The sequence below is a fragment of the Cervus canadensis genome, chromosome 26 (genome assembly GCF_019320065.1).
Source record: "Cervus canadensis isolate Bull #8, Minnesota chromosome 26, ASM1932006v1, whole genome shotgun sequence".
Taxonomy (NCBI): Eukaryota; Metazoa; Chordata; class Mammalia; order Artiodactyla; family Cervidae; genus Cervus; species Cervus canadensis.
In genome coordinates this window covers 38,805,918-38,950,096 of record NC_057411.1, presented here as the reverse complement: position 1 = coordinate 38,950,096, position 144,179 = coordinate 38,805,918, and the positions used below count along the sequence as shown (strand labels likewise).

General features: G+C 49.9%; 1 protein-coding gene and 1 pseudogene across 1 annotated transcript; one reads left to right on the top strand and one right to left on the bottom strand.

Annotated features, from left to right (window-relative positions):
* Positions 1 to 23,829: 23,829 nt before the first annotated feature.
* Positions 23,830 to 89,542, bottom strand: LOC122428156 (annotated as a pseudogene).
* Positions 89,543 to 104,613: 15,071 nt separating this feature from the next.
* Positions 104,614 to 143,313, top strand: LOC122428276 (epididymis-specific alpha-mannosidase-like). Its single transcript, XM_043448183.1, has 19 exons — positions 104,614 to 104,769; positions 106,700 to 106,846; positions 108,962 to 109,067; positions 113,175 to 113,347; positions 115,029 to 115,117; positions 116,318 to 116,477; positions 121,299 to 121,497; positions 125,406 to 125,593; positions 126,661 to 126,799; positions 128,118 to 128,251; positions 130,080 to 130,354; positions 134,302 to 134,493; positions 134,836 to 135,088; positions 136,229 to 136,339; positions 136,416 to 136,608; positions 138,091 to 138,228; positions 139,818 to 139,930; positions 141,712 to 141,832; positions 143,216 to 143,313. Exons 1-19 carry the CDS (start codon positions 104,632 to 104,634, stop codon positions 143,311 to 143,313), a joined length of 2,967 nt encoding a protein of 988 aa, XP_043304118.1. The 5' UTR covers positions 104,614 to 104,631.
* The last annotated feature ends 866 nt before the right edge of the window (positions 143,314 to 144,179 follow it).

Genomic DNA, 144,179 nt, shown 5'->3' with positions numbered 1-144,179 from the left:
CAGGCAGGCCAGGCCAGAAGTCTTCAAGGAGGAGGGGCTGCCCGCCCTGAGGCTGAAGGAGCAGGAAGGCCTCTGCTGGGGCTCTGGGTGCGGGAGACAGAGGCGCATGGCGCAACGGGCCCCTTCCTAGCTGCCCGCCTTCCAGCACGGCGGGAGAACCAGGAGCTGAGCTTGCAGTGTGGACTCCAGCCAAAGAGCTGTGCTGGGCTGCTGCTGCGAGGGTCTGAAGTAAGAGGGAGACAGAGCAGACAGATTTCATCCAGAGAAGGGGCTCCCACGGTGCAGGGGAGGGGTGCGGTGAGGACAAGGGCAGGTTGCTGATGTGGAAAGTGACAGTGTTAGTTGCTCAGTTGTATATGATCCTTTGCGACCCTATGGACTGTAGCCCCCCAGGCTTCTCTGTCCATGGAATTCTCCAGGCAAGAACACTGGAGTGGGTTGTCATGCCTTCCTCTAGGAGATCTTCATTCCCGATCCAGGGATGGAACCCGAGTTGCAGGCAGATTCTTTACCGTCTGAGCCACCAGGGAAGCCCAGATTGCTTTCGGGGATGTAGACATCGGAGGGGCCGGGGTGGTGGCGGCCTGTCTTGGCAACACGCTGCAGGGAGGAGAAGCGGAGACACAGAAAGTCACTTGGATAGGTGCAGGGGCCTATGGAGGGGCTGGGGAGGAAGGAAGGGAAGAGCCTATGTCTGTGTGACCAGGGAAGCTGGGCGAGGAGGAGAGCAGGTAGGGGGGAGAGGGAGAGAGGACCCGGTCACCCTCACAGCTCCCTGTTGGCTGAGGGTCCTGACTCCAGCTGTTTAGCCAGCCTGCTGAGTGGACCCCATGACCAGGACAGAGTGGCTTCAAGCCCAGGCCACAGTGTTGGTGAGCAGTTAGCCTCCCCTCTGAGAGCCTGGAGGCTCTGGACAGGCCACCACTTAGCCCATCCCTCTGCCATTGGCATGGTTGCATCCCTGGAGTCCACTCGAGTGACTGCAGATCAATGTCAGTGAAGCAAATGCCAGACCAACCATCGAAGAGGCTGGGCCCTGGGATGTGGGCAGCAGGGGCAACAAGGCAGTCGATGAGCTGGATATGAGATCCACTAGCTGGGATCCTAGAGAAGGCAGGGTGCTGGGCGTGGTGCTAGTATGCGGTGGAGGCTAGAGGTCGGTGCAGAGAGATGACTGATCTCATGCGGGCTGAGTGACATTTCTGCCTGCCCCCGACATCCTCCCAATGAGAGGACAGACTTGAGGTCCCATCTGGGCTCATCCCAGGCTCTGGTGGAAAGCAATTCAGAAGGAAAGCAATGCTGAGAGGCAGGGGAGGGGTGAGGAGACTGCCTCTGCCTAGAGAAGAGACAGAGATCCCTGAACTTTTCTCCTTGGACTGCAGTGAACATCAGCTCCAAGAGAGTGGATCAAAGACTTTGGAAGAGCAGAGCTGTCCAGGTTGGAGGGCAGATTCTAGACCAGTTTTCCCCAGCTCTCTCCTGCTGGGTGTGAGAAGATGAAGCAAGTCAGGGCGAGTAGGAGGCAAGAGGGAGGGAGTGAATGTAAATAGCAAGAAAGGGTGACTCAGTGCAGGAGGAGGGTGATACCCAAAGAACAAGCACTTGGATCTTCTTGCAGGGTGGTTCCAGAAGCCCAGAAGGTGATGAGACTTGATCTGAATCTATGATCCAGTGGGAGTTATTCAGAGGAAAGAGGGGAAGAGAAATAAAACAGCATCGGTGCAAAGGCAAGATGACAAAGAGCTGAGTGTGTTCATGAACACAGGAATAAGATTAGGGTAGCTAGTAGTTACTTATCTTTATAAGAGAAATGCATTTAAGAGGAGGAGAACTTGCCCTATCTGATAGCAAGATTTATGAAATGGCTGTGATCCTTTTTAAAAAGATTCTTTAGATGTGAATCGTTTTTAAAGTTTTTGTTCAATTTGTTACAATATTGTTTCGGTTTTATGTTTTGCCTTTTCAGCCATGAGGCATGTGGGATCTTAGTTGCCCTACAGGGGACTGAACTCATGCCCTCTCCACTGGAAGGTGAAGTCTTAACCACTTCACAGCCAGGGAAGTCCCAAAGCTTTGATTCTTAAGGCAGTGTGATATGGGTGCAAGGGGAGACAATCAAAAACAGAAGAGAATCCAGACAATGCAAATAAGGAAACTAAATGTAATATGGACAGGATGTTATAGGTCAGTGGGAAAGTGTGGAGCACTCACTGAAGGTGCTGGAAGATTTGTTCTCCCTTTGGAAAAAAATTACTTTAGATCTCTACTTCAAGCCCTACCCAAGCAAACTGAATATTTAAATGTGAAAAGCATTTCAAAATGGAAACTTTTAAAAGACTTAGAGTATCCATATTACCCTGGGGTAGGAAGGAATTTCTTAAGTCAAAAGAAGAGATTCTACTACACTAAATCAAGAGTTTAATACACCATAAACAAAGACAAGTCACATGCAGGGAGAATATATCTGCCACATATGAAATGAATGGGTGATTAATAAAGAAAATATGCAAAGAACTTCTAAATGTCAACAAGAAATCAAAGAACAAAATAAAAATGTTTGCCCAAACCAGGAACAGATATCTCCTAGAAGGGACCATGAGAAGTACCTGGAAACATATGTAAAGATCTCCAGGGAAGATTTAATTTAATTTAATTCATGGGCAAGACCATTAACACCCACCAGATTGGCAAAATCTAGAAAGTTTGCGAACATGGAGAGTGGGTGAGGTCTTTTGCTGCTGGGGATGGTCAAACTGGCACAATGGATTTAGAACACTGTCGGAGTTTCATCAGTAAAGCTGATGACATGACACCCCAAATCCAACAATCTCTCGCTAGTCAACTCCCTAGATAAACTCTTACACCCCAGAGAAACTCTTACAGCTCAATTCCCGGGAGACTACAGTAATGGCCACAGGGCATTAACCTGAGAACAAAGTATGGGCAACAACCCAAATGTCTACTCAGAACAGGATGGATAAAGTCTGCACATTCATATAAAGCAATGGTGCACAGCAATGAAAGGGAACACAGAATGCTACATATGTCAACACATAACCTTGAGTGAAAAAGGTGACTACCTGAAGGATACTCACAGAATGTTCTATTAATATAAAGTTCAAAAGCCAGGAGGGGAATTCGGGATGGGGAACCCATGTACACCTGTGGCTGATTCATGTCGATGTATGGCGAAAACCACCACAATGTTGCAAAGTAATTAGCCTTCAATTAAAATTAATTAATTAATTTAAAAAAAAGACTCCAGGCTCAACTAAGCACTAGATGGTTTAGGATTATAGCACATAAAAGTAAAGCTGTTCAGTCGTGTCCGACTCTTTGCGACCCCATGGACTGTAGCCTACCAGGCTCCTCCATCCATGGAATTTTCCAGGCAAGAGTACTGGAGTGGGTTGCCATTTCCTTCTCCAGGGGATCTTCCTGACCTAGGGATGGAACCCGGGTATTGTTCAGAAGAAGAGTTACTTTCATTGCTGGGGGGGGGGGTTGGGGCAGAAAAGAGCACATTGAATAGAACGTTCTAGGCTCAGGGTTGAGTTCATGGCTATTTTCATTTATCAATCTGCTCTATGATCTACATGCACACATATTATGGTATACCTTTCTGTATGTATCAAATAATTAACTTTAAAAATAGAAAGTCAATGGTGCCAAATGTTTAAAGAAGAAGTGACGTGGAAATGATTCACTGAGCGTGGACTGGAGTATTAATGAGGGACAGCAGTTTGCCAAGGGGGCTGTGAGAGGTGACACCCTCGGGGTGCGTCCCCAGGTGGAGGAGCAGATGACGGTGAGGCCCCGGGAAACCAGGCCAGCAGGAGCCACCCAAGCAGACGCCTCGTCCTCTCATGAAGGAGACACCTGCGGAGCCCACGGGGCTCCCAGGTCATGCGTGGGCCGTGAGGGGGTGGGGACGGAGACATAGGGTGACCCCAACAGGGGTAGGCCTCTTCCCCGAGTCTTCCCTTGGTTACTTTTGTCATCGTTCCCCATCCTGGGAGGGACTTCACCATCTGACTTCAGGAGGCTGGTACTGAAACAGGTGCTTCCAAGTCTGTGTCCTGTGATGAGGTTGGTCCTTTGGGTGACAGGTAACCAGACGTTCTCCTCTCTCTCCCCCTCCATCTCCCTTCCCCTGACAACTCAGGCAAGAGTTGAATCATGGACTGACCATCACTGGGAAGGAGTCCTGTGTATCCAGGGGAGCCTCTGACTCTGGGCCCCTCACCTTGGCCCCTGTTGTCCCCAGGGGAATCAAAAGTGAATCATGGGGATACCTGGCAGGTAGAGGCAGCAGGCCTTGGGGGTGGGGAAGGGGAAAGAGAAGAGCGGTGCTCACCGTGATTTTCAGGCTCCTGTCTTAGACCCTGGAAACTCCTTTGAACCATTGCTCAGAACTCCATGGTGTGTGTCCACTCGATGGACAAAAGAGAAAATGGAAAACCATGAGTGGCTTAGGGAAAGGACTAACTCTCTAATTTCCCAATCATCCAAATCGTCTGGCTCATGAAACACCTGAAAGGATGAAAGGGGTGTGAAGGACACCTAGAAAAATCCTGAGTCCTTCCTTGCTTCCTGCCCACGGCCACCAGCCTCGTGTTCCCCCTTCCTCCTCCGCTTCAGCCACAACATGCGCAGCACAGACCCACCTCAGGGCCTTTGCATGTGCCGTTCCCGCTGCCTGGAAGGTCCTACCCAGTGCTGCCCGGCTCCCTCCCTGGCTTCACTCAGGTCTCTGCCCAAAGGTCTCTTCTATCTCTGAACCCTCTAAGCAAGGAATGACCCCCTCCCCACAAGTTAGTCTCCCCTTGCCCTGGCCAGGCTTTCTTTCCTCCAAGTCCTTCCACCGCTGGTCAGTATACAGAGGCTTACCTGTCCATCCATGCCTTGTGTGTCCCCTCCCGTCAGGAGTGAGCTTCGTGGAGGAGAAAACAGCTGGGCTTCCCCAGGCAGAACTGTGCCTAGACATGCTGGGTCCCTGATCAACATTCAATAAGTGAGTTACAGCTGCACATAAAGGGATTCTAGGGCTTCCCTTCAGAAGAATGGAGACAGGAAGAGGAGCGTTGCCCTGACCCCATCTGACCCCGCCCATCTGGGGCAGAGGCCTTGGACTGACCATCACTGGGAAGGAGTCCTGTGTATCCAGGGGAGCCTCTGACTCTGGGCCCCTCACCCTGGCCCCTGTTGTCCCCAGGGGGAACAGAGCCTGCTGCCAGAGCCTGGTCTTAAGGTTCTGTGTGACCAATAGGGAAGTTTCCTGTGAACTGAGTCTGGGGGTATGTTGGGACCCTGCCCTGAGTGACTGCGAGTCCCAGGTCCTGCTGGTGCATACCTCTAGGCACCCCTGGGTGAGTGGTTCAATAGCCCTGGTGGGGGAAACACCACTGTCATTCAAGGATCATCTGGAATCCTGCAGGGGTTTGAGGGAGCTGGGTGTTAAGGGTAATAAAAGCTGACATGGGAACAACCGTCACTTTAGTTCTGGACCTTGGTTTTCTCAGCTGTAACAAAAAGCACTTGGCCTGACTGATGCTGGGGCCCTTCCTGTCTCTGACCATGGGCAACTTTGGGGCACCAAGGTTGGGGGCGAATGCTGATGCTGTAGAGATTTCACAGCAAGGCTGAACTTGCTTCTACTAAAGGCTGCTGTGTTCACTGCTCTGAGCTTGCCTTATTTGGGATTGACCTCCAAGGCCACCTGCTTGTTTTAGCTGCAGAAGGTTTTGAAAAAGCGCTCCCGTCCTGCATGCCCTGTTGTACTATGGCTTTGCCATTCCTTTCACAAGATGTATATTTGAGAAAATCCCAGAGCTTATCCTAATCTTAATTTTCTCATCTATAAAAATTGAGATTATAATTGTGTCTGTTTTATGGGTTCTGTGTGAGGATTACCTGAAAAACACATGTTAAATATATAGACCAGTGCCTGCCATAGAGGAAGTGCTCGATAGATGTTAGTTGTTATGGTAATAATTATGATGGTGGTGATGGTAGCGATAATGGAAATGATGATGGTGATGATGATGGTGGAGGTGATGGTGGGGGTGTTGGCAATGATGGGGTGCAGCTTTTGAGGATGGTGATGATAGTGATGGTGTGATGGTGATGCCGATGACTGGTGAGGAAAACGTTGAGGATGAAGCATCACCTGGGCCCAGCATTTTGTACAATGATGGAATGTATATAAAAGTGCCCAGCATGGCGCTTGACAAAGTGCCTATGAACTATTGATTTCAGTTCTGTTCCTCTCAGTTCAAAACAAATGTATCATCTTATGATAAGAATTAGTGAAGTCAGATCCAGGAAAATAACACGTATAAAATTCTGATTTAACAGCCTTAGCTGGTCATATCAGGATTATAGAAAAGACTTCACTGCACTTTATGGTATCTTGGGGAATTTTAAAAATAATATAATTAAATTTGCTCTCATGGTGAAGTTTTAAAAAAGACTTACTGCCGTTAATATGATTACATCTTAGAGCTAGAAAATCTTACTAAGGAGAACACCTGATTCAGTCACCCGCTCACCACTAATTCATTCGTTTATTCACACACACTTAACCAACTCCCATTCAAAAATATATTCAGTTTTGAGGACCTCAGATATTAATGAATAAACTGTGTTACTGGAGCCCTTGTTTTTCAATTCAGTAGGACAAACAGGCACTGGGATGGGATGGAGTATGTTGGAACAGTTTTTGTCTTCCGGGAACTGGGGAGCAAGCAGGTGGAGAGGAGGACGGGTGAGCCCAGAGCAGCCTTCCCCGGTTGGGAAGGAGGGGTGTAACTGCGTGCTAAGTCGCTTCAGTCCGATCCGACTTTTTGCGACCCCATGGACTGTAGCCCTCCAGGCTCCTCTGTCCATGAGATTCTCCAGGCAAGAAATACTGGAGTGGGTTGCCATGCCTCCTCCAGGGGATCTTCCCAACCCCGGGAATGAGGGTGAGGAGAGAGCAAATGAATGACTTTCTAGGAAATGGGAGGCGCCACAGGAGCTTGGAGGCAGGGGCTTTGATAGCGGGGCTCTGCAGACTGATGCCTGTTCGTGCGGCTCTGAGCCACTGGGTGGCGGGCTGGAGTGAAGCAGCTGAGCGTGAAGAGTCCAAGTGTTGGTCTCTTGGTGGCATCTGACTCTTTGCAACCGCATGGACCACACTAGGCTCCGCTGTCCATGGGATTTTATAGGGAAGAATACTGGAGTGGGTTGCCATTTCCCACGCCAGGGGACCTTTCCCGCCTGGGGATCGAACCGTGTCTCCTGCATCTCCTGCACTGGCAGGCAGATTCCTCACCACTGCACCACCTGAGAAGGGGGCTTCCCTTGTAGCTCAGCTGGTAAAGAACCCACCTGCAGTGCAGGAGACCTCGGTTCAATTCCTGGGTCGGGAAGATCCCCTGGAGAAGGGATAGGCTACCCACTGCAGTATTCTTGGGCTTCCCTGGTGGCTCAGCTGGTAAAGAATCTGCCTACAATTCAGGAGACCTGGGTTTGATCTCTGGGTTGGGACAATCCCTTGCAGAAGGGAATGGCTACCCATTCCACTATGGCCTGGAGAATTCCATGGACTGTATATCTATGGGCTCACAAAGAGTTGGACTCAACTGAGCGACTTTCACTTTCTTTTTACTTTCACCTGGGAAGCCCTGGAGGAGACAGGTGCTCTGTGAGGGAGACAAGCCTGGACCAGTTCACAGAAGGCATCCCAGCTGAGCCAAGGAGCTTCAGCTTTCCTCTCTGGGTGGTGCGGAGTCAGGAAATGTTTGCACACAGGAGAAGCCCCTGGCAGTGCGGGAAGGGTGCCCCTGGAAGGGGGGAGGATTGGGAGGGGTCCCCGCAAGCCCCGTCTCCTCCTCGTTTGCTCAGTTTTATGCTTTAGGGAGCGCCTGCTTTGCAGACATCACCCATTCTCTCCCTGAATGAATCACCAACAGTTCAAAATAACTTAGGCAAATATTTTGCAAATCTCTGGTGAAAATAAATTAAATCAACACGAATTCTGAGGCACTCTAAAAATGTTCAAATACAGATGGGGTGTGTAAATCGGGCTGCTTATATTTAGGAAGCTGAAGACTACAAAAGGAGAACCATGTTAATGAGCAGTGAATTAATTTTATGTAAGGAAAAAATAACTTACCTCCCTTTGACGTTTTTTTTTTCATTTTAGAAAGTACAAAACCTTGTATAATTGAGTGATTCTTTTCCCATGGATCTAAATAGCAGATGAAAATGTTGTGCAATTAATCTTTTCAATCTTGTGAGTCTGTGATATTAACTGAAACTTAATTTCATCTATTGAATGAACCATCCTCTGGATTGAAGCCAGGAAGAGAAGGGGGCGACAGGGGATGAGATGGTTGGATGACTCAATGGACATGAGTTCGAGCAAACTCCGGGAGTTAGTGAAGGACAGGGAAGCCTGGCGCGCTGTAGTCTGTGGGGTCACAAAGAGTCAGACACAACCGAGTGACTGAACAACAACTGCAATTGAATGAAACACCCACTGGAGGATTTGTCACAGTATTCAGTTCAATTCAAGAAGCGTTTATGGAAGACAAGGTACAATCAGGTACTGTCCAGGTGTTTGCACCTCTGTCCTTCTTAATCCTCACCTCTTAATCCTCATCCCTCTTAAGGCACTGCCATTGTGGTCACTTTTATTGAAGAGGTGGCTTGAGAGGTTGCCTGGTGGGCCCAAGTTCTTAGCGCTAATAAGTGACAGAGCTGAGCATCTACTTAACCCATGACTGGTATACTCCAAAGTGCTAGACTATTCTAGAAGTGCACCTTTCTCCCCTGCATACACCAGGATACAATGTAATACAATGTACAGAGGGGAGAATGTGTACATAATCTGAACTACTGAATTAAGGACAGTCAGATATCCAAATTTAAGAATATGCTGGAAGGATGGGGGATGGAGTTTAGAACAGGATGAACACAGTCAGCTTGCAGCAAAGCTTGGGGTATGTATTCATTTCCTGGGGCTGCTATAACAAAGCATCACAAAATGGGTGACTTCAAACAACAGAAATATATCCTTTCTTAGTTCTGAAGCCAGAAGTCTGAAATCAAGGTGGGCACTGGGCTACTCTCTGCCTGGAGGCTCAGAGAAATCCTCTTCCAAGACTCCCTCTCGGCTCTGGTGGTTACTGGCAACACTTTGCGTTCCTTGGCTCTTAAATGCCTCACTAATAATCTCTGCCTCTTTTATCACATGATATTTTCCTTGTGTGTCTCTGTGCCTCTGTTTATAAAGACACTCATCATGTTGACTGAGGGCCCACCCTCATCTAGCATGACCAGCAGATTTCCTGGTGGCTCAGATGATAAAGAATGCCTGCAATGCAGGAGACCTGGGTTCAATCCCTGGGTCAGGAAGATCCCCTAGAAATGGGATTGGCAACCCACTCCAGTATTCTTGCCTGGAGACATCCCATGGACAGAGGAACCTGGTGGGCTACAGTCCATGAGACTGCAAAAGTTGGACATGACTGAGCGACTAACACATTCACTTTATCTTAATTTGCTTCCATCTGCAAAGACCCTATTTCCAAATTAGGTCATATTCACAGATACTAGAGTTTAGGACCTTAACATATCTTTTGCCAGGACATAATTCAATCTACAGCAGGATGCTAATATAGATGAGGGCTGATCACGAAAGGCCTCTTGGAGGGAGTGACAGTTTTAAAGGTATAATCAAATCAGCTATTACTTGGTGAATCTCAGTGAGTAAACCAGATGCCCTGGAAGCCCGAGATGGGAAAGAAAATCCTTCTTTTGCTTGAAAACCAAACAGTGGTGTAGAATCCCAGAACCTACACAGCATAACTGGGGGAAAGTAGATAACATGCATGGGGGCAGTCAGCATTTACTGAGCACCTGCTATGTACTATGCAACCAGCTGGGAGGCACTATTACATTGCTGACCAGCCAGGGCTCAGGACTTAGAGCTGCTTACGTGACCCTGGCAAATGGCTTGTCCCTCTGTGCCCTGGTTTTCTCCTGCATGGAATGAGAACCCACGGGGAAGTTCAGCTCTCATCAGATCCTCAGCCCAGTGCCTACTGCACAGTGTCACAGACAGATCAGCACGTGTGTGTTTGTACTTAGTCACTGAGTCGAGTTTGACTTATTGTGACCCCATGGACCATAGCCTGCGAGGCTCCTCTGTCCATGGGATTCTCCAGACGAGAATACTGAAGGGGGTTGCCATTTCCTTCTCCAGCGGATCTTCCCGACCCAGGGATTGAACCCAGGTCTCCTGCGTCTCCTGCAGGTGGATTCTTTACCACTGAGCCACCTGGGAAGTCCTCTTACACAACACTCGATAAACATCATCCCTTCAGCAGACATTTATCAAGCTCTTACTGGGTACCCAACCTGCATTAGGCATGAGTGTCAGTTTCCAAGGCTGTTGTAACCACGTGTTGTCACAAAACTCTGGAGGCCAGAAGTCTGAAGTTGAGGTGTTAGAGGAGCCTTCCTGGCCTGCCCCTTGGCACCCTTGGCTCCCTTGACTTGTAGCTGCAGCACTGAGATCGTGGCCCGCCTTGTCACGTGGCCTTCTGCGTGGGTGGCTTTTGTTACCAGGACACCAGTCATATTGGATTGGGGCTCACCTAATCTGGTATGACTGCATCTTAACTGACTATATCTGCCATGACCCAATATCAAAGTGAGGTCGCGTTCCGAGGCACTGGGGGTGAGGACTTCCTTCAACTTATATTTAGAGGGAGCACATTCAAGTCATATCAATGTTGATGATTGCTGTTTCTGGCAGGCGTCCTCAGGACACGCTTCCGCATGCTCCCAGTCCCCCACCATTTCCACTGCAATTCCAGAACCCTGACATGGGCAACTCCAGGAGCCCCAGGACCACACTCACTGAGCAGCCTGCAAAGTGGACCATGGCGAGCACTCCTTGTCTGCACAGCAGAGCTCCAGCAAATTCTCATCACTGCCTTGTCTTGCCCTCCGCACCATCCTGCGAGGTGGGGATCACCATCCCTGTTTGCAGAGAAGCAAGCTGCATCGCAGAGAGGGGCTGGTTCTCAGTTCACCCCCATACCCACAGGACCAGCATGATGTCCTGCCTCCCAGCTCTGTCCATCTGTCCGTCTGTCCACCCTTCCCCCCCAGGTGTGCTCAGCACCTCAAAACTTTGGGCTCTGGGACCCCCCCCCACCAACAGGCCCCCAGAGGCATGTGTTGTCCATCACTGTTTTCATCAGATTCTGGAAGCATTAGAACAGCTAGGACCCTGTGCTGAATTTTCCATTTAAAAAATGTATTCCATTTACTGACCTGCCCTTCATTCTAAGATTATGCAATTTCTACTTTTCTGGCATTAACACAGTATTTCTTTTTTGACAGGATTGTGGTAATAAGTGATGCTGCTTGGAGAAGTCCTTACTTGGCAAAATGAACAGCTGACAACATCATCGCCCCTTACATTTCCGTGGGAGATGTCGCTGCTTCCTGAACCTGACCCAGCTGGTCCCAGACTCCTTTCCAGTCTACAATCACCTGACTGTCACGGTGAGCAGTGCGCAGCAGGGCACTACCCACCGCCATCCCAGAAGTGTCAGGAACTCAGAAGCGTCAGGCGCTATTTATAGACAAGCACCGTTTTCTTTAAAAAGCTCTGCTGCAGTTGACTCCCTCACAGCTCTCCACACTCCCAGAAAGAGATCTGGTATAGCCTTCCCCTTCCCCAGACCCCAGTGGCCAGAAAGAGACCCCAGTGTGGACCCCCCACGCTCCTTCCCAGAAAGGCCACTGGGTGGCTGACTGGGCAAAGGTAAGCAGGCCCTCTGGGTCAGGGGTAGGATTGGCCTTCCCTGATGATGTCCAGGGCTTCCCTTGTGGCTCAGCTGGGAAAGAATCTGCCTGCAATGCAGGAGACCCCGGTTCGATTCCTGGGTCGGTAAGATCCGCTGGAGAAGCGATAGGCTACCCACTCCAGTATTCTGACCCCAGGGACCATTGTTGGTCAGCCGCCCTGTGTGACAGGCACCATGCTGGATCTCAGCACAGAAGGGTGCCCTCGGAGCAGCCACATCATCCAGAGCCAGGCTGGGCATCCTGGTAGCTGGGTGAGCTCAGGCAACTTACTTAACCTCTCTGAACCTCGTTGTCGCCTCCATGCGACAGTCATAAGAGTGACTGTTTCTCAGGGATCATATGAAGAGTACGTGTGATCAGAGAAAGCACTGGCAGGTAGATTCCTTATGTGGTAGGCACTGTTATTATGATCAGAGGGCTTCCCCCGTGGCTCAGATGGTAAAGAAACCTCCTGCCATGCGGGAGACCTGGGTTTGATCCCTGGGTCACAAAGATCCCCTGGAGAAGCGAACGGTTACCCACTCCAGTACTCTTGCCTGGAGAATTCCATGGACAGAGGAGTCTGGTGGGCTATAGCCCAGGGGTCTCCAAGAGTCAGACAACATTGAGTGACTTTCACTCACTCACTCTGAGTATTCATCACCCCCATTTTGTAAATGAGGAAACAGGTTCTAAGAGGTTCTGCGCTGCTAGGAATCAGGAGAGAAAAGGTGCTATCTCATGGGCTGTCTGGGAAGCCCTCCTAGAGACACATCTCCCCTCCACGCTCCTCCTTTCTATGTTCAGCGTTTTTCAGCCAACAACCCTGGTTTGGGAAGGCGGAAAAATACGTGGGTTTGGAAGTGGGGCAGACAGGCTTCAGATCCCAGCTTCTGTGCTCCCAGAGAGCTGAGCATCTGCTCCTCCCTGCCTGGGCGTCATGGAATGGGGTGGTCTGCGCTCCAGGGCTGCCTGGGCTCAGGGTGAGTCTGGCCGATTCTGGGGCTCAACCTGGGGAGCGCTTTGTCCCCAAACTTAAACCATGTTTTCCACTATCAGCTTCCGTGGTCACAAGGCTGCTATTTTTGATGTCCCTTCTGCCCCTGTTTGTGTCTGCCTTTTCGTTAGCTCCAAGTCTGGCAAAGAGGTGATGTGTTGGCATCTTGTATCCCACTCCCTCCTAAACCTACATCCAAGAGGTATTGAGCAGGCCCCTGGACTTCACCTGCCCCAGGACAAATCTGGGCCTCCCGAGCCTGCCTTTCCCCCCTCCCCGCCTCCCTAGAGGGCAACTCAGCTGCTCGCCTCACCAAAACCTTGGAGTTCAGCCCTGCCTCCTTCTCCCCAACCCCACGCTGGTCCCTTTCACCTACTTTAGTGCCACAGTTCTGGGCTGGAATCTAAAGAAGTAGGAGAGCTGGTGGTGTAACTCAGTTCAAGGCCAAAGGCCTGGGAATTGGCGCGTGATGGTGTTGAGTCCTGATCTGAGTCCAAAATTCTGAGAGGCAGGAACAGGGATGTCTGAGGATAGGAGAGGTTGGAGAGCTCCAGGGGACAGAGAATTAGCCCTCCCCCCACCTTTTTGTCCTATTGGGTGCTCAACAGATTGCATGAGGCCCACCCCCACTGGGAGGGCATCTACCACACTGATGTCTCTGACTCAGATGCTAATCTCATTGAAAACTCCAGGCAGGAATGGGTGGATACACATAAATATGTACAGGATTCCAGCAAGGAGATCCCAATGAGAGGGTTTGAGGAGAAAATGAGACCTCAAACCCTACCTGCTGATTCCAAGCGATTGTTATTTTTTTCAGGTGTGATAATGTCATTATGCTGAAGTGAAGGGGGGATTTGATTTAAAACCCTCCAGTCAAGGGAAAAGAACAAAAGGAAAAAGGGAGGGATGTAGCCAGTGTGGCAAAATCTTGATAGTTTTTTAATCTGAGTGATGCCATGGCTGAGTATGAGCAGGTATCTTCATAATCTGAGGGCTAGGTCCTCCACCCAGATTCTCAGATGAAATTGCACATTAGAAACATTTGGAGTGACTGCTTTCTTTCTTTCTTTTTTTTAAATAAAAAGTTTTATTGGAGAAAAATAGAACCACCACATACACAGGGAAAAGAGCACAAAAATTCAACTGATACAGAACTGAAAGTCACAACTACCCAATGTTGTTTGTGATTACTTTTCAATATCTTAAATGGCTTCCCTCAATTTTTTAAATAGGCTTGCCAATTTTCAGCTGAAATAGAATCAAGTTTTCAAAAAATTACGAGCCTCAGTGAAGGGACCAGCTTTTAAGATAACAAAGGTGACGCCAAGAGTCTCCTAATAGGACCAATTCTACAGAAAAATTCCTGAAGCACATAACTACTGAGTCTGGTAGAACAGTAGCTCAGAGACCATCAGTGATTAGTTAGAACACTGACTCAGACGGTCCAGTATGCAGAGAGGGCAAACAAAATGGCTGCATTTCCCTGTCAGATGAGTTCACGTAAGAAAACCAAGGAGGTGCTAAGAAAATACAGGCAATGGCTGCTCAAAATAATTAAGAAGGCATTCTAAATACCACATATTATTAGACAACAGTGTGTAAAGTGATGCAATTAGAAAACGGGCAACTTAAAAAAAATATGGTCACAGGTCTTTGAGAACTCAAGAAAACAATTAATAGCAAACACAAGAGCTGAAAGTCTTCTCAGCTGAGGGTTGAAAGTGAAAATGAAAGTGAAGTCGCTCAGTCATATCCGACTCTTTGCAACCCCGTGGACTGTAGCCCACCAGGCTCCTCCGTCCATGGGATTCTTCAGGCAAGAATACTGGAGTGGGTTGCCATTTCCTTCTCCGGAGTGACTGCTTTCCTGGGTTTCCCGGGAGGCTCAGATGGTAGAGAATCTGCTTGCAATTCTGTAATGCAGGAGACCCGGGTTCGAGCCCTGGGTCAGGAAGATCCCTTGGAGGAGGTCATGGCAACTCACTCCAATATTCTTGCCTGGAGAATTCCATGGACAGAGGAGCCTGGCGGGCTATTGTCCACCCTCTTGCAAAGAGTCAGACATGACTGAAGTGACTTAGCAAACAGCACACACGCTTTTCTATGATGGGGGTCGTTGTCATCCCGTCCTGCCATCTCTCCTTCTGCTTCCTATGCCAACCCACCCTTTCCCAGGAAGGTACTGACCAGTTTGAGAACGCCTCTCATGTCCTGCTTTTTTTCATAACGGCCATTAGAGGGCGCAGTCGCCTAAGGCAGCTGCTGTTCTTGGTCCTGCAATTACGACACCAGGTGGAGCTTCTTTAGTATTGAATCCCCATGGACAGAGGAGCCTGGCGGGCTACAGTCCATAGAGTCACAAAGAGTCAGACACGCCTGAAGCAACTTAGCATGCACACAAGCAAATTATTTAATGGGGCTTCCCTAGTGGCTCAGACAGTAAATGAGCTCCTTAAGTCTCCAAAAATCTTGGTGACTGCAGGCATGTGAAAGACATACATATTTAGGCCTAGTAAACATATGACTTAAGCTTTCCACACTTTGAACCTTGGCTCAGATGGTAAAGAGTCTGCCTGCAATGTGGGAGACCCAGGTTCGAGCCCTGGGTTGGGAAGATCTCCTGGAGAAGAAAATGGCGACCCATTCCACTATTCTTGCCTGGAAAATCCCATGAACGAAAGAGCCTGGAGGTCTACAATCCATGGGGTCACAAAGAGTCAGACACGACTGAGCGACTAACACACACACACTTCGATCCTTGGACATTTGCATCTTTGAGGTTGCAAAAGGAAGGGACCATGGAAATCTGCAGTGATTACCATGGCTGCCTCCATCTTTGGGGACCCACACTGACCCCACCTCCTGCCCCACCATTCCTGGATCCTTACTTCACTGGATTCTGAGTCAATGTCTGAGGCAGTGGAAGGGACAGGCAGAGCCTAGGTTGCCATAGCAACACCAGGAGGAAGGATGCCCATCATTTTCTACTCCATTTGCATAGTGGGAGGACAGCTCCACTTCATAAAGTCAAGGATTTCCCAATGAGAGGGTTATATGTTGGTCACTCACAGGAGTGACAACTATCTCCTCTGCCCATAGGATGCACAGGAGTATCGATGCTGCAGAAGAGACATAGATAATGCTGGGGGTGTGCCAGCAAAGGGAACCTTGTTAATTACTGACTTAGGATGGTGATGGTCCTTCCCTGGCCTCATGGAATCCTCAAAGCAATCATGGGAGGTAGGAATTATCTTCATTTCACACATTAGGACCTGAGGCAATGCATCTGCAGGGTCTGAGACGCAGGCTGAGGAACAGGTTAGGATGCATGGCAAATAATTTTCTGACTCATGGCAGCATTAGTCAGAGTTCTTGCCAAACAACTTCAACAACTTCATGGTTTATTATCTTCAAAGCCTCTGACTCTTTTTCTTCCCTAAACACTCTTTCAGGATGACTGCAGTCTGCATCTCCAGAACTGTGAGGTTCTTAAGACCACAAATGACTTTCTTATTTGCAGCCACCTGTATTAATTTTCTTAGTTAACATGAGAATGGGAGAGGAAAGGGAAGAAGGAAGAAGGGTGAGCAGGAGAGGAGTGAGAGACAGGAAGGACCCCAGAGGACAAGCCCAGGACTAGCTGTTGAACAGTGTGAGGCCTCCTCAGTGGGTGCTGCTGAAATGGACCTTGGACCCTGTCCCCCTCTGATGGCAGTTTATGGAGTCTTCCCAGTTCATTTTGATTTGGAGTCAAAATCCTTCCAGTGACCTACAGGGATCACTGTGGTCCATAGAGCATAACAGGCCTCTCTGCCTCAGGACCTTGGCACTGGCCAGGCCTCTCCCTAGATTCCTACTCTTTCCTTAAGTCTCTAAAGGGCTCACTCTTCATGTTCCTCAGAGCCATTCAGTTCATATCAGTCACTCAGTCGTGTCCAACTCTTTGTGACCCCATGGACTGCAGCATGCCAGGCCTCCCTGTCCATCACCAACTCCCAGAGTCCACCCAAACCCATGTCCATGGAGTCGGTGATGCCATCCAACCATCTCATCCTCTGTCATCCTCTTCTCCTCCTGCCCTCAATCTTTCCCAGCATCAGGGTCTTTTCAAATGAGTCAGCTCTTTGAATCAGGTAGCCAAAGTATTGGAGTTTCAGCTTCAACATCAGTTCTTCCAATGAACACCCAGGACTGATCTCCTTTAGGATGGACTGGTTGGATCTCCTTGCAGTCCAAGGGACTCAAGAGTCTTCTCCAACACCACAGTTCAAAAGCATCAAGAGGCCAAAAACTCCACCTTTAGAACATGCTGACCCTGCAGGTTTCTGAAAATGGAGAAATTGTAGCTTAGCTGTGTCTGCCCAGAATGACAAGTATCTTATCTTTTTCATATTTCTGATCACCATTTCCCATGCTCCCCACTAGTCAGACCACCCTGCTTTATCCCATAAATACCCTGAGCCCCTGCCTTCAGGGAAGTGAATTAGAGGTTTGTTTCCGTTTCCTCCCTTAGCTGCCTAATGAATAAACCCTTCCTCTAAAGGAGATCAGTCCTGGGTGTTCATTGGAAGGACTGATGCTGAAGCTGAAACTCCAATACTTTGGCCACCTCATGAGAAAAGTTGACTCATTGGAAAAGACCCTGATGCTGGGAGGGATTGAAGGCAGGAGGAGAAGGGGACAACAGAGGATGAGATGGTTGGATGGCATCACCGACTCGATGGGCATGAGTTTGAGTAAACTCCAGGAGTTGGTGATGGACAGGGAGGCCTGGTGTCCTGCGATTCATGCGGTCGCAAAAGAGTCGGACACGACTGAGTGACTGAACTGAACTAAACGAACTGCTTCCAACCTCAGTGTCTCAGCATTTGGCTTGCTCTGTCCTGGGCAAAATGGCTAGATTCTATAAACTCCCACCTCTTCTCCCACCATGTCTGCCCTCCGGGGCAGAGATACTTGCGTAGAGAGGTCCTGCTACTGAACCAAAGCTCGGGTCTGCTGGCAGGATGAACAGAAAAGCCAATCCAGGGACACTGGGTTGTGATGAAGGAAAGCACATTTTTAAGTGCAGAACAGTAAGTGAGAAGAAGAGGCATCTCCTGCTGAAAAGACCCTCACTTGCTCATGGCTCTCAAGGAAGGGCTTTTATAAGACATCTGTAGGAGTGAGGGATGAAGGGTGTGTGATCTGCTTATGCACAGCTCTCTGATTGGTTGATGTTTCAGGGATTTCAAGAATCATAATGATACCTTATAGTGAATGGTGTCAGATTCGTGATCTCTGAAGGAGAAAATTTCACTTGGGGACCAAAAACGCGACTTCCGTCACTCAGGGCTTCATGCAGCAAAAGTTTTATTAAAGTACAAAAGGGTTAGAGAAAGCGTCTGACATAGACATCAAAGGGGGGCAGAGAGTGCCCTCTCGCTAGTCTTAACAAGGGATTTATATACTTTTTCAATTGGTTACGAACAAAAGAGTCTCAAGAATGTCTCCAGTTTGTAAAGGTGTTACCAGACCCATTCTCACAACATATATCTTAAGATGACAGGATTAGTCAGAAGGTTCTTGTTGAGAAGGAGAAATTTGTCCTTGAGCAAGATACATTGTTGCTATAATCATTAGTACGAAGCTTAAGGAAAACCATACCCTCCAGAAGATATGTTGTTTGGCTGTGTAATCATTAACTCTGGGCTTAAAGAAAGTTAGTCTTAGGTGAAATATATTGTTGGCATAACAACTCAGAGCTTAAAAAAAAGTTTTATGTGACTAAGACGAAGGAATGTAGGGGGAAAAAAATGTTTGTCCCTTCCTCTTCCTCAAGGGCCCCGGACTCCTTATCAACCTACCTAAGAATTAGCTCTCTCAATAACTGCTGGTGGTCAGTTTTCACCTGTTGGGAGTCTAGCTTGTTTAAAAATAATTCAAAGATGTGGCTCAAGACATTAGCTAAAGCATTTGAGGAGGAACTAAAGCCCCTTGACTTTGTTTTATGGTGAAACTATAACCAGTCTTAATTGACTGGAGCATGAACTGGTTACAACTGACTCCAAATTCCTGAAAAACAGAATCTTAGTATTTAGTCTAAGTAACATTTGGAGGATGTATAAGTCTTTTTTAGCAACAATTAAAGCAAGTTGACAGTGAGAATAGGTGACCAGTGTACTGTTTTAGGGTGAATCTTTGTTTTATGGGGGCTTCCCTGATAGCTTAGTTGGTAAAGAATTTGCCTGCATGCAGGAGATCCCAGTTCTATTTCTGGTCGGAAAGATCCACTGGAGAAGGGAAAGACTACCCACTCCAGTATTCTTGGGCTTCCCTTGTGACTCTGCTGGTAAAGAATCCACCTGCAATATAGGAGACCCTGGTTCGATCCCTGGGTTGGGAAGATCCCCTGGAGAAGGGAAAGTCTACCCACTCCAGTATTCTGGCCTAGAGAATTCCATGGACTGTGTATTGTCCATGGGGTCGCAAACAGTTAGACATGACTGAGTGAGTTTCACTTCATTTTTTGGAGGAAACTATTTTTCCTCTTGCTTGACTGCTTTTCCTCGTCTCTGCATTTTGTCACTTCTCTGATTAAATTTGTGTTGGAACCCAGACAAGGTTAGCAGGCTAAAGTTTTTCTACAAATAAGAAGGGGACACAAGGGATATGGGGATGGTCCCTGGGAAGGCTCAGCAGTTTCATGCTCGGTTTAAATTCCCCATTTTCTATTGTACTTCTCAGTCTTGAGAGGAACAAGAGCAACAACCATTCTGACGATTTCCTGCTCAAGGAGGGTAAAGTCAGTTTTTCAAGATTAAAGGAGAGAAACCATTGACTTTCATGTTAAAGAATTCTCAAGTCCCAGGCTTAATACAAATATTTTATGTTATGAAAATATTACCTGTATCTTTGATTACTTTTCATGGGATCTGGAAAAACATTCCAGAACTAGTTGACGTATTACAATGAAGATAATGATAAAAATGCGTCCTTGCAGTACTCCCTGAAAGAGTCCTTTTATTCTAGGTGACAGAAATCTAAGTATGGAGTGGGTTCTCTTTACATTCTGTAACCAAGTACCCTTTTGAATTATTCTATTTATGTGGTTTTGATTTCTCCAGGGATATTAGTATATGTAACAGAAGCTATTGGTATATATATATATATATATATATATATATATATATATATCTCCATAATTCAAGAAATTTTATTATCTAGTATTCCGAAGAATCTAGTGCCTCTGCTAGGAGGCTATGGCATGAGCAGTCTCAATTGTCACTATTATTCCTAAGGTAGGGAATGGTTACAAGAGGAGACCTTGAGACCATTAGACTGAAGTTGGCAGCTGTCAGATGTTGTTTTGATAATGGCTGGTGGTATCCTTGAGCCTGCCACAATTTAGAAAATTCAAGTTCTCAGTAATACAGGACTGTATCTGAAACCATGTCCACAATGGACACTAAACTCTGCTTTGGATACCTGAATCACAGTTACTCCATTTTGGTGTTTTAAAATGCATCTTTCTCTTTGATGGTTAAAGCAGATGTACAAAACCTGTTTAATAGGCTTTAAACACACTGTTTTGGATAACAAAAAACTTAAGTTAAATCCTGGATAAGTCAGAATGACTTCTCCATACCTCTATACATGAAAATTCCCTCCATCATTTCCCCCTTTTCTTTGCAAATCTTTGAGAGTAATACTGATGATCAAACTATTTCTCCCTTGATGGCTCTCTGTACCACTTGGTGGGAGGCCTCCTCAGTTTACATACACCACATCCTAGTTATCCACATGAGGGAAAAACTATTCAGACATAGTGAAAAAGTCCATTTCCTTGTCACATGGCTGGTATTACCAGAAACAGACACACAGACAGAAATAGGCAACCCAGAGCTCAGTGATCTCTTGGGGTCAGGGTTCCCCTAGCTTGAGACTGGGAGATTACCTACATGCTATTCTGGATGGGGGTACGATGGGCCTTGGTCTATCAGGGAGTCTCCCAGTTACTATTAAGTTTGCCAAGGGATTCCTTGACTCAGAAGGGAATATACAGTTGAAAATCTGCTTCCCACAAAAGCAGACCAAGTCCTATGCTTTCCCAAACCCCCAAAACGAAAAGTGCCAATTAAGAAAACCCAATAGGAAAGAATAACCATCTTTGGATAACTCATCAAAGTTATCCAAAAAGAAAAACTCATCAAACGTGAGTTTACACCACTTACCAGACTTGTCTTAGAGATGAGGACCAGAACTTTGTCTCCTTCACCACAGAATAGAATGAACTGTGGCTAGCAATGCCTGTCAGACGCAAGCCCTTGGGCTTTTCCCTGAGACAGAGGAGAGCAGGCAGCTGCTGGACAGGTCGGAGAGCTGCCACTAGCCAGGAGCCGAGGCATCATGGGCAAGATGCCACTTGGGATGGGAGTCCCATCGGGATTGCCAAGATTGTTTGGGAACTGAACTTCAGTTAACAGTGATTTTTTTCATGAATCTTAAATACCAACAATCTGCTTTTGACCAGACTATGATCTACAACCTGGGAGTCAGAAATTTTCAATTGGTGGGAATCTGGTTTATGTAAAAACAACTCAAGGATATGGCTCAGGATATCACCTATAGCTACTTAGAAGGAACTAAATGTCTATGACTTTGCTTTATGGCTAAACTATTATTATTTTTCCTTGCCCAACTTTATTTCTGCATTTTCCCACTTCTCTCATTAAATCTGCTCTTTGCACCTTGGGGAAGTCCCAGAAGTAAACAGTTTTTGATAAACAAGATGTCAGAGGCATGGGGGGATGGGGGTTTGTCTCTGGGAAGCCTTGGCAGGTTCCTAGCTTAGTATCAGAGCTGGAACAGTCAGCCTGCCATGTTCAAGTGACATAGCGTCTTAACCAACTTAAGCATCCCCATAACCAGTGTGACTTGAGCTTTTTAGAGCAAAATAAAAACAGATGCAATGATCACTTGACAAGTTTGTGTTCTGATGGGACTGGACACACCCAACCATGGACAAAAGGAATGTCCATGCTCTTTTCACTAAAAAATTGAAAAGTGAGATTAAGTTATGTCTGTGGAAACAGTTCTCTCTTTAACCAAATGCTTCTGAGTTCAGGCTTTAATGGTGCACAAACCACATCATTGCTTATTTTCATAGAGGAGCTGGTCTCACATGCAGTCTACTCTTTTTGAGTCTTCTGGGTATAAAAGTCACAGGTGCAAGAGGCTTCCCTTCCTATGACACCTGTCATGAACTTTCCTTCCTATCCCTGCTGTCTGAGCTCCACAAAGGCAAGGATTCTGTGGGTGTATCCCTGCTATTTCCAAGTTCTGGCACAAGTAGCTGCTAAATAAACATTGAACACATTGCACAGTTAGTTACTATAAACCTAAAATATGCCCCTGACTTTTTGTACTGTGATGGGCTAAATGGTGTCCTACCCCCAGTTAGTATGTTGCAGCTCCAACCCCAAGTGCCTCAGAATGTGACCTTATTTGGATATAGAGTCTTTGCAGTTGTCATTACTTAATTGATGTCATGAGAGCAAGCCCCTAATTCAGTATGATTGGTGTCCTTATGAAGAGTGAAAATCTAGACACAGACAGGCAGACACTGAGAGAAGGCCATGTGAAGATGAAGGTACAGACCAAGTGATGAGTCTATAATCCAAAGAGCAGCAAAGACTGGCAACACACCTCCAGAAGCTTGGAGATTCTCCTTCACAAACTCAGAAGGAAGCAGTCTTGCTGTTTGATTTTGGATTTTTCTTTGGCTTAAACCACTCAGATTGTGGCAATTTATTACAGTATCCACAGAAAACTACTACATGAACTATTTGTTGATTGGCTGATATCTGTCCAGGTCAGGTATAACCTCCAGATCATTCAAGTTATTGAGATATTTAATCATCATTAATCTTATAGTGTGTAGGAAGCCTGGCAATAAAAAAAAGGCAGCGAACTATTGGTATGAAACTCAGTAAGTGGTAATATTTCACTGTGGGATGAATGAGATCCTGAAGAAATCTGATGTGGGGTCCCAGGAGTTTCTAACATACTAGACTATTTACCAATTCTGGACATTCATATAAACATAGTTGGACAGTATATGTTGTTCTGTATCTGCGTACTTCACTACATACAATGATTGCAAGATTCTTTGCTCCTTTTTGTAATTGAGGAATATTCTACTGTGTACATGAGGCAGATTTGGTGTATCCAAGTATTACGGATGGACACTTGAGTGGTGTCCAGCTTTTGGCAACTGTGAACAATGCTTCCTTTAATTTGCATGAGATAGTTTCTGGTCAACATGTGGTTTTAATCCTTTGATCACAGACCTGAGAGTGGATGTTACAGTTTTCTTGTCATTAATACTTTTTATATTAAATGTCCCCCATTTTATGTGGTGTGTGGTTTTCTTTCATCTCTTGGTGGCCTGGGCTGGGAGGCCTTCTTGCTTGGGAGGTGTGTCCCTGGTGCGGGTGAGGAGTCTGGGGTCATACACCAAGCTCGTTACTGAAGCTCCCTCACGTGGACCACGGGTTAAGACATGGTACAGTTGTGTCAGCAGCCCGAGTCTATCCTGTGAGGGCACCAGCACACAGTAGGGCCATGTTTAGCATTGGTGATCCTGATGGGAACCGACAGGGCCTGCAGGCAGATGAATTTTGGTACCACTGTGGGCATTCCTGCTGTTTTAGAGGAACTTCCTGTTCCTCTAAAGGAACTTCCTGTCTTGCTTCTTGGAATGAAGGAGGAATTTTGAGCGTGTATGTATCATTCATGACAGGAGGGGAGGGGAGAGAGAAGGCTGGCTCTAGTGTGCAGGGGAAGAAACAGATCCTTAATGCAATTTTTTATTTCAGAAACAACAAACACCCCGCATCCATCTATTTCCTGCCTTCGCCTACCAGATCGGCAACTGTTCCTGCTCAGCCTTCCACTTGGCTATTCTTCCTGGGGCCACAGAATCTGCCAAGGGCTCATCTCTCTTTAAAGTAAATGAAGAACGTCCAGATTTGCTTTGGATGGATGGTGATGGTGAAACTCCCTGAGCACAGTGAAGGATGCCTGGAGCTGTCTGAGAGGACAGAGATGATCTGTCCAGCGTTGCCCCTCGGAGCCACCTGCTTTCCCAGGTTGCCTCTTTCCAGCATCCGCCCACAACACTCTTCCTGATACACCCTGGCTTTCATGCTTCACCCTTGGGATGAAACCCATTTATCCATTTATCCATCCATCCTTCAGTTCAACCATTCATCTATCTCTTTGTCTAATCATACATACATTCATTCTAATTCACCTATCCAACCTCTGTCCATTCATCCATCGTCCATCCACCAAACCATCCATCTATCCACCACCAATCCATCCTCCTTACATCCATCCATTCATCCATCACATATCCATCCATACAACTTCAACCCACTCAACAATCCATCTTTTATCCTTTCTCCTTCCCTCCACTTCCTTCTATCCATCCATAAATTGCTCATCCATCTTCCTTATTTCCTGTCATCTGTCAATCCATCCATCATCCATCCATCACCCAATAATCCACGCATCCAGCATCCATCTACCTACCTTCCTTTCTTACAACCTTTTTTCCTATCAACCACCCTTCCATTCATCCATTTATCAAATATTGACTACGTATTTACCTATGTACCCAGACTATGTTATGTGCAGTAGACAAAGAAGGGACAAAGAGTCAGATCAAAATGAGGGGAAAGACAGAACAAAGGAGGCACCTGACCCAAACCTGAGCCTGGGGGAGCTTGATTAGGAGTTGTCCAGATGTCCAAGGGCATTCCAAGAAGAAACAGCACAGTAAAGACTGAGAGCATGAATCAGGCTAAAGCTGTTTAGCTAGCTGGGGGGTGTGCAATGTAATGCACTGCACGGGAGACATCAGAACTTACTGAGGGTTCACTTGCATTCTGGGCAGGATTGTAATCTTGGACATATCTGTAGGTGTGTGTGCATGCATGTGTGCGTGTGCACATACACACACACACACACACACACACACACACACACACACGCTGTGTGGAGTCCTGGCAAGTGGAGATTGAACTGAACCCTTCCTTAACCTACTGTGGTAGATTCAAGAAGGCTTAGACTCAGAGGAGAGCAGCGTGTTCAAGGTCACACAGGCCTTAGGGGGCAGAGTTGGGATCTGAGCCAGCTCTGTCCAGCTCCCGAGCCCAGGTGAGGGGCACGAAGGGAATCCCGGGGTAGGGGGCGGCCTGAACCAGGGATGCACAAACCTCTGAGGTGGCAAGTTTCCTGAGTTGGCCATCTCCAGCAGTGCAGTGTGCTCACGTCCCAGGTCCCTGTGAGCGAGCGCTCCTCCACGGATACCACGGAACCCAGACCCCGCAGTGCGGACTGCAGGACAGGAACACAGGGAAGGATGAGCACCCAGCCCCAGATCTGAGCAGAGGACAAAACAGCAGCAGGCACGGAAACACCCAGGCCCAGGGCATAACATCTTCCTGCTTGTCATTCTCAGAGTAAATCTCCACATAAAGAACAGCAGCCCCATTAAATAGATGAAGAAACTGAGGCCAGGGAGGCACATTCTCCCCAGGGGGGCTGAGCTGGATGAGCATGCCCAGGAGGTGGCAGGCACTTAGAACTGCTCTCATCACTGAGCCCCTCCTCCCGGAGATGCTCAGATGGTGTCCTGTATGCCCCTGGGATGCAGTCAATCTTGGATATCCATCCAGTTTTCCCCAAAATGCATTGACTGTGCAAAGAGGGAAGGCAGGGTGGTCATTCTGACCCTGCCCTGGAAAGGACAGTCTGCTGACCTCACGGCTGGGGGTTGTTCTGCAGGAGCTTCCCTGTGCTTCCCTCCTCCCTCTTTGGCAGGAGAAAGCGTGGAGGGTGAGGCTCTGCTGCTGCTACCATCCCCCCTCTGCCCCCCTCCCCCTCCTATACATCTGCTTCTGAGGCTGGTACCAGCTCGTGAGCAAGAAGTGACAAGTAGGAAGAAGCAAAGCCAGCACGCTGGTGAAGGTCGGGTGGGAAGATGAAGTTGGCCTTGTCTCTGATGAAAGTGGGCCAAGGAAAGAGACCATCCCCCACCCCTGTCTCCATGGTAAGAGCTGTGAAAGGGGGACATTGGGAAGGCACCATAGCGTTGGCTCCAGGTTGGGTTGTTGGGATTCTCCCAGATTGCATTGAGGACACGGGTATCAATGAAACCAAGGCAACAACAGAGAGAGTTACAGAAATTCCCTGTGAGTAGGGGATGAGTAGAGAGCTCAGAGCTCCATAAGGAGTGCAGACTGGAAAGAAATGAGGTGTCTTCACGTATCTTCTGCAGAAAGGATGTGGCTGGGCTGTGCAGTAAGAGCCTTATCTGGTGGGGGGTGGGGCGTCAGAGGGTGATACTGGGGTTGGAGGGTGATGTTGGGGTCCAGAGGGGAAGGAGGACAGAGGTTGGAGTCTGGGCACAGAGATATCCATCCGCCCCCAGAGTGCCAGGCACCTATGTGTACACCATCACCCAAAACCTCTCAGCATCCCTGTGGACAAAGACTCTGACCTCCCTATTTATAGATGAGGAGACTGAGGCTCAGAGCCCAGAGGTCTAGACACCCAGCAGAGATGCCTGGACTTTCACCTTGGACTGTGTGACTCTGATCACCTACCAGGAAGTCTGCTCAAAATTTCCTTCTTTCTTTCTTTCTTATTTTTGATCACTCAATGCTATTTGTGTTGTATAAAAAGATTTAGTGTCCCCTGGTAATGGTAAAGAATCTGCCTGCAATTCAGCAGTCCTGGGTTCGATCACTGGGTTGGGAAGATCCCCTGGAGGAGGGCATGGCAACCCACTCCTGTATTCTTGCCTGGAGAATCCCATGGACAGAGGAGCCTGGCGGGCTACAGTCCGTGGGGTCGCAAAGAGTCAGACACGACTGAGCAACAAACGCTTTCCCTTTTCATAACGATTTACCACGAGAATAAAGGAGAAAACAAACAAAACACATGCATGTTGGAATCACTGAAAAATCAAGAAGACCAGGAAGAGAGAGGAAGTGGCGGAGGGGTGCCCTGATGCCCCCCGACACCGACCCTCACTCCTTTTCATGACAGTCCTGATGCATGTCTTTGCCAAGGTGGCATCTGAGTCAGGATCGTCACACTTGGGCTTTGCCAGCCTTGTGTGCATCTGCTTGTGCATCCTGACTCAGTGATCTGGGAGCAGGACGCGGGGTGGGGCAGGGTACCTGCAGATTCACCGTCACAGGCTGAGACTGGACAGCACAGACTGTCCTCGTCCACCTCGAACAGATGGTGGAGCCACAGCAGGACTTGGCGGAGCTCTGCCTTGGCATCTCCTTGATTGTCTTGGGGGCAGAAGGAAGGTGGCAGTAAGGACCCCTGACCGTGCCTGGTACTTTACACCTCTTGTTCACATCTTCAACCTCCCTAAGAAGCAGCTAACATGGTGCTTGCTTGACACCAAAGAAACCAGAGCTCAGAGAGGGGTGGGCACTTGCCCGAGGCCACACAGCTGGTATGGGAGGAAGAAGGAGGAGGGAGAATTCCAACCCAGACTCAGGCAATGTTAAGGCTTCCCACCACCCACACAGGGACAGATGCCAATGTCTGGAAAGTCTTCGTTCTCATTCACTTTATGATCATCATTGGTCCTGTCCTACAACCTTCCAGTTCTCTGGAACATACTCTCTGCCTTGGCCCCTGTGAAGGATCTCCTTCACAACCCCAAGGCTGACCCAACCATGAGCAAAGCTTTTTCCTGCCTCTGAGATGAGGAAGCATGGGTTGTAATACTGCATCCATCTGCTGGGTCCCTGATGGCCACATGAGAAGGACTTCCCTGCTGACCGCCCCCCACCCCCGGATATATGGCATAAGGGCAAAATAACCTTGTGTTCTCTTTGGACTGCGAGAATTTGGGTTCCTTGTTACTGCAGCATAGGAGGCTTGCAAAACCTCTTCTCTGCCTTCCTAGTTGAGGTGCTTACAGATTGCAGCTCTAGAAACAGACAAGGTCTTCTGGCTCCCTAAAAGGATGATGCGATGATGGTGGTGGTGATTATGGTGTTGATGGTGATGATGATGAAGATATGGTTGTGATGAAGATGGTGATTGAGATTTGGGATTCTAATGGTCTAGGGAGGCAGGGGACCCTCACACCACCCACTGATGCTCCCCAGAGTTGGCCCCAACTCACTTCTCTTTAGGAGAAAGGATTTGCTTGGTCCAGCCCCTTTTCCTCCTCTTAGGTACAAGCTGCCTCCATGAGGCATGCTCTCAGTGGGCTTGGCAACACACACAGGTCTATAGGGCAGGCTCTACCATGCCAGGGGTTCCCCCCTTCTCTTCTGTGACACATGGAGCAACGCCCTAGAGGTCAGTGTTAGGAAGTCACCTGTCTGCAGGATTGAGTCACAGCCTCCAATGCCCACTTTATTAGCCACAAAGATGGTATTTGACCTCTGCCTCTTCCTTTCCCTCTTGCTTGTCATCCTGCAGACCTTACACTGGAGTGTGCCAGCCCTCAGAGGGTCTTTGGAAAAGGGGGTGGGGGTGGTGGCTGAGGCATGGTCAGCCCCACTTTTGAGATGCTCAGAATGTAAATAGTAGTTCAGTCGCTCAGTCATGTCTGACTCTTTGCGACCCCATGGACTGCAGCACGCCAGGCCTCCCTGTTCATCAGCAACTCCCGGGGTCCATCCAAACCCATGTCCATTGAGTCAGTGATGCCATCCAACCATCTCATCCTCTGTCGTCCCCTTCTCCTCCTGCCTTCAATCTTTCCCAGCATCAGGGTCTTTTCAAATGAGCTGGTTCTTTTCCTCAGGTGGCCAAAGTATTAGAGTTTCAACTTCGGCATCAGTCCTTCCAATAAATATTCAGGACTGATTTCCTTTAGGGTGGACTGGTTGGATCTCCTTGCAGTCCAAGGGACTCTCAAGAGTTTTCTCCAACACCACAGTTCAAAAGCATCAATTCTTCGGCGCTCAGCTTTCTTTACAGCCCAACTCTCCCATCCATACATGACTGCTGGAAAAACCATAGCTTTGACTAGATGGAACTTTATTGGCAAGAGCGTGAAGGGGCAGATAAGGAGCACTGGGGGCTTTGACAATATGATGAGCTGCTTTCTGGCAGTTGCTTCCTCTACCAGGAGGTCCTCCCAGATGCCCTGCTGGGGGCTCCCCTCTGTACACAGTCATTGCTGTCTAGATGGCATCCAGGCCCACCTGTCCCTGGCTTGCTGAGTGACCTGCCTCTCAGTGGGCCTCCATCTCCTCATTTGGCAGATAGGGAAACCGGGTGACCTCACAAAGCCTGGATGACTCTGGGGAGAGCGCCTTTGTCTGGTGAGGGGCTCGAGGACCTGGTTGACATGTGATGACGGAGTGAGTCTGGACGCCTGAATACCTGCCTCACCTTTCCGAAGATTCTGCACGTGCTTCGTGTGGTTTGAGTTGTACGTCCAGCCTGGGGTGCTGAGGATCTGCAGGTGGGTGCTTGGGGGCAGCGTCATAGCCTCTTGCTGCTGGGGGTGAGGGTGAATCCCAGCTGTCTCTGCAAGGCAGATGGATGGAAGGAGAGGGTTTGGGCCAAACGTTTCCTCCTGGCATTCAGAGCTCTGCACAGCAAGTCACCCATTTCATTCAGTCTCACACCCCTCCCACCTGTGACCCACACCACAGGCAGCCTGAAGCATCTGTTGTTGAAAATGCCTCAAACCACCTTGAATCTCCAGTGTGGCCATTTAAAATTACAAATGAAGAGACAAGGCCCAGAGAGGGAACTTCATTTCTTCGAGATCACACAGGAAGTTAGCTTAGATCTCTCTTTGCTGTTCAAGGTCTGGGATGTCAGCTCCCCTTGTTTGTCATCTATTGCTATCTCCGCTCAGAGGGACCTCAGCTCTCCTCTTTCTAGCAATCGCTCTGTTCAACTCTGGGCTCCGGCTAGAGTTGCTGGCGCCTCACAATACCTCAGGCCACAGTGATTGGTCAGGCTTGGATCATGTGATTTGATCAGGACCAGATTCTTTCCCTAGGATCTCTGCTTTTGGGACCTGAGTCTCAATTCCTTTTGGGTAGGGGAGACCCACAGCCCTAGAGCTGTTCCCAACCAGGTCCCAGACTGGAGGAGAAAGAAGGTCTGTCTGCAGACAGAGGGAAGCTCAAGCGACGGAAGGAAGAAGAGGAGTGGTTTCATGAAGGGTGCAGCACCCAAGGCACAATTACACCCCAGCCCCTCTCTGGGGTGCATTGGCCTCTTAATAACGTCTCCTTGTGGCTCAGACAGATCAGCTTCAGTCTCTCTCATGTGCCACCAGAGGAGCCCAGAGTGGGACCCATGGATGGAGCTGGCCACAGCCATGGAACTTGCTCACCATGGCAACATCTGCTTTGCGGGAATGGCTCCCAGCTGCCAGGAAGGAACCACTGACTGACCTAGGAGCAGACCCCACTCTGCTGGCCCATCATGTCCCCTCTCCTTGGAAGCTGTCCCTGGACCTGGAGGTGGCCGGGCCGGCAGCTCTTGCCAGTCCTGGGAGAGATGGACATGAACACCTGCTCCCGAGAGGCCCTGAGCTGCCGTGCCTCCCTCCTGCCCTGCCCTCTTCTCCAGCTCCTCTCTTCATCCCAGGAGCTTCTCTGGGCCTGGCTGCCTCTTTACGGCCACAAGAGAGCATCAGCTGATTTCCCTTGAAGTTGACTGCTGAACTCCACTTGGTGTCAGGGCAACCTCCACCAGACCTACAGGGCACCAGGCCCTCTCTTCGGCAGCACTGTCTCTCCATCCTAAACCTGTATCCGCATGATTTGGTTCCCCAGGACAGCCCCTGAGGAATCCTTCAGGGGAGGGTCTGGCTCTAACGCGGGTACAACTTGTAGCATGCAACAGGCCGTCAGTAAATGACTCAAATGAGCCAGCTACAGTCCACCTGCCTGCTAATGCCCTGGGAAGGTTTGGCCTAAAACTCAAACAAACTGAAAAGTGAAAGTGTTCATCATTCAGTCGTGTTTGACTTTTTGAGACCTCGTGGACTGTAGTCCACCAGGCTCCTCTGTCCATGGGATTCTCCAGGAAAGAATACTGGAGTGGGCTGCAATTCCCTTCTCCAGGGGATCTTCCTGACCCAGGGATCAAACCCAGGTCTCCCACACTGCAGGCATATTCTTTATCATCTGAGCCACTAGGGAACACATAAAACTCAAAGAAGGAGAATCTTAAAAGCACATCCTAATTAAACCTCCTTCAACCGAATAGAAACTCAAAACAGTTGAATGATTACAGGAAAAACTTGGAAAATTGTGGGTTTGGCTCCAACCACTGCAATAAAGTAAATATTGCAATAAAGCCAGTCACAAATTTCTTGATTTTCCAGTCTGTATAAAATTTAAATTTACACTGTATTATAGTCTATTAAGTGTGTAATACCATTATGTCTAAAAAATGTATAAAACTTATTTTTAAAATTTGACTGTGTGGATCACAAAAAACTGGAAAATTCTTCAAGAGATGGGAATACCAGACCACCTGACCTACTTCCTACCTCATATAGAAATCTATATGCAGTTCAAGAAGCAACAGTTAGAACTGGACATGGAATAACAGACTGGTTCCAAATCGGGAAAGGAGTACGTCAAGGATGTATATTGTCACCCTGCTTGTTTAACTTATTTGCAGAGAACATCATGAAAAATGCTGGACTGGATGAAACACAAGCTAGAATCAAGATTGCCGGGAGAAATATCAATAACCTCAGATATGCAGATGACACCACACTTATGGCAGAAAGCAAAGACCTAAAGAGCCTCTTGATGAAAGTGAAAGAAGAGAGTGAAAAAGTTGGCTTAAAACTCAACATTCAGAAAACTAAGCTCATGGCATCTGGTCCCATCACTTCATGGGAAATAGATGGGAAACAGTGGAAACAGTGAGACTTTATTTTCTTGGGCTCTAAAATCACTGTAGATGGTGACTGCACCCATTAAATTAAAAGACGCATACTCCTCGGAAGAAAAGTTATGACCAACCTAGACAGCATATTAAAAAGCAGAGACATTACTTTGCCAACAAAGGTCCATCTAATCAAAGCTATCATTTTTTCAGGAATCATGTATGGATGTGAGAGTTGGACTTTAAAGAAAACTGAGTGCCGAAGAACTGACGGTTTTGAACTGTGGTTTTGGAGAAGACTCTTGAGAGTCCCTTGGACTGCAAGGAGTTCCAACCAGTCCACCCTAAAGGTGGACTGAATATTCATTGGATGGACTGATGCTGAAACTGAAGCTCCAATACTTTGGCCACCTGATGCAAAGAACCAACTCATTGGAAAAGACCCTGATGCTGGGAAAGATTGAAGGAAGGAAGAGAAGGGGACAACAGAGAATGAGATGGTTGGATGGCATCACCGACTCTATGGACATGCATTTGAGTAAACTCCGGGAGTTGGTGATGGACAGGGAGGCCTGGCGTGCTGCAGTCCATGGGGTCGCAAGGAGTCAGACACGACTGAGTGACTGAAATGAACTGACTAAAAACGATAATATCTCCTCTGAGTTTTCTTTGGGTTGTAATCTTTTCACAATAACAGTATCAAAGGTTATTAATTCCAGGTCCCCATAATAAATATAATAATAATGAAAAAGTTTGAGATATTTTAAGAATTAGAAAAATGTGACACATGGATGTGAACTGAGCAAATACTATTGGAAGAACAGTGCAGATGGACTTGCTCCATGCACAGTTGTCACAAATCTTCAATTTGTTAAAAAAAAAAGCAATATCTTCAAAGCTCTGTAAAGGGAAGCATATAAATTGAGGTATGCCTGTAGTGAGAATGATCAACCCATATATTGTATTTAGGTCTTTAAAGACTTCTCCATAGCAGCATCTTTAAATGGAGTCATTGTTTAATGCATTTCATGTTCACCTACTTCAATAAAGATATCAAACTGTAGGGATGTTTATCTACAGAAGTCTCAGTGGAGACAACTCATATACCTTGCAAATCAGAACATGGAATTAGAATCACCCTCACCTGTTGACAGAATATCTGGATTTAGATAAAACTCTTCTTTTAAATAAAGAAGTCTTGAAATAACTTGGTGATATACGTCATATTAAGAAAGAGAAAGGTGCATCAGGGGAGAAAATGGAGGAGAATCAGGGAAAAGATGTACAGAGCGATACGGGTGAGTCCCAAATCTACACTTACTAGCTGTATGATCTTAAATCATTGAACCTCTTTGAACCTCAGTTTGTCCATATTTAAAATGAAAGACTTGAATCTGAGGTTCCTGAGGTCTCCTCCTGCCCCAAAGTAGCTCAGATTCATGGGGGCACCAGCTGATTTCCATCCCTGGCCAGGTCGGCTCACCCCGGGGCAGGGATGACAGATGCTCCAAAAGGAGGCCCTCTTACCGCTCAGGTCTGGAATCAGCACGACGGGCCTGTGCTGCAGCGCCACCCCGCTCCTCGGGCCGAGGTCCCTGGTGAGGGTCCGGGGTCCCAGCAGGAGCCAGAGCACCGGGTGGACAACCGAGGTGTCATTCAGTGTGAGGTCGTCCGATGAGTTCCCTTGTTTGTTGTTCCACAACCGCTGATGGAGCATGACCTGCGGGGAAGAGTCATCTGACAGGCCCCGCCTGGCCCCTGGTGGGCCCGTGGTGACCAGAGGGGCCTCCTGCTACCTCCATCTGCCCGCTCCCTTGGCTGGAGACGCCGTGCGCCTGCTCCGACAGCAGCACCAGCCTGCTCTGCCTGTCCTGGATGAAGGCCGACTGAGTCGTGGGGTAGTAATTCTGTGGACAGAAATATTGCCAGACGGGTGGTCATGGTCATGGTCATGGCCAGGTGGGCCACCTGATCAGGCATCTCCCTCGGGCCCCCACCAGCCTCCCCACAGGCACAGTGGCAGCTCAGGGCAGCCCTGGTAGTAGCAGGGAGGGGCTCTGACTTGTGAGATGGACGCCCTGGGATTCAAATCCAGCTCCACTGCTTCTTGACCTTATGAGCTGGGGGACTCAGGCTGCCCAAGCCTCAGTTTCAGTTCAGTTCAGTCCAGTTCAGTCGCTCAGTCGTGTCCAACTCTTTGCGACCCCATGAACCACAGCACGCCAGGCCTCCCTGTCCATCACCTCAGTTTACCCACCTGTAAAAGGGGCTCCCAAACCATCCCTGAGAAACTGTGGCAGGAAGGGAATGAAGGCTTGGGTGTCAGTCCAGTCTGAGATAGGCTAATGGTTGCCCGATAGTAAAGGGCTCAAGCTTGGGCTGGAAAGCGGTCACACAGTCCACACCCTTTGCTCTGTTGGAGCAACATGTCTTGTGCCGAGGGCCTTGGACTCTCTGGAGCCCAGGCCACAGGGGGTGAGAACCAGCCAACAGGGATGAGAGGGACCAGAAACTCAAGAAAGGCAGAGCAGGGAGGGGCCACATTCTCCACTGGAAGGAGGAAAAACTAACTTGGATTGAGGCTCACAAGGCGCCCAGCCTGGCACGGCTCCTGGATCATCCCAGCTGATCACACAGCGCTGGGGGGAGGTTACCCCCTTTCCCAGGAGAGCACCGAGGCCCAGGGAGGCCGAGGGACTTGTCCCAGATCACGCTGCTGGGGGCAGAGCATCTCAGAGCTGGACTGATTGCAGAAATCAGCCTGTGCTCACGTTTCCCAGGCAACCAGGCAGTAGCCTGCCTAAGAGCAGCAAAGGAGGGTCACAGCCGCCCAGGCCTGGACAGGCACCTGCATCTGCTTCATCCTCAGAGCAATCCCAGCGGGTCAGTCATCTGACAGAGGAGGACACGCCATGCCCACAGTGGACCTCAGGGACTTTCCTCATATGTGGGGGCCCAGAGCTCTGACCCCAGGTCTGAACAAGCCTGGGTCTCAGCCCCTAACGGCACACGTGGATGACAGAGGTTCTGGGAGATGCTCTGGAGGCCTCTGCCGCTGGAGCTAAAGGGGTGTCTCCAGCCTCTGGAGAGAGGCTGCCTCTCAGGTCTGTGGTCACTGCTCCCATGAGGCACCACAGGACATACCCGAGCGATGGTGTTCGCCTTGTACTCCTTGTAGGCTCTGCGCTGCATCTGGTACCCATTGTTGTCGGAGTAGAGGACCCGGCCGGTGTTGAGATTGGTGCTGGTCCTCAAGATGGCCTCGCAGTTCAGCTCCAAGGGGCCCACCCTGTGCTCCTGCTCTAGGCGATGACACAGCAGCTCCCCGTCAGCGCCCGGGGGCCCGCGGGCCAGCCGGGAGTAGATGGTGTAGGTGGGGTCACTGTCATTCCCCGTTCTGGAGGAGGAGCGGAAGAGATACGTCAAGCTGGGGGAGACTTCCGGATGCCAGTCCCTCGTCCTTCCCTACCTTCATCTCCTCCTGTTTCCCCCCTCCCTCCTTCCGTGGGCAGAGGGGCTTCTTGGACAAAAAACAGGAGGAGCCCCCCTTCCCTGAAGGCACAGAGCATCTGGCCAGGCCTGGGTGGCTTGTTTCTCTTCTGTTAATGAAAACACAAGAACTGCTCTGGTGTGTAACGTCATTACCACCACGGGCTACTGTCCCACCTCTGGACTTAGATGCCAGCAAGATGATACAGCACAGGCAAGCCCAGCCGGGACTGCAGAGGCTGGACCATCTCATGTCTGCACCGAACTTTCATTGAGGAAGGGCCACGTGTGAGCACAGGTCCAGGAGCTGGGTGTCTGGAGCAGAGACATTTCCGCATTCACCTGCCCACGAGCACCCACCTGCGCTGGGCACAACCAGAGGGGCCGGCCTAACTGTAGAAGTATTGCCAGATCTCAGTCACGAGCTCGCCCTGGACGATCATTCCCACAGTCTCCCACACTGGCTTCGCGGTTTCATTGGATGTAAACACATAGTTATCGGAAATGGGTCCCTGATCCTCATCACCATTCACCTCATACTCCATGAACTGCTGGGTCACTTTTATGGTTTGGTTATTCTGCCTGCAGTGGTGGGAAAGAGAAAAGAGCGTTATTCTCTTGTTAATGGCCCAACCCTCTGATGGGAGCCAGGCTCACAAGCCTCTATACACACACCAGCCTGGAACCAGGAGTGAGCAGAAGTGACCTCTGTAGAAGCTGGGTGGCATATCTGTCGATGCAACATTACTGAGCCCTCAAGAGGAATGAGGTTCTCATCCATGCTGCCCTGTGGGTGAATCTTGGAAATGTGATGCTATATGAGAGAAACCAGTCTCCAAAGGATCCCAGGTGGTGTGATGCCATTGCAGGAAATGCCCACAGAGGCAAATCCGGAGAGACAGAAAGGAGATTCCAATAGCCAGGGCCCTGGGGGAGGTGGAAGTGGGGACTATGGGGATTCTTTTTGGAGGTGATGGAAATATCTGAAAACTGGAGTTTCCTGCACACCTCTGTGAAAACAGGAAACAGCACAGACGTGTATGGTGTAACATGGTGACTTGTATGCTATGTGAAATATATCAACACGCTTGTCATATATGAAAGAACAAAGGCCCTCCTCCAGCAAACTGGGCCTGGGGTGGTCTGTGCACATAGTTGCTGTCCCCCTCAGGCTTTTGCACAGGCAGATCCTTCTAAGGAACCACTATCCGCTCGTCTGACCCACGGATTCCCTCCAGACTTCAAGGCCGCAGGCCTGGCTCTGGGGGTCTCATCCCTGCCAAGCCTCCTCTCAGCCACCCTCTGTCTATTCCAACAGGCTGCCCTCTCTGGCTGTGTGGCAGGTGCTGGCTGTACCCTTCCTGGGGGGTGAGGGAGCCCAGTAAGAAGCACACCTTCCCTCACCTGAGCCCAAAGCACCTGAAGACACACCGGGGTCAGGCAGATGGACAGCAGGATGCTCCTGGGAAGGGCTGTGCGGGAATGTGGCTTGGGCGTGGGGCACCCATGGGTGGGCAGAAAGGGATGGGGAGCTGGAGCCGGCCCTTCAGGGCATTCCAGAAGGGGCGTGGGGCCTGAGTGATGACGGAGCCCAAAGCCGGCCTGCAGGCTTCCCCTTTCCCTGCCTGACCAAGGAAAGAGGCTCACATGTGCTGGGGTTGTACCCCATTTCTGCTGCTCCCCCACACCCTCTGCTGACCTCTCATGCTGGATCCTGTGGGTCCTGGTTGCTTTTGTGGCCCAGCCTAGACTCACACAACCTAGAAGTGAAGCTGGCTACACAGCAAGGATCTTCACGACCATCACATCCTTGCCATGCCAGTGAGGAAATGAAGAGGCAGGTGGGGTATTACCTGCCCAGCTCCCAGGACCCTCCTGGCCTCAGAGGCAGCAATGGCTGCACCTCACCTCTCCCAGATGCTGTCCATCAGGTTGCTGTCCTTGTCCAGGTACACGGTGTAGCAGTCATTCTCCACGTGCACCAGGCGCCTGACCACGCTTGAGTCATGTCTCCTGGGCCTGCGGCCAAACTGCTTGGTGTTGGCCATCATGGCCTCATTCTCCTGAGTGTCCTCCTTGGCCCTCCTGCTGGGCTTGATGACATAATACTGGTAACTGAGTCCTGGGATCGTGGTCAGCACAAGCAGGTCATAGACAGATGGCATCTCCTTTGAGTTCTGAACCTGCAAGGCCAGAGGGACAGGATCACATGATGGATGTCACATGGGGGGAAGACATCTCAGTCTCCTTAGCAACCCTGGGCTTACACACCTCCTGGATGGCGTGCTTGCTCCCCATGGGGGCAGCAGGGTCATCCATCATTGGGCTGATCTGGACTCCCCTCCTGCATCCTTTCTGCTCAACAGGGTCCTAGCCCAGCCCCTTTCCCCTCCTCCTTCCCTTCTCCTTTGGGGCTGAAAAAGCAACGTCCCTTCTTCCCAACTCTCCCTGCTGTTTCCTGCCTCTGAGCGTTTGCTCACGCTGTTCCCTCGACCCGGAGGGCCTCCCCTTTGGAGGGAGCTCTCTTGTCTCTTCATCCTCCAATTTCCCGGAGGAGGGAGGTTTTCAGGTCATCCCTCCAGGATTTTCCTTATCTCCAAGTTATCTGATTTAGGGACGGGATGAGGACTCTGGGTCCATGCAGGGAGGCCCCTGACTCTTTGGGGAACAGGTGCCATCTCTGGGCTTCTGTTGGGGGTTTTGTGGTAAGGCGGGGGGCTATTAGCAAATTTATGTGGCTCCTTATAAGATAGACTGGGACCGGGCCCCCTTGCTTCAGTGCTGCAATGCTTGGACACGCCTCTCCTCGAGCAACAAAATGCAAAGAAATTGTATGGGACTAAAAAGAACCACATGTATGCGCAGTTGAGGGCAAATTCTGGACAAAAGATTAAAAAAAAAAAACCTAAAAAACTTAACTGCCACTTTTTTTAAAAGAGTCTGGAGCAAAAGCAGGGGTCAGATCAAAAGCATGGACCCTGCATACACCACCACCTAAGGAGTGGGCAAACACCTCAGCCACCTCTCCAACCCAACTAGTGGGCCCACCCCTGCCCTCACCCCATACAAAGAACCAGCTCCCCTCTTGGAGAATAAGCAAGCAAGGGAAACTGTTGTTGTTTTCACCCTGCCCCCATGCTGCCACAGGGGCCCCAATAAAGCCTTGCCTGAATTTCTTGGTCTGGGCTCTGATCAACTTCTATTATTTAAAAATGCCAAGTACCCTGGTCAGCGAGGCTTCCCTGGTGGCTCAGATGGTAAAGAATCGGCCTGCAATGTTGGAGACCCGGGTTCAGTCCCTGGGTCAGGAAGATTCCCCTGGAGAAGGAAATGACAACCCACTCCAGTATTCATGCCTGGAGAACCCCATGGCTAGAGGATCCTGGCAGGCTAAAGTCCATGGACTCACAAAGAGTCAGACACAACTGAGCAACTAACATATTCACCCTGGTCAGTAATAGACCCTCCAACACGGCCTTTCTGTGAACAAAAGCAAGCATCTTGTCCCCACCCATAACCCCTAAACCTGTCCTGAAGCTTTTCCTCCACTATGGTCATCATGGGCCACATTCTCTACCTTCTTATTTTGTTCCTGTCTGGATCCCCCTGCTAGAATATGAGCCCCCAGGGGGCACGGACTTTTGTTGGCTTGGTAATTAGAATTTCTCCAGCACCTAGATTAAGGCCTGACACAGAGTAGGTGTTCAGTCATCCTTAAGTGTGTTTACTCTTAGTGGGTTTCGCCTTTGGTTGAGGAGGAGGGTGTTATGTGTTCAGTCTGCTCAAACCAACACCCATCAATGTCAGAGGAACCCTTCCTCTCGGTCTCAGCTAAGGACTACTGTCTGGACTGCTAGGTCCTCACTTCATGCCTCAACTGTCCAGTTCTGTGTCTGTTTCCTGAATCCATGGGGTCTCCGGTGTCCAGGGGCCCAGAGTGGGCATTCAGGAGTGTTTGCTGAAAGGTTGCTGATGGCAGAACCTCTTCCACCTCCCCAAGGAAGAGTTGGCTGGGTGACAAATAGGGTGCTGTCTGGGACCACATCCAGCTCCAGGTTTTGGGAGGAGATGGGGTGGGACCACCCACTCATACTGGATGAGGGTTTAAGGAATTTGCCCCCAGCCCCTAACAAAGCACTTCTATAAAGATCCACTTGTAAAACTCTGCATGGATTTTCCTATACAAAGTGGGAATTTTGATAATACTACGAAAGTGAAAGTGTTAGTTGCTCACTTGTGTCCAACTGTAGCCCACCAGTTTCCTCTGTCCGTGGGATTCTCCAGCCAAGAATGCTGGAGTGTGTTGCCATTTCCTTCTCCAAGGAATCTTCCCAGGGATCAAACCCAGGTCTCCAGCACAGAAAGCACATTCTTTACCACATGAGCCACAAGGGAAGCCCTTATAATATTATATATAGTCCTATATGGGGGGATGCCACCCATGCAGCCCACACCAGGAGACCTCCCAGCTTAGGGACGGTAGAAGTGATTTCAGGCCAAATCAGATGCCCAAAGCCTAGGATCAGTGCCCTGGGTGGATCCCACCGACCTTGAGGACAATGTCCTCATAGTGACAGTGGGGTTGTCATTGCTCACTAAAATGGCCCCCACTTCTCGGGGGTCCCTGCCTAGAACAGAGGCAGCAATCACAGGTGCAACTGAGACAGGATTCCTGCCCATACCTGTGCAGGCACGGGGTGGCCTGACTCATCTGTGACGCTGACCTCGGGGAAGTCCACAGTCAGGGTGACGATGGGGGTGACTGTCCAGGCCAGGGGGTTGTAGATCACGGCAAGGAATCCCCCAGGCTCAAGACCTGCACACACACAAGAGGTTTACTTGCTGCCATGGGACACACTCCGCACACCTGGGTGTCCCTTAGAACAAGGGAAACTGAGGCAGGTGAGACCAACCCTGCAGACTCCAGGGAGAGGGACAGACAGACACGGGGGCTCAGACAGGCAGCCCCCTCCACACTCTGTTCATGGCGCTGTCTCGGTTCCCAAATGTGGGGTGGGGGGTGTCCCTGCAGAAGCTGAGGGTCCATGTACCCCTCACCCATCTCTCCCTGTCAGCCCAATTTCCTGGTGAGTACAGTGAGCCCCAGAGAGGTAGAATCACCTGCACAAGGCCTGGTGACTCACCTGGATGGGGACTCAGAGTCTGAAGCTCAGGTGGTCAGGCCCCCTCCCTGGTCCCAGAAGCTTTCTTCTCAGAAAGGGGCCTAGACTTTGCCAGACTGCAGGGGCTCCCGGCAAGGGCCTTGCTTACCTGTGTGGGCTGGGAACCTGTCCTGGATGATGGCGGACATCAGCTTCTGCACCCCATGCATCCCGGTGTTCAGACGTCCCACAAACATGTCACTCACCTTGGGGGTGTGAGTCCCGGTGATGGCTTCATGGTGCTGGACCTGTGTCCCCGCCCCGAGCAGGACAAGAGTGGGGTCAGGACCTGCCCCTGCTCAGCACCTGCTCTTCCAGGACCCACTGGGCACAGGCTCTCTTTCCTTCTTAGCAGGTGCTGGTGGGGAAGGAGGGAGTTCCTCCCACTTTACAGAAGAGGAAACTGAGATCGGAGAGGCTGATGGACTTGCCCAACTTTGAAGACCTTGTGAAAACCTATACCAGACTCCCTGACCTGGGACAGAAAACAGACTTTCAGAGGGACCCTCCCCAGCTTGATCACTGAGGAAGGCTTTCTCATTTCTCCTTGCTATTATTTGGAACTCTGCATTCAAATGGGTATATCTTTCCTTTTCTCCTTTGCCTATCACTTCTCTTCTTTTCACAGCCATTTGTAAGGCCTCCTCAGGCAACCGTTTTGCCTTTTCACATTTCTTCTTCTTGGGGATGGTCTTGATCCCTGCCTCCTGTACAATGTCATGAACCTCCATCCATAGTTCTTTAGGCACTCTGTCTATCAGATCAAATCCCTTGAATCTATTTCTCACTTCCACTGTATAATGGTAAGGAATTTGACTTAGGTCATACCTGAATGGTCTAGTGGTTTTCCCTACTTTCTTCAATTTAAGTCTGAATTTGGAAACAAGCAGTTCATGATCTGAGCCACAGTCAGCTCCTGGTCTTGTTTTTGCTGATTGTATAGAGCTTCTCCATCTTTGGCTGCAAAGAATACAGTCAATCTGATTTCGGTATTGACCATCTGGTGATGTCCATGTGTAGAGTCCTCTTGTGTTGTTGGAAGAGGGTGTTTGCTATGACCAGTGCGTTCTCTTGGCAAAACTCTATTAGTTTTTGCCCTGCTTCATTCTGTACTCCAAGGCCAAATTTGCCTGTTACTCCAGGTGTTTCTTGACTTCCTACTTTTGCATTCCAGTCCCCTATAATGAAAAGAACATCTTTTTGGGGTGTTAGTTCTAGAAGGTCTTGTAAGTCTTCATAGAACTGTTCAACTTCAGCTTCTTCAGCATTACTGGTCAGGGCATAGACTTCGGTTACTGTGATATTGAATGGTTTGCCTTGGAAACGAACAGAGATCATTCTGTCATTTTTGAGATTGCATCCAAATACTGCATTTCAGACTCTTTTGTTGACCATGATGGCTACTCCATTTCTTCTAAAGAATTTTTGCCCACAGTAGTAGATATAATGGTCATCTGAGTTAAATTCACCCATTCCAGTCCATTTTAGTTCACTGATTCCTAAAATGTTGACATTCACTCTTGCCATCGCCTGTCAAACAGGAGAATTTGACTTGATTCATGGACCTAATATTCCAGGTTCCTATGCAGTATTGCTCTTTACAGCATCGGACTTTACTTTCATCACCAGTCACATCCACAACTGGGTATTGTTTTTGCTTTGGCTCCATCTCTTCATTCTTTCTGGAGTTATTTCTCCACTGATCTCCAGTAGCATATTGGGCACCTCCTGACCTGGGGAGTTCATCTTTCAGTGTCCTATCTTTTTGCCTTTTCATACTGTTCATGGGGTTTTCAAGAAAATTAGAGATACCAAGGGAGCATTTCATGCAAATTTGGGCACAATAAGGGACAGAAATGGTATGGATCTAACAGAAGCAGAAAATATTAAGAAGAGGTGGCAAGAATACACAGAAGAACTATACAAAAAAGATCTTCACGGCCCAGATGATCACGATGGTGTGATCACTCACCTAGAGCCAGACAGACATCCTGGAATGCGAAGTTAAGTGGACCTTAGGAAGCATCACTACGAACAAAGCTAGTAGAGGTGATGGAATTCCTTCCAGTTGAGCTCATTCAAATCCTAAAAGATAATGTTGTGAAAGTGCTGCACTCAATATACCAGCAAATTTGGAAAACTCAGCAGTGGCCACAGGACTGGAAAAGGTCAATTTTCATTCCACTCCCAGAGAAAGGCAATGCCAAAGAATGCTCAAACTACTGCACAATTACACTCATCTCACACGCTAAAGTAATGCTCAAAATTCTCCAAGTCAGGCTTCAACAGTATGTGAACCGTGAACTTCCAGATGTTCAAGCTGGGTTTAGAAAAGGCAGACGAACCAGAGATCAAATTGCAAACATCTGCTGGATCATAGAAAAAAGTGAGAGAGTTCCAGGAAAACATCTATTTCTGCTTTATTGACTATGCCAAAGCCTTTGATTGTGTGGATCACAACAAGCTGTGGAAAATTTTTAAAGAGATGGGAATACCAGACCACCTAACCTGCCTCCCAAGATATCTGTATGCAGGTCAAGAAGCAACAGTTAGAACTGGACATGGAACAACAGACTGGTTCCAAATTGGGAAAGGAGTATGTCAAGGTTGTACATTGCCACCCTGTTTATTTAACTTATATGCAGAGCACATCACGAGAAATGCTGGACTGGATGAAACACAAGCTGGAATCAAGATTGCCAGGACAAATATCAATAACCTCAGATATGCAGATGATACTACCCTTATGGCAGAAAGCAAAGAATAACTAAAGAACTAAAGAACCTCTTGATGAAAGTGAAAGAGGAGAGTGAAAAAGTTGGCTTAAAACTCAACATTCAGAAAACTAAGCTCATGGCATCCGATCCCATCACTTCATGGGAAATAGATGGGGAAACAGTGGAAACAGTAAGAGACTTTATATTCTTGGGCTCCAAAATCGCTGCAGGTGGTGACTGCAGCCATGAAATTAAATGACCTTGGAAGAAAAGCTATGACCAACCTAGATAGCATATTAAAAAGCAGAGACATTACTTTGCCAACAAAGGTCCATCTAGTCAAAGCTATGGTTTTTCCAGCAGTCATGTATGGATGTGAGAGTCAGAACTATAAAGAAAGCTGAGCACCGAAGAATTGATGCTTTTGAACTGTGGTGTTGGAGAAGACTCTTGAGAGTCCCTTGGACAGCAAGGAGTTCCAACCAGTCCATCCTAAAGGAAATCAGCCCTGAATATTCATTGGTTGGACTGATGCTGAAGCTGAAACTACAATACTTTGGCCACCTGATGTGAAGAACTGATTCATTAGAAAAGACCACGATGCTGGGAAAGATTGAGGGCAGGAGGAGATGGGGATGACAGAGGATGAGATGGTTGGATGGCATCACCGACTCAATGGACATGAGTTTGAGTAGACTCCAGGAGTTGGTGATGAACAGGCAGGCCTGGCATGCTGCAGTCCATGGGATCGCAAGGAGTCGGACACGACTGAGCAACTGAACTGAAGTAAACTCTGCAGCTTTACCTCCGTGGCCCAGTCATCCCATAAGTACTGCTAACTTGCTCCACACGTGACCTTGACACTCGTCTGCATCCTACAGGAGCAATATTACCTCTTCCTCACAGGAGAGAGTTGAGTCTCCATCTCCATGGGGTGAAGCCACATTTGTCCCCTCTCTGATGGATGGGAAAGTCAATCCGTTTTCCCACCCCCCCCACTCCCACATACACAATGACTAGTCCTGCCAACAGTTCTCTTTGTGAATGTCATGGCCAGTGTGGCACATTTCTGACTGCAGACAAGTTTTTAGCACTTCTTGGTTCTCATCAGTATGGTGGGAGACAAGCAGAGATGAAATTTGTGGACATCTTCTTTTGTGGCAGCCACCGAGATCAGCAGTGTATATGTGTTGTCATAGTCAACTGCCGGCCACCTGTCTAGGTGGACATGGGCTTCTGATTATCCAGGGAGAGAATCAGGCTCAGAGAGGGAAAGTCACTTGCCTGAGGCCACACAGCTCAGCTGAGATGTGAACCTGCAGAGGATGGCTGGGCACCAATACTGCCCCACTCTGCCCTTTACCCTCCGGGTGGGTCTGGTTCTAAAGCTCACTGAAGCCGCCAGGGGGATGTCTGGGGACCTAGCCTTAATGCAGCTTCATCATGCACAGGTCCCGGGACCCGGGGTGACCTCACTGTTCTCATCTGTCAAGTGGACCTGTAGTGACCGGGGACCGGGAGGCTCTGGTGGCCTAGGGAGGGGGAGCACACACCCAGGAGGGTCCGATCCTGTTCCTGCCATGGAGAGGTGTGGCGTTACCTCAGAGACCGCCCAGCGGAGCCGCTGGAGCTGCTGCAGGAACGAGGCCGGGTCCAGGAACCCGTGGGGAGCCAACAGGAAGCGTGTGAACATGGACTCCCCGGCGTAGAGCAGAGCGCTGGCTCGCCGCGCCAGCCCCTTGAGTCCACTTCGGGAGGCGTAGAACCTGGTCCAGGACTGAAACACACCTAGGAGAAAAAGGCTAGTAGTGGCTAGGATGTCCTGGAGCCCCCTAAAAGCCTCAATCCTGGAAGACAGAGGAAGACGGGGTCAGTGATGGGTAGACTCCTACCAGGTTACCCGGGGAGGCAACCTGGGTGGGGGGTGATATCAGGGCTCCTGCCCCAACCAGGCCAGCAACTGCCCAGGAGCCCTTGAGGAACTAAGCAGGTGGCAAGGTCAGGCTGGGCTGCGCCAGGCCTGGAGAGGCCTGGGTGCTAAAGGACTATGATGGGGACAAGACAGCCCAGTGAGCCTGGGACCCTGGGAAAGCCTGTGAGCAAAGGTCCCGGAGGATTTCAGGGGAGGAGGGAGTGGGATGAGGGCCAAGAGGACAGGACCCAGAGGGGAAGTGCCTGGAGTGCTGGCAGCCCCTGGGTGTCACTTCTGGGGTGAACAGGATCCTGGACAGGCCTGCATTCCAGTGGGGTCCCTCTGGCTGCCTGCGGGGAGGGGTGGGAGGGATGAGAGAGCCCAGAAACCACTGTCCTGACCCTGGACTGAGAGGACAAGGGGGTGTGGATGGGAGGACGGAGGCTGAGCACCTTGGGGACAGGCTGTGTCTCAGCAGGTGGCTCACTGTTCCCTACTATTTCTGCTTCCTGCCTCTTCCCCTAGGCTGGCTGTGCTCCCATTCCCTGTTCTTCCCTCAAAGGACCTGGCTCAGACCAGGAGGGGTAGCCACGTGGCCTGGGGAAGGATCACAGCTGTGGGGCCAGATGCAAGGGTCCTCCACAGCTCCTCCCCCATGTCGAGTGTGTACAGGTCAGACACAGTCCCTCCACAGCCTCAGCTCTAAGCTCAGCACCAACTTGCCAAGGCTGTCAAGATCCCACTGTCCTCCGATCAGGACCCAAGCCTCCTCGGTGATGTCCAGTCTCTGATTAAATGGCGCCTCCTCCAGGACTCAGCAATGTAGCCACGCCCACTCCACACACCCACAGGACTTCTCTGCGTCCTTTCCACCTGGATGCAGCCACTTCCATACAGACTTCTTCTCCCCCCGCCCCCCACCTCCGACCCCAGCCTCAACATAACCCCACCTACATCCTTGTAACCCCTCCCACCTCAAGTGTAACCAGGCCCACACAGAGCATCCACTTTCACCTGGGGCAGAGCCCCGCCCACATCTATGTAGCCCCTCCCACTTCCCATTAGGGGAGAAGAAGCCAGTCCTTCCCTAATCATAGGTCCCCAGGAGGTGTCCTGAGAGCTAAACAGCTTCCCCTTCTCACCACTCAGATGAGAGGCCAAGGCCCGAGAGGCACGACCAACCCAGGTCTGGGGGAGTCAGGGCAGCGCCCAGCCCGGAACCAACCCCTCCTGGTGGGGACCCATCCTGGTGTCTCTTTGCAAGGGAAGGAGATGAGAAGAGAAGTATTTACGGTTGAACTGCCGAGTCGGTGTCCCTCCAGTCCTCCTGGGCCCCACTTCACTGATAACCAAACGGGGGCTCAGAGCGGTGACATCACTTACTGGAAGCAACCCAGCCCATGAGGTGAGAAGCTGTGATCTAAACCCAGGTGAGCGTCTGAGTCACCGTGTGGGGCCAGCCCTCCTGAGGCACTGTGCCTGCCGAATGGTGAGGGCGGACAGCGGACAGGCCCGGATAGACCTAGCTCCAGGGACCCTGGCCCCATGGTGAATGTTTAGCTAGAGGACGCCCTTGTGAGCCTGGCTTACCTGCCTGTCCCGTGTGGATAGCCTCACGTCTCCTCTCTCCCTTCCACAAGGACCTCTCCAGCTGAGTGATCCCAGCATGGATCTGGGGCTGGGCAAAGCTGGCTGGAGGCAGGGCCTGATTTGTCCCTGGGATGTCCTGGCTAAAGCTGACCTGGGCCATTTCCAACATTGATCCTACCTTCCACAGCCTCTTGGCTTCTCATTCTGTGCAAAGATGGAGCAGGAGGACAAAGATCCTTCAAGGACTCCGGGGTTTTACGCAATCAAGGTTGCAGAGGATTCGACCATTTGGCCAAAAGCATTCCCTACTGATGTCCTGATCAGGCCCTGGGCCGGGCTGTCTAGGGTGTTTCTGTCTCCCCAGCTATGGATGGGATGCTGTGTGTGGAAAAGTCCTGCCTGGCTTGGCAGACAGGGGAGCCGAGTCTGCAAGGAGCTCAGCATTGGGGACCGTGGGGCTGGGCCTGAGAGTTCTGCTGATTCTGGGCTGCCTTTAGGTCACCGCAGGCCCTGAACGAAGATTCCTTAGGAGGGACTGCCCAGATCATGTCCCAAGTGGGACCTGACCCCATGTGATGGAGATGCTATCATAAACTATTAACCGCAACATCTGCTGTGACCTCTCTCTGTGTCAGGCACTAGGCTAAGGGCTCTCTTCCTCCTCCTTCATTTTTACCTTTGATGCACTAAGCACCATGAATATCCTTCTTTTCCTAACAGAGGACAGATCCCAAGGTATGCATGTACCCAGGCAGAAGACTCACCGCAAGACCTTTCACCCCTTAGACCAAAACCATCCCAGCCTCCAGGACACAGGCTTGAGGAAGACAAGGTTCCCCAATAAGGACTATGTGGTAATCAGTGAAAACTGGGGCCCTGGGGGCAAGGAGGGGCCAAGGGATCTAGCCTTAAAGTCAGGAAAGGCTTCCTGGAGGAGGTGACACTACCAGACAATGAGGACTTTCCAGGAAGAGAGGGTGGGAGGAGAGCACTCCCACAGGGAGCACGGTAGTGAAGGGCACAGAGACAGGAACCTGCCGAGTGTGGACCCTGGTGAGAGGTTCATCGTGGTGGGACCGGGCTGTGTACCTTGGTGGGTCAGGTAGGTGCAAGCAGCGCCCATATCTCCCCCAGTCCCCCGAGCAGGCTCCAAGCTCAGGGCTGAGCAGACACTGCGTTTGGAGGCATTTTAACTCCCTGGCACCAAATCACCACCTCAGCCCCCAGAGGCTCATACCTGAGGAATACGGCAGGAAGTCACGGTGGTCTCGGACCTGCACTGGCTCGTGTTCAGAGTACAGAGTTTGGAAGTATTCGCCCAGCGTGGCGTACACCATCAGGACACCAAACTGGGGTATGTGCTTGTTGATGTAGCCCATTAGATGGTCCATGTCGGCAAATTGCACCGAGGCATTGAAGAACTGCCTGTCGCATCCCTGCAGGCCAGGGAACAGAAGCAGTGCCTTGCATTTCTGGGAGCAGAACCCAAACTAAACAGGGTGAATTCCCTTTCAACCCCCAAAGACCACCCTCCCACTCCCCATGGTGGGCAATAACCTTCCAAGTCAGCTGGCAAGCTCAATGCCCTGAGTGTTTCCTTCTGTCTCCCACTCTCTTTATCATGTTATAACTTACATACCTAGGACTGGTTTATCATATAGCTGGATATTTGTACTTTTCCAGCACCTTTCCCCAATTCTCTTCACCCTGACCTCACCTCTGGAAACCACGAATCATCTCTTTTTCCTCAAGTTTGGTTTTTTTTTTTCATGAATTCACATATAAGTGAGATCATACGTCTTCCTCTTTCTAATTGATTTCACTCTCTGAGCATTTGTTAGAGTCCATCAGTATTACTACTTACTAATGTCATTAATAGTAACAACATAGTAAGTATAAATAACAATGGTAATGGGTTGCTCATGTTTATTGCCATTAATTTCATCTTCAAAAAGGTTGTCAAAATTTAATACAGTTGGTAAATTCTTATATATCTACCAAGACTGACTCATGAATAAGTAGGAAATCTGAACAGACTGATTACCAGTTACAAAACTGAGTCAAAGTCAAAAAACGTTCCAGCAAACAGAAGTTCAGAAACAGTTTCATTGGTGATTTCTACCAAAAATTTAAGAGAAAATAATACCAGTGCTGCTCAAACTCTTCCAAAAAATTAAAGAGGAGGGGTTGTTTCCAACTTAATTCTGTGAGGCCAACATTACCTTGACAGCAAACAAACAAACCAAAAAAGAATCCTGCAGAAAACAGGTGTACAGGTTGATATTCTCGATGAACATAGGTGAAAATATCCTCAAAAAAAAAAGTGTTAGCAAACCAAAGTCAGCAATACATGAAAAAAATACTACACCATGGGGTTTATTCCAGGGATCCAAGTATATTTCAACATCCACAAATCAATGTTGTATACCACACTGGGAAAATGAAAGATAAAAGCCATACATTCAACTCAAGAGGTGCATAAAAAGCATTTGACGAAATTCAACATCCTATTATGATAAAACTCAACAAAGTGGGTAGGGAAGGAACATGCCTCAACTTCAAAAAGGCCATATGTGACAAGCTCACAGCTAACATCATGCACACTGATGAAAAGCGAAAAGCTTTTCTTCTGTGATAGCCAGTGGGAGTTTGATGTACGACACACGGAACTCAAAGTCGGTGCTCCGTGACAACCTGAGCTATGGGGTGGGAGGGAAGAAGGAGGGGGATTCAGGAGGGAGGGGACACATGTGTGCCTATGGCTGATTCATGTTGGTGTATGGCAGATACCATCACAATATTGTAAAGTAATTATCCTCCAATTAATATAAATATTTTTTAAAGCCTTTCTTCTAAGATCAGAAAAAAGTCACAGATGTTCACTCATCACTTTTATCTAACATATTATTGGAAATCCTTGCCATGGTAATTAGGCAAGGGAAAAAAAGACATCCAAATTGGAACAGAGGAAGTAAAACTTTTGGCAGATGTAATGATACTATATGTATAAAAACCCTAAAGACAAAATCTGTTACAAGTAATGAATCCAGTAAAGATGCAAGATACAAAATCAATATACAGAAATCACTTGCCTATTAGTGCTTCTATCCACTAATAACAGACTCTCAGAAAGAAACAAGAAAACAATTCCACTTTGCATCAAACTGATTAAAATACCTAGGAATAAATTTGACCAAGTAGGTGAAATATCTGTACACTGAAAACTATAAGACATTGATGATTGAAATTTAAGAAGACACAAATAAATGGAATGATATTTTCTGTTCACAATTGAAAGAATTTACATTGTTAAAATATCTATATTACCCAAAGTAATCCACAGTTTCAATGCACTCCCTATGAAAATTCCAATGATGTTCATCACAGACACAGAACAAACTATCCTAATATTTGTGTGGGACCACATAAGACCCTGAATAGCAAAGGAAATCGTGAGAAAGAAGGATGAAACTGGAGAAATCACCTGTCCTATTTTCAAACTGTACTCCAAAGCTGCAGTAAGCAAGATAGTCTGGTACTGGAATGAAAAGAGACATGTAGATCAATGGAAGAGAACAGAAAGCTCAGAAATAAGCCCAGGCATATATGATCAACTACTTTATGGCAAAAAGCCAAGAATATAAAATGAGGAAAGGAGAGTCTCTACAATAAACGATGTTGGGAAAACTGGAAGCCATGTAAAAGGATGAAACTGGACCACTGTCTAACACCATGCACAAGAACTAACTCAAAATGGATTAAAGAATTGAACATAAGACTTGAAACTATGAAACTCCTAGAAGAAAACATAGGTGGTAATCTCCTTGCTGAGGCCTTTGTTGCTGGACCAAACTCTGGTTCACTCATTCCATGCAAAGCAAAGCCAAACTACTGATAACTGGGTTTTGTAAAAAAAAAAAAAAAAAAAGTATGTACATGTATATGTATACATATATGTATACACACATATCTATATCTATCTATTTATGTATCTATGGATAGAGAGTTTATTTGCAGTGCACCAAGCAAGGAGAATGGGCAGCTCATGCTCAAACAATCCAAACTCCCAAACGGCTTTCAGAGGAGAGTTTTCAAAGGCAACATTAGATGTGAGGGTTGCAGCATGCATTATTAGCTCATGGAATTTCTTTTCCTTGGTTGGGGTATTAGGGTATTTCTGGCTCCAGTTAACCTGACATCTACATACTGGTGGTCAGCACACAGTCAACTTCCTTTGCCTGGTGTGGGTTTTTGTGTCTGCAAAACAACTCAAGTACTTGGCTCTCGATAGTGTCCATAGTCCTTGGAGGATCTGCAGGTCCTAAGCTATTCTTATTTCCTTTTCTTACTGCATTCCTTTGTCTCTTCATTTTCTCTTTTCTTTGATTGAATTTGCTCTTGGAAACTCAGGGAAGATCTAGGAAGCTAAAGCTTTTCTACAAAAAAGAGATGAGGGACAGGGAGGGTGTGGGAGTCTGTCCCTGAGAAGGGTCCTGCTGGGTTTCATTTTGATGATACTTCTCTTTTGTATTTGACACCAAAAGCAAGGGCAACAGAAGAAATAATAAATAAGTGAAATGACATCAAACTAAAGAAGTTTTGTGCAGCATAGAAAACTTCAAGAAAATGAAAGGACAACCTACCAAACAGGGGGAAATATTTGCAAATTATATATCAGATAAAGGATTAATACCCAAATTATATAAGGAACTCATACAACTCAGTAACAAATAACGGATTAAAAATTGAACCAAAGACCTGAACAGACATTTTTCCCGAAAAAGACGTACAGATGGCCAATAGACACGTGGAAAAATGCTCAAGATCACTGATCGTCAGGGACATGCAAATCAAAGCCACAAGGAGATACACCTCACACTTGTCATAATGGGTTTCCTGTCACATAGAAGAAGCAACAAGTATTGGTGAGGATGCGGAGAAAGGGGAACCCTCTTGCACTGTTGGTGGGAGTATCAACTGGTGGGGTGAAGCCTCTATGGAAAACAGGCTGGCAGTTCCTCAAACAATTAAAAGTAGAGCTACATATGATAACATCTGGATATTTATCTGAAGAAAACAAAATTACTAAAGATATCTGCACCACCATGTTCATTGCAACATTATTTAAAATAGCCAAGATATGAAGTCACCTAAGTGTCCATCAGGGCTTCCCTGATAGCTCAGTTGGTAAAGAATCCCCTGCAATGCAGGAGACCCCAGTTTGATCCCTGGATTGGGAAGATCCACTGGAGAAGGAATAAGCTACCCACTCCAGTATTCTTGGGCTTCCCTTGTGACTCAGCTGGTAAAGAATCCACCTGCAATGTGGGAGACCTGGGTTCAATCCCTGGGTTGGGAAGATCCCCTGGAGAAGGGAACAGCTACCCACTTCAATATTCTGGCCTAGAGAATTCCAAGAACTGAATGAATAGTCCTTGGGGTTGCAAAGAGTCGGACACGACTGAGTCACTTACACTTCACTTCACTTCACTTCTAAGTGTCCATCAAGAGAGGAACAGAAAAAGAAAATGTGATATATACACAGAATGAATTGTTATTCAGCCATTAAAAAAAACACACAAGGAAATCCTGCCATTTGCAACAACATGGATTGGAACTTGAGGGCATTATGCTAAGTGAAAGAACTCAAATGGAGGAAGATGAATGCCATATGATGTCATTTATATGTGAATTTTTAAAAAAATAACATGAAAAATAAGCTCATGTACAGAGACAAACTGGTGAATGCCAGGAGTAAGGGCTGAAGGTGAGTGAAATGCATGATGGGGGTCAAAAGGTACAAACTTCCAGAAGCAAATAAATGAGTCATGGGGATTAGTGTATAGCATGGTGACTGTCACTAATAATGCTATGTTCTATTTTTGAAAGTTGCTAAAAGAGTAGATATTAACGTTTTTATTACAAGGAAATATTTTATATTTATGTGTGGTGACAGATATTAACCAAATCTATTGCAGTCATTTTGCAATATTTACATGTATGGAATCATTAGGACGTACATTTGGAACTAAAAAGATGTTGTATGTTAATTATATCTCAGTAAAAAAAGAGAAAGCAGCAGTATAAAAAAGTTCCCCCTAAGAGTCACAGTATTCTAAATCATCATTGTTGAAGTTTGACATAAAATATAATTATAGTGAGAATATATGTAAGAGGCAGGGCTCACAGGAGGCAAAATCTTACTTTGAGATAAAATTATGCAATGCATAAAGTTGTTCAAATGCATTGCATGTGTAACTCAAATCTTAGACTCAATCTGATATCTATCATCTCTGATTCCATACATTAAAGTTTGCCTCTCCTGGCTCACAGAAGTTTTGCAGAGGAGACCTCTGTCCAGCTCTCAAGGGCACAAGGAAATAGGAGCAAAGAAAGTTCTCTTTAGGCTTTGACAGGTGAGCCCGGGCAAAATTAGTCCTAGAAGTGGCCAGTGTAACGAGACCATCAGAGTTTATCGGTTCTCAGGATGACTACCCTGGGGCTCAGACAGTAAACAATCTGCCTGCAATACAGGAGACCTGGGTTCAATCCCCGGGTCAGGAAGATCCCCTGGAGAAGAGAATGGCAACCCACTCTTATATCTCTGCCTAGAGAATTCCATGGACAAAGGAGCCTGGTGGGCATGCATGACAGTCGCTCAGTCACATCTGACCTTTGCGACCCTGTGGACTGTAGCCAGCCACGCTCCTCTGTCCATGGGATTCTCCAAGCAAGAATACTGGAGTGGGTTGCCATGCCCTCCCTCAAGCTGGCTAAAAAGATAAATTCACGAGATCTATATGTGTCATCTGTCTTCTGAATTTTGTTATGAGCTCACCACAAAAAATGATGAGGATGGATAGCATGATAAAAACTTAACTTCCCTGTCACAGGTAGACAGACCCCTGAGACAGGGCCGAGCAGCCCCAGAGAGCCTGCCTGGATCCAATCAAAGGCTTTGGTCAGAGGGCAGAGATGCTCATGACTGGACATGCAAGGCTTGTTCCAGGGGTGCTCAGAGCCATCTCCAGAAGGAAGTACTGGATCAGCATGTTACTGAGGCAAGCCTAGATTTATAAAACCTATAGGACCCCAATTTGACAGTCTTCATAATGGATTGGGTACAGGAGGGCACACAATGATATAAAATTTTGCGATCTGGACCCAAGTTATTTCAGGTGTGCATGCGTGCAAAGTCAATTCATTCGTGTCCAAGTCTGTGACCCTATGGACTGTAGCCCACCAGGCTCCTCAGTCCATGGGATTCTACAGGGAAGAATATTGGAGTGGGTTTGCTGAGCCTTCCTCCAGGGGATCTTCCCAACCTAGGGATCAAACCCATGTCTCTTACATTCCCTGCATTGGCAGTCAGGTTCTTAACCATTAATGCCCCCAGGGAAGCCCTTTATTTTAGGCAGATGTTTTTATTTTCCTTTTGTAAACCTCAAATTCTATTTTGAATTGTTGAGTAAGTAAATATTTCATCCTCTTGTTTCTTTACTTCCTGCAGATATTTTCAGTTATGCTTCAAGCTGCAGCTAAAGTAATATGTATTTACATATTTTGACTTTGTCATGCCAATTGGCCTATTGACCTAATGTATAGAATTTTGTTTGCTAAAAATTTTTACTAATATATGCACCTATATAAAAATGTAGTAAATAAAAATAGCAAACAAAGTAAATAGCATTTAAAATGGTAGTCAAATGCTAAAAAGCAGGCTGTGGGACTTATCTGATTGAGTCTGAACACAAATTTCACTTTCCCAACTGCCCTGCTAAGTAGCTGTGTGGCCTTAGGAAGATTTCTTAACCTCTCTGACTCTCAGTTCCCTCATCGGCAAATGGAATAACATGCTGCCTGCCCCTTCCGCCCAATGGGGCAGATTAAATGTATAAGGCAAGTGTATCCCATAGAACAGTGCTTGGGGCACAGTAAGTGAAAGTGAAAGTTGCTCAGTTGTGTCCAACTCTTTGTGACCCCATGGACTATACTGTCCATGGAATTGTCCAGGCCAGAATACTGGAGTGGGTAGTCTTTCCCTTCTCCAGGGGATCTTCCCAACCCAGGGATCAAACCCAGGTCTCCCACATTGCAGGTGGATTCTTTACCAGCTGAGTCATAAGGGAAACCCAAGAATACTGGAGTGGGTAGCCTATCCCTTCTCCAGTGGATCTTCCCAACCCAGGAATCGAACTACAGTCTCCTGCATTGCAGGCGGATTCTTTACCAGCTTAACACCTCTCTCAGTAGGGGCTCCATAAAGTTTAGCTGTGACAACAATGAGGATGCAGGGTTGGGCACTGTCCCCTGGGCATACTTTTGGCACTTGACCTCAAACTGAACCTATGAAGCAGGTCTTGTCATCATCCCCATTTTACAGATGAGCAAACTGAGGCTTAGAGGGCCCTGAGTCTCACAGCAGCTGAGTAAGCAGCCAGGATTCAGGCCCCAGCCCTGAAAAGGGAAAAGGAGGAGACGGCTGGGTAGAAGCAAGAGACCCACTTGGGTGAGGGGCTGCATTTCAGATGGGAGAGTCTGGGGGTGACTCAGGGTGGGGGAAAGAGCTGGCAGAGTGGGTGAGGACTCGAGGGTTGGGGGCTGCAGGGAGAGAGGCTGAGCCAGAGCTGGGATGGCTGCCTGGCCCACTGCCCAGATGGAGACTGATCTGGTGAGAGGTGGACCTGAGTCCAAGGTGGTCCTCTCAGAGCAGTCCTTGGGAAGAGTTGCGGAACCCTGACTAACCCAGGGCCAGAGGATGTATTATGTCAAAAACCAGGGGGCTCGTTTCCTCACATTGTAGGACAGGGTGTTAGCATAGCGTTGGATGTTGCTCAGAGTGACAGAACAGTCTTGTTGGGATACATTCCATCCCAGGGTGGATCTGGGAAGACAGCTTTTTCAAATTCCAGTAAAACCCTTTACTGAGAAACAGAGGAACATTAGAGGTGACACCCTGCTGGAAGGGCAGGCCTGCCCGAGGCCTCTGTCTCCCGTCAGTTGGACGGACAGGCAAGTGGTGGGCAGATGAGAGCCTAGTGGACAAGAGTCGCCACTTTTCAGCCCTGTGGGATCTTGGGCATGTCACCTTGCAGGGCACCCAGAGCATGGTAGTGAGTCCCCCTCCCCCCACCAGGCCTCTTCTCCCAGCTGCCGCTTCATCCTGCTGACAATCTCCCCTCTTCAAAGAGGGGCTCAACCCCGGCCTGCAGCCTCACAGGCTCAAAGGGACAGATAGGGACGGAACCCAGGTCTTCCAACCAGACAGCCCACAGGAGGGCTGTTCCCATGACTTGGAACCTTGGGAGCAGTCTCCTGAGCCCAATGTTGCTGCCCCCACGGCTGCTACCACAGGACCTTGGCTGGGTGTCTAGACCTCAGTTGTTCTTTCTGTAAGATGGGTGCTTGGTGAGTCCCCTCAGGGGTGGCCGTGAGGGTGGGGGCTGACGTGCTTCAGGGAGAGGGCTGGGAACAGGGCCTGGCCCAAGGCAAGAGCTCACGAGCAGTAGCCGTTCCCATCTAGGACGTGCGTGAAGATTTCCTGCTGCGCCAACAGGGACCTGGATCCTCTCCACACGAACTGCATCTCCTGCAAACCCAGAGGGAACAGAGTGAGTGTCCAGGGGCAACAGGGCTGCCCAGCTCCCCTCCCCAGACCCCGCCTGAGTCTCATGGCTCCCTGCACCCCGCTCCTCTCTCAGTGGTTCATGGTCAATATCTCCCTCTGCTGCCTTCTCCTCAAGATTCCTCCTGACCTCCCAAAGCCACAGGGGGTTGCACATTCACCCCACCCCTCCTCAGGGAAGGACTCTGCCAGGACCTGCCAATCATACTCTTTCTAAATCTGCTTGAATCCCTCCAACATGGGGAGCTCATCACCTCTCATTAAGGGTAGGGTCCATTTTCACATTCTGATGCTTAGAAAGTGCTCAGGGCTATGAAGCAGGGATAAAATCCTGCTTCTAGGAGCATTACATCTGATCCATACACAGTTCCTGACTCCTCTGTGATTGGCACACGAATCCCTGGGAATCACATCCAGATCACACATTTACCTGCAGGAGAATCGAGCTGCCAGAGAAAGTGTGTGGGGTCATTAAAAAGCTTACTTTTTAAAGCTCGGTGGGGGTCATTAAAAAGCTTACTTCTCTTGCCCACTGGGAGCCCAATTCCTCTTTGATAACTCCATGCTACCCCTGTTCTCCAAAACTTATTATCTGTGTGATCCTGCATGAAATCCTTACATTTTTGGCCTTAATTTCTCCATCTAGGATAATTTTAGCACTACCTGTTTTGGGTTGAATAGTGTCCTCCCAAAAAAACATATGTTGAAGTCCTAACCCCTTTAGCTCATATGACCTAATTGGAAATAAGGCTTTTACAGAGGTTATTGAGGAAAAATTATCATGAGGATGGACATTTATCCATTCAAGTAGGGATAAAAGGAGAAATTGGACCCAGACAGACACAGAAGAAAATGACGTGATGACATAGGAAGAAGTAGGCTGTCTCCAGGCCAAGGACGCCTGAGGCCACCAGAAGCAGAGAGAAGCCTAGAGCGGACCCTTCCCTGACATCCTCAGAAGATGCATGGCCATGTCCAGGGTTGATCTTGGAGTTCTGGCCTCCAGACCAGTGAATAACATTTTCTGTGGTTGGGAGCTCCCAGTTTCTGGTACCTTATTAATTCAGCCCCAGTAATGAGAAACTACATCATAGGCTGCTGTGGGAATTAAAGGAAACCCAGAGGACAGTGGCTCCCACCAGGCCTGGCACTTTGTAGATGGCAAAGGCAGTGTATCTATGATTGTTGAGTGTTACATTCTTTCGTACTCTCCGCTCACCCATCAGAAGAGTTATTACGTCCCAGGTACCCTGAACCCCCCACCACCTCCCCTCTGCATTGATCACTGTTTACTGAGTGCAGGTCTGTGCCAATCCCTTTGGAGACTCAAAGAAGAAGGCAGCGCCAGCCCAGCTGAAGCAGGGAAGGGGACTCAGAGTCGCAGGCATCCGAGCTGGGCCTGCAGCTCAGCCAGGAGCTAGACCTGCGGGAGGAGAGAACCACTCATGCCAGAGGGCACAGCAGGGCAACGATGGGCCTGGGACGTCCCATGGCCTGTGTAGCTGCCAGCATCCCAAATGCTTGGGAGAATAGCAGGGGCTCTGAGAAGCAGTGAGAAAAAGAGGGGAAAAAGCAGAGGTGAGTCAGCAGCCATGGATGCAGCTCACGGCTCACCTGGTCATTCTGCATGGTCTCCTTCAGGTCATAATCTATCCGGGAGATGATGTGGGCATTGAAGCCCGCCAGGGCAAACAGGGTGGGGGTCGTGGCGGATGCGCCAAATGGGTCCACCTGCCAGGAGAACTGCGGCCGGATCCCAAACGTTTTGTAGAGAAACCCGTGTTCTTCTGCAAAGAGATCAGCCTTGCTGATAAAAGTGTGGTGGCCCCTCACCCTGTAACTCCCTGAGAGGCCCTTGACTTCTCAGGGCTGGAGTGCCTTCCCTTTGGCAAGGAGGGCCTTGCTGCTATAGATATTAACACAGAGGTCCAATCCCAGAATCATCTAAATATTCTCTTCTTTATTAATGATTTATGAGCCACCACAAATGAACCAAAGATCAGGGTGACTGCAGAAAGTCTCCCAGACTTGATAAACCATTAATTAATGTTCACCAAGGATTCCCCCAAACATTATTTATCAGCTAGGAGTTATAGCCTGCATTTTTTTTTAAGATTTATTTATTATTTTTATTTATTGCTGCACTGCGAGGCATGTGGGCTCTTAGTTCCCTGACCAGGGATCAAACCCACGACCCCTGCATCCAGGAGGCAGATTCTTAACCACTGGACCACCAGGGAAGTCCCCACAGCCTGCATTTTATGGCGAGAAAAGGAAGACTCCAAGAGCACGAATCACTGTGTGTGTGTGTGTGTGTGTGTGTGTGTGTGTGTGTGTGTGTGTGTGTGTGTGTGTGTGTTAGTCGATCAGTCGTGTCCAACTCTTTGTGACCCCACGGACTGTAGCCTGCCAGGCTCCTCTGTCCATGGCATACTCCAGACAAGAATACTGGAGTGGGTAACTATTCCCTTCTCCAGGGGATCTTCCCAACCCAGGGATTGAATCCTGGATTGAATCCAGGTCTCCTGCATTGCAGGAAGTTTCTTTACCATCTGAGCCATCAGGGAAGCCCTTGAGTCACTGGTGTTAAGTCAAACTGCCCTTCATTGATGAGTTGCCCAGGCTGGGACACTGGCTGTGGCCCTGAAGATGATTCCAGGGTTATGGGACAGAGCTGTAATCAGATCCATATACAAGGCTCATCCAGGAAGAAGGTGACATGGGAGGCTAGGGAGGACCTGAGGAAGATTCAGGGTCTAGCGCACAGAGGAGGTGATGAGGGTCAGCCAGGCTGTTGGACTTGGGGTGGGGCTCTGAGCCTTCAGGGACCACTGGGATCAGCAGAGGGGGAGCAGGAAACAGAGGAGGCCAAGAAGGGGCTTCTGGAGAGGAAGGGGAAGACTGGGGGATGGAGGGTCCTGGTTGAGGGAGGGTGGGTCAATATCATCAAACTGGGCAGGGGAAACAGTGAGCTGCGGAGGGCACGCCCTCTGCCCAGAGGGGAAGACTGAGGAGGGCAGGCCTGATGGCTGCAGACTCCATGGCCCAGAATTCATGACTCAGAATTCTCACTTTGCTCACTGGACACCGACCCAAAGCCAAGGGTTTCACTGGTCTGATCAGTCATGGCAAGATCATTTTGTTGTGTCAGAAATTTGTTTTCACAGACCGTGAATGGAGAAGTGGGCACAGGCTATGGTCATATTAAAAAAGATGTATGGGTTTCACCTGCTTGGGTTTCAGGACAAGAATTTCCACCTTTTTAATACAAAAAAAAAAGAGGAGGTAAGCCTCCCTTGTACTCCTTTTATTCCTTGAATGTGCAAATATGGCTTTATGATGACTGAAGTGGCAGCCATTCTCTGATTATGTGGGAAGTGAAGTGAGAGTCGCTCAGTTGTGTCTGACTCTTTGCGACCCCATGGACAGTCCGTGGAATTCTCCAGGCCAGAACACTGGAGTGGGTTGCTGTTTCCTTCTCTGATTATGTGGGAGAGGATGTGAAAATATAAGAAACGTCAATGGGCTGCAGAATCAGTCCTAAACCTCCCCCCACCCCTTCTTTGAAAGTAAATAGTAAGTATCTTAAAGAATCAAGTCACTGTTATACAGGTTTTCTAGACTCCAGGAAAAAAACATTCCTGAGATTCCAATGAACAAGTGAATATTGAGTGAAACAGCTAATAATCCCCCAAGATTTATTTTTCTCTCTGCTGTTGAGTAACAGAACCACATACTCCTGCTTAGGGAAGGACAATAGAATTCTAGCTGGAGACTGCATCTCTCAGCTTCCCGTGGAAGATAGGCCATGTGACTAGGTTCTGAACAATGGATGTGAGCAGAAGTGATGAGGGTAAATTCTGGGTCACCTTCACAAGGTTGCAACCTGCCACCATCCTCTTTCCCCCTTCTCTGAGAGGATGGCATTTCCGTGAGGTGAGCCACCTGCAGCCAGGCAAGGAGGGCAGAGACACCCTAGGGGATTCAGAGCAAACGACGCAAGCAACTCGGATGCCTGGATTTCTCTGTGACGCAGCGCCCCCTAGTGGCCCAGAAGAGCCTGCAGTCAGATTTTTCCCCACCAGAGAAGTAACCTTACATCTTGCTTGAGCCACTGGGTCACCTTCATGCAGCTGCTCAAGACCTACCTGGACAGTGTGTGGCGGGCAGAGCCAGAGTTGAGGGACTGAGGTGACAGAGAGAACAGGAGACATAGGAAAGGTGGTCGCTGCCTCAGCAGGAGAAACCTGCTTCCCTCCTCCTCAGGAAGCTGTTAAGCATATTAGATTAAGACTCCCTCAAAACCACAATGAGGTACCATCTCATGCCGGTCAGAATGGCTGCTCTCAAAAAGTCTACAAACAATAAATGCTGGAGAGGGTGTGGAGAAAAGGGAACCCTCTTACACTGTTGGTGGGAAGACAAACTAGTACAGCCACTATGGAGAACAGTATGGAGATTCCTTAACTGGAACTAGAACTGCCATACGACCCAAAAATCCCACTGCTGGGCATACACACTGAGGAAACCAGAATTGAAAGAGACATGTGTACCCCAATGTTCATCGCAGCACTGTTTACAATAGCCAGGACATGGAAGCAACCTAGATGCCCATTGGCAGATGAATGGATAAGAAAGCTGTGGTACATATACACAATGGGATATTACTCAGCTGTTAAAAAGAATGCATTTGAATCAGTTCTAATGAGGTGGATGAAACTGGAGCCTATTATACAGAGTGAAGTAAGTCAGAAAGAAAAACACCAATACAGTATATTAAAGCAAATATATAGAATTTAGAAAGACGGTAATGATGACCCTACGTGTGAGACAGCAAAAGGGACACAGATGTAAAGAACAGACTTTTGGACTCTATGGGAGAAGGTGAGGGTGGGATGATTTGAGAGAACAGCATTAAAACATGTATATTACCATATGTGAAATAGATGCATGAGACAAAGCTCTCAGAGTCAGTGCACTGGGATGACCCTGAGGGACGGGATGGGGAGGGAGGTGGCAAGGGGGTTCAGGATGGGGAACACATGTACACCCATGGCTGATTCATGTGAACGTATGGCAAAAACCACTACATTATTGTAAAGTAATTAGCCTCCAATTAAAATAAATAAAATTTTAAAAAATGACTCCCCATCTCCTGAACTGCCCTGAGGACTGAAGTCAGTAGGTGTACATCTTGTTCTTAGAACCAGGCGGTTATTGTGGGAGGAAATCGGTGTCCATCCTCTAGGAGTCCTAGGAGCTTGGCTGGTCTTCAGAATATTATAGAGCCTCACAGAGTCCCCTGGGGAGGAGCCACACTGCAGGGTTCCACGTTCCTTCCCACACCAGTGATGAGAACCCTCATTTGCTAAGATTCTGGACGCCGTGCTGGAGGGCAGGCCTGACCGCTCTGGGGAGTTCAGCATGGTGGGCGTGGTGGGCTGAGACCACAGGTGAGGGCTGTCCCCGTGAGGTCACCCCCAAGAAGGGCAGGTCAGCACCCACCCCCTCCCTCTGTGCTCCCACCATTGTCAGGCCAGACCCTGTTCTGAGTCCTGGGGACCCAGAGGAGAATCAGATGACGGTCACTGCCAGAGGCCACCTATAGTTCCAGGAGGAAGAGGGGGAGGTGATAAGGTACTGGGGCCCAGTGGAGGTGCCTGGACCATGAGACCCTCAGCTGAGTCCAAGATGAGCTGTTGAAGTGGAAAGAATAGGAAACCTTGTGGCTGGAAGCACGGGAGACGTGTCATTGGAGCAGGACGGGGGCAGCGGGAAGGAGATAGATGGGAAGGAGGCCAGGTGATGAGACCCGAGGCTGCACTAGGGAGACTGTGGAGTTTGTATGAAGACGACTAAAGCGTTGCCGCCCCGTTCCCACTCACCTTGGTACGGCGTCAAACCGAAAGATCTTTAACAGGAGAAATGAGAAAGTCACGGACTTTGGAGTCAGAGAACCAGGCCAGTACTGGCCCTGCAGACCTGCCTGGTGGGGGAGGTTCAGTCTCTCAGCTTCAGCGTCTTCACAGGCACCAGGGCGGGGGGTGAGAGCCCTCCTCCTAGGTGTGAGCATGCACGGGGGCACAGGAGCAGCTCCTGGCAGGCAGGAGGACTCTGTGGCAGGCATCGTGATCAAACGTAAAGACAGAAGCATGCAAACATACACTACCACGTGTGGAATAGATAGCTAGTGGGAATTTGCCATATGAGAGGGAAGTTCGAGAGGGAGGGGATGTATGTATGCCTGTGGTTGATTCATGTTGATGTGTGGCAGAAACCAACGCAATATGGCAATGCAATTATCCTTCAATTAAAAATAAATAAATTTAAAAAAAGAAAAGGGATGTAGGGGTCTGAGAAGAGAGGGTTCTGTCGGCTGGACCACCTTTGGGATGGAAGTAGCAAATCTTGACGTAGAATGAGGTCTAGAAACAGGACAGTGGAATCTCAGATGAGGGAGGGACCCCAGATTAAAGAGGGAAAAGGGAAGATAATGCTAAAAGGATCTTTAGACAATATCCAATGCTATTTTGGCATTTGTCACAGGGGGTACCTGGGGTTCCTCTTTCGTGGGGTGATGGCGGAGTTAGAGCTTCAGCCATGCCCTAGAGAAAACCTTAGCTGGTCCACTGAATTTTGCCCTTTTTTGTTGTCAGTGTCTCTTTTGGAAAATGAGACTGAAAACCATGATGCCTGCCTGCCGGGCTGGTGAAGTGTTGCTTGTGAAAGGCATTGGGTGGTGGGAGGGGACTGCGTCCCAGTGCAACTGTGCATGGTGACGGTCATGGCGATGATAGCGATGGTGGTGACAGGGTCCGTGGAGGCGGTGTTGGTGTTATTCGTGGTAGCAGGGGTGTTGATAGTGGTGGTGCTGGTGATGGTGCTGGAGGCCTTGGTGTTCATGGTGGGGGTTGCGACCACGATGGTTGTGGAGATGGTGGTTGTGGTGTTAAGGTGATGATGATGGTGGTGGTGGAAGGGGTGGTGGAATGGCATTGGTGGTGATGATGGTGATCGTGGTGTGGGTGATATTGTTTAGGCCGTAGTGAAGGTGGTGGTGGTGTGATGGCGTGGATGTAATGGTTGAGATTATGGAGGAGGTGGTGCTATTTTTAGTGACGGAGGCGATGGAAGTGGTGATGGCGGTGGAGGTGATGGCTGAGGAGGTGGTGTTGGAGGTGTGGGATGGAGGAGGTTTGGGACGGACTCGGTCGTGGTATTTAGAATTGTGATGGTGATGGCTGAAGTGGTGGTGTTGGAGGTGACGCTTGATGGTGATGGTGGCGGTAATGGTGTTGCTGTTGGAGGTGGAGGCATTGATTTTGGAGGTGGTATTGGTGGAGTAGGTGGTAGGTGGAGTGATAACAGAGATGGGATCTAATCTTTACCTAGCATTCACTAGGGACCCACACGGTGTACTCCATGTGCCCTATTTGAATTATCCCAATTTAATTTTGACACCAATCCTTTAAGGGAGGTTTTACTTCATTATCAAACTCATTCATGGAGGAGGAAACTGAGGCTTCAAGGGGTTACATCCCTTGCTCTGGATCACAGGTGGTAATTCGCAGAGTCGGGATACAGCCAGTCAGCCCGTCTGGTCTAAAATCACACTCTTACCACCTGCACTCAAGGACACAAGCGTGGCCATGGTACCAGCCAATCACAGTGTTTACCGACCACGGTCTCCTGTTTACAGGGGAGGATGTAGCCCAGGACCAGGGCTCACACACCCAGTCCCAGCCTAACAGGAGACCCAAGGGACCCTGGGTCTGGGCAGGGGTAATCAAACCTGTGAGCTGGAGGATCTGGTCATCGACGTGGGTCACAGCCTCATCGTGCATGACCTGGCCTCCGAAGACAAACTCCAGGCATCCTTGGTCTACAAGCTGGCGGACCTTGGCATTGTGGGCAGAGAGGAAAAGCCAGGTTACAACTCCCGAGCTGTGCCTGGTTGCGTTTGTTGGGGACATGCCTGTAGCATCTCATGGTGCTTCCTTCAAACTCCTCACCTTCACTTATTCTGCAACAGCAGGACCTTGTCTGTCCTGGTCAGCACTGTGTCCAGTACCTAGACCAGCACCTGGGCTTTGGCTGCTGCTTCATCAAATATATATATATATATAAGCACATGTGTTTAGTATTTTGCTTTTGAAATCATGTCAGCCTTCTGGAAACTTGGGCTTCCCAGGTAGTGCATGGTAAAAGAATATCCCTGCCAATGCAGGAGACTCAAGAGGTGCAGGTGTGATCCTTGGGTTGGGAAGATGCCCTGGAGAAGGGAATGGCAACCCTCTCCAGTATTCTTGCCTGGAGAATTCCATGGACAGAGGAACCTGGCGGGCTACTGTCCATAGAGTCGCAAAGAGTTGGACTCGACTGAGTGACTAACACTTTCACTTTTCATATAATTATCCATATCAGGAAATTTAACATTAATAATGCTGCTATCAAATTTATAGACTTTACTCAAATGTTGCCATTTGTCCCACTGATGTCCTTTCTTTTGTGTAAGAGTCAATCTAGGACCATGAATTGCTTTTAATGTCGTTTCTCTTTATTATCCTTTAATTCACAACACTTCCTGAGCCTTGCTTTTTCTTTCATGGGATTAATAATTTTGAAGATTATCAGCTAGCTATTTTCTATGTGTGTGCGTGTGTATGTGCTCAGTCATATCCTGCTCTTTGTGATCCCAAGGTCTATAGCTGGCCAGGCTCCTCTTTCCATGGAATTTTCCAGGCAAGAATATTGGAGTGCGTTGCCATTTCCAATCCAGGGGACCTTCCTGACCCAAGGATCGAACCCATGGATCTTGCATGTCCTGCATTGGCAGGTGGATTCTTTACCACTGTACCACTTGGGATATTTTGTATAATGTCCTTCAAATTGCATTTGTCATTGTTACAGCCACGCTTTCCGGGAAACAGACTCACTCAGAAGGACAATGCAGATAGTGGAGTGCAGTTTATTACGCCGGCAGGCCCAAGGCAGAGTCTCCTCTTAGCCAAGGACCCTGTCCAGCATTTGTGAAAATCTTTTATACCCCATGCGTACGTGTCCAAAGCCACCACCTACCCCATGTGTACGTGTCCAAACCCACCACCTACCCCATGTGTACGTGTCCAAACCCACCACCTACCCCATGTGTACGTGTTATGTGTTCAAACAGTCAATAATCAATAAGCCCGCAGTTACATTCCAACCAGTTAATAATCGATAAGCCTGTGATTACATCCTGATAGATACGGAAAGAGTTTATGACCTGTCCGGAGACAGGGGTGATTACGGTATGCTTCCTCTTAGGCAATGAGTAACCTGGATGTGATCTTCAAGATTCCCCTGTCTGGAGGGGGTCTTATCCTTCCATTATCATTCCCACAGGCACTAAGCAGAGAGTTCAGAGTCCACTGGAGAGGCAGCCGAGCACGACCAGCACGGACAGGCCTGAGATGGAGTCCAGGCCCTATGAATTCCTTCTTCATCATGACTGGATGACAAATATTTTAAGATACACAAATTAAGGGAGGAATGGAAATATAAATAAGGCCAAATCCTATGGCAGTGAGGCCACCATGCTGTTTATAGACTGTGCTTTGATTGCTGAAGGTGCAGTATTAGTAGTTCATTCACTTGAGAAATTTTGAATAACACCTGCTGTGTACTGTTTTAAATGAGCACTGTGAATGAAAATGTCTCCTTCCATATTAAACAATAAGCAGTGCTACAGTCATCAGCGATTTCTGGCCTCCAAATGTGAATGAGAGCTCCAAAAACCACGATCCAGCGATGCTGTCCCCCCTCCACGGTGATTGCTGAGGAGCTGGGGGAACGCCAGAAGCAAGGTGAACAGGGAAACAGGATTGGCCCCAGACAGCTAAGGTGCATATGAAAGAAATGAATTCAGTGAGCCCAGAGGCTTGCATCTTCCCATACAAAGAATGCTAAATTCCTTAACTTGATAGCTGACCTCTGATGTTCAGACTGCCTGCTTTCTTTGTTGCAAAGTTGTGTATAACCTGACTTCTCCCCTGCCTCCTTGGAGGGGTTTGCGCAGAGCTACTGAGAGGCTGTCTCCTAGGCTCAGAGTCCTAAACATTCCCACCAAATAAAGTTAACTCTCTACTTTCAGGTTGTGACTATATGTTTTAGTCAACAGCACCAACTGCTCATGGGTCACAGTCCACCCAATGAGGAAAAGCAGGGAAAAACACTGGCTTCCAGGGCTATACTGTGGAGTTGCCTGCCCAGACCACGTGTTTAACTGGGGTTAAGCGACAGACAACTGATTTGGGGGTATCCATGAAAAGGAGTGAGGTCTGCCCACGGGAGACCCTGAAGAGTTATGCTTCGAGTCAGGATACCTGACCCAGAAGAATCCCACCTGGCTGGTATAAGCTGTGTGACCATGAGCCTGTTGCCCACATTCTCTGAACCTGGACCAGCTCTTTACATCACGGTTAGTATTCTAACCATACTGGCTGTTGGAAGGAGTCAATTCAGTAATGTGTGCAAAATCCTGGCAAGCACCTGGCACCTGGGTGAGCCCGTGTAATGGGCTCTCAGCTCCACAAGCCACAGGTTCCCATCCCTTCTCGGGGTGGGAGGCAAACTGGTGGACACCAGTCTGAGCTTTGCTACCTTGAGCAAGACGCTGGGCCTCTGGGTCTCCCCATCAGTGACTGTTCCGGAGAAAGGGGAAGCCTGGAAGGACCAAGCAAGCTCCAGAGAGGCATCCCGGGTGCTTCCATCCTGTGGTTGGTTACTTCAAGTACAGCCTCTCTGAGCAGGGAGGTCACTCCCGCTGTGGATGCGGCTGACAGAGGCCACTGGCCGCCTGTGATCACCCAGGGAGCGGGGGCAGCAGACCTGGTCCCGGCTTGCCCTCTGTGGAGCGGGGCCTCTCACTCCCCGTGATGAGTGAAGCCAATCTGCCGCCAGCCTTGAAACCACAGGGACTGTGGCACCCCCTGGCTGGGTCACCAGCTACCGTCCCCACGGGGCCCACACAGATGTGTAAGTGAAGGAAGAGAGTGTGGACACAGGGCCCCCCGGAGTCCAGTGTCAGAGGGGACCCCATTCAAGCCAGCTGAGTGCCAGCAGGATTGCCACAGCTACAATGAATAGCCAGAAAGGCGGGATTAAACACAAACCTATCTCCTGGGCATGGGGCTGACCACAACTCTGATCTAAATTCTGAGAACAGCCCAGGAGGGTTTGGGGCCTCCTGGTTTACACAGCACAACCCTGGCCACAGAGAGCACTGTCCTGGAAGCTTCCTGAAGGGTCATCACTGGGACCCCCAGGCCATCCTCTCTCAGTTGCCTTGTGGGGACCACCCTGGAGGGCAGCGTTACCTGGAGTTGAAGAAGGAATTCATAGGGCCTGGACTCCATCTCAGGCCTGTCTGTGCTGATCGTGCTCGGCCACCTCTCCAGTGGACTCTGAACTCTCTGCTTAGTGCCTGTGGGGACGACAATGGAAGGATAAGACCCCCTCCGAACAGGGGAACCTTGAAGATCATATCCAGGTTACTCATCACCTAAGAGAAAACAGACACTAATCACCCCTGCCTCCGGACACTATCTATCAGAATGTAAGCACAGGCTTATCGGTTATTAACTATTTGGAATGTAACTCTGGGCTTATTGATTATTGACTGTTTGGACACGTACACATGGGGTAGGTGGTGGCTTTGGACACGTACACATGGGGTACAAAAGATTTTCACAAATGCTGGACGGGGTCCTTGGCTAAGAGGAGACTCTGCCTTGGGCCTGCCGGCGTAATAAACTGCACTCACTATCTGCATTGTCCTTCTGAGTGAGTCTGTTTCCCGGAAAGCGTGGCTATAACAGAGTTTCTGCTTGGCTGACGCGACGCCATCCCACCACAGCCGGAAGAACTCCTGGTCCACGATGATGAACCTGTGCTGCTCATTACAAGTCAAGTCCTCCACCACCGAGGCGTAGACATCGGTGACATGAGCCTGCATGCTCTCCTAGACCGGGGAGGGGAAGGGGGACACCATCACACCAGCTCCATGGGAGCTCCCCGTTAGCTTGGTCCCAGGAACCAAGGAGTAAAATCCTGGGACCCACAGTGTCGGGGGCCCCTGGCACTCACACCATCTGCCCAGGGCCCTGCCCTCTGCTCCCAGCCCTCTTTCAGCAAGGGAGCCTCTGTGCCCACTCTGTGCCGGATGCATGATAAACGGTGCCCTGGGAGAAGGACACGGGCAGACACTCCTTGATGGGAAGGTGCTCTCCTGGGGAGATACATGTGGAAACAGATCACGGCACTATATGCTGCAGAGGGATGTGCCGGCCAGGCCCAGGGTCAGGGCCAACCTCCCAAAAGGACATGCTGGGTGGCCCCGAGGCTGCCATGGGGGGACAGACCAGTCAGACCCAGGGGCCCCAGGGGTGAGGTCCAGGGACTCAGAAGGGCTTCCTTGGGCTGAAATGATGGGGGTGTGTGTGTTGGGAGATGAAGCTGAGAGGAGCTGACCCCCCAGGTTGTCCCTGTGGATCTACCTCCCTCCCCTCCAGGCAGGGAGCCCTCAGGATGGAGCCGCGGCTGCTTCCTATCTGGGTCAGCCTGGCTCACTGTGGAGCCCGGAGATGCTGGTTAAAGGAATGCAAAGAGCACCGGGCGGGGAGTCAGCAGGCATGGCGGCTATTTCTGGGGACCGTGAGCGGCCCCGATCCTCCCTGTGCCTCAGTTTCCCCTTCTGTAAACTGGGAATGGCAATCATGCTTCCCCGCAAGTCAGCACTCCACACATCGATGGGTGCCCCCCACCCCCAGCAGAGGCTGCCCAGTGGGCCCAGGACCAGATTCAACACGGCCTCAAGGCTCTTGCTGCCCCTCTCTCTTTAAAATAAGCTACTCTCATATGCACTATCACAGAGTGATTTTGTTCATTTATTCATGTGTTTACTTTCTCCTTCCAAAAAACAGCTCTAGGAGGTTGGTGCGTGCATGCATGCGAAGTTGCTCTAGTCGTGTCTGACTCTTTGCAACCCCATGGACTATAGCCTCCCAGGCTCCTCTGTGCATGGGATTCTCTAGGCAAAAATACTGGAGTGGGTTGCCAGGCCCTCCTCCAGGGGATCTTCCTGACCCAGAGATGGAAACTGTGTCTCTTATGTTTCCTGAATTGGCAGGCGGGTTCTTTACCACTAGCACTGCCTAGAAAGCCCAAGGAGGTAGGTAATAATACCCAACCACTTGCCCCAGAAACCTAAAGAAATCAGAGTCTTTTTATCTTTTTTTTTTCCTGCCCTCATTCATTCATTCCTTCAACAAATTTTCATAGAGTGTCTATCCCATCGATGAGGCAGCTTGAGGATACGTTCATAGACATATTCACTGGGTGAAGCCTCTTCCCCATTGAACTGAGGCTCTAGTGGGGAAAACAGACATTCAACAAGCCAGTAAGTAAAATGTACTAAAGGGAAGTGTTTAAAAACTGATTAAATAAGACAATATAGGTGAGACACACCTACTTTATTTAATACTTCCTAAGCAGTCTCCTTGAGCAGAATTCAGAACGGAGTGTAGGGCAGAAAGGTTTTAGAAGATAAAGAATATTCTCTAAGGGCAAGGAGGGAAGAGGAAAGCTGAAAAATCTGTCTGGGTCCACATACTCCGTCTTGTTGGACAAAATGTACAGGGAAATAAGATTCACACTTGGGATGGACTTGGCCACTGGGATTTTGCTGCCCCACAGACTATTTCTGGAACATTTACAGAGACAAGAAAGTTACCCAAAATTCGGTTTACTGATGTGGCCTCCCAGACAAGAGAATGGCTACATATTGGGCCTAGAAATGTTCTCAACAGAAGGACTGGGGAAATGGAATAGGGGAGTAGATAGGGATGTCAGGAAGACCTCACCAAGAAAGTACTTTTTTTTTTTTTTTTTAAGAAAGTACTTTTAAGGAACAACCAGGAGGAAGAGAGAGACTGGGTCTTGCAGGCCTCTGGGAGGAAAGCCTTTGGGGCAGAGAGAACAGCCAGTGCGAAGGCCACTACCTCCCATCAGAAGCGGACATCAGGGCAGAGAGGGCCCTCTGGACAAGGAACGTTACCGTGGCCTGACACATGGCCGTGCACACGCCCTCTAACCTTTGCAACCTTTGATTCTCCCTAGCACACGTGGGGAAAGTGAGGTTGAGAGACAGGAAGTGACCAGTGTGAAGTCTGCTACTCAGCCAATCTCTAGCAGGGCAGGACTTCAATCCAGGTTGATTCCAGATATTCTAAGTCGACCCCAGGCTGCAAACCCAGCACAGGATCTGGAATGGAGAAGGAAGATACAGCTTCAGAGGTGGCAGGGCGGGGGGTGGCCCCAGGCACCTATCTGGACGGTATGGAGCCAGCTCACATCCAGGTGACTGTGGGGGATCACGAAGACCCTGATCGTGGCCTCAGGCAGGGTTTCCAGAAGCCACAGCAACAGCGGCTGTGTGAGCACTGACCCCATCCCAGACGCCTGCGGACTGGGGCTGGGGCTGGCAGTTTCAAGGACCTCCGGTTTAGCAACGGGGCATGCTGGGCAGCATCAACTCTCCACCCCTTGGGGGAGGGATCAGGCGGGGAGTGGGAGGCAGGGGCCCAGGGGATGGGGCTGGCACTGGCTGACTGCCTTTCAGCACTCCACCCCACCTCCAACTTCCTGTCCCTCCTTTTCCAACTTTAAGCCAGATTCCAGATACCACCGCCCTTCCAGATTCCCTCTTTCTGGCCATAGTTCCCCTCACTCCAATGTGTAAACCTCTGCCGTGGACCTCTGGCAGCTTTTCCCATGAGGCATCCCAGCCCCTCCCTACCCCAACCCCTTTTAATTCAGACTCTGTCCTGCAAAACTCAACACTCAGTAAGGGCCGCCGCCAGAATCCCGCCCTGATGGCCGTTCCCATTGGGGGCCTTGCAAAAGGGATTGTTACCTCCATTTTAAGGAGGAAAGCTGGGTTTCCCAAACTGTATCTGCCTTTACCTAAGATAGTAGAAATAGAGGAGGAACAGACTACTTAAAACTTTCAGAATTAGATCTGGATCACCGATAGTGCCCTTGGCAAGATGCCTAATCTCTCAGGGTCTCAGCATCCCATCCGTAAAATGGGATGGCCATAGAGGAGCCGGGGGTCAGGGACAGAATGAATAGGAGGTGACAACCTCAGGGTCTCCTTCCTGGAGGATGGCTGATCACAGTGGTGCAGCCTGGAGGGGCCAGTGTTGCCTGGACTTGTCTCTGCACCCCCTGACATGGGAGCCGGGGGTCCATGGAGTGGGCTCTTCTGTCTGAGATCCAGATGCCTGACTGGCATTTTCTATCGTGGCCAGAGAAGAGACTCATTCTTCCTTCTGGCCACCTTGTCCACCCATTCAGCAAATACCACTAGCGAACATGGTCTCCAAGCAAGTCTTCATCCTCTCTGTCCCATCTCCCTTCCTTGGGCCACATGTGACACAATTTGACCTTGACTTTCCTCCTGTGGAGAACAGGGTCTAGTTTCTTCTCCCTTTGTAGCTGGTGGGCGTGTGACTCACTAGTAACCAAGAGAATGTGGATAAGATGCCCTGTGTGACTTGAGGCTGTCAGAAACAGCAAGGCGGACTTTGCCTTGGTCCCCGGGGCCCTCACGTATGGAGCTGGGGCTGCCATGCTGTGAGGAAGCCCAACCAGGCCACGTGGGAAGGAGACGTGGAGAAGCCCTGAGAGCCCTGCGAGAGGGAGCGGCAGGCCAGCCCCACTGCTCCAGCCCCACGGGACCACACGTGTCACACACGTGTGCATTCTTGTCCTTTCCTCCAGGCCTGTGCATTAGCTGTTCTTGCTGCAGCTCGCTCAGGGTTGTATCTGATACTCATATCCCCACCTACCACCCACCCAGGCCTTTCACCTCCAGCGAGCACCTGGGCTGGAAATGATGGCTGACCTGGGGGGACACCCAGAGCCTTGTTCCCAAGGGGCCTGACCCTTGGTCAGCATGCCTTCCTGAGTCACAGTGCTCACCTGTCCATTCACCTTCCCCATCAGGAGAAGAAGGCCAGAGATGCACACATCTCTACCATCGGAGCCTTCTCCGCCTCCCTGTGCTCAGCCCCCCTGACCTACCTCCTCCTGCGGGCTCCGTCAGTGATCCCTGCGAGGCTGCTGGCCTTCCCCTTGTCTGCCGGCCTCTTGGCACAAGCAGTCCAGAGGGACCAGGGCACCGCAGGGTATCACCTGGTGGACGCATCCTTCCTTGGATGCCAAACTTCTGACCCTGCAGAGTCCAGAGTCGTGCGTGTGAGACTCCAATTCCCAAGTAGGTCACTGGGAGTGATGATCCATGAGGCCCCTCCTGTTTCCATCACACATACTCTACCCACTGGGGACCCCGTGCACTGGCCACAGATTTGGGGTGTACCTGCCTCCTAGAGGATGGCACCCCAGTGTCCCAGGTGCCGTCTCCAGGCTCCGGCTCACCTGAACCCTCAACTGGCAACTCCATTCCTCACTCAAGCCTACAGCTTCTTGGGCTCACAGTGGGAGCAGAAGACCCCACGGTCACGTGTCCCCGTCACATCTCCTCACTAAAATGCATGCATTGCCTGACGTCACTATGTCCTCTCTTGGAGCCCCCACTCTGGACGAAGCCAGCAGCCAAGTCACAGCATATTCAAGCAGCCTGTGGCGTGGCCCCGTAAGGATCAGCTGAGGCGTCGTGCCCACAGGCAGAACTATGTCATCAGCCAGAAGGGTCAGCTGCTGGTCCTCCAGGACAGCTCCAGCTCCAGGATTTGACTTCAACCACATGAAACACCTTGACCTCAACCACATGAAAGACCAGGAGCCAGAAATTCCCAGCTAAGTTGCTCCTGAATTTTTCACCCCAGAGACTCGCATGATGATAGCGCTTTACTGTCGTTAAACCACAGTCCTCTAAATATAAATCAGTATTGTATTCTTCCAGGTGTCCAGTCCTATGCGTGAATAAGCACCTGGGGAAAGGCTGGGAAGTCATCACCATGTGCCCTTCTCAGGGTCTTACAGAGTCCTTCCCCCCAGGGACACACACAATCTCTCCTCCAGTCAATGGATTTCAGATTTGAAAACTGGCTCTGGTCTGGTGGGCTTCCCTGGCGGCTCAGACCACCAACAGGTAAAGAATCCGCCTGCAATGCAGGAGACCCAGGTTCAGTCCCTGGATCAGAAAGATCCCCTGGAGAAGGGAATGGCAACCCACTCCAGTATTCTTGCCTGGAGATTCCCATGAACAGAGGAGCCTGGTGCACCACAGTCTATGGGGTCACAGAGTTGGACACGACTAAATGACTAAGCGCGCACATACATCTGCTCCAGAACCTAGAAAGGGGTTGGGACTTTGAGTAGGAGTCTGCCCTTGGCCTTCTAAAGCATTGATCCTCAATTGCTTCGCAGAGGACATGCTGAGGGTCACCCATGTCATCTGTCCATCTGTTTTGCCCTTAGGCATCCCATTTCCTAGTAACTATCCCCATGGTCAGAAGTGGGTCTTGCTGCCATTTTGACCTTGAAGTTTGTCATAGTAATCGCACTGACCTTGCTTCTGACAACCACATGGCCTCTCCTTTCTGCATCATGTTACTGGCAGTGCCTCCAGGAAGACCTTTTTGCAAAGGCTACCAGCCTACAGGGCATTAGCCCCGGTAGTGATGCCTACAGGGGCATTAGCCCCAGCCTACGGGGGCAGCCTCCACTCAGCTTGTTCATGATGTCAGTGCCTTGTAAACTGAGGGTCCCTGGGGCCTCCTGGGGAACACTGTCTGAGCTCACCTGCCACCTTCACTGCAGCCCATTCCTACATCTCTGCATCATTAACCCCTTCCTCCTCCGTCTGCCATGTAGAGCTGGCATCTCTTCTTCACGCATGTGGACCAACATTGACCAGTTTCAGAGCATCTCTGCAGCCTGTCAGTCTGCCTCCTGCTAAGTCCTTTCTGGCGGCATTTATTCTACTTTGGCTGTCAGAACAGGTAACACAGAGGGGGCTTAAACACAGACATGTATTTTCTCACAGTTCTGGAGGCTGCAAGGTCCTTGCGGGGGGGGGTTGGGGTAGGGGAAGCTTTTATAACGGCCTCAGAGGCTCACTGTACTTTGCTAAGGGGGTGACATTTCCCTTTGGGAAATGTCCCCTTTGGGGACAGACTATGGCATAGGAGTAGCTCTTTCTAGAACAGGCTCTGCCATGCCCAGCCCAGAAGAGACTATTTGAGGTTGCACTTTTAATTTATTTTTTAATTGAAGGATAATTGGTTTACAAAATTTTACTGTTTTCTGTCAAACCTCAACATTAATTGACCACGTATGTGAAGTGAAGTGAAATCGCCCAGTCGTGTCCAACTCTTTGTGACCCCATGGACTGTAGCCTACCACCCTCCTCCATCCATGGGATTTTTCCAGCCAAGAGTCCTGGAGTGGGTTGCCATTTCCTTCTCCAGAGGATCTTCCCAACCCAGGGATCGAACCCGGGTCTGTGAAGTCCTGTGAACCCACATTGTAGGCAGACGCTTTACCATCTGAGCCACCAGGGAATAGGTATACATATATCCCCTCCCCTCCTCCCATCTGCTTGCAGGTAGCGAACTGTTGTCAAGCAAAAGAGTTGATGTCACATGTTTGGGCGAATCCAATGAAATGCACCACAAAATCCACATTGAACCCAAGCACCGTGAGAGAAACACAGGGTACTAGCACCCTCCCCACGGCAATGCCAACTTGCTCCCATGTCACACGTGGGTGCTGGCCTGTGATCCGTTCTTGCCCTGGGCCATAGCTGCACACGAGAGTGTGAAGCATGGCTTGCTCTGGATGATCTAGAGAAGGAACAGCCCGACTCTTCTTTGTGCTGCGTGGGAGTTTGTAAGATGAACACACCGGCCCCATTTCCATTTCATCCTTGAGACATCAGTATTCTCTGTTCTCTAGGGCAAGTGACCAGCCTGGGGACTCACAGTACCCTTGATGGGCAGACTTCCCCTGGCTGCCCCCAGTGCCAAGAAGGTCCCCACAGCAGAGTGGACCCAGCATCCTCTTGCTTCCAACCCTCCATCACGCCCAGTGTCTGCCCTCCTGGTGGCTGGCCCTCAGCCTGCATCTCAGACCCTCCAGAACTTATCCTACCTGACTTTTTGGTCTCACTTCCCACACCCTCTTCTGCTCCATTTCATCCAGAAGCTGCTGGAAGGCCCACTGCCCACCATCATTACAAACCTTTCCTGCTGTTTTCTGTCTGTTGTGTCTACCTTCCAGGTGACTTCTACCTGACAGTGTGGTTGCACGACCAAATCCTCTTTACAAGGTCAAGCCCTTTGCAGCCTCAGGCCCTTTGCATATGCTGTTCTCTATCCTGGGAAGCATCTTCCTCCACTTTCTGTTGGGCAGGTTGCTATTCTTCTCTTACTTCTCCCCACTCCTCAGAGTATCTCAATACCTTCCACTGACCTTCCACCCCCTCCTCCGTAGCATTTACTGATGAACACAATTGTCTATTAATTTTTTTATTTAGTTAACACCCTCCTCACCCACTAGACTATAGGCTTCAACAATCTCTATTTTGTCCTCTTCTGTATCAGTACCTGGGACAAAGCAGGAGCCCTTTATCTGTCGTGTGGAAAGAACACATGAATGTCATGGACATGGCTGTCCCCTTCTACCCTGGGTGATATGTGTGATACTCAGGGTGCAGCGTATAAAGCTCAGCTCAGCTCAGCAGCTCACCCCAATTCTACCTCTCCCTGCTGTGTGAACAAGTCCCTGAACCCTGGAGCAGGGTGGCAAACAACTCCTGGTGGCCTGACTCAGAGCCCCAGGCTTCTGATCTGTACAATGGGGATATGTAGGTCTGCCCTTAGGGTGGTTTAGATATTAAGCTGTTGGGGCTATAAAGTGACTGCCCAATGCCTGACCACAGGGAGCACTCCGCTCACACATAGCAGATCCCTCCCCCCACCCTGGTCATCGTCTCAACTTTTCATCAGTAAACAACCACTGAACGCTGACTCTGTGCTGGAGGTGAGAGAACAGATGTGTTGCTTCCAGGATGTCCTTGCTAGGGAGTGAGGCCTTGGCCCCAATGAACTCTGCCCACAGGAGAAGCTGCTTTGATGATTTGGGGGCTCCTGGAGAATCCTGGAAGCCTTCCTGGAAGAGGGGACAGAGTGCTGAGGAGTTGGCTGTCAGCTACTAGTCCCAGGCCATGTTGTGGCTGGAGAGTCGTGCGGAGGTTGGGAGCTTGCAGGCTCTTTCTGTCTCTGTGCTCCTTCTTCTCCTTTCAAAGCTCAAGCTGGCCCCTCTCCCTGGCCCTCTCACCTCCCTCCTTTCCGGGGGCTGGGGGTAGTTCAGGGAAGGCACAGTACTCAAGTCCATTGACCCTTGTGCCTTAGGAACATTAGCACCCCAAGGGGTATTTTTTTGCCCATGTTGGGGGACGTAGCTGGGACCAGATCACCACCAGTCCTTCAGGATCTGGTCTGGGGAACCTCTGTTCTCCTCCTTGGAACTGGCTTCAGAGCCCCCCCTCATAGGGCATTCTTGGGGAGCAGGAGACAGCAGCCCTCCCCGCCCCCAGCAGAGTGAGGGTTAGAGAATGGGGAGACAAGAAAAGGGTCTCAGGACAGAGTGGAACTGTCCAGAGTTTGAGCTTGCCACCCTCTCTCCCAGCCTCAGTTTCTCCTCTGTAAGATGGGCTTCACAGACCAGAGGAGGCAGCTGCCTGGTATCCGCACTCTGCATCCTGAGAGTGTAGTCCCCACTCTGAACCTTCACGCCTCACCCAAACCTGGGAGACACAGGCTGGGAGAGAGAGGGGAGGAGGAGAGAGGGGAGGACGGAGAAGCAGGAGGGAGGAGCTGGTGCCAGGCCTGACCTCCCAGCCTCGGGGAACACCAGAAAGGGTCACAGCCCCCAGGAGCCACATGTCCGGCACCTGGTTAGACTTCTTCCTGGCCAAGGGCCCTACATTCAGGCCTTTATCCTTGAAGATTTTCCCGTCTCCTGGGTCCCAGCCATGCCTGCCCCATGTTGTCCAGGAAGCAAAGAAGCCTCTTGAAACCTACATGTGCTCCGTTGGAACCTCCGACCTCAGTTTCCCAAATTCATCTTGATTTGAGGGTACTCAGAGTCTGCTGCTCCTGGCGGCAGCCCGGTGGCTCCCCACTGTCCTCAGGCCCTGCAGCCATCCAGACTCCCTGGGTGTGTGGTCCACTCCCCTATCAGAGGCCGTGTGGAGCCCAGCACTGGGCCAGGTGTGGATAAAAGGGAGTTCAGTTCAGTTCAGTCGCTCAATCGTGTTTCACTCTTTGTGACCCCATGGACTGCAGCACGCCAGGCCTCCCTGTCCATCACCAACTCCCGGAGTTTACTCAAATTCATGTCCATCAAGTCGATGTTGCCCTCCAACCATCTCATCCTTTGTTGTCCACTTTTCCTCCTGCATTCAATCTTACCCAGCATCAGGGTCTTTTCTAACGAGTCATTTCTTCACATCAGGTAGCCAAAGTATTGGAGCTTCAGCATCAGTCCTTCCAATGAATTTTCATGACTGATTTCCTTTAGGATTGACTGGTTGGATCTTCTTGCAGTCCAAGGGTCTTTTAAGAGTCTTCTTCAACACCACAGTTCAAAAGCATCAATTCTTTAGTGCTCAGCTTTCTTTATGGTCCAACTCGCACATCTATACATGACTACTGGAAAAACCATAGCTTTGACTAGACAGACCTTTGTTGGCAAAGTAATGTCTCTGCTTTTTAATATGCTGCCTAGGTTGGTCCTAGCTTTTCTTCCAAGGAGCAAGCATCTTTTAATTTCCTGGCTGCAGTCACCATCAGTAGGGATTTTGGAGCCCAAGAAAATAAAATCTCTCACAGCTTCCATTGTTTACCCATCTATTTCCCATGAGGTGATGGGACCAGATGCCATGATCTTAGTTTTCTGAATGTTAAGCTTTAAGCCAACTTTTTCACTCTCCTCTTTCACTTTCATCAAGAGGCTCTGTAGTTCCTCTTCGCTTTCTGCCATAAGGGTGGTGTCATCTGCATATCTGAGGCTGTTGATATAAAGGATAAAGGGCAGGGCTACCTCAACTGGGTTTAGAAATACCCAGGCCACTTCAGAGCCCCTGCCCTCCAGATCAGGACGGGACTCCACCAGCTCTGGAACCTGGGCACACCCTCCACCTTTCAGACCCAGTGGCACTTCCTGAGAGCAGGCAGGTGAGCCCCGGTCTCAGAATGACCTAACGTGCTGCCTAATGAGCTTAGTGAGCACAGGTGGGTTCCCCATCCAGCTTGTCTCTGGGGCTCACGCAGAAGCCAGCACTGTGGGGGCAGGGTCCACCCCACTGCTGATCTTGGTCGGGGAAGCTTTCACTGGCAATGACAGCCTCATGGCAATGCCAGGGCCAGAGGGGCCTGGGTGAGTGTCCAAGGGACGTGCCCTCAGAGGCCAACAGGGCCATGATCATAGATGCTGGCCTTTCTACTCAGGATCCCCAGAGCCACAGGCCTCTGTGTGGCCGGAGCCACTGATGGACATCTTTCCAGCTGGAATAAGAGCAACAAGTGGCCAGACCTGCCCCTGCCCCGAGTCCTGTCTTCACTCTGACTGGCCCCTTGGCCATAGGCAAGTCACAGGCAGGTTTTCTCTGTACAATGATGTGATGTTACCTGACTGGCAGGTGGGGCAGAGATGGATGGAGGTGCCTGCCGGGCTCATATTAGGTACCCAGGCCTTTGTTTCTGCTTCCCTTTCCTTCCTGTCTTCCAGCAGTCTAGTGGGGTGAGTGACCCAAAGTACAGGGGCCACTTGGACATAGCCCAGCCGGCGTGGGGGGTGGCCTCTGTCACTGTAACAAACTCACCTGGCCCTGTGGGCTCCCTCTCCTTGAGTCTTCACCACCGCCAGCCAGTAAACACCGGCACTTCCCTATTTGCACAGAAGGAAACTGAGGCTCAGAGAAGCTCAGTAACTGAGGCCACACAGCTGTCAGCGGCAGAGCTCCAGAGGTCTGCATCCTTCCCAGGCAGCCTCCAGTTCCCCTGGGTTTGCTCTGTCCCAGGCGGACAGTTCTGCAGAGGCAGAGGTGGAGGGGAGAGGGTGGTCAGGGGACGGGCTCCCTGGGGCTCCAGGTGGGTTCTCAGAGCCCTGATCAGCCCGGCCGCCTCTGTCTCCCCGTGGCTCCCTCCAGCCTCATGATCCCCGCAGGCTCCTGCCCTGTCCTCTCTCCTGCTCACACTGCGGTCCCTCCTGGCCCTTGAATGCATCTGCCTGTGTCTCATCTCCCTGCCCCGGCCTGAGGGTTTCCTCCCACCTGGGACCTGCTTCTCCATCCCAGGAGTCCTCCTCATCCCTAGAAACCCTCCTGACCCTCCCCTTTAGGGCCAGGACTGCACCCATCACGTCTGCAGGACCAGGAGTGACCGTGCCTTCTCAGTGCAGAACTGCCGACTGAATACTGAAGAGTGGGTGCAGAGTGAATGAATCAATGAGCGACACGTTGTTTTTGCTTTCCATAAAAGGGGTGGGCAGGCTAGCTACCCAACTTGCCCCATCACTCTCTGAAGCCTCTGCAGGGCAGGCAGGAGGTCATGGAAGGTCCTCGGCCTGGGAGTCGGACATGGGATCTGAACCCCAGAGTGTGGGTGTGAGTGTGAGTGTGAATCCAATGTGGACATATTGGAAAAACACTAAACTCCAGGATGGCAATAGTTCTAGTGCATGTACAAGTCTAGGACAGAGACATGTCCTCTCCTAATTTCTTCTAGCCCAGCTCCAGCAACTATTTGGAAGTGCAGGCGGTACTCTGGTTTGGGGGTGACCCAGTACAGGGGTTCTCTCCTTTTCAGGGATGTTCTCCCATGTGGAGTCTAAGTCAGCAGGTGAGAACTCAGAGGTCTTGAATTCTATGGGAGAGAAAAGGACTCCTTTCAAATCCTGGGAAAGGACCCTCCTTGGCTGAACTGGGGCCATCTTCCCACTGGTGGTCATTTCTGTCCCCATGGACAGACTCACTGATGGGCTGGCATGTGGGGGCCAGTGATTCTTCCCCAGCCTCTGGGGGTTGCTGCAAACTTTGTCCTTCTATCGCTGGTAGATACATCTTCACAGCTTTGCCCTTCATCTTCACATGGCTTTCTACCTGGGTCTGTGCATCCAAAAAGCATCCGTCACTCAGTCATGTCTGACTCTTTGCAACCCTATGGACAATAGCCTGCCAGGCTCCTCTGTTCATGGGATTCTCCAGGAGTGGGTTGCCATTCCCTTCTCCAAATTACCTGTCTTACAGGGACATGATGGTTATAAGAGCAGGGTCCACCTGAATGATCTCATTCAGACTTTATTATCTTGCTAAGGACCCACTTTCCAAACAAGGGTTACATTCTGAGGATGAGGGGTTGTCACATCAACTTAGGGAATTGGGGGAACACAATTCAACCCATGATGCCCACCCTCATAACTGCTTCCAGAAGGTATTTGCTTTCTATCTTCTGAGTGCAGTGCGCCTGCTTAATTGGGTACCAGAATTCTGAGTTGGAATCTGAAGAAGTAGGAGAGCTGGTGGTGTAACTCAGTCCAAGACCAAAGGTCTAGGAATTAGTGGGTGATGGTGTAAGTTCTGATCTGAGTCCAAAAGCCCTAAACTCAGGAACAGAGGTGTCTGAAGGCAGGAGAGGTTGGAGGGCTCCAGCGGACAGAGAATTCACCCTCCCGCACATTGTTCTATTGGACCCTCAACGGATTGCATGAAGCCCTCCCATACTGGGAGGGCATCTACTGCACTGACCTCGCTGATCCAGATGCTAATCTCATCAGAAACTCCAGGCAGGGATGGGTGGATACACATCAATGTACAAGATTCCAGCAGAGGAAATTAGACCTCGAACTCTACCTGCTGATTCCAAGGAATTGTTGCTTCGTCAGGTGTGATAACAGAATTGTGTGTGTAAGAAACATACATGATGTAGTGAAGGGGTGATTCCACTGAAAACCCTCCAGGCAAGGACTATGAGCAATAGAAAGAAGGGAGAGATGAAACCAGTGAAGCAAAATCTTGATAATTTTTAAATACGAGTGATGCCGTGGTTGAGTATGAGCCAGTATTTTCATAATGCAAGGTCTGGGTCCCTCCGTCCAGGTTCTCAGATGAAGCTAGTCCTGGGGGACATTTGGAGTGACCGCTTTCCTGTGATGGTGGCCCTTGTCATTCCCTCCTGCCATCTCTTCATTTCCCCCTTGCTATGCCAACCCACTGTTTTCTAGGAGGGGCTGACCAACTCGAGAGCCCGTCTCATGGCCTGCTGGTTTTCATAATGGCCACCAGAGGGCGCAGTGACCTAAGGCAGCTGCTGGAGTTGGCCCTGAAATTTATGATACCAGGTGGACCCGCTTAAGTGTCCATGAGTTTTGGGGGCAGAAGCCATGTCAGCTCTTCCTTTGAAAGACATGAATTTAGGTCCAGTCAACATAGCAGTTTGGGCTTCCCTGGTGGCTCAGCGGTTAAGACTATGCCTGCAATGCAGGAGACGTGGGTTGAATCCTTGGGTCCGGAAGATCTCTGGGAGAATGAAATGGCATCCCATTCCAGTATTCTCGCCTGGGAAATGTCATGGACAGAGGAGCCTGGTGGGCTACAGTCGGTGTGGTTGCAAAGAGTCAGACACGACTTAGTGGCTAAATGACAAAAAAAAAAAAAAAACCCCTAAACATAGGAATTTAGTTTCCTATGCTTTGGTGTTTGACCTTTGCATCTTTGAGGTTGGAAAAGGAAGGAACAGTGTAAATCCACAGTGATTACCATGGCTGCCTCCACAGCTGGTCACCCACCTCCCACCCCGCCATCCCTGGTCCCTTACCTCACTGGGTTCTGAGTCAGTGTCTGAGGCAGGTACCTGGGACAGGCAGAGCCCAGGTCATGTGCCTGCACTGTAGCAGCACTGGGAAAAAGGATGTCCAGCATCCTTCTACTTCACTAGTATGGCGGTAAGAGAGCTTGGTCACATAAGGTGGAGGATTTCCCAAAGAAAGAAGGTTAACTAGTAGGAGGCAAAGGAGAATAGATAACTCCAAGAGGCATAGATAGTGCCCTGGGGTGGGGTGGCAAAAGGAACTTTCTCAGTTGCTGACTCTGGATTGTGCTGGTCATTCCCTGGCTCCATAGAATTCTTGTGGCAATCCTGGCAGCAATGCAGGCAGGCAGGAATTATCTTTGTTTCACAGATCAGGAAACTGAGGCAATGCCTCTGCAGGGTCTGAGCTGCAGGCTGGGGCACAGGCTAGTGAGCAAATATTTTCTCACTAGCATGAGTCAATCACAGTTCTCGCCAGGTAATTTCAAAAGTCTTGTGGTACTTATCTTTAAAGCCCCTGATTCTCTCTTTCCTGGAACACTCTTTGGGGGTTACCTGTATCTGCGTCTCCTGAATTGCTTTCTGAAGACCAAAAATAAATGCTTTTCTCATTTGCAACTACCTGCATTAACTTTTTTGGTTGATATTAGAAGGGGAGAGGGAGGAATAAAAGGAAGATGGAGATAGCACGAGAGGGGAGACAGGCAGGAAGGACCCCAAATTTTAGGCCCAGGGCTAGCTGTTGAGCAGTGTGAGACCCACTCCGGGACTGATGCTGTCAGAGAAGTGGGCCTGCTGTGTCTGGACGCGGAGACTGCCAGCCTGATCCCTGAGAATGATGGGGGCTGGTGTTTAATGAGTACAGAGCTTCTGTTTGAAAATGAAAATCGCTCAGTCATGTCTCTTTGTGACCCCATGGACTATACAGTCCATGGAATTCTCCAGGCCAGAATACTGGAGTGGGTTGCCATGCCCTCCTCCAGGGGATCTTCCCAACCCAGGGATCAAACCCAGATCTTCTGCATTGGAGGCAGATTCTTTACCAACCGAGCCACCAGGAAAGCCCAAGAATCCTGGAGTAGGTAGCCTATCCCTTTTCCAGTGGATCTTCCTGACCCAGGAATTGAACTGGGGTCTCCTGCATTGCAGGTGGATTCTTTACCATCTGAGCTACCAGGGAGCTTCTGTTTGGGAAGATAAAATTTCCAGAAATGGGTACAGGGGGTGGTTACACAACACTTCGAACAGACTATATTCCACAGAATTGTTCACTTAAAAGGTTAAAATGATGTTTCATGTCATACATATTTAACCCCAGTTGAAAAAGGACATCTCCACATCCATTATTCAGTTGAATCCTTCCAGGCGCCCAGGGAATGGGCAGCCATGACCACACTTTACACAGAGAACGCTAAAGCAGACACAGGTGAATCGGGTTGTCCTGAGTTCCATGGAGGGGACATCAAATTTAGGGATCCATCCTGGATATTCCTGTTACCGAAAGGAGGGTGACCATCAGTCAGAGGCATACACCAGTCACCTACCCTCATTGTCAAACTTGCTTTAATTGTTGCTAGAAAAGACTTGCACATCCTTCAAGTGTTTCTTAGACTAAACAGTAAGATGCTTGCCCAAGTTGCTTTTCAGGAACTTGGAGTCCGTTATGTCTAATGCATACTCCAGCCAATTAAGACTTGTTAGGACCATCAACCCCGTACCTGGGCTTGTGAAAGTGCCCATGCAGTGATATTTTGACAACAGGAGGTCTCAAACTGTACCTTCAGAGTTTGCCAACGCGCCAGTTTCTGAACATGAAGAACTTGTAACCTAGCTGCACCTGTGTAGAATGGTGATTTCCCTCATCATTTTCTTTTTCTTTTTTGGGGGCAGGGGATCTTAGCTCCCCAACCAGGGACTGAACCTACTCCCTCTGCAGTGAAAGCACAGAGTCCTAAACACTGGACCACCAAGGAACTTCCACCATCATTTTCTTATTTCTGATCACCATTCTCTGTGCTCTTTACTCATCAGAACAGATTTATCATCAGATAAATAAGTGAGATTTATTTATCTCATAAATACCTTGAGCCCCTGACTTCAGGAAAGTGGATTAGAGATTGACTTTCTATCTCTTCCTTTGGCTTCCTCATGAATAAACCCTCTTTCTGCTCCAAACCTCAATGACTTAAAATTGGCTTCTCTGTGTTGGGCAAACTAACCTATTTCTGTAACACTCCCAATTCTTTCCCCTCATACTGGCCCTCCAGGGGCAGAGAGCAGTGCTGTTGCCACTCTGAAGCAGAGAGAAGCCAATCAACTGATACCAGACAGGAAATTGCTTAGTGCAGGACGTCAAGCAAGGAAAAGAGGCAAGTCATGCCAAGAAGACCCTAAGCCCCTGGCGGCTTTCAGGAAAGAGATTTTAAGGTAGCATTCGGGGGAGGATTGAAGGGTGTGTGATCAGCTCATACATAGTTCTCTGGTTTATGTTATTGGAATCTCAGTCATCAGCCTTCTGGGGTCTACAGGCTAGAGGTCAGCAGTTTTCACCCAGTTGGAGGGTGTCTAGTTTCCATATAAACAACTCAAAGTATGAATCAAGTAATTACCTACAGCCCTTGAGGGGGAACTGAAGGTCTGACATTGTTTTATGGCTAAACTGTTATTATTTTCTCTTCCTCTATTGCTTCTCCTTGTTTCTGCATTTTGTTACTTCTCTGATTAAATTTTCCCTTTGGAACTCAGAGAAGGCCTAGGAGGCTAAAGCTTTTCATGAAATAAGAGGCTGGGGACTCAGGGGAGTGGAGTGTTAGCCCACGGAAAGACTCAGTAGTTTCACGATCACTTTCAATCCCCTTATTTCTTGGACACTCCTTAGTCCTGAGAGGAACAGGAGTGACGACCCCCCTGAATATGTCCTGCAGAAGGTGGGTGAAGTCAATTGTTCAAGATTAAAAGTGAGAAAGCCATTGATTATCACATTAAAGAATTCTGGAGCCCCAGGTTTAGTGTGAATAGTCTGTGTTATGAGAACTTTATCTTTCTTAGATAGCTTTTCCTGGGGCCTGGAAAAGCACTTAAAAATTAGTAGACATATTATAAGAAGAATACTGATAAAATGCACCCTTGTAGTACTCCTTAAAAGAGTCCTTTTATACCAGATACAGTCAGAAGAGTAAGTTCTTTACTCTTTGGGTCCTCTTTAGGTACATTCTTTAGCCAAGCAGCCTTTTTTAATTACACTATTTACTTCAATTTCAACTTCTGTACTAATCTTAATACATACATAACCGGAGCTGTGGGCTTCCCAGGTGGTTCAGTGGTAAAGAATCTGCCTGCCAATGTAGGAGGCGTAAGAGATGCTGATTCAATCCCTGGGTTGGGAAGATTCCCCCTGGAGGAGGAAATGTCAGCCTACTCCAGTATTCTTGCCTGGAAAATCCCATGACAGAGTAGCCGGGTGGGAGGCAGTCCATGGGGTCGTAAAGAATTGTACACAGTTGAGCAGGCACACACGATAGGAGCTATGAATCAGTACACATATGTATCCATTTTTTAGGCAAAAATATCATTTAAAGCAATTGGTTGTCTAGTACTATTCTGGCTAAACAATCTAGTGCCTTTTACTGGGAGGCTATGACTCTAGTTGTCTTATCTGTCGCTACTATTCCTAAAGTGAGAGAAAGTTTGCAAGAGGAGATCTTGGGGCCATAAGTTTAAAGATGGCAGCTTGGAGAAGATGTTTTGAGAGTGGCTGGTGATGTCCTTGAGCCTGATACAGTTCAGAAAATTCACGTTCTCAGTAATACAGGAACATATCTGAGTCTACATGCATAATGGGCGCTGAGCTCCCATCCGGATGCCTGAACCACAGTCACTCCAATTTGATTTTTTAAAATGCATTCTTTTCTTTCATGGTTAATACAGATGTACAATGCATGTTTCCTAGGCCTTCAAGAGACTTTTTTGGTTCATTTAAAATTGAAGTTAAACCATGGATAAAACCCCATGCTTTCCTCAGACCACGATATGCAAACATTTCCTCCATCATTTTCTCCTGCTGTTTGCAAATCTGTCGAGAGTAAGCATTGATGATCAGAGTATTTCTCACTCGATGCTCCGGTGGTTGCCACCTGCCCCGGGTCCTTCGTGTCTCTCAGTGCTAGGCCTCCTTTTTGCTTATATACACAACTTCCTGCTATTCACATTGTGGGGGGAAAAAATCAGACATGGTAATACAGACTGTTTCTCTTTCACGTGGCCAGGATCACCAGAAACAGACACACAGGCAGAACCAGGAAAATCAGTGCACTGGGCTCTCTCAAGTCCACAGTGCCCTTAGTGTGAAAATGGAAGACTTCCCACATGCTGTTCCAGATGCGAGGACTGATGAGCCTTAATCTAACAGGGGGTCTCCCGATTACTGTTCAGTTGGTGCTGTATGGCAGAGGCATGCCTTGACCCAGAAGCAGCCAGGATTCAGGCCCCGCCCTGCAAAGTGAAAAGGAGGAGATGGCTGGGTAGAAGCAGGAGACCCACTTGGGTGAGGGGCTGCATTTCAGATGGGAGAGTCTGGGGTGATCCAGGGTAGGGGAAAGAGCTGGTAGAGTGGGTGAGGACTCGAGGGGCGGGGGCTGCAGGGAAGGTGGCCTGAGCCAGGGCTGGGATGGCTGCCTGGCCCACTGCTCGGATGGAGACTGATCTGGTGAGAGGTGGACATGAGCCCAGGGTGGTTCCTATCAGAGCAGGCCTTGGGATGAGTTGGGGAACCAGGGCCTGGGACCCTGACTTACCCAGGGCCAGAGGACGTGTGGTGTCTGGAACCAGATGGCATGCTCTTTCACATTCTTTAACACACTGTTGGCACAGAATTTGATGTTTGTCTGGGTAACAGGTGCGTCCATGTTGGAATACATGCCATCACTGGGTAGATCTGGGAAGACGGGCTCTCCATCCCAGTAAAACCCGTCGCTGAGACAGAGAGGAGTGTTAGGGGGCCCCACCCTGGGAAGGGAGGCAGCCTGTGCTCCAGGAGAACAGTGGGGCTCAATGAGCCTGCAGACCTTGCTCGGGGCCTCTGTCTCCCATCAGTTGGAAGGACAAGCTAGTGGTGAGCAACGAGAGCCTTGTGGCCAGAAGGCACCACCTCTCAGCCCTGTGGGATGTCGGGCACGTCACCCTGCAGGGCGCCCAGAGCATGATAGTGAGTCCCCGCCCGGTTTCTTCTCCCAGCTGCCCCTTCATCCTGCTGACAGTCTCCCCTCTTCAAAGAGGGGCTCACCCCTGCCTGTGGCCTCACAGGAATAAAGGGACAGAAGGGGACTGAACCCAAGTCTTCCAACCAGACAGCCTGCGGGAGGGCTGTTCCCTCCTTGGAGGCCTTGGAGCCGCCTCCTGAGCCGAATGTTGCTGCCCCCACGGCTGCTACCGCAGGACCTTGGCTGGGTGTCTAGACCTCAGTTATTCTTTCTGTAAGATGGGTGCTCCTTGAGTCCCCTCAGGGGTGGCCATGAGGGTGGGGGCTGAGGGTGCAGGGACAGGGCTGGAAACAGGGTCTGGTCCAAGGCAAGGGCTCACGAGCAGTAGCCATTCTCATCTAGGACATGTGTGAAGATTTCCTGCTGCGCCAACAGGGATCTGGATCCTCTCCACACGAACTGCAGGCCCTGCAAACCCAGAGGGAACAGAGTGAGGGCCCAGGGGCAACAGGGCTGCCAGGCTCCCCTCTCTGAATCTCATGGCTGCCTGCACCCCACTCCTGTCTGTGTTTCATGGTCAACATCTCCCTCTGCTTCCTCCTGACCTCCCAAAGCCACAGGGGGTGGAGGAATTTGCCCTTCAGAAGGCACCTGCCTGCATGTTCACCCCACCCCTCCTCAGGGCAAGAGTTGCTACCAGGGCCTTCCAGCCATATTCTAACTCTGCTTGAATGCCCCAAGACATGGAGAGCTCATCACCTCTCACTACGGGTACAGTCCATTTTGAAGTTTTAATAGTTAGAAAGTGCTCAGGGCTACAAAGCAGAAATAAAATCCTAGCTCTGGCTCCAGACAGTGTTCCTGACTCCTCTGTGATTTAGTTTCTGCACATGAATCTCTGGGAGTCACACCCAGCTCCCAGACTCACCTGCAGGAGAATCGAGCTACCATAGGAAGCGTGTGCAGTGCTCAGTGAGGTACTTAGCAGGGTCATTATAAAGCTTACTTCTCTTGCCCACCAAGAACCCAAAATCTTTCTTATAAATCCTGCTGGCCATGTTACCACTGCTCTCCAGAACTTAATCAGAGTCATCCTGCACAGAATCGTTACATTTGTGGCTTTATTACATCTGTAAAAGTGGGTAATTTTAGTACTACTTGTTATGGGTTGAATGGCTTCCCCCAGAAAATATATGCTGAATTCCTAACATCATTAGCTCATGAGGCCTTATTTGGAAATAAAGCCTTTACAGAAGTGATTGAAGAAAAAAGAGATCTTGAGGGTGGGTCCTGATCCCAATATGACTAGGGTCTTAAAAGGGGGGGGCAACTGGATACAGACATGCTCAGAGGGAAATGACGTGAAGACACAGGGGGAAGTCAGCCGTCTCCAGGCCAAGGATGCCTGAGGCCACCAGAAGCAGAGAGAGGCCTGGAACTGACCCACCCGAGCACGCTCAGAAGGCACATGGCTGTGTCCAAGGTTGACATCAGCTTGCTGACCTCCAGGCCTGTTAACAACACATTTGTTGTTAGAAGTTCCCCGGTTTTCAGTACTTTTTCAGACAGCCCCAGGAAATACAGAAACTACATCATAAGGCTGTTGTTTTAAAGGAAACCAAGAGGGTTGTGGCTCCCACCAGGCCTGGCACTTTGTAGATGGCAAAGGCAGTGTCTGTGTGGTTGTTGAGTGTTACATTCATTCATGCTCGCTGCCCACGCATCAGAAGAGTTATTACGTCCCAGGTACCCTGAACCCCCCACCACCTCCCCTCTGCATTGATCACTGTTTACTGAGTGCAGGTCTGTGCCAATCCCTTTGGAGACTCAAAGAAGAAGGCAGCGCCAGCCCAGCTGAAGGGGGTGGGGGGGCGGACTCAGAGTCGCAGGCATCCGAGCTGGGCCTGCAGCTCAGCCAGGAGCTAGACCTGCGGGAGGAGAGAACCACTCATGCCAGAGGGCACAGCAGGGCAAAGATGGGCCTGGGACATCCCATGGCCTATGTAGCCGCCAGCATCCCAAATGCTCGGGACAATAGTAGGGTCTCTGAGATGCAGGAAGGAAGAGAGGGAGAGGAAGCCCTGGTGAGTTGGCAGCCGCGGATGTGGTTCACAGCTCACCTGGTCCTTCTGCATGGCCTCTTTCAGGTCATAGTCTATCCAGAAGGTGATGTGGGCGTTGAAGCCCGCCAGGGCAAACAGGGTGGAAGTCATGGCGGATGCGCCAAATGAGTCCATCTGCCAGGAGAACTGCGACAGGATCCCAAACGTTTCATAGAGAAACCCGTGTCCTTCTGCAAAGAGATCAGCCTCCTCAGTGACTGAAGGGTGGCCGCTCACCCCCTAGCTCCTTCAGGGTCCCCTGCCCTTCTCCAGGACTGGAGTGTCATCTACCAGGCCAGGCAGGGTCTTGCTGCTGTAGACACTAGTACAAAGGGCTCCATCCCAGAATCATCTAAATAGTCTTGCCTTTATTCATGATTTACAAGCTGCCACAATGACCTGAGGTCAGGGTGACTGAAGAAATCTCCAGATTTGATAAACAATTCACTTAAACGCCCTGAGGGCTTCCATCAAATATAGTCTTCTGAACACCAAGAGAGCTGGAGGCTAATGTCTGCATTTTAAGATGAGAGAACTAAGACTCAGAGAACTCCAATCATTGGTGTTAAGTCAAACCATCCCTTCATTGATGAGTTGCCCAGGCTGGGACACTGCCTGTGGCCCAGAGGATTCCAGGGTTATGGGACAGAGCTGTGATCAGACCCTTATACAAGCCCGTCCAGGAGGAAGGTGACCACTGGGAGGCTAGGGTGGACCAGAGGAAGATTCGGGGTCTGGTACACAAAAGAGGTGATGAGGGTCAGCCAGGATGTTGGACTTGGGGTGGGGGCTCTGAGCCTTCAGGGACCACTGGGATCAGCAGAGGGGGAACAGGAAACAGAGGAGATCAAGAAGAGGGCTGCTGGAGAGGAAGGGGAAGACTGGGGGACGGTAGGTCCTGGTTGAGGGAGGGTGGGTCAATATCACCACACTGGGGGGGGGCAGTAAGCTGTGGAGGGCACACCCTCTCCCCAGAGAGGCAGCCTGAGGAGGGCAGGCTTGATGACTGCTGACTCTGTGGCCCAGAATTCATCACTCACAAAATTCTCTCTTTGCTCACTGGACACCAACTCAGTCCCAAGGGGTGACTTTTCACTGGTCTAATCAGTCATGACAAGATCATTCTGCTTTGCCAGATAATGTTTTCCCAGCCTGTGTAGAAGCTAGAGGTGGGCTTGTACTATGTACTATAGTTTCAAAGATATGTGGGTTAAGCCTGTTTGGGTTTCAGAGTAAGGTTTCTCACTTTTTCTTAAAAATGAGAGCTAAGAAGTTAACACCCCTTGCACATCTTTCCTTCCTTGAATGTCGATGTATGGCAACAAGATGACTGGAGCTCTAGCAGCCGTTCTGTGATCATGTGGGAGAGGATGTGCGAATACGAGAAATCTTAATGGGCTGCAGAATCCGACCCTAAATCATCCCCCTTCTTTGTAAGTAAATAGTAGATATCCTAAAGATTCAAGTCAGTGTTATTCAGTTTCTCTGGACTCAAGGAGAAAGAATTCCTGTGACCTAAATGAACAGGTGATTAATGAATAAAATAGCTAATCGTCCCCCATGACACATTCTTCCCCTTCCTTTTAGTAACAAAACCACAGAGTCCCTGTTAGGACAGGATAATAGACTCTTGGCTGGAGACTGTGTTTCCAAGCCTCATGTAGAAAATAGACCATGTGACTTAAGTGATGGCCAATGAGACATGAATATATATATATATATATATGAATAACGCATCCCCCAGCCTCCCATGGAAGAGAGACCACGTGACTAGGCTCTGAACAGTGGATATGAGCAGAAATGATGAAAGTTCTGGGTCACCTGAACAAAGTTGCACCTGCCCTGTCCCCACCATTTTCTTTCCCTCTTCCCTGCTGAGATGACGTTTCAGTGGGGTGAGCCGCCCGCAGCCATATAAGGCAGGCAGAGACACCCTGGGGATGCAGAGCAAAAGAGACAGTTTATGCTTGGATTATCTATGATGCTGTGTTGTGTGCTGTGCTTAGTCGTTTAGTCATGTCCAACTCTTTGTGACCCCGTGGACTACGGCCCACCAGGCTCCTCTGTCCATGGAGATTCTCCAGATGAGAATACTGGAGTGGGTTGCCACACCCTCCACCAGGGGATCTTCCCGACCCAGGAATCAAACTGGGGTCTCCTGCTTTGCAGGAGGGTTCTTTACCAGCTGAGCCACCAGGGAAGCCGGTGATACAGCGCCCTGCAGTGGCCCGGAGCAGCCTGCCGTTGTAGACTTCTCCCCACCAGAGACGTGACCTTCCCTCTTGCTTGAGCCACTGTCACTCAGTCATGTTTATGCAGCTGAACATGCATCCTACATGAGCACAGTGACCAGGCCAAGATCTACCTGGCCAGTGCATGGTGGACGGATCCAGAGCGTGGGGACCAAGGTGACAGAGAGGACAAGCAGAAATAGGAAATGAGACTGCTGCCTCAGCTGGAGAGCTGCTTCCTTCCTTTTCAGGAGGCGGTTAAACATGCTTTAGTCCTGCTGTGGAGGAGTCAGAGAGAAGGAGGGAGGTGGAACAGAGGAAGAAATCCAGGAGACAGGGGATTACTGGTATTGGGAGAGGGAGGGTGGTTGGGGGCAGGCCCAGAGCTGGGGTTGGGGAGCCCAGGACAGCAGGGCCCTCGCAGGGCTGTCCGAGGACTGTTCCAAGAGTGTCTTTCCTTCTCCAGGACCTTTCACTTCTGTCACTGCAGCTAGAGGAGCCCCAGCACCTCTGAGGCCTGATGGGGTGGGTGGGGAGCCCTCTCTCTGTGTCCGGGTGCTCTCCCAGGCCTCCGCTGAGAATTCCAGCTTGGGGAGCTGTCACCTCCAGGAGGGGATGAGCCTGCATTCCCAGGGGCTGCTGTCCACACTCAGCTTTTCCTGTTCACTGAGTTGCTGGGAAAATCCATGTTCCAGGGCTTTTCTAGTAGCTGAGTAGTAAAGAATCTGCCTACAAATGCAGAAGACATGGATTTGATCCCTGATCCTGGAATATTCCATGTGCCAATGAGCTACTAAGCTTGTGCGCTGCAACAATTGAGCCCGTGCTTTAGAGTCCAGGAGCCACGACTACTGAGACCATGTACTGCAGCTACCGAAGCTTGCATGTGCTAGAGCCTGTGCTCCACAACAAGAGAGACCACAGCAACGAGAAGCTCTTGCACCATAACTAGAGGGTAGGCCCCACTTGCCGCAACTAGAGAAAAGCCAGCATAGCAGCAAAGACCTAGCACAACCAGAAATTAGTTAATTAAAAAAAGAAAGACCATGTTCCCCCATAGAAGTGTCTTATCTACTACTAAGGTGAGTGGATGTTGGCCTGATGCAAAGAGAAAGACATGGAGGATGGAGAGGTGAGAAAGCAAGCTCCCTGGCAGGCAGCCAGAGTGGTCTTGGCTAACGAGATGCCTCAGAAGCCCAGCTATAGCAGCAGAAGGTCAGAGGCCTTGACATGGTTGACCCATAAGAACTCATCCATCCTGAGGTCTACCTGGGAAAACATTTTGACCTGAGTCCTGAGCCCACAGGGACCTTCCAGCTTCTTGCTTCCTATCCAGGGCCTGACTCTCAGCAGGGGTCTACAAAGGTGAGGAGGACAGGGATCTGGGAGCAAGGAGGGTTGGTCCAGCACGTCCCACCCAACACATCTGAGGAATACCACCACAGTGGGCACAACTCACAGTCCCCAGGACTTTCAGGGACGAGTGGTCTGAAGAGGGAGCCCTGAGAGTCTGATGCACACCTTACCTCCCCTTACATACCCTCCTGCACCTGGGCTGCAAGTTAGATGCAGAACAGGGCCATGATGGACCTGGTTGGAGTCCAACTCGGCTACTGGCTGCAGGCAAATCCTTGAGCTCTCTGTGCCTCAGTTTCCTCATCTGGAAAATGAGACTGTGAACAATACCACCTGCCACCAGGCTGTCCTGAGGCCACCAGGAGAGGACAGATGGGAAAGCACTTGGTTCAGGCACTAGGGAGAGGGGCTGAGCTAATAAGCCCCTCATTGACTGGGCTGGGCTCGGGTCAGATCTGTGACCCTCACCTGCTGGCAGTGTGACTTGGGTAAGTTTCAGCAGCATTTGTGTCTCAAATTCAAGCTCAGTGAGTGATATTTTGTAAGACTCCCCGTCTCCTAGACTATCCCCAGATCTGAAGGAAATAAGTTGTACATCTTGTTCTTAGAACCGGGAGGTTATTATGGGAGTGTCCTTACTCTGGCTGTCCTGGGAGCTTGGCTGGCCTTGAAAATGGAGCCTCATGGAGTCCCCTGTGGAGGAATCACACTGTAGGGTTCCACAGCCCTTCCTGGCACAGCGGTGAGAACCCGCCTTTGCCAAGATTCTAGATGCTGTGCCCTAGGGCAGTCCTACAGGGTCAGCTCTGGGGCGTTCAGCATGGTGGGCATGGTGAGACCAGAAGTGAGGGATGTCCCCATGTGGTCACCCCCAAGGAGGGCAGGCCAGCACCCACCCCTCCCTCTGGGTCCACCAGTGCTTGTCAGACCAGACCCTGGACTGAGCCCTGGGGACCCAGAGGAAAATCAGATTGTCGGGGGAATGTGTAATTTCCTCGGTTCTGTCTCGTTGCCACAAAAATTTGAAGTGACGGACAGACCAGCATTATAGCCCTCAGATGGACCAGTGAGCGTTACAGCTCTTGGATGGCCCAGTGTTGCAGCTCCGTGTTACAGCTCAGTTTTATTTAGAAAGTGAAGGAAAATACATCCTCGAGGTGTGAAGGAATGAAGACCCAAAAGACATGAAGAGAAGAGAGGCCCCCCAGCCCAATTTTGGCTCCTCTTTTTGTATGTTTTTCTCCTCCCCCTGGGCCTGCTCCATGTAAATCAGGCTAGCCAGGAGTGCTGTTTGTTCTACCTGAGGTCTTCACTCCGGTTCTCGGACCTTCCTCTGTTCTATTTTCATGGGATTTTTCCCTTCCTTATCTTTTAGCCACCACCATTCTGGACTCCTTTTTCCTATCCTAACTACCTAACAAGATGACAGTCCCTGCCAGAAGCCACTTGTAGTCTCAGGATGAAGAGGGGAGGTGATAAGGTGCTGTGGCCCCAGTGGAGACTCCTGGACCATGAGACCCTTCAGTTGAGTCTGAGATGAGCTATTCCAATGGAAACAACAGGAAACCTTGGGCTGAAAGCACAGGAGGCCCTATGGTGGGAATAGGTCGAGGACAGCAGGAAGTAGAGAGAAGAGGATGAGGCCAGGAGGTGAGGCCTGAGGCTGCATTAAGGAGACTCAGAAGTTTGTACGAAGGTAACTATGAGATGGCCACCACATTCCCACTTCCTTGCTATGGCTTCAAAGTGAAAGGCCTCGCTCAAATTTTAACAGGAGAAATGAAAAATTTTCAGGTTTTTGGAGTCAGGGAACCAGGTTCAATAATGGCCCTGCAGACCTGCCTGGTGGGAGAGGCTCACTGTCTCAGCTTCAGCACCTTCACAGGCACAGGGGGTGTCAGCCCTCCTCCTAGGTGTGAGCATGCACGGGGGCACAGGAGCAGCTCCTGGCACGCAGGAGGACTCTGTGGCAGGCATCGTGATCAAACATAAAGACAGTAGCATGCAGATATACACTATCATATGTAAAATAGATAGCTAGTGGGAATTTGTTACATGAAAGGGAGGTTCAAGAGGGAGGGGAGGTATGTATGCCTGTGACTGATTCATGTTGATGTGCGGCAGAAACCAACACAATATTGTAATTATCCTTCAATTAGATATAAATAAATTTTTTTTAAAAAAGAAAGAGATGTGAGGGTCTAATAAAAAAGGGTTCTTTCAGCAGTACCACCTTCTGAATGGAAGTGGCAAATCTCAAAACTGAATCAGGTCTAGAAATCAGGACAGTAGTAATAAGAAATTAATAAGTACAGTAGAAACTCAGATGAGGGAGGGATGCCAGATTAACAAGACCTAATTAATCTCAAAAACTTTTGCCCAACAAAATAAACCATAAGCAAAATGAAGAGACAGCCCACAGAATAAGAGAAAATATTTATAAATTATGCGGCCAACAAGGAATTACCTCCAAAATGTACAAACAGCTCATGCAACTCAATATCAAATAACAAAAACCAAATCAAAAAGTGGGTAGAAGATCTAAATAGACATTTCTCCAAAGAAGACATACAAATGGCAAAGAGGGCTCATGAAAAGAAGTTCAGTGTCACTAATATTAGAGAAATGCAAATCAAAACTACAATGAGCAATCACTTTACAGTGGCCAAAATCATCATCAAAATATCTACACACAGTAAATGCTGGAGAGAGTGTGGAGAAAAGGGTATTCTCCTACACTGTTGATGGACTGCATTGTTGATGTATGTATTTGTACAACTGATTCACTTCGCTGCATAGTAGAAACCAATACAACATTGTAAATCAACTACATTCCAATAAAATTTTTTTAAAAGATCAACAAGAATCAATTACAGGACACTAAATAAACTAGCAATACCTACCACTTTTATGACTTTTTATGCTGGTTCTCTAATGTTTTCTTTTCTGATGGAAGTAAACTTTTCCTACTAAGCTAATTGTGACTTAAAGCAATTTGATAACTTACAAGTTTGCAGGCAGAATTGAAAGATGCATCTGATTTTCCCTACTTCATTCCTCCAGAATTTGGAAGTTCTTAGTAAATACTCTCATTTTCATTGCAGTATAGGTATTTGTATAAGTTCAATAAGATTCTGTTCTCTTTATAACAGAACACAATTTGAAACATTGGTTGCTGTTCCAAGACTTTGGCTGGAATACCAAATTTGAGAATGTTTATAGACTCAGATATGACCAGACAGCTTGAAGGAAGTAAGACTGACATTATGGTGCTATAAATCCCCTTGAAAAAACAGACTGGTACTTTGCTTAAAGTTTCTTCAGTGGCTTTATTGGGTGAGTAAGGAAGTTCATTTACTGGTGTATTCAGGAACCTCAGGACATTTAGGTGAGCTGAAGAAGAAAGGAATTCACACAAATCTATAGTTAGTGGAGGTGAGTCTGATGGTAAACTTTAACTTGGCCACTGGGCCTTAAGAGGCTTTTAAAAGTTCAATCTGAGACTCCTGATAGAAGAGTTTCAGCAAAGTGGATTTAAAAGAGCCTATGTGATCTTTCACTATTCTTACTGCACTTACATAAACAATGAGGACAAGTTTATTGAATCTACACTTATTTTGCCAACAAATCAGTCTTAATTTGGCTGTCTTTGGTTAAAAGGGAATGATTTTAGAGAGAAAATTTATCTTTCAGTAATCAGTCTTTGTAGATATTATGTTCTGGTCTTGTCCATGGTCCTTTAAGGTTTTGTTTTCCTCCCCTAAATTCAACTGAATCCTGAATTCTAGTTAACCTCCATATTTGGTTACAACTCTCCAAACTAACATTTTGAATTTTTCTCCCACCTTTCTGACTTGCAATCATTGGGACGTAAATCTTCTTGTTCGCAAGAGCTATGCAAGCTGAAGTTGGACAAAGTGATATAAACTTCATAGAAATCACAGCAGCTTATGTGTGAACAGTCTTTGTACCTGTTGCCACATGGCCAATCAGAAAGATCATCAGAGACATTCAAACTGCAAATAAGCAAAACCTATTGAAAGGTTGCTGCTGTGAGCGGTGAGCTATGCCAGGATTTGTGACCTCCGGAGGAGAGGATTTCAATCTGGGGCCATAGTAGAGGCTTGATCACTCAGAGCTTTTGTGTAGCAAAGTTTTATTAAAGAATAAAAGAGATAGTGAAAGCTTCTAACATAGACTTCGGAAGTGGGCAGAATGTTATCCCTTTGCTAGTTTTTAGCAAGGAGTTATATATCTGTTTGCTAATCAGATGAAGGATCACCTCAAAACTGAGAGAGTTGCACCAGGCCCTTCTAACAAAATATGCATTTTGAGACAGCACTGGCACAAGCTGAGTCATCCCCGGCCATAAAACAAGGGACGTGAATCTTGAAGAAAGGCAGATTTCCAAGCAAATACATAGCTTCATTAACATAGCTTAAGAAAAACATTTCCATAAGAAAAACTCATTGGTTAGCTCAAGGTTTGAGAAATGTTAAGTTCAGGCCAGGCGGAACCAGGTGTTGTCATGACAACACAGAATTTAAAAGAAGCCTCCTTGAATTTTGTATAGGGAAGGAAAAAAAAAAAAGTCTGCCACTTGCAGTTTATTTCCTCCTGCCACCTGGGACCCCTAGCCTTCCTACCTGTTACCCTCTCACCATCAATATGTCCCTGCCTGCCTCATTCCATCTGAAGATGCTTTGAACTGGACATCTAGAAATCTCTACTGTCTGCCTTCGGAACTCAGAAACTGAGACTACAAGTAGCTCCAATCATTATTGTTTTCCTTTTTTTTCCACTGAAATGCCTCTTGTTAAATACCTGATTGCTTGCACCATAGTCCTAATTTGGGGAACCCACCTGCATCACCACCTCTTGAAATGAGACACAACTGTTTGACTAAACTGAACTATTCTCAAGACTAAGAGACTCATTCAATGAGATGGAGAAATCTCCCTCAACTTCTGGACTGTGGACTTCTTGGAGAATTTTCAAAGACAGAACTGAAGGTGTTCGGAACAAGCTTCCTCAAGGTGTGCTACTTAGGCCTGCGGACTATTTTGAGCCAAAGGCAATCAAGACTCTGCACACTAGACTTATGTACATGGTGTGCGACACGGAAAGAGTGGGGCAAATGGAAAGAGTAGCATGGGAACATACACACTACCATATGTAAAATAGATATCCAGTGGGAATTTACCGTGTGACTCGGGGAATGCAAACCAGGGCTCTGTCACAGTGTAGAGGGGTGGGATGGGGTGGGATGGGGTGGGATGGGGTGGGAGGGAGCGGACGTATGTATACCTATGGCTGACTCATGCTGATGTATGGCAAAAACCAACACAATATTTAAAGCAATTATCCTTCAATTAAAAATAAATAAATTAAAAAAAGAAAAAAAACACCCTGCAGACTCAAGAGATATTTCTGGCCCTCCCTCAACTACCTAGAGGGAGAAGGCAATGACACCCCACTCCAGTACTCTCGTCTGGAAAATCCCATGGACGGAGGAGCCTGGTAGGCTGCAGTCCATGGGGTGGCTAAGAGTCGGACACGACTGAGTGACTTCACTTTCACTTTTCACTATCATGGATTGGAGAAGGAAATGGCAACCCACTCCAGTGTTCTTGCCTGGAGAATCCCAGGGACGGGGGAGCCTGGTGGGCTGCCGTCTATGGGGTCACACAGAGTCGGACACGACTGAAGCGACTTAGCAGCTTAGCAACTACCTAGAAGAATTGAAATTTGGGAGTCTTTTCTCAGAGTGAGAATCACTACCAGAGTGAACTTTTATCTAAGTGACCCATCTGTATGGCACTCAACTCATCAAACTACCAAACACTTGCTCTTCTTCCAATTGTCCTGAAAAGTCCCCTCCTCCTCTTTGAAGTCCCAGGCCTCTTCCCAATCCCCTAGCTCAGGATGGCATATATGCCTTACTTTATCTATTGCCATTGAACTTCTTAAGTATGTGGGGTTCCTGTGTGCTTAAAATTATTTTTCTCCTGTTAATCTGTTTTATGTCTTTGATGTTAGACCTGCCCAAAGAAACTTTGAAGGACTGAGAAAGCTCTTTCTTGCCAACATATTCCTCCATCTCCTCCCCAAACCTCATGCCAAGCCCTCTCCCACTGCCTCCTTCTCCAACTCCTCTCTGTAACTCTCCTCCAGAGAAGGATCAGGGACCAAGGGGCATGCCTCGGAGGGCCTTCCAGGGCTTGGTCCAAGGCGATGGACAGGAGGATGAGGTGTGAAGGATAGAGCCTTGGGTCCCAGAAACCACCTGCTGTGCCAAGCAGTCACCATGGTCACCTTGCCAACACTCAGTTGCTGGACCACCTGCCTATTTATGATGTCCATTTCCTGGAGGAGAGACTGAGGCTGGGAGAGAGAAAGGCAGAGTAGCTGGCCAAGGTAGGACTCAAAGTCCGACTCTTCTGACCCCAGTCCAAGACACTTCCCAACCTGAACCCAGCTGGGGGCAGGGGTTGCAGCTTTCTCACGCCCCAAAGTTGGCACTTCTTATAAACTGGGCCAGGACTTGTGAGGGCAACTAAAAAGAGGGAAAATAGAGGGACCCCAAGACATGATCCTAAAGGACAGGGGATCAACTGAAGCCCTCCTAGTCCCAGTTACCTTACCCAATCCAACAACAGAAACCTCTCACTCGGGACACTAATATTCCCACAGTGCAGGGGTGGATGGACGTGAATTCCCTGCCTGCCACACCCCTTAGCCCCAGGATGCAGCAGAGGAAAGATGGACAGGGAGAGGGGCCAACGTGAGCTTTGAAAGGAAGAGAAGGAGGAGCAGAGACACAGAAAGAGCCTGCAGGCTCCCAGCCTCCCCGTGGCTCTCCATCACAACATAGCCCCAAACTAGAGGCCGACAGCCAACTCCCTAGTACCCTGTCACCACCCCCACCCCTCCTCCAGGAAGGCCTCCTGGATCCTCCAGGAGCCCCCAAACCACCACGGCAGCTTCTCCTGCGGGCACAGCCCGCCATGGCCAAGGCCTTTCTCCCCAGCAAGGACATCCTGAAAGCAGCAGATTTCCTGCTGCCTCACCTCCCAGCACAGAGCCTGGGACAGAGCGGGGTTGAGGGGTTGTATATTGATGAAAATGTGGGAAGATGACCCAGGGCAGCCTTGCAGCCTGCAGGGTGTGTGGGGGGGGGGGGGGGCAGACCTGCTGTGTATAAGCAGTTGTTCTCTGTGGCCAGGCATTGGCTGATCACTTTACATCCCCAACAGCTTAACGTCCAAATCACCCTAAGGGCAGACCTACATATCCCCAATGTACAGGTCAGAAGCCTGAGGCTCTGAGTTAGGCTGCCAGGAGTTGTGTGTCACCCTGCTCCAGGCTTAAGCAATCTGCCCACGAATCAGGATGAAGTAGAATTGGAGTGAGTGGCTGAGTTGAGCTTTATACACCGCACACTGGGAATCACCCATGTCAACCCGGGTAGAAGCAAACAGGAATGTTCATAATGATTACATCCATGTGTCCACATAAAAGATAAAGTGCTTCTGCTTTGTCCCAGGTGCTGATACCGCAGAGAAGAGAATGAAGCCTCATGAAGCCTGTCTAGTGAGTGAGGAGGGTGTTTCTGAAACACACAGATTAATGTAGAGTTATATTCATCAGTAAATGCTATGGAGGAGCAGGTGGGAGGTCCATGGAAGATCTCTCAGAGAGGGAAAACATGTACAGGAGAAATAACAACCTGCCCAACGAAAGTGGAGGTAGATGCTTCCCAGTGGAGGCAACAGCACCTGCAAAGAGCCTGAGGTCACAAAGGGCTCAACCTTGTAGAGAGGATTTGGTCATGCAGAGGTGGTGCTGGGAGGAAGTGAATCCTTGCAGGTGGAAGGAAAAGAGGCCAGGAAAGAGCAGAGGAAAGGGGTTGTGGGGATGGTGGGCAGTGGGCCTTTCAGCTGCTTCTGGAATGGAGCAGAAGGAGGTGTGGGAGGTGAGGCCAGAGAGGCAGGTAGGACAAGTCCTAAGGGTCTGAGATGCAGGCTGAGGGCCAACCGACTAGAGGGCAGACACTGGGAACGATGGAGGGTTGGAAGCAAGAAGATGCTGGATCCACACTGCTCTGGGGACCTTCCTGGTACACATGCAGCCCAAGGCACTCTGCCCATCAAGGCAAGCCTGAGCCCAGAGGCCACGCCACTCGCCCTAGAGTACGGAGAGCACCGCTGTTACAAAGAACAAACGGAAATGGTACCAGTGTGTCCATCCTACAAACTCCCACGCACCATAACGTAGGGTCGGGCTGTCCTTTCTCTAGATCACCCAGAACAAGTCACGCTTCACACTCTCGTGTGCAGCTATGACCTGGATCAAGAAGAGGTCACAGGCCGCACGCCCACATGTGACGATGGGAACAAGTTGGCATTGTTGCAGGGAAGCTGGCAGCACCCTGCGTTCTTCTCAAGGTGCCTGGATCCCATGTGGTGCATCTCATGGAAGTGGTCCAAACATGTGGCACTGGCCCTTTTGCTTGACAACAATTTGCTGTTGGTCACAGAACCCAAGACCTCCAATAGCCTCTTCAGGCTGGACATGGCAGAACCTGTCCTAGAAACACTGCTCCTGTGCTGTAGCCTGTCCCCGTAGGGACGTGCCAACCCCCTGGAGAAAGACAGTGAGCCCTTGAGGCTGTCACAGAAACCTCGCCCACTGCCACCTTCCCAGGGGTCTTGCAGCCTCCAGAACTGTGAGAAAATACATGTCTGCTATTTAAGCCCCTTCTGTGTTACCTGTTCTGACAGCCAAAGTAGAATAAATGCCGCCAGAAAGGACTTCACAGCAGGAGGCAGACTGACAGGCTGCAGAGATGCTCTGAAACTGGTCAGTGTTGGTCCACATGCATGAAGAGTTGCCAGCTCTACAAGGCAGATGGAGAAGGAAGGGATTAAAGATGCAGAGATGTAGGAAGGGGCTGCAGTGAAGGTGGCGGGTGAGCTCAGCCAGTGTTTTTCCAGGAGGCCCGGAGGACACTTGGTTTGCCAAGCACAGGCATCACCAAGCTCAGAGTTGGGGCTGCCCCTGTAGGCTGTGGAGGATGAGAGTTATGCCATTACAGAAGGGGCTCCCTGGCGGCACTGGGAGAAATATGATGAGGAAAGGAGAGGCCCCATACCTGCGTGTGGCGGGCAAGTTAATGCTGGCTGTGGGGAGGACGCCTCAGCGGATCCGTAAGTGGCTTCTTCACAGGCTACTTCAATGTCCCATGATATTGTTGCTGGTTCCTCCAGAGTGAATCTCAAAGAGAGGACATAGTGACATCAGGCAACGTGCACATTTTAGTGAGGAGCTGTGATGGGGACACGTGACCATGGGGTCTTCTGCTCCCACTGTCAGCCCATTTTCCAGAAGCTGCAGGCTTGAGTGAGGAATGGAGTGGCCAGTTGAGGGTTCAGGTGAGCCAGAGCCTGGAGACGGCACCTGGGACACAGGGGCGCCGTCCTCTAGGAGGCAGGTACACCCCAAATCCGTGGCCAGCGCACAGGGTCCCCAGTGGGTAGAGTATGTGCGATGGAAACAGGAGGGGCCTCATGGATCATCACTCCCAGTGACCTACTTGGGAATTGGAGTCTCACACGCACGACTCTGGACTCTTCAGGGTCAGAGGTTTGGCATCCAAGGAAGGATGCGTCCACCAGGTGATACCCTACGGTGCCCTGGTCCCTCTGGACTGCTTGTGCCAAGAGGCCGGCAGACAAGGGGGAGGCCAGCAGCCTCGCAGGGATCACTGATGGAGCCCACAGGAGGAGGTAGGTCAGGGGGGCTGAGCACAGGGAGGCGGAGAAGGCTCCGATGGTAGAGATGTGTGCATCTCTGGCCTTCTTCTCCTGATGGGGAAGGTGAATGGACAGGTGAGCACTGTGACTCAGGAAGGCATGCTGACCAAGGGTCAGGCCCCTTGGGAACAAGGCTCTGGGTGTCCCCCCAGGTCAGCCATCATTTCCAGCCCAGGTGCTCGCTGGAGGTGAAAGGCCTGGGTGGGTGGTAGGTGGGGATATGAGTATCAGATACAACCCTGAGCGAGCTGCAGCAAGAACAGCTAATGCACAGGCCTGGAGGAAAGGACAAGAATGCACACGTGTGTGACACGTGTGGTCCCGTGGGGCTGGAGCAGTGGGGCTGGCCTGCCGCTCCCTCTCGCAGGGCTCTCAGGGCTTCTCCACGTCTCCTTCCCACGTGGCCTGGTTGGGCTTCCTCACAGCATGGCGACCCCGGCTCCACACGTGAGTGCCCCGGGGACCAAGGCAAAGTCTGCCTTGCTGCTTCTGACAGCCTCAAGTCACACAGGGCATCTTATCCACATTCTCTTGGTTACTAGTGAGTCACACGCCCACCAGCTACAAAGGGAGAAGAAACTAGGCCCTGTTCCCAACAGGAGGAAAGTCAAGGTCATATTGGGTCAGGTGTGGGCCAAGGAAGGGAGATGGGACGGAGAGGATGAAGACTTGCTTGGAGACCATATTCTCCAGTTGTACTTGCTGAATGGGTGGATAAGGTGGCCAGAAGGGAGAATGAGTCCCAGCTCTGGTCATGATAGAAAATGCCAGTCGGGCATTTGGATCTCAGACAGAAGAGCCCACCCCGTGGATCCCCTGCTCCTCGGTCAGGGGGCACAGAGACGATGCCAGGCAATACTCAGCTACACCACATGACCAGCCTGTCCCCAGGAAGGAGACACTGAGATTGTTATCCCTTGTGCGTTCTGTCACTGATCCCCAGCTCCTCTATGGCCATCCCATTTTACAGATGGGGGGCTGAGGCCCAGAGAGATTAGGCATCTTGTCAAGGTCACTATCAATTACCCAGATCTAATTTAGAAAGTTTCAGGTAGTCTTGCTTCTCTACTAGCTATGTGATCTAGGATAAGTCAGGTATTATTGGTGAAAGCCTGTTTTCCTCCTTAAGATGGAGATTACAGTTCTTATGGAGAAGGGAATGGCAACCCTCTCCAGTACTCTTGCCTGGAGAATCCCACAGACAGAGGAGCCTGGTGGGCTACAGTCCACGGGGTCTCAAAGAGTCGGACATGACTGAGTGACTAACACTGTACTATACACTACCATCCTTATTGCCAGGCCCCGACTGGGGGCTCCACGTGACAGAGAGTTTATCAAGGCAGGCTTCCAGGGGGTGGCACACCCCGGATGGAGTGTTGAGTTTTGTAGAGCAGCTTCTGAGTCAATCAGCCAGTCAGAGGGCTGCAAGTAGAGATGGGCAGGGAAGCCCAGCAGGAGAAGCTTGGAGAGGCACAAAGGAGGGTCACGGGCATTGGAGTGAGGAGTAGCATTCCTGGCAGGAGTGAAGTCTGGCAGGCTTCCCTGGGGAGGTGGCATTCAGCCTTTGGCCTGAAAGTAGACAAAGATTGTCAGGAAACTGCAGCTGGGAGTGGACATCTGAAGAGCAGTGAGCAAGTGTCTCCAGCCTGCACTGCTCAGGTGACGGCATCTATGTGGGCGTCTCTCCTGTTTTTCTTCCTTTCTCCTCCTCTGAGGGGTGGCAGCCCAATCAGCTCCAGAGAAGCCGGGCCCCGTAGGCAGAGTGAAGTCCTCCAGCCCCTGCCTGCAGGCCAGTGGGATGGAGTCGCTCAGCTGGCTGCCCATGTTCATGCAACTGGTGCTGCTGGGGCCCCAGGAGGCCCTGGTCCCATCACAAATCAGGGTCTACGTGGTGCCCCACCACCACGTGGACATGGGCTGGCTCCACACAGTCCAGGTGGGTGTCTTCAATGATCCCTGCTTACCTCTTGGAGCTGCAGTTCCTTTTTATCCCCCCACTGGAATCCAGTGTGGGTTTGTGTCCTGGGTCTGCACCACAGGGAGGGTCAGCCTGGGCTCTGGTTCTGCCTTGGTTATGGACGATCTGTGTGGCAGAACTTGGGCTGATCACTTCCTGTCTCTGTGGTTTAGTTTTCCCACCTGTACTGGGGAAAATTACAGGCAGCAGAGATCAGATGACGTGCGCATGGGTCTGAGGAAGGCCATGGTCACAGGCCCAGTCTGGGGACCTGCTCTGCACCCTGAGGTTCACTTCTGTAGGGAGCAGGGGCCTCAGGACTTTTGCACTGGCTGTTCCCTCTGCCCCGAAGTCTTTCTTCCCAGATGCCTGAGGGGTTCAGTCCCTCTCTATCTCCTGGTTGTTCCTGAAAAGGGCTTTCATGGTGAGGTCTTCCTGGCAGCCTTGCCTACTCTCCTATAGGTGCGTGCTCAGTCACTTCAGTCGGGTCTGACTCTTTGTGATCCTGTGGACTGTAGCCTGCCGGGCTCCTCTGTCCATGGGATTCTCCAGGCAAGAATACTGGGGTGGGTTGCCATTTCCTTCTCCAGGGGATCTTCCCGACCCAGGGACCCTGCATCTCCTGCATTGCAGACAGATTCTTTACCACTGAGCCACCAGGAAAGCCCTTACTCCCCTGTATATGTTCCCCCTACTCCCTTCCTTATATTTTACTTACCAGCTTGTAAACCTCTGGTTTCCAAACTAGAACATCAGCTGCCTGGGTAGGGGCTTCATCCACCGTGTCTACGAACATATTCTCAACCCGTCTGATGGATGGAGTAGAGGCTCCATGAGTATTGAGTGAATGAATGAATGATGCCAGAAAGGAGAGGGGGGAAAGACTCTGATGTCTTTAGGTTTCCGGGCAGCTGACTTTAAATTGTTAGACATGTCTCCTTGAGCTCTTTCCTGGAAGAAGGAAGGAAATAAATAAACACACAACCACCCTCTGTGATGATGGATATAATTCATTATATGAGATGTTAACAAGTGAGTAGCTCATTTTAAAGAGAAAGGGGCAGCAAGAGCCTTGAGGCTAGGTGTTAAGTCTGGTCCTGCGCCCACTGGGTAGCTTCTGTAGGGGGCCACCCACCTGTGTGTGGAGCTGCTGACCTGTCACCCCCAGTTTACAGAGAGGGAAACTGAGGCTCAGAGAAGGTTGGTGCTGCTCAAGGTCACCAGAAGTAGCCGCCATGCCTGCTGACTCCCCGCCCGGTGCTCTTTGCATTCCTTTAACCAGCATCGCCGGGCTCCATGGTGAGCCAGGCTGACACAGATGGGAAGCAGCTGCGGCTCCATCCTGGGGGCTCCCTGCCTGGGGGGAGGCAGGTAGATCCACAGGGACAACCCAGGGGGTCAGCTCCTCTCAGCTTCATCTCCCAGCACCCACACCCCCATCATTTCAGCCCAAGGAAGCCCTTCTGAGTCCCTGGACCTCACCCCTGGGGCCCCTGGGTCTGACTGGTCTGTCCCCCCATGGCAGCCTCGGGGCCACCCAGCATGTCCTTCTGGGAGGTTGGCCCTGACCCTGGGCCTGGCCGGCACATCCCTCTGCAGCATATAGTGCCGTGATCTGTTTCCACATGTATCTCCCCAGGAGAGCACCTTCCCATCAAGGAGTGTCTGCCTGTGTCCTTCTCCCAGGGCACCGTTTATCATGCATCCGGCACAGAGTGGGCACAGAGGCTCCCTTGCTGAAAGAGGGCTGGGAGCAGAGGGCAGGGCCCTGGGCAGATGGTGTGAGTGCCAGGGGCCCCCCGACACTGTGGGTCCCTGGATTTTACTCCTTGGTCCCTGGGGCTAAACCCTCCGGGATTCCTGATGGAGCTGGTGTGATGGTGTCCCCCTTCCCCTCCCCCTGGTCTAGGAGAGCATGCAGGCTTATGTCACCGATGTCTACGCCTCGGTGGTGGAGGACCTGACTCGTAATGAGCAGCACAGGTTCATCATCGTGGACCAGGAGTTCTTCCGGCTGTGGTGGGATGGCGTCGCGTCAGCCAAGCAGAAACTCCAGGTAACGCTGCCCTCCAGGGTGGTCCCCACAAGGCAACTGAGAGAGGATGGCCTGGGGGTCCCAGTGATGACCCTTCAGGAAGCTCCCAGGACAGTGCTCTCTGTGGCCAGAGCTGTGCTGGGTAAACCAGGAGGCCCCAAACCCTCCTGGGCTGTTCTCAGAGTTTAGCTCAGAGTTGTGGTCAGCCCCATGCCCAGGAGATAGGTTTGTGTTTAATCCCGACTTTCTGGCTATTCATTGTAGCTGTGGCAGCCCCGCTGGCACTCAGCTGGCTTGAATGGGGTCCCCTCTGTCACTGGATTCTGGGGGAGGGGGCCCTGTGTCCACACTCTCTTCCTTCACTTACACATCTGTGTGGGCCCCGTGGGGACGGGAGCTGGTGACCCAGCCAGGGGGTGCCACAGTCCCTGTGGCTTCAAGGCTGGCGGCAGATTGGCTTCACTCATCACAGGGAGTGAAAGGCCCCGCTCCACGGAGGGCAAGCCGGGACCAGGTCTGCTGCCCCTGCTCCCTGGGTGATCACAGGCGGCCAGTGGCCTCTGTCAGCCGCATCCACAGCGGGAGTGACCTCCCTGCTCAGAGAGGCTGTACTTGGAGTAACCACGTGATGGAAGCACCCGGGATGCCTCTCTGGAGCTTGGCCCCTCCAGGCTTCACTTTCCCTCAGAACAGTCCCTGGTGCTGAGACTCAGAGGCCCAGCAACCTGCTCAAGGTAGCAAAGCTCAGATGGCGAAGCAGGGTATCCATGAGGTCCCCCCAGAGGGGATGTGAACCTGCAACCTTAGAGCTGAGAGGACCAGCCTCCCGTTTGATGGGCTCTGCGGCATTCCAGGTGCTGGCCTACGACTTTCTACACATTATTTCATTGACTCCTCCCAAGAGCCTCACTGTACAGAGAAGGTTCAGGATCAGAGCGGGCAGGTAACTGGCTCGTGGCCACACAGCTTATACCAGACAGGTGGGATTCTGGGTCAGATATCCTGACTCGAAGTATAACTCTCCAAGGTCTTCAGTAGAAAGTCCCCATTTCTTTACATGGATGCCCCCAAACACAACTACCTATCTCCTCCCCCAGAGAGAGGTGTGGCCTGGCTAAGGTAACTCAAAGGCATAGCCCATAAAGAGAGAGTTCTTTTGAAACAATACATGTATATGTCATTCAGTATATTTTCAGTGAATGAGCTTCAAATAGTATACCTTCAGAAATCAAATCAAAACTACAGTCTATCAAGTGCATGGCGGCTTTACTGCCATAGCCTTTGCCCTCATAAGTCCAGGGGCATCCCCAGGGGTCAGCTCCTCTCAGCTTCATCTCCCATCTTCCATCCTCCCTTCCTTTCATGTATATTAAAATTTGTCATCCAATCATGTGACAAACCCAATTGGAAGGACAGTCTACAAAATAACTAGCCTGTAATCTTTGAAATTATCAATCACATGGAAGAAAAAGAAAGGCTCATGAAGTGTTGTGAATTAAAGTATAATAAAGAGAAACGACATTGAAACCAACTCATGATCCTAGATTGAATCTTGTACCAGAGGAAGGACATTAGTGGAACAAGTGGCAAAGTTTGACTAAAGTTCCTTAATTCCACAGTAGCATTTTTAACATTAAATTTCTTGATTTTGATAAGTACACAAAAGTTACAATAATCTTGTTCTTGCCAAACCTATACTGAAGTATTCTAAAGGCTAACTTGTGCTTTCAAATGGTTTTGAAGAAAGAAAGTATGTGTGTAAGGATACGGGAGAGTATTCAAGGAAACAGGCAAAAACAATAACGAGATAATCTGGGGAAAGTACCTACAGGAGCTCTTGATACAATTCTAGCAAGTGTTCTTTAAGTTTGAAATTACTCCAAAAGCAAAATTTCAAAATATATACTTAGATATTATGTATGTGTCTGATAAAGCTGCAGTCATGGGCCAGGTGCTGTTCTGAATGCTGGACACAGCGCTGACCAGGACAGACTGGGTCCTGCTTTTGCAGAATAAATGAAGGTGAGGAGTTTGAAGGAAGGACCATGAGACTCTGTAGGCATGTCCCCAACAAACACAACCAGGCTCAGCTCAGGGGCTGTAACCAGGCTTTTTCTCTCTGCCCACAATGCCAAGGTCCATGAGCTTGTGGCCCAGAGACGCCTGGAGTTTGTCCTCGGAGGCCAGGTCATGCACGATGAGGCCGTGACCCACGTTGATGACCAGATCCTCCAGCTCACAGGTCTGATTACCCCTCCCCAGACCCAGGGTCCCTTGGGTCTCCTGTTAGGCTGGGACTGGGTATCTGAGCCCTGGTCTGGCCTCCATGTTCACCTCTCAGCAGGAGACTGTGATCAACAAAAGCTGTGATTGGCTGATGCCACATCCTTGTCTGTGCCCTTGAGTGCAGGGCTTGAGTGTGGATTTAGACCAGATGGGCTGGCTATACCCTGGCTCTCAACCCTCTGAACAGGGGGCAAGTGATGGAACCCCATTAAGTCTCAGCTTCCTCCTCTATAAAAAAAGTTTGATAATGAGGTACCTCAAAGTATTGTTATTGAGATTAAATATGTTATTAAATAACATATTAAACATGTTATTCAGATTAAATATTGAGACACCTCAGCCACCTCAAAGACCACCACTACTTCATTGCCACCACCATTTCATCAAACACCACCTGTACAACTACAGAGCACATTGAGTGTAGTGTGTGGATCTCCAGTAAATGGTCAGTAAAGGTTAGATCCCATCCCTGTTATCACCCCACCCACCACATACTCCACCACTGTTCACACCATTACCACCACCGTCACCATCTGCATCACCCCCAACACCCCCACCACCTCCAATAACAGCACATACTCCACCATCACCACCACCACCATAATTACTAACACCACCATCTTGATCATTACGTCTACACTATCACCACCATCACCATAATTACTAACACCACCACTATCTTGATCATTACATCTACACCATCACCACCACCACCATAATTACTAACACCACCACCACCACCATAATCCCTAACACCACCACCATCTTGATCATTACATATACACCATCACCACCACCACCATAATTACTACCACCACCACCACCACCATAATCACTAACGCCACCACCACCTCTATCATTACATCTACACCATCACCACCACAACCATAATTACTAACACCACCACCACCATAATCACTAATGCCACCACCACCTCTATCATTACATCTACACCATCACCACCACAACCATAATTACTAACACCACCACCACCATAATCCCTAACACCACCACCATCTTGATCATTACATCTACACCATCACCACCACCACCATAATTACTACCACCACCACCACCATAATCACTAACGCCACCACCACCTCTATCATTACATCTACACCATCACCACCACAACCATAATTACTAACACCACCATCTTGATCATTACATCTACACCATCACCACTATCACCATAATCACTAACACCACCACCACCTCGATCATTATTACATCTACACCATCACCAACCACCACCATAATTACTGACAACACCACCTCAATCATTATGTCTGCACCATCACCACGACCACCACCATCAATAGCCGCCACATTTCCATCATTATCATCATCAGTTCTACCACTATCATCACCTACACTACCTTGAGGACCACCAGAAGCACCACTGGTATCACATCCACCATCCGCTCAGACACCTCGGCCACCTCAAAGACCACCACTACTTCATTGCCACCACCATTTCATCAAACTCCACCTGTACAACTACCGAAACCACATCACCTCATGAACACCTCTACTACCACCAGTTTCTGCATCATCTTCACCACCAACAAAACCTCTACCACCATCATCACCAACTCCACTACCATTATCACAACTTCCACTACAAACAGAGGGGCCACCTCCACCACCACATCACCTCCCCATTCCAACAGCCTCTGACACCTTGACCACCATTACCACAAACTACAAAAACAACTTCTCCAACGTCAACTCTACCACCACCACCATAACCACCACCATTAACGCTAACACCATCATGAACAGTTTAAAAACTTCATCACCATGTCTCCCATCCTCACCACCAGCACCACCACCATCATCATTATCTCTACCATGGCCATTACTACCACAACCACTGCTTCACCCACCATCACCTCCACCACCATAACCACCACCATCCCCTCTATCACCACTATGTTTTCCATCACCTTACACAGTTTGCACCAAACACCCATTCCTAGCTATGTAACAAAATTTTTTTTTTTACAATAGTTTCATCCATCCCTAAAGGCAGGGTGACATTACTTTGTCAACAAAGGTCCATTTAGTCAAGGCTGTGGTTTTTCCAGTAGTCATGTATGGATGTGAGAGTTGGACTATAAAGAAAGCTGAGCACAGAAGAATTGATGCTTTTGAACTGTGATGTTGGAGAAGACTCTTAAGAGTCCCTTGGACTGCAAGGAGATCCAACCAGTCCATCCTAAAGGAGATCAGTCCTGGATGTTCATTGCTAGGACTGATGTTGAAGCTGAAACTCCAATATTTTGGCCACCTGATGTGAAGAGTTGACTCATTTGAAAAGACCCTAATACTGGGAAAGATTGAGGGCAGGAGCACAAGGGGACGACAGAGGATGAGATGGTTGGATGGCATCACCGACTCAATGGACATGAGTTTGGGTGGACTCCGGGAGTTGGTGATGGACAGGGAGGCCTGGTGTGCTGTGGTTCATGGGATTTCAAAGAGTTGGACATGACTGAGCGACTGAACTGAAAGGCAGGGTACTGAGGGAACATCATTGTTCTAAGTTTCATTTTGTAGAACAGAAATGAAGACTGAGGTCAAAGAAAGGTCAAAGAGGCAGTGGATGAGCCAGAATTGACTAAAGCTCCAGCCCATTGTCAGCCCCCTAAGAGTGATCCCAGTTACACCAAGTGTCGAACATCAAGGTGGCATTGGACTTTTTCTGAGAATTTTCTTTACACTGTCTCTCCTTTCACCCCTTTAATGTATGGTTCCTTCCTTCTGAGTTTCTACTGACTTGTTTCTAGGTATAAGCAGGAATGTGATGGGAATCTTTAAGTTTTGTTAAATAAACTCCCAGTCTATAAAATGCAGTCTAGACCTCACCTCCTGGCCTCCACCTCATCCTTCTGCCTCCTGATGCTCTTAACCTGCTCCCACAACTGGGCCTCCTGTGCTTTTAATCACAAACTTTCCTGATGTTTCCAACTGAACAGCTCATCTCAGACTCAGCTGAGGGGTCTCATGGTCCAGGAACCTCCATTAAACCCACAGGACCTTATCATCTCCCCTCTCCACCCTGAAACTACAGGTTGTCTCTTCTCTGGGTCCCCAGAGCTCAGCCCAGGATCTGGTCAGACAAGTGCGGTTGAGCTTGGAAGGAGGGGATAGGTGCTGACCCTCCCCTCCTCAGGGGTGACCACAGTGGGGGCAGCCCTCACCTCTGGTCTCAGCCCACCATGCCCACTGTCCTGAATACCCCAGGGATGACCCTACAGGCCTGACCTAGACCATGGCAACCAGAATCCCAGCATACTTGTGTTCCCATCACCTTGGGGTAGGAAAGGACATGGACCTCGGGACAGTGGTTCCTCCCCAGGGGATTCCATGGGGCTCCATTTCCAAGACCAGCCAAGCTCCCCAGAGGACGGACATTGATCTCCTCTCACATAAACTTCATGTTCTAAGTACAAGACATACACTTAGTCCCTTCAGTCCTTGAGGCAGTCCTGGAGATGGGGAGTCTTACTAGACTCCACTCATAGGGGTAAAGGTTGAGGCTCAAATGCTACTACAACTTACCTGAGTCACGCTGCCACCAGGTAAGAGTCATGGATCTGACCCGAGTCCGGCCCAGTCAGTGAGGGGCTTGTTAGCTCAGCCCCTCTCCCTGGAGGCTGGACCAAGTGCTTTTCCATCTCTTCTCTCTGATGGCCTCAGAACAGCCTGGCTCAATATCAGTTCAGTTCCGTTGAGTCACTTAGTCGTGTCCGACGCTTTGCAACCCCGTGGACTGCAGCACGCCTGTCCATCACCAACTCCTGGAGCTTGCTCAAACCCATGTCCATCAAATCAGTGATGCCGATACGGCTTGATATAGCAGCTTGTAAATCGGAATTCAGTAAGTGAGTGGTTGGATGATTCTGGGATGGAGCCCTCTGTATCATTGCCTACAGCAGCAAGACCCTGCTTGGCCTGGTAGCTGGCATTCCAGTCCTGGAGAAGGGCAGGGGCCCTTGAGGGAGTTAGGGGGTGAGGGGACACCCTTCAGTCACTGAGGAGGTTGATCTCTTTGCAGAAGGACACGGGTTTCTCTACGAAACGTTTGGGATCCGGCCGCAGTTCTCCTGGCAGGTGGACTCATTTGGCGCCTCTGCCACGACCCCCACCCTGTTTGCCCTGGCGGGCTTCAATGGCCATGTCATCTCCCGGATAGACTATGACCTGAAGGTGGCCATGCAGCAGAAACAGGTGAGCCGTGAACCACATCCGCGGCTGCCAACGCGCCTGGGCTTCCTCTCCCTCTCTTCCTTCCTGCATCTCAGAGACCCTACTATTGTCCCAAGCATTTGGGATGCTGGCGGCTACACAGTCCATGGGACGTCCCAGGCCCATCTTTGCCCTGCTGTGCCCTCTGGCATGAGTGGTTCTCTCCTCCCGCAGGTCTAGCTCCTGGCTGAGCTGCAGGCCCAGCTTGGATCCTGCGGCTCTGAGTCCCCTTCCCCCTTCAGCTGGGCTGGCACTGCCTTCTTCTTTGAGTCTCCAAAGGGACTGGCACAGACTTGCACTCAGTAAACCGTGATCAATGCAGAGGGGAGGTGGTGGGGGGTTCAGGGTACCTGGGACGTAATAACTCTTCTGATGGGTGGGCAGCGAGCATGAATGAATGTAACACTCAACGACCACAGAGACACTGCCTTTGCCATCTATGAAATGCCAGGCCTGGTGGGAGCCACTGCCCTCTGGGTTTCCTTTAATCCTCGCAGTAGCCCTGTGATGTAGTTTCTGTATTTCCTGGGACTGTCTGAAGAAAGTACCAAAAACCAGGAACTTCCAACAATAGAAATGTGTTGTTAACAGGCCTGGAGGTCAGAAGATTGAGGTCAACCCTGGCAGGGTATTGCGTCTTCTGAGAGTGTTCTGGTGGGTCGGCTCTGGGCCTCTCTCTACGTCTGGTGGCCTCAGGCATCCTTAGCCTACAGACTGCTGACTTCTCCTTATGTTTGCCCATCATCCTCCTTTGCTCATGTTTGGGTCCAACTCCTCCTTTTATGAGGGCTCTAGTCACATGGGATCAAGGCCTGCCCTTGTTACTCAGGTACCAGTATAGAGAACCAACATTTGAGGCAATGGGGTTAAGATTTCAGTATATATTTTCTAGGACGTTATTCACACAGTTACAGATAAGAGTCATATAATTTACTCCATTTCATAGATGGGAGAATTGGGCCAAAATGTAAGGATTCTGTGCAAGATCACTCAGGTAATAAAGTTTTGGAAAGCAGTGATAGCATGGCCAGCAGGAGTTATCAAAGAGGATTTGGGCTCTCGGTGGGCAAGAGAAATAAGCTTTATAATGACCCCACTGAGCACCGCAGTTAGCACTGCACATGCTTCCTATAGCAGCTCGATTCTCCTGCAGGTAAGTCTGTGAGCTGGGTGTGATTCCCAGACATTCATGTTCAGAGACCAAATCCCAGAGGAGTTTGTGAACTGTGTATGAATCGGACGTAGTACTCACAGAAGCAGGATTTTATCCTTGCTTTGTAGCTCTCAACTCTTTCTAGGCATCTGACCTTGAAAAATGAACTGCACCCTCAGTGAGAGATGATGAGCCCCCCCGTGTCTGGGGGCATTCAAGCAGAGTTAGTGAGAATATGGCTGGCAGGTTCTGACAGCATGTCCTGCCCTGAGGATGGGTGGGATGAACATGCAGGAAGGCACCTTCTGAAGGGCAAATTCTTCCATTCCCTGTGGCTTTGGGAGGTCAGAAGGAATCTTGAGGAGAAGGCAGCAGAGGGAGATATTGACCATGAACCACTGAGAGAGGAGCGGGGTGCAGGGAGCCATGAGACTCAGGCGGGGTCTGGGGAGGGGAGCCTGGCAATCCTGTTGCCCCTGGACACTCACTCTGTTCCCTCTGGGTTTGCAGGAGATGCAGTTCGTGTGGAGAGGATCCAGGTCCCTGTTGGAGCAGCAGGAAATCTTCACACACGTTCTAGATGGGAACGGCTACTGCTCGTGAGCTCTTGCCTTGGGCCAGGCCCTGTTCCCAGCCCTCTCCCTGAAGCACGTCAGCCCCCACCCTCACGGCCACCCCTGAGGGGACTCACCAAGCACCCATCTTACGGAAAGAACAACTGAGGTCTAGACACCCAGACAAGGTCCTGCGGTAGCAACATTGGGCTCAGGAGGCTGCTCCAAGACCTCCAGGTCATGGGAACAGCCCTCTTGTGGGCTGTCTGGTTGGAGACCTTGGTTCAGCCCCCTTCTGTCCCTTTGAGCCTGTGAGGCTGCAGGCAGGGGGTTGAGCCCCTCTTTGAAGAGGGGAGATTGTCAGCAGGATGAAGTGGCAGCTGGGAGAAGAGGCCTGGTGGGGGGAGGGGGACTCACTACCAGGTTAGTGATGTCAGGCCCCATGCTGTGCCTGGCATTGTTTCTTGCTGCTTTCCATCAACTATTGTTATTTAATTATCGTAACAATCTTTAGTATACCTTAGTGATCGGCAAACGGAGATTCGCAGAGATTCAGAGTGGTCATTCCTGAGGCCTGGTTGAGATGTCACCTCTATGCTGCCTGGCAAAGACCCTTGCTGTGGGCTATCCAGACCCCAGAAGTTCACTTTTGGTGCCTCCCAAACCATATTAGTGCCTGTGGATTCCAGCATGCTGGCCTGTCTTTATACACCATTTTGAGATTCTGCTCATTAATAAGTTTTTCAGATTCATTTCTACTTTAAAAATATTGTTAAAATACCATAATTTAGGTATCAAGATTTTTATACCCCCGAAGTCTGGTGCCCACGGTCCCTGCGTTCCTTGCTTACCCTTGGCCCCAGCCCTCTTTGCTTCCTTGGAAGTGGAGCTGATGAGCATGGAGCTGACACAAGGAAGGAGGAATCAAGATGATCCTCACTTAATCCGTATGGTGGAAGTGGGGCCCAGAGGTTGTGGGCTTCACTTGGCGGCAGAAGGAATACAGGACCTGTAAGGAGATGTGCTTGAGGTCCCCCACAGGGCTGAAATGTGGCACCTCTGTCCCCATAGCTCTCATCTGCCCACCACTGACCTGCCTGTCTGACTGATGGATGACGGAGGCCTTCAGCAGGGTCCGCTGGCCCAGATGCACTCTGGCCTCACGGAGCTCTTCCAGTCCACCTGGACCCCAGGCTGCCTTCCTTCCCAGGGTGCAGCCCCCTAACACTCCTCTCTGTCTCTCAGTGAAGTGTTTGTCTTCCAAGATCAACGCATGGATGAGATGTTCACCCCCAGTGACATGACTGTCAGTAAGGACAACATTCAAATGTATACCGAGAAACTGTTGAACAACGCATGGGAACGGTTCATCCACTTCCAGACAGAACATGTTCTCTGGCCATGGGTAAGGGGGGACATCCCAGGCCCTGATTCCTCAGCTACATCCAGAGATTGCCATGATGGGTCTGGCCTCTGTACCTGCTACGACCCTCGACCTGTTTCCAGCTCTAACCAGGCTGGTTTTCATCCAAGCAGTTTTACTGCCTTGGGAGTTCAGAATGTGATATTTGCCAAAGGGAAATAGAAACACCTGCCTAAAGTAACTTGGGTCAGGGTCACAGAAGTTTATAAGAATCTATCTGTAACCTCCTATTTCTTACTCGTTATGATGACTGTCAAAGTGGGGTGCTGAAGGATTTATAAATCTAGGCTTGCTTCATTAACGTATTGTTATTCTGGCGTTTCTTTCCGGAGATGGTTCTGAACACACTTGGAGGCCCCCGTGAGATCCAGTCATGACCTTCTGTGCCCTCTGATCAAAGACCTTCACCCTGGGGCCACTTCAGCCCCATCCAGGGGTCTGTCTACCTGTGTCGGGGAAGTTAAGCTGTTTATTGTGCTACACACTCTCATGAGTTTTTGTGGTGAGCTCATCACAGAATTCATGAGATAGAGAAGATAAGAATAGATTTTATGAATGTATCTCTTTGGCCAGCCTGAGAGCAATAAATTCTGAAGGTTTCATCACTCTGGCCACTCACAGGACTAATTTTGCCTGGACTCACCTGTCAAAACCTAAAGAGAGCTTTCTTTGTTCTTACTTTGTTGTGCCCACAAGAGTCTTCCTGGTGGCTCAGTGGTAAAGAATGTGCCTCCCAACTCCATGAGACTTAGGAGATGTGGGTTCAATCCCTGGGTCAGGAAGGTCCCCTGAAGGAGGAAATGGCAATCCACTCCTGTATTCTTGCCTGAAAAATCCCATGAACAGAGGAGCCTGGCGGGCTGCAGTCCCAAGGGGTAGCAAAAGAGTCGGACATGACCGAGCAACGGAGCACGCACACACTCACAAGAGTCAGATAATCTCCTCTGCAAGATTTCTGTGAGCCAGGAATTGCAGATTTTAATAAAGATGCATTCAGAGGTGGCTGGACATTCAATTGAGTCCAACATTTGAGATACACGTGAAATGCCTCTGAACAACTTTATCCACTACATGATTTCATCTCAGACAAAGGATGACTTATCACTCCTGTGAGCCCTATCTCTTACATATATTCTCACTATAATTCTATTTTATGTACTTTTCCCAAAGCCAAATTTCATCAAGGAAAACAGAATACTGTGACTATTGAGGGGGGCTGCTTTTTTTAAGAACTGTAGCTCTCTCCTTCTTTATTTCATATGACATTATATTAGTCACATGAATACAACATAATGATCCCATATATGAATATGTTGCAAATGATCACAATAGATCTAGTTAATATCTGTCACCGCAGAGAGTTACAAAATTTTTTCTTGTGATGTGAGCTTTTAAGATCTACTCTTTTAGCAACTTTCAAATAAATGATAGAGTATCATTAACCATAGTTACCATGATGTACTCTGCATCCCCAAGACTTATGTATTTTGTCGAAGGAAATGTGTACCTTTTGACTTCCATCAGTCATTTAAGCAACCACCAGTCTGTTCTCTCCAGGCATAAGCATATTTTTTATGTTACCTCCACTAAAAAAATTCACATGTGAGATCATATGGCATCCGTGTTTCCCTGTCTGACTTACTTCACTTAGCATAATGACTTCAAGTCCGTCCCATTCATGTTGCTGCAAATGGCAAGATTTCCTCTTTTTTATTGATCATGTTACTGGTGAATAACTATATATATTTATATATATACACACACATTTATAAATATTTATATAACATTTTCTTTATCTGTTCATCCACTGATGGACACATAGGCTGACTCCATATATTGTTTTAAATAATGCAACAATGAATCTGGGGGTGCAGACATCATTTCAAGTTAATGTTTTTATTTTCTTTGGATAAATACACAGAAGTGGGATTGCTGGATCATATGGTGGCTCTATCTTTAATTTCTTGAGGAATCTCCAAACTGTTTTCTATGGTTGCTATAACAATTTTCATTCAAACTAACTGTGAGTGAAAGTTTTCTTTTCTCCTCATCTTGAGCAACCCTCATGGTTTCTTGTCTCTTGGACAATAGCCATTCTAATAGATTTGAGGTGGTATCTCTCTGTGATTTTGATATATTCAGTATCTTTTCCTGTATCTGTTGGCATCTCTATATCTTCCTTGGACAAATGTCTGTTCAGGTCCTTTGCCCATTTTTTACCTAAATTGCTTGTATTTTACTATTCAGTTGAATGTATTATTTATATATTTTCAATATCAACCCTTTTCATATTTATGATTTGCAAATTTTTTTCCCATTTAGTAGGTTGTCTTATTTTGTTGCAGATACTTTGCTGGGCAGAAGCTTTTGTTTGATGTAGTCCAAATTGTTTATTATTCCTTAGGTTGCCTTTGCATTTGATATCAAATCCAAAAATATAATTAAGATAGATGATAAGGAGTTTATTGCTTATGTTCTCTTTTATTTTATAGTTTCAGGTCTTATCATCAAGTCTTCAACTAATTTGAGTTAATATGTGAGTACAGTGTCAGATGGTCGTCCAAATTCATTCCTTGAATGAGGATATCCAGTTTTCCAACATTATTTATTGTAGAAAATGTCCTTTCCCCATTTTATAATATTGGCTCCTTTGATGTAAAATAATTACCTTGTATGTGTGGCTTATTTCTGGGCTTTCTATCCTTTCCCATTGATCTATGTGTCTCTTTTTATGTCAATACTGGTCTATTTTGATTAGTATAGCTTTGTAGCATATGATGAAATCAGAGTCATGATGCTTCCTGTACAGTTCTTCTTCTTCAAGGGTGATTTGACTACTCAGGGTCTTCCGTGGTTCCAAAAAATTTTAAGATTGGTTGTTCTATTTCTAGGGAAAATGTCATTGGAATTGTAATAGGCTTTGCATTGAATCTGTAGATAGATTTGGGAAATGTGGACATTTCATCAATTCTTTCAATCATGAGCACAAAATATTTGCCCATTTATTTGCGTCTTCTGCAATTTCTATAATCACCGTCTTACAGGTTTCAGTGTGGAGGTCTGTCCCCTACTCAGTTAAAAGTATTCCTAGGTATTTCACCTTTTTGATGCAACTATCACTGGATTGTTTTCTTCATTTCTCTTTATGACAGTTTGTTGTTAGTGTAGAGAAATCCTTATCAACATATGATTGTGTATGTTGACTTTTTATCTTACAACGCAGCATAGTGAATTTATTAATTCTTACAGTTTATATCTCTAGGGTGTTTTATATATAACATCATTATAGCTGCCAGTAGTGACAGTTTCTAGTTGCTTTTATTCTAATTCCTGTGCCTTTTCTTTTCTTTCCTAATTGCTGCAGCTATTATTTGTAACTCCATATTAGATAAAAGCGGTACATGTGATCATCTGTGTCTTTTCTGATCTTACAGGAAAAGCTTTCAGTTTTTCATCATTGAATGCGTTGCCAGGGGTGGGTTTGTCATACATGACCTTCATCAGGTTGAGGTATATTCCCTCCATACCCACTATGATGAGACTTTTGGTCATAAATGAATGCTGAATTCTGTCACATGCTTTTTCTGCATTGATTAAGATGATCATACGATTTTTATCTGCATTTTCTTAATGTGGTGTTGCACATTGATTTATTTGTGGCTGTTGAAACACCCTTACATTCCTGGAATAAATCCTGCTTGATCATGGTGTAATACTGTTTCCATGTATTGTTGAATTTGTTCCATGAATGTATTGTTGAACACTTTCGTATCTATATTCATCAGGGACATTGGGCTAGAATCTTCTTTTCTCGAGGCTTCCTTGTCTGGTTTGATGTAAGGGGAATGTTGGTCTTAAAAAATCATACTTACTTATACATATTTAAAGTGTTCTATCCTCTTCTAATTTTTGGAAGAGACTTAAAAAAATTGGTATTAATTCCTCTTCAATATTTGGTAGAAATCTTCTTGAAAGCTGACCTTTTGTTTCTTGGGAGGTATTTGAAAACTAGTTTAATTTTGTTACTAGCATTCTATCTGTTCATACTTCCTGTGTGTGTATTAGTCACTCAGTCGTGTCCAACTGTATGTGACCCTATGGACTGTAGCCCGCCAGGCTCCTCTGCCCGTAGAATTCTCCAGGCAAGAATACTGGAGTGAATTGCCATACTTTTCTCCAGTTCATACTTCCTATTTATTCGTTGTCGCTTCAGCAGCACATATACTAAAATTGGAACCATACTTCCTATTTATTCATAATTAAGTCTTGGTAGATTACCTATTTTCAGAAATTTATTAATTTTTTGACGACCATCTTAGGATAATATTAAGGTAAGTGTATTAGAGCAAGCTATTCTAATTTTTATTCATCATAATTATCTTATTATAATTAATGTGATTGATAATTAGTAATAGTGCTGATTTAAGAAAGTGGAATCAATCAGGCACAGAAAAACAGCCACCTGATCTCACTTAAATGTGGAATCTTTAAAAACCAAAGTCAGAGAAGAAGATATGAAAGTTTGTGGTTGCACAGGGAGGATTGAGAAGGTTGGAGAAATGGGGAAATGTGGTGAAAAGGTATAATCCTGGAGCTAGAGGATAAACAAGCATGGGGGATATAATGTAAAAAAGGAGAGAGAAACAGAGAGAGGCAGAGAGAAATATCTGGAGCACAGGGCTTGGGAGCTGGTTTGGGAACTTGTGGCCCACCAAGGAGAATGGGAGAGAGCTGAAGAGGAACTCACCCTGTTTAGTTTGGGCTCTGCTTCCAGAAGTGCAGAATGTTGCTTCTGGCCCACAGGGATGCGACAGTCAGTTCTTCAATGCCTCAGTGCAATTTGCCAACATGGACCATCTGATGAACCACATCAACAGCCTCACACCCAATACTGGTGTCTTCTTGGAGTACGCCACGCTGAGCGACTACTTCCAAGCCATACACTCTAAACGTATGTCATGGAAAGTCCGAAACCAACACGACTTCCTGCCCTATTCCTCAGGTATGTGACTCTGGGGACTGAGGTGGTGATTTGGTGCCAGGCAGGTACGAGACTCCCCCAACTCTGCGTCTGTGCAACCCTGTACTTGGAACCTGCTAGAGGTACTGGGGCAGAGGTGGCCCCTACCCCACCTACCTGACTCATAGAGACACACAGCCTGCTTCCCACCACATTGAGCCTCTCACCATTGTCCACACACAGCGGGTTCCTGCCTCTATGCCTTTAACTACAGTGCTACCTGAAAGAGTCCCCTATTGGCACTTTCTCTTCCTGCAAATCCTAATAGTCTTGCAGTGTCACCTCCTCCAGGAAGCCTTTCCTGACTTTAAGGCTAGATCACTTGGCCCCTCCTTGCCCCAGGGCCCCAGTTTTCTTCTATTACCACCTAGTCATTATTGGAGAACCTTGTCTCCCTCCAGCCTATGTCCCAGAGGCCAGGACTGGTCTGGCTGCAGACAGCACAGTCTAAGTTATTTCAAGGTTGTGGGGTGAGCCTTCTGCCTGGGTACATGCATGACATGGCACTGTCCCATGTCAGTAAAACAGGGGAAGCATTAATCTTGCTTAGTCCATCACGTGTCAGAACAAAGTGGAACAAAAAGAGGTTTTAGCCTAGTAAGTGGTCCAGAAGAAACACTCAGCAGATGTAGCTTCTGGGGTCAACTCTGTCTTGTGTTGGATCAAAACCTAGACGTGATCCAGGCAGTGCCTGCTGAGGAAGCCAGTTTAGGGCCTTAGGTGCCCCAAAGGAAGCCCAGCATTAACACCTGTCTCAGGACAAGCCACACTCACACCGCTTGCTGACCGCTCCCCTGCTGACCCAGCTCCCCTGTCTGCAAGCCAGGCAGGAATGATCCACACACAGAGTCACACTGAGCAGGGGAGGCAGAAATACCCTCCACACCCCGGTTCAGGCCCTGCTCAGGGCATCAGTAGGGAATGGGGCTGTCCAAATTGTTGAACCGTCTAATACCTTCACTGCATAAAATATGAGAGCCCTTGAAGGATCCTTGTTGCCTTGCTCCCCATTTGCCCAGAAGGAGAAGCCGAGGTCTGGGGAGTGAGAGAGGAAAGGGCCCCGGTCAGCTTTAGCCATGACATCCCAGGGACAAATCAGGCCCTGCCTCCAGCCAGCTTTGCCCAGCCCCAGATCCATGCTGGGATCACTCAGTTGGAGAGGTCCTTGTGGAAGGGAGAGAGGAGATGTGAGGCTATCCACACGGGACAGGCAGGTAAGCCAGGCTCACAGGGGCGTCCTCTAGCTGAACATTCACCATGGGGCAGGGTCCCTGGAGCTAGGTCTATCCAGGCCTGTCCGCTGCCCGCCCTCACCATTCGGCAGGCACAGTGCCTCAGGAGGGCTGGCCCCACACGGTGACTCGGATGCTCACCTGGGTTTAGATCAAAGCTTCTCACCTCATGGGCTGGGTTGCTTCCAGTAAGTGATGTCACTGCTCTGAGCCCCCGTTTGGTTATCAGTGAAGTGGGGCCCAGGAGGACTGGAGGGACACCGACACGGCAGTTCAACCATAAATACTTCTCATCTCCTTCCCTTGCAAAGAGACACCAGGATGGGTCCCCACCAGGAGGGGTTGGTTCCGGGCTGGGCGCTGCCCTGACTCCCCCAGACCTGGGTTGGTCGTGCCTCTCGGACCTTGGCCTCTCATCTGAGTGGTGAGAAGGGGAAGCTGTTTAGCTCTCAGGACACTTCCCGGGAACCTCAGATTAGGAGAGGACTGGCTTTTGGTGTGTCTTCCCTGGTAGCTCAGCTGGTAAAGAATTCACACACAGCAATGTGTGACTTGAACACACACACACACCTGCAATGCAGGAGACCCTGGTTCAATTCCTGGGATGCGCAGATCCCCTGGAGAAGGGATAGGCTACCGACTCCAGTGTTCCTGGACTTCCCTGCTGGCTTAGACAGTAAAGAATGAGGCTGCAGTGCGGGAGACCTGGGTTGGATCCCTGGATTGGGAAGATCCCCTGGAGAAGGAAATGGCTCCATTCTGGCCTGGAGAATTCCATGGACAGAGGAGCCTGGTGGGCTGGTGTAGGTGGGAGGAGCTACAAGGAAGTGGGCGGGGCTCCACCCCTGGTGGAAGTGGATGCTCTATGAGGGTCTGGTTACACTTGAGGTGGGAGGGGATACAAGGATGTAGGCGGGGTTATGTTGAGGTTGGAGGGGGAAGTCTGTGGGGAAGTGGCTTCATCCAGGTGGAGGGGATGCAGAGAAGTCCAGTGGGTGTGGAGGTGGGTGGGGGTGGCTACGTAACTTCCTCCTGGAGGTGTGTTGGTCACTCAGTCCTGTTTGCGACTCTATAGACTGTAGCCCGCCAGGCTCCTCTGTGCATGGAATTCTCCAGGCAAGAGTCCTGGGGTGGGTTGCCATTTCCCTCTCTGCCTCCTGGAGGAAGCACCATTTAATCAGAGACAGGATGTCACAGAGGACGTTTGGGCCCTGATCTGAGGGCTGTGGGATCTTGTCAGCTTTGGTCAGTTAGTGCCGAGCTTAGAGCTGAGGCTGTGGAGAGGGTGTGCCTGACCTGTACACACTCATCGCCGGGTGGAGGACCCTTGCATCTGTGACCCTTCCGCAGGCCAGGCGGCTACCCCTCCTGGTCTGAGCCAGGTCCTTTGAGGGAAGAATAGGGAATAGGGGCACAGCCCAGCCTGGGAGGCTTCCCTTGTAGCTCAGATGGTAAAGAACCTGCCTGCCATGCAGGAGACCTGGGTTCGATTCCTGGGTCAGGAAGATCTCCTGGAGAAGGAAATGGCAACCTACTCCAGTATTCTTGCCTGGAGAATTCCATGGACAGAGGAGCCTGGTAGGCCCCAGTCCATGGGGTTGCAAGAGTCGGACACAACTTAGCAACTAAACCACCAAGCTACCACCAGCCTGGGGAGGAGGCAGGAAGCAGAAATAGCAGGGACCACTGAGCCGCCTGCTGAGACACAGCCTGTCCCCAAGGTGCTCAGCCTCCGTCCTCCCACCCCCCACCTTGTCCTCTCAGTCAGGGTCAGGACAGTGTCTACCGGGCTCTCTCAGCTGCCAGCACCTCTCCCGCCCCTCCCCGCAGGCAGCCAGAGGGACCCCGCTGAAATGCAGGCCTGTCCAGGCTCCTAGTCACCCTAGAAGTGGCACACACAGGAGCTTCCAGCACTCCAGGCACTTCTGTGGGTCCTGTCCTCTTGGCCCTCGTCCCACTCCCTCCTCCCCTCAAGTCCTCCACGCCCTTCGCTCACAGGCTTTCCCAGGGTCCCAGGCTCACACTGAGGAGGTCAGGACAACCCACTCCAGTATCCTTGCCTGGAGAATCCCATGGAGAGAGGAGCCTGGCGGGCTGCAGTCCATAGGGTCGCATAGGGTTGGACACGACTGAAATGGCTTAGCACCCGCAGGCTCACACTAAGATTCATGTCTCCATCATTCCTGTGACCTCAATATCCAGGCCTCTCCAGGCCTGGCCCAGACCAGCCAGACCTTCCCATCTACCCAGGCCTTTCAGGGGTCTTGGGCTTTTGCTGGCCTAGTTGGTGTAGGAGCCCTGAAAGTGAAAGTGAAGTCGCTCAGTCATGTCCAACTTTTTGCGACCCTGTGGACTATAGCCTACCAGGTTCCTCCATCCATGGGATTCTCCAGGCAAGGATGCTGGAATGGGTCTCCATTTCCTTCTCCTGGGATCTTCCCAACCCAGGGATCGAACCCGAGTCTCCAGCATTGCAGGCAGACGCTTTACTGTCTGAGCTACCAGGGAAGCCCTAAGATCAGTGCCTATCCTGGGTTGTCTCCCAGGTTATCCATGCCGACCTTTCACTGGCCAAGTCATCCTCAGCCCTTCCCAGACTAGGGCACAGGGGCCTCTGTGGGCAGGACCTCACACCCACTACTGGCCTTATTCTCCTAGATGTGCTTCATTCCTGGACCGGGTTCTACACCTCCCGAAGTGGGCTCAAGGGGCTGGCGCGGCGAGCCAGCGCTCTGCTCTACGCCGGGGAGTCCATGTTCACACGCTTCCTGTTGGCTCCCCACGGGTTCCTGGACCCGGCCTGGGCCCTGCAGCAGCTCCAGCAGCTCCGCTGGGCAGTCTCCGAGGTAACGCCACACCTCTCCATGGCAGGAACAGGATCGGACCCTCCTGGGTGTGTGCATCCCCCTCCCTAGGCCACCAGAGCCTCCCGGTCCCCGGTCACTACAGGTCCACTTGACAGATGAGAACAGTGAGGTCACCCCAGGTCCCGGGACCCATGTATGATGAAGCTGCATTAAGGCTAAGGTCCCCAGACTTCCCCCTGGCGGCTTCAGTGAACTTTAGAACCAGACCCACCCGGAGGGTGGAGTGGGGCAGTGTTGGTGCCCAGCCATCCTCTGCAGGTTCACATCTCAGCTGAGCTGTGTGGCCTCAGGCAAGTGACTTTGCCTCTCTGAGCCCAGTTCACTCCCTGGACAATGTCTGCCTAGGAAGGTGGCAGCCCATTGAATGGGATAATATACCTAGCACATAACCCTGTGGGCTTTGTGGCTGCTACAAAGGAAGTGGTTCACTAATTTCCATCTCACTTGTCCCCCACTGTACAGATGGGGAAACTGAGATCTAAGAAGTTCTATAACTTGTGTCCTCACCCAGTCAGAAATGGGCTGTACTGACCATGACTTTCATCGTCACCCAAAGGGAATTAACGGCTGGCAGGACTAGTCACTGTGTGTAGTGGGGGGTGAAGCAGATTGACTTATGCATCCACTGGAGTGGCCAGAAATGTCACTTCACCCCATGGTGGCTCAGGTTCTCTTCTGCGAAGAAGAGGTAATCCTACCCCTACTCAGTGCAGACAAGTTCAAGGTCATGTATGGAGCGTGTCTGAAGCAGGTTAGCAGCACTTGTGGGATGACTAGGCCTGGGAGGTGAAGCTGGGGGTGGTAATGGCGGAGGGGGGGTTGCTTCCAGAAGTCTGTTCTTTGTCCCAGGTCAGGGATTCAGATCAAGGTAAACAAAAGTTGGGCAAGTCCATCAGCCTCTCTGACCTCAGTTTCCTCTTCTGTAAAAAACCCCCACCTTCTCCATTAGCACCTGCTGCAAAGGTGCCCAGTGGGTGCCAGGAGAGCAGGTGCTGAGCAGGGGCAGGTCCTAACCCCACTCCTTCCGGCTCTGGGGGGGTGCCCAGGTCCAGGACCATTACGCCATCACAGGGACTCACACCCCCAACGTGAGAGACATGTATGAGGAGCACCTGAGCACTGGGATGCAGGGGGTACTCAAGCTGATGGCCTCCATCATCCAGGACAGGTCCCCAGTCCTCTCCGGTAAGCATGCCCCTGGTGGTGAATCCTGAGGCCTGGCAGGGTCCATCTTTTTCTAAGAAGAGAACCTCAAGGTCTGTGCGGACACCTGTTCCACTGGGCTTCAAATGCCTAGTCCCAATCCCAGATGTGGTTCTTACTTTCATCAGGAAGTTGGCAAGGGGCAGTCACTTCTCTGAGCCTCTGTTTCTTCTCTGTGAACAAAGAAGGGGTGATGTGACAAATAGAGGGAGGAATAAATGCTAACATGGTCCCTCCCGAGCTCAGCTTGGGGCCACATCATGTCAAAGCCACCATTTGACCAGCCTGTGTGACTATGACTGTGTCACACGGGAAAAGTGACTGATCAGGCCGTTTGCCTGAAACTGATGGGCTTCATCCCTGCAAATCCTGGGCAAAGACAAGTTGGTCTCCCTGGGCAGGCACCAGGCCTGCCGCACCTTCTGCAGGGGTCCACACTCAGCCTGCTCTCTGTCACCATGCCCTTCCCCCTCTGGCCTTGCTGCTCCGCCCTCCCCTCTGTGTCTGCGTACAATCCCATTCTACCTTCACACCTGGGGACCCGTGCACCAAGGGTGCAGCAGACAGGCCCCTGCCCACAGAGACTGGGATTGGGAGAGGAAGACAATCTCAGAAAGAGAGCTAGAACTGGGGTCCGATTCAGTGCTGGTGAGACCTTCCGTTGCCATGAGCTCAGGAGGGCAGCTCCTCGGGCAAGGGGTAGGTGGGGACCCCAGAAAGGCATTCTGCCGTAGGAGCTGCCTGGGCAGAGGCCAGGGGCTGGAAAGTGTGGGTGTTCAGGGATCAGGGAGTCATCGGAAAGGACAGAACCTACAACACATGCTGAGGGGTGGGGGTGGCGAATGGAGTGGAAGGGGTATCCAGGTCCGTATCACAGGGGCCTCCAGTGCTGAACTAGGTGATTGAACATGACCCTCCAAGCTCCAGAGAATTCTCCACCCCTCCTTCGCCAAGTGCTTTGGAGCCAGGCCTTAGGAGATGGGTCACCTTGTGCAGATAATTCACCTTTCAGGGCCTCACCATCCTCACCAGGAAAGTGGGCTGACAGGGAGAGATGGGTGAGGATTTCATGGACCCTCAGCTTCTGGAGGGCCACCCCCCACCCCCGCACTTGGGGATCAGGATGATAGTATGAACAGTGTAGAGGGGGCTGCATGCCTGATCCCAAGTTTCGGCCTGTCCCTCTCACCTAGGATCTGCAGGGCCGGTCTCACCGGCCTCAGTTTCCCTTGTTCTGAGGGGCATCCAGATGTATGGAGTATGTCAGGTGGCAGCAGTAAAACCTCTTGTCTGTATGCAGGCCCAGAGCCTGGGGGACATCTTGCCGTGGTCTACAATCCCCTGGCATGGACAGTCACCACCATCGTCACCCTGACTGTGGACTTCCCCGAGGTCAACCTCACAGATGAGACAGGCAACCCCGTGCCTGCACAGGTATGGGTGGGAATCCTGCCTCAGCTGCACTTGTGGTTGCTGTCTCTGATCCAGGCAGGGACCCCTAAAAGTGGGAAACTTTGACGTGATCATGAAATAACTCTGCTATCACCATAATGGGGCACTTGTCCATTAGGGTCAGTGAGATCCACCCAGGGGACTGACCCTGGGCTTTGGGCATCTGACATGACCAGAAGTCCCTTCTTCTGTCACCTCCTTGGAACGTCTTCAGGTGATCTAAGCTGCATGGGAAGCTTCACCTCCTGCCTCTCCTTGGGAATATATATTCTCATATAAATTTCTGGGCTTTCCCGGTGGCTCAGCAGTAAATAATCTGCCTGCAATGCAGGAGCCTCAGAAGACGCAGGTTCGATCCCTGGGTTGGGAAGATCCCCTGGAGGAGGGCATGACAACCCATTCCAGTATTCTTGCCTAAGGAGTCCTATGGACAGTGGAGCCTGGCTGGCTACAGTCCACAGGGTTGCAAAGAGATGGACACGATGGAAATGAATTAGCACACACGCTCGTAAATTTCCACCTTGTGTGGAAGGGCATAAAGGATCTTAAAGGTGGATCGTTATGGATGTGCCATCGTTAGGGGCTGAGCCCAAGCTGCCTCTTTCTGCAACACCCACATCCAGTGTGAGTGTGCGGTCCCTCCTCACCTCCATCCACAACCAGGACTGAAAGTGGTTTCAGAGGGTGCCCTACGTATCCCCAGCCAATCCTTCCTTGCGGAGATGATAGAGGTACTGCCATCACTTGGCCATTCAGTAAACACTTCCAAACGCCTATCTGGGATGTGGCCTCAAGCTGAGTATGGGACGTTGGAGTCACTTGGGGTTCAAGGAGCAGACACAGAAATGGACAATTAAGATACAGAGTGAGACCACCAACCAGCACTTAGCTGAGACACAGGAGGAAGATCGTCTCACTTTGATGGAGGAGGGAAGGATATTGTTTGAGAAGACCCAACACCCAACATCCCCTCTCCCCACCTGAAGGCAATACCCACTAAGAATAAATGCATTTAATATTATTGAACACTTACTGCATGTCAGGGTTATGCTAGGTGCTGGAGAAACTTTAATAAGCAAGCAGACAAAAGTCCCTGCCCTCAGGGGTCTAGTATTCTAGCAGGGGGATCCAAGTAGGAAACAAAATTAGAACGCAGAGAATGTGACAGATGATAACTGTAGTGGAGGTAAGCCTTCAGGACAGTTTGAGGGGTATGCGTGGGAACATCATGTCTGCTTTAGTTCATAGAACAACCAGGCTGGAGGTGGTGAGAAGCAACATGAGCTTGTTAATTGGCCCCCTCCACAAAACCCTCAGCAGCCCAGAGATGCGACCTGTTCCCTGGAGAATGAGGGGGCTCCCTACATGGATCCAGAGTCCTCATCCCATCCCTAAATCAGATAACTTGGAGATGGGAAAAATCCTGAAAACCTCCCTCCTCCAGAAAATTGGAGGATGAAGAGACAAGAAAGCTCCCTCCAAAGAGGAGGCCCTCCAGGTCAAGGGAACAGCATAAGCAAAGGCTCAGAGGCAGGAACCAGCAGGGAGAGTTGCGAAGGAGGGATGTTGATTTTTCAGCCCCCAAAGAAAAAGGAAAGGAGGAGGGAGAAGGGGCTGGGCTAGGACCCTGTTGAGCAGAGAGGATGCAGGAGAGGAGCCCAGCTCAGCCCATTGATGAATGACCCTGCTGTCCCCGTGGGGAGTGAACACTCCATCCAGGAGGTGTATCTGCCCAGGGTTGCTAAGGAAACTGAGATGTCTTCCCCCCATGTGACATCCATCATGTGATCCTGTCCCTCTGAACTTGCAGGTACAGAACTCAAAGGAGATGCCATCTGCCTATGACCTGCTTGTGCTGACCACCATCCCAGGACTCAGCTACCGGTATTACGTCATCAGGCCCATGAGGAGGGCCCAGAAGGACACTCAAGAGACTGGGGCCTCTGTGGGCAGCACCAAACAGTTTGACCGCAGACCCAGGAAAAATCATAAGCAAGTGGTCAGGCGCCTGGTGCACGTGGAGAATGACTGCTACACCGTGTTCCTGGACAAGGACACCAACCTGATGCACAGCATCTGGGAGAGGTGAGGTGCAGCCCTTGCTGCCTCTGAGGCCAGGAGTGTCCTAGGACCTGGGCAAGTAGTGCCTCACCTGGTTCTCCATTTCCTCAGCTGTATGTCAAGGATTTGATGGTGGTGAAGCCCCTTGCTGTGTAACAAGGTTTATTTCTAGGTGTGTGAGTCTGTTGTTGCTGTTTAATTGCTCAGTCATGTCCAGTGCTTTATGACCCCATGGACTGCAGAAGACCAGGCTTCCCTGTCCTTCACTCTCTCCCGGAGTTTGCTCAAATTCATGTCCACTGAGTCAGTGATGCCATCCAACCATCTCATCCCCTGTCATCCCCTTCTCCTCCTGCCTTCAATCTTCCCCAGCATCTGGTCTTTTCCAATGACTCAGCTCTTTGCATGAGGTGGCCAAAGTATCAGACCTTCAAACTACAGCATCAGTCCTTCCAATGAATATTCAGGGATGATTTCCTTTAGGATTGACTGGTCTGATGGCTGACAAACCTAGACAGCATATTAAAAAGCAGAGACATCACTTGGCCAACAAAGGTCTGTAGAGTCAAAGCTATGGTTTTTCCAGTAACCATGTATGGATGTATGAGTTGGACTATAAAGAAGGCTGAGTGCTGAAGAATCGATGCTTTTGAACTGTGGTGCTGGAGAAGTGTGTGAGACTGGGCCAGGTCAAGAAAACCTTTTGTGAACTTGTACATTCCAAAGATGTTGGTCCACCGGAAAAAAAAAAAAAAAAAAGAGGGGGAGAGGGTTTGAAAAGTTCACCATGGAGAAAGTGTAGCCATTGTAAAATTTTCTAAAATTGAGAGACACAGAAAACCCATCCATCCACCAACCCTCCCATCCATCCATCCCCCAACCCTCCCATCCATCCATCCACTCACCACACATTCATCCTTGCACCCACCCCTCCACATCTCTATCCACCCTTCCATCTATCTATCCATTCACTCATGTAGTCATTTATCAGGGGTCATTTGTTTACAGTGGAGAGGGCAGATAAGCCCCAGGAAAGTTGGCTCCCAGAGTCTGGAGCCACCTTTGTCCACCCTCAGTTCCCATCCCAGGCAGTTTTCATTCCTCCTCAGCCACCTCTTCCAACACACCCACTTCTGCTTCCTCCTGTGACCTCCTCACAGGAAGAAGACTCAGGGGAACAGGAAGCGTGGGAGGAGCACCGGCTAGAAAGTGAGGTGAAGGAAAGAGAGGCAAGGGGCCAGACTGCAGGGGAGGGAGATGGGGTGTTGACGTGAGAAAGGCGTGCGTCACCTGGAGCTCATCCCCGTCAGCTGTCAGCAGCTCTGTAAGCTCAGACCACGACTGGCCTCCAGTGGGGCTCATGGGAAGTTCTGCCCTTCAGTCAGTCCACAGGGACGTCTTGGGAGGGCATGAGGCAGGCAGGGAGGGCAGACCGCAGCCAGAATGGGAGGTCAGCAGAGGGTGTGGGGGGCAGCAGAAACGGGGTACAACCCCAGCACATGTGAGCCTCCCTGGTCAGGCAGGGAAAGGGGAAGCCTGCAGGCCGGCTTTGGGCTCCGTCATCACTCAGGCTGCACACCCCTTCTGGAACGCCCCTGAAGGGCCGGCTCCAGCTCCCCATCCCTTTCTGCCTGCCTACGTGTGCCCCACACCCAAGCCACATCCCCACACAGCCCTTCCCAAGAGCGCCCTGCTGTCCATCTGCCTGACCCTGGTGTGTCTTCAGGTGATTTGGGCTCAGGTGAGGAAAGGTGTGCTTCTTACTGGGCTCCCTCACCCCCCAGGAAGGGTACAGCCAGCACCTGCCACACAGCCAGAGAGGGCAGCCAGTTGGAATAGACAGAGGGCAGCTCAGAGGAGGCTTGGCAGGGACGAGACCCCCAGAGCCAGGCCTGAGGCCTTGAAGTCTGGAGGGAATCCGTGGGTCAGATGAGCGGACAGTGGTTCCTTAGAAGGACCTGCCTGTGCAAAGGCCTGAGGGGGGCAGTCACTATGTGAACAGACCACCCCAGCCCAGTTTGCTGGAGGAGGGCCTTTATTCTTTCATATATGACAAGCGTGTTGATATATTTCACATACCACACAAGTCACCACGTTACACTGTACACGTATATGCTATTTTGTGTGCCCACAGAGTTGTGCCATAAGGGTGGTGTCATCTGCATATCTGAGGTTATTGATATTTCTCCCGGCAGTCTTGATTCCAGTTTGTGCTTCCTCCAGCCCAGCATTTCTCATGCTGTACTCTGCATATAAGTTAAATAAGCAGGGTGACAATATACAGCCTTGATGTACTCCTTTTCCTATTTGGAACCAGTCTGTTGTTCCATGTCCAGTTCTAGAGATACCAAGGGAGCATTTCATGCAAATTTGGGCACAATAAAGGACAGAAATGGTAAGGATCTAACAGAAGCAGAAGATATTAAGAAGAGGTGGCAAGAATACACAGAACTGTACAAAAAAGATCTTCATGACCCAGATAATCATGATGGTGTGATCACTCACCTAGAGCCAGATATCCTGGAATGTGAAGTCAAGTGGGCCTTAGGAAGCATCACTACCAACAAAGCTAGTGGGGGTGATGGAATTCCAGTTGAGCTATTTCAAATCCTGAAAGATGATGCTGTGAAAGTGCTGCACTCAATATGCCAGCAAATTTGGAAAACTCAGCAGTGGCCACAGGACTGGAAAAGGTCAGTTTTCATTCCAATCTCAAAGAAAGGCAATGCCAAAGAATGCTCAAACTACCACACAATTGTACTCATCTCACACGCTAGTAAAGTAATGCTCAAAATTCTCCAAGCCAGGCTTCAGCAATATGTGAACCATGAACTTCCAGATGTTCAAGCTGGTTTTAGAAAAGGCAGAGGAACCAGAGATCAAATTTCTAACATCCACTGGATCATCAAAGAAGCAAGAGAGTTCCAGAAAAACATCTATTTCTGCTTTATTGACTATGCCAAAGCCTTTGACTGTGTGGATCACAGAAAACTGTGGAAAATTCTGAAAGAGATGGGAATACCAGACCACCTAACCTGCCTCTTGAGAAACCTGTATGCAGGTCAGGAAGCAATAGTTAGAACTGGACATGGAACAACAGACTGGTTCCAAATAGGAAAAGGAGTACATCAAGGCTGTATATTGTCACCCTTCTTATTTAACTTATATGCAGAGTACATCATGAGAAATGCTGGGTTGGATGAAGCACAAGCTGGAATCAAGATTGCCGGGAGAAATATCAATAACCTCAGATATGCAGATGACACCACCCTTATGGCAGAAAGTGAAGAACTAAAGAGCCTCTTCATGAAAGTGAAAGAGGAGAGTGAAAAAGTTGGTTTAAAGCTCAACATTCAGAAAACTAACATCATGGCATCCAGCCCCATCACTTCATGGCGACTAGATGGGGAAACAATGGCTGACTTCATTTTTCTGGGCTCCAAAATCACTGTGGATGGTGATCACAGCCAAGAAATTAAAAGACGCTTACTCCTTGGAAGGAAAGTTATGACCAACCTAGACAGCATATTGAAAAGCAGAGACATTACTTTGCCAACAAAGGTCCATCTAGTCAATAAAGCAGAAATAGATAATAATATTTAACTCAATAAAGCAGTGAAGTTAGAGTCTCTGAAACCATGTTACGCCCTCTGCTTATGCCCTCGGAAGCGTGTTTTGCAGCCTCTCTCCCCTCCTCCTGTGGGATTCTTCCCTGAATAGGGAGAAAATCTGTACCTCCTGGGCTCTTGGAGAGTCCACGGAGCTGTTGTCCAAGCTGAGGGCATGAGCTTCATTGAGGGTCCTCATGAGTCACATAGGCTCTGAGGAAGTTATTTTTGTTCACTCCCAGTTCCATGTTGGTGTCTTAATATTAAAGGGAGACCTTCTGAGCCTGGATCCCATCACAGGGAGAATGCCTGGAAGAAACTGTCCACAACAATCCTACCGTTTTCTCTTTTCCACCTCTGCAGACAGAGTAACCGAACCATCCAGGTGACCCAGGAGTTCATGGAATACTACAATCACCATGGTTGGGGTCAGGAATCCATTTCCGATAACTCCGTGTTTACTCCTAATGGTACAGCGAAGCCAGCGTGGGCGGCTGTGGAGATGGAGATCCTGGAGGGGCAGCTCGTGACCGAGATCCGGCAAGACTTCTACAGGTGAGGTCGGCCCCTCTGCTTGTGCGTGGCACACAGTAGGTGGTCACGGGCAGGTGGGGGATCTTACCACTGAGCCACCTGGGAAACCCGGCGATGATATACACATGAGAGCATTCCTGTGTTTTCATTAATGCAGAGAAATAAGCCACCCAGAACGGGCCAGGTGCTCAGGGCCTCTGGTGAAGTGGCTCCTCCTGTTCTTTTGCCCAAGAAGCCCCTCTGCCTGCCCTGCCTGCCAGGAAAGAGGCAGGGAGGGAAAGAGGAAGAGAGGAAAGAAAGGACGAGGGACTGGCATCCGGAAGTCTCCCCCAGCTTGACGTATCTCTTCCGTTCCTCCTCCAGAACGGAGAATGACAGTGACCCCACGTACACCATCTACTCCCGGCTGGCCCACGGGCCCCCGGGCGCTGACGGGGAGCTGCTGTGTCATCGCCTAGAGCAGGAGTACAGGGTGGGCCCCTTGGAGCTGAACTGCGAGGCCATCTTGAGGACCAGCACCAATCTCAACACCGGCCGGGTCCTCTACTCCGACAACAATGGGTACCAGATGCAGCGCAGAGCCTACAAGGAGTACAAGGCGAACACCATCGCTCGGGTACGTCCTGTGGTGCCTCATGGGAGCAGTGACCACAGACCTGAGAGGCAGCCTCTCTTCAGAGGCTGGAGACACCCCTTTAGCTCCAGCAGCAGAGGCTTCCAGAGCATCTCCCAGAACCTCTGTCACCCACGTGTGCCGTTAGGGGCTGAGACCCAGGCTTGTTCAGACCTGGGGTCAGAGCTCTGGGGCCCCCACATCTGAGGAAAGTCCCTGAGGTCCACTGTGGGCACGGCGTGTCCTCTTCTGTCAGATGACTGACCCGCTGGGATTGCTCTGAGGATGAAGCAGATGCAGGTGCCTGTCCAGGCCTGGGCGGCTGTGACCCTCCTTTGCTGCTCTTAGGCGGGCTACTGCCTGGTTGCCTGGGAAACGTGAGCACAGAATGATTTCTGCAATCAGTCCAGCTCTGAGATGCTCTGCCCCCAGCAGCGTGACCTGGGACAAGTCCCGCGGCCTCCCTGGGCCTCGGTGCTCTCCTGGGGAAGGGGGTAACCTCCCCCCAGCGCTGTGCAATCAGCTGGGATGATCCAGGAGCAGTGCCAGGCTGGGCACCTCGTGAGCCTCAATCCACGTTAGTTCTTCCTCCTTCCAGTGGAGAATGTGGCCCCTCCCTGCTCCATCTTCCTTGAGCTTCTGGTCCCTCTCATCCCTGTTGGCTGGTTCTCACCCCCTGTGGCCTGGGCTCCAGAGAGTCCAAGGCCCTCAGCCCAGGACATCTTGCTCCACCAGAGCAAAGGGTGTGGACTGTGTGACCGCTTTCTAGCCTAGGCTTGAGCTCTTTACTATCGGGCAACCATTAGCTTATCTCAGACTGGACTGACACACATGTCTTCATTGAGTTCCTGCCACAGTTTCTCAGGGATGGTTTGGGAGCTCCTTTTACAGGTGGAGAAACTGAGGCTTGGGCAGCCTGAGTCCCCCAGCTCATAAGGTCAAGAAGCAGTGGAGCTGGATTTGAATCCCAGGGCGTCCATCTCACAAGTCAGAGCCCCTCCCCGCCACTACCAGGGCCGCCCTGAGCTGCCGCTGTGCCTGTGGGGGAGGCTGGTGGGGGCCCGAGGGAGATGCCTGATCAGGTGGCCCACCCGGCCATGACCATGACCATGACCACCCGTCTGGCAATATTTCTGTCCACAGAATTACTACCCCATGACTCAGTCGGCCTTCATCCAGGACAGGCAGAGCAGGCTGGTGCTGCTGTCGGAGCAGGCGCACGGCGTCTCCAGCCAAGGGAGCGGGCAGATGGAGGTAGGAGGAGGCCCCTCTGGTCACCACGGGCCTGCCAGGGGCCAGGCGGGGCCTGTCAGATGACGCTTCCCTGCAGGTCATGCTCCATCGGCGGCTGTGGAACAACAAACAAGGGAACTCATCAGACGACCTCACGCTGAACGACACCTCGGTTGTCCACTCGGTGCTCTGGCTCCTGCTGGGACCCCGGACCCTCACCAGGGACCTCGGCCCGAGGAGCGGGGTGGCGCTGCAGCACAGGCCCGTCGTGCTGATTCCAGACCTGAGCAGTAAGAGGGCCTCCTTTCAGTGCAGCTCTCATCCCTGCCCCGGGGTGAGCCGACCTGCATGGGGGAGATGAGCTCAGGCAGAAACCGATTCAGTGGGAGAGGGATTGATGCCAAAGAGAGGTCCTGGTGCCCTGCAGGTCTGCTGAACCAGGGGGAGTTCAGCGATCAACTTCAAAGGCTATCAGTTGATGTTCTCTTGTTTGGAAGAAAAGAATCCCAAGGGACAGCCAGGCCCAGAGATGCTTGTGGAACAGAAGGAGGAGCTGGAGAAGAGGCCAGGGCAGGAGAGAGACACAGCAGCTCAGGGCCTCTCGGGAGCGGGTGTTCATGTCCATCTCTCCCAGGACTGCCAAGAACTGCCTTCCCGGCCACCTCCAGGTCCAGGGGCAGATTCCCAGGAGAGGAGATGTGATGGACCAACAGGGTGGGGTCTGCTCCTGGGTCAGTCAGTGGTTCCTTTCTAGCACTTGGGAGCCCTTCCTGCAGAACGGATGTTGCCATGGTGAGCAAGTTCCAAAGCTGTGGTCAGCTCCATCCATGGGTCCCACCCTGGGCTCCTCTGATGGCACATGAGAGAAACTGGAGCTGATCCATCTGAGCCACAGGGAGACTTTATTCAGAGGCCAATGCACCCCACAGAGGGGCTGGGGTGTAATTGTACCTTGGGCGCTGGACGCTTCATGAGGCCACTTCTTTCCTTCTTTCTGTCACCTGAGATTTGCTCTGTCTGCAGACCTTCCTCCTCCTCCTTTCTGAGACGTAGCTGTGAACAGCTCTAGGACTGTGTGTCTCCCCCACCCAAAAGGAACTGAGACTCAGACTCAGGTCTCAAGAGCCGAGATCCCAGGAAAGAATCTGATTGGTCTGATCGAATCACATGACCCGAGCCTGACCAGTCACTGTCAGTTCAGTTCAGTTCAGTCACTCAGTTGTGTCTGACTCTTTGCGACCCCATGGATTGCAGCATGCTAAGCCTCCCTGTCCATCACCACCTCCTGGAGCTTACTCAAACTCATGTCCATTGAGTCGGTGATGCCATCCAACCATCTCATCCTCTGTTGTCCCCTTCTCCTCCCGCCTTCAATCTTTCTCAGCATCAGGGTCTTTCCAAATGAGTCAATTCTTTGCATCAGGTGGCCAAAGTATTGGCATTTCAGCTTCAGCATCAGTCCTTCCAACGAACATTCAGGACTGATTTCCTTTAGGATGGACTGGTTGGCTCTCCTTGCAGTCTAAGGGACCCTCAAGAGTCTTCTCTAACACCACAATTCAAAAGCGTCAATTACTGTAGCCCAAGGTATTGTGAAGAGATGGCATTTGCACCAGCAGATGCTTCAGGCTGCCTGTGGTGTGGGCCAAGTTTGGAGGGGTGTGAGAGTGGATGAAATGAGTGTGGAAAGCTCCACTTAACGTGGAGAGCTCTGAATGCCAGGAGGAGTAGCTTGGCCCAAACTCTCTCCTTGTTGGCCATCTGCCTTGCAGAGACTACACAGGTTCGCCCAGACTTCCAGCAGCAAGAGGCTGTGACACTGCCTCCAAGTCTCCACCTTCAGATCCTCAGCATCCCAGGCTGGACGTACAACTTGAACCACACGAAGCACCTGCAGAATCTTCAGAAAGGTGAGGCAGGTGTTCAGGTGTCCAGACTCACTCTTGCCTCTTCGTTGTCAGGTCCCCGAACCCATCACCAGGCAAAGGTGCTCTCCCCAGAGTCATCCAGGCTTTGTGAGGTCACCCAGTTTCCTTATCTGCCAAAAGAGAAGACGGAGGCCCACTGAGAGGCAGGTGACACAGTAAGCCAGGGACAGGTGGGGCACAAGTGCCATCTAGACCGCAATGACCATGTACAGAGGGGAGCCCCCAACAGGGCATCCAGGAGGACCTCCTGGTGGAGGAAACAACTGCCAGGAGGCAGCTCATCATATTGCCAAAGCCCCGGTAGATGTTATGTGTCCCTTTACACTCAAAGCATCTCAAACGCGGGGCTGACCATGCCTCAGCCACCCCCCTATTCCCAGAGACACTCCAAGGGCTGGCACACTCCAGTGTGAGGTCTGCAGGATGAGGGTCAAGAGGGAAAAGAAGAGGAAGAGGCCAAATACCACCTTTGTGGCTAATAAAGTGGGTGTTGGAGGCTGTGGCTCAATCCTGTAGCCACATAGCTTCTTCACGCTGACCTCTTGCACCTCGCTCCACGTGTCACAGAAGAGGAGGTGGGGATCATCTCTTGCAGCAGCAGTCGTGCTTACCTGTGCTGGAGGCAAAGCTCACTGAGAACCCACCTCCTGGAGACAGCCTGTACCAAAGATGAGGAGAGATGAGCCTGGGCTAAGCAAGCAAGTCCCTCCTCCTAGAGAAAAGTAAGCGACCAAGCAAGGGGAGCAGCAGCAGATGGCTAGAGGGCCTCCTGCTCTCCCAGACTCTTACAACCCCCGTGGCATCATCACCACCATCATCGCCATGGTCCTCATTATCACCAACATCACCATCATCACTGTCTCCACCATCACCATCACCATCATCATTGTCATGTTCTGGACCCAGAGATCTTCACCTGTTTCTGTTGCTCCTGTCCTTAACCACGGCCCTAGGAAGGGGGAAAGGAGATTCTATAAACTCTTCTGCCTCAATAACAAAGAGCCCAAACTCTCAGGGTCCTAACACAGTGTAAGGTTGTTTCACCCCTATGCCATGCGTCTAGTATGGTCCAGAAGGAAGGCCCTACTCCTTTGTTCACCAGGGACCAGCAGATGGAGACTGTTTTCTAACACAGGCTTCTTCAATTAGAGGGACAGGATAAAGCATCTGTGGGACATGACACACCACTTTTGTGTTGGCTTCAGAGTCAAGAAGCCACACCACTGTTCACTGGGGCAGAGGCAGAAAGACTGTACCAGAGAACTGGCAGGTTGGAGGACAGGCCCAGCATGAACCACAACTGTGAATGAGGCCAAGACTTTCTAGGCATCGGCATTGGCCCCTGTGTGCATGGGGGGAAGCGTTAACATCGGCTGGACCTGGTTGGAATCCTCGCTCCTTCTCTGTTGCAGACCAAGCACCTACCCTTCTCTGAGCCTTGGTTTTCTTGTCTCTGAAGTGGGGGCTGTGTTAGATGCCTCTGAGGGAGGTTGAAAATGCAAAAGGGAGGTATGTGTAAAGCACCAGGCCCAGACAGGGGTCATCATTGCCACCTTCCTTCTGTCTCTAAGGCCATCAAGGACAGGTCAAAGTGGACTTCCGCCGAGTCCTGCTGCGGCTCCACCACCTGTATGAGAAGGGACAGCACCCTGTCCGGTCTCAGCCTGTGACGGTGAATCTGCAGGTAACCTGCCCCCACCCCACGTCCCACTCCTGGATCACTGAGTCAGGATACACAAGCAGATGTTCACAAGGGAGGCAAACCCCAAGTGTGACCATCCTGACTCAGATGCCACCTTGGCTAAAAGATGCCTTATGGTCATCTTGAAAAAAAAAAAAAACAATGAGATTTGATCTCTGGGGTACATGAGGGCACCCCACCCCCTCCTTCTGGTGTTCTTCTAGACTTTTCGCTTCTTTACCACATGCCTGTATTTTGTGTGTTTCTCGTTTCATTCTTGTAGTAAATCTTTTTACACCACACAGATGTTATTTGTGGGATGAGAAAGCAAAACAGATTCTCACATGGTTTATCGAGTAGGTGATCAGAGGCACTCAGTCCAGGGTGTGAGGCTGGGCATCTCTGCCTGATATCCTGCTCCCCACTCCCCTACCCCGGGCTCTGGACCTCAGAGTCCTCACCTGTAAATGGAGAGATAAGGGTCTTTCCCCACAAGGATGCTGATGCTCAGCTGATAAGGTGCACATGGGCTCCTGACACCCTGATGGATGTCAGTGCCCTCAGACCCCTGCCTGTGTCCTCCCTCCCCTCCTGACCCCTGGATCACCCTCTGACCCGCACTACAAGTGAGGCTGCTGCATCAACCCCAACTGCACCAACCACATCCTTGCCACCACCCCCCGTGATGTATGGAGATCCCTCCTTTATCCCCAGTCTGCCCTCTTCATGGGGGATCTGAGCTCTTTACCCATCTCCTGCTCAGGAGAAGTTCTCTAAATCTCTCTCTTATTGCTTTGACTTCAGGGATACTTGCAATCTGAGAGAATCTGAACCACCCAACCCGGAGCCCTCCCTGAGGTGTCTTCCCGATGCCCTCCTTTCACAGCCATGAATATAAGGGTGGGGAGTGGTCTCTTTCCTCACTGACTCCTAGTCCACTGTCATCAGAGACACTGTCAGCTTCGTCTTCCCGCCTGGCTTCAGCAGCGCGCTGGCTTCATTTCTTCCTCCTTGTCACCTCTTGCTCACAAGCTGACACCGGTCTCAGGAGCAGATGGACATGCAGAAGAGGGCGTGGTGGCAGCACACAGCGCCTTGCCCTCCACACCTCCTCCTTCCACCCTCTCAGGGAAGCTCCTGCAGAAGAGCCCCCAGCCTACCAGTCAGCACTGTCCTTCCTCCTCAGGGATGGGACTACCCCCTGCCTCCCCTCTTCGCACAGTCTGAGCATTATGGGAAAAGGGGGTGGATAACATGACCAACGCCACCTTGGAGCAAGGCAGGGCTCCACCTGAGCAGCGCGGGGAGGAGGGCACTCACGGCTGGGAGCAGCTCCATGTGCCTGCCCTCTCCTGGTGTGCATCTCCAGCTCGGCACCTGGGGAGACCAGCTCCTCCTTGGCCTCAGTTCCCTCATCTGTAAAATGGGGCTGCCCATTCTGTCTATCCTGTCCATCCCTAGTGACTCAGCTGGTAAAGAATCCGCCTGCAATGTGGGAGACCTGGGTTTGATCCCCTGGGTTGGGAAGATCCCCTGGAGAAGGGAAAAGCTGCCCATTCCAGTGTTCTGGCCTGGAGAATTCCATGGACTACAGTCCATGGGGTTGCAAAGAGTCGGACAAGACTGAGCAACTTTCACTCTCATCCTGTCCATGGGGATTTGCCCTGAGAATGAAATGCAACAGGATGCTGTCCCCTGGGCCGTGGTTTTGCTGCTGCCCCCACTGCTGTTTTGTCCTCTGATCTGGGGCCGGGTGCTCACCTCCCTGTGCCCCTGTCCTGCAGTCCGTGCTGCGGGGTCTGGGTTCCGTGGTGTCTGTGGAGGAGCGCTCGCTCACAGGGACCTGGGACGTGAGCACACTGCACCGCTGGAGCTGGAAGATACGGGATGGTCACCAACACGGAGGTCTGTGTGCCCCTGGTTCAGGCCTTTGCCCAGGATTTCCAGCCTGATCCTCAGCCAGGGTCGGGAGCTCGACAGACCTGGCTCAGATCCCAACTCTGCCCCCTAAGGCCCCTGTGACCTTGGACAGGCTGCCCTCCTTCTCCAGGTCTCAGCCTCCCTGAATCTACTGCAGGAGGTTAAGGAAAGCTTCAGGTCAGTCTTCTTGCCAGGGTTCAACAGAGGCTGCGTGTGTGTGTGTGTGTGTGTGTGTGTGTGTGTGTGTTTCCAAGGCCATATGCCCACGCTGTAGATTGGATGAGCTCCAAACTTGCAAGCACACACCAGGACGCTCTGATGTCTGCCATGCTGTGCATTGCACTCCACACTCCACACTTAGCTCTTAGAAATCACTGACTGCTTCTGGCCTCCCAGTCTCTGCCCGTAATGATCACACTGTCTGACATATCCTTGCCCCCTTTATCCCAGACTGCTCCTAATCAAGCATCCCCAGGTCCAAGGCTACTAGTTGTCTCCCCTGCTCTCCCTTCCTCCTTATTCTGCTCTGACCCATTTATTTCCTCTTTGTCTACCACACAGAGGATAGTCTGGATACATGAGTAGACATCTGGTTGATGTGTGATACACTGATAGATGGAAGGACAGTTGGTCAGAAAAAAAGATGTAAGGAAGGAAGGGAAGTAGATGGATGCTGGACAGGTAGATGATTGGATGATGGGTGGATGGAAAGATGCAAGGAAGAAAGGAAGATGGATGATTGATGGATGGGCAGAAGGCAGGATGAAAAGAGGATAGAAGATAAATTGATGAATAGATGGAGGTTAGATGGATGGGCAGAAGGGTGGGTGATGGATGGAAAGATGGCTAGAAGGTGGATGGATGAATGGAAGAATAGAAGGAAGGAAGATGGCTGCATGATGGATGGATGAATAGATGGAGGTTTGATGGATAGACAAGAATGGATGGATGGATGATTGGATGGATGGGTGGATTAATGAATGGATAGAAAAATAGATGAATAGGTTCCATCCCAAGAGTGAAGCCAGAACCCCAGGAGCCCAGTGAGATAAAAGGCAGGGCCCCTTCATGGTCTCAGTGAAAAAGCTCTTAGGCATTGAGGCTACATCCCAGGGGATACAAGGCCAGGTGGGGCCAGGACCACCAGTACATGCCTTCACTGTGGCTGAGCTGTCAGGGGATGCCATAAATGAAACAGGCCCATGGGCAGTGGCATCAGTCAGAAAGGGAGCAACTGAAGACCATTACCATAGAGGGAGCCACAAGAATGCAGACAGAAGGAACGTTCTGAGGGGGTTGCAGGGACGTGGTGACCTGGGGAAGCAGGCGGCTCCAGAGGGGAGTGATAGACCACCTCTGCTCCCCCAGGTAGCTCCCACCATCCCTTGCCACCCCACAGAGGCCCCAACATCACCATCCACCCAAAGGAGATCCGGACGTTCTTCATTCATTTTGAAGAGCAGTGAACCCTTGGCAGATTCTGTGGGCCTCGGACAGAGAAAAGCAGCCTGGATGGATGAGGGGAACAGCTGCCTATCTGGTGGGCTAAGGGCAGGAAATGGATGGAATTGAGGTGTTCTGATTTCTTAAATAAAAATTGCATAAGGACCTGTTTCTTGCCCTGCCCACGAGAACCAGCCCTCTTTCTCCTCTCTTCCCAAGGATGGTAGCTTCACATAAGCTCATACTTCCTCCTTCATTTGCAAAAGACAGAAGATTCTCTTAAAGACAGAGGGGATACCCACACTGATACCAAAATGCATCTGCCTGCAGGTCCTGCTGGATCTCACCAGGCTCTGGGGTTAATAGTGGCCCTTCTGTGTGCTGGGCGCCTTCACAGGCTCATCTCAGACTGGTGACGGCCCTGCACCAGGGAGACTGTATACACCATTCAGGGCAGGGAGCTGCAGCCCTGAACCTGGTGTTTGAAGCCAAACTGTGAGTCTAACTCTAGATTCCCCCTGTGCCTCAGGGGCACACCTGCTGAGCAGGAGGGCCTCCCAGCTCAAGTCACTAGGTAATGAGAGGAAAAACTGACAGCAGGTGAAACAGGGGACGTCCAATATAAGAATTATTAACAAGAAAAGCGTAACTTCTACTCCCAGGTGTGCCCAAAGGATTGAAACCTTCACCCACCAGGAACTATTTCATGCATATTCACAGTGGCCAAAAGTGGACACAACCCAAGTGTGCATCCACACTACCTGGATACACAAAGCATGCCGTATCCTCAGAATGGATTATTACTCTGCCATACAAAAGGATGTAGAACATCCCAAAGATTATACTTAGTCAAGGAAGGCAGCGCTTCCCCGGTGGTCAGTGGTAAAGA

Bases quoted from the DNA above. Each gene is read 5' to 3' on its own strand.
- LOC122428276 (XM_043448183.1), top strand. From the start codon at position 104,632: ATGGAGTCGCTCAGCTGGCTGCCCATGTTCATGCAACTGGTGCTGCTG. The intron at 134,494-134,835 runs GTGAGGTCGGCC...TTCCTCCTCCAG, and splicing joins ATCCGGCAAGACTTCTACAG to AACGGAGAATGACAGTGACC. The intron at 135,089-136,228 runs GTACGTCCTGTG...TTCTGTCCACAG, and splicing joins AGGCGAACACCATCGCTCGG to AATTACTACCCCATGACTCA.